Source organism: Oncorhynchus keta, chromosome 12 (assembly GCF_023373465.1).
Source record: "Oncorhynchus keta strain PuntledgeMale-10-30-2019 chromosome 12, Oket_V2, whole genome shotgun sequence".
Taxonomy (NCBI): domain Eukaryota; kingdom Metazoa; phylum Chordata; class Actinopteri; order Salmoniformes; family Salmonidae; genus Oncorhynchus; species Oncorhynchus keta.
In genome coordinates this window covers 20,042,725-20,185,179 of record NC_068432.1, presented here as the reverse complement: position 1 = coordinate 20,185,179, position 142,455 = coordinate 20,042,725, and the positions used below count along the sequence as shown (strand labels likewise).

Genomic DNA, 142,455 nt, shown 5'->3' with positions numbered 1-142,455 from the left:
GTCATCAGTCCGTAACCCTCCCCAGAGCGTACTATGAGCATTAAAATCCCCACACCACATCACCCATCTCCTATCTTGACCTACTAAATTCCCAAGGGCCATCAACTCTTGCCTCTCTAGTCCCCCCTCTATCTCTACAGAATGCAACATACCCTTCTATTAAACAATCTAGAGTAGAGTTAAACCATGTCTCCTGGAGACATATCACATCAAGAAACTGTTTGAACTCTTGCCCATTAGCCATCAAACGTCTGGCATTCCATTGAAGGATCAACACCATTATGACAATTAACCAATACATGATTCCTGGCTGAACTGGTCATAATCTAGTTCACTGCCTGCTACACTATGATCTGTATCTTCTTAATCTTAGATTGTAATTTTTCTGTGCAAATGATTGCTGCTGTCACAAATGTAACGACCTTCCTCATTGTCTACTACCAATCTTGTGTTCTCCCCCAACCTGCATCCCGACAGGCCCTAGAATACATGCTTTTCTAGGTGCCCCCCTTATTTCAGCGTGAACTACCTTCACTGCTTCTGCATACAAGATTTTACACCCACTCCGCACCTGCTGCACTTCCACCTGTCTTCTCATCACGGCACAACCCCCATATGCCACACTATGGGCACCCCCAACGTTACAGCAGTTTAACTGAACCCCGTCTCCACATTCCCCATATCTTTATAATTTTTTTAAATTTCACCTTTATTTAAACAGGTAGGCCAGTTGAGAACAAGTTCTCATTTACAACTGCCACCTGGACAAGATAAAGCAAAGCAGTGCGACACAAACAACAACACAGAGTTACACATAAACAAATGTACAGCCAATAACACAATAGAAAAATCGATGTACATTGTGTGCAAATGTAGAAGTGTAGGGAGGTAAGGCAATAAATAGGCAATTGAGGCGAATTAATACAAATTTAGCATTAACACTGGAGTGATAGATGTTCAGATGATGTGCAAGTAGAGATACTGGGGTGCAAGAAGATAAGTAACAATATGGGGATGAGGTAGTCGGGTGGGCTATTTACAGATTGGCTGTGTAAAAGGAACAGTGATCGGTAAGCTGCTCTGACAGCTGATGCTTAAAGTTAGAGAGAGAGATATGACTCCAGCTTCAGAGATTTTTGCAATTTGTTCCAGTCATTGCCAGCAGAGAACTGGAAGGAAAGGCGGCCAAAGGAAGTGTTGGCTTTGGGGATGACCAGTGAAATATACCTGCTGGAGCGCATTCTACGGGTGTGTGTTGCTATGTTGACCAGTGAGCTAAGATAAGGCAGGACTTTACCTAGCATAGACTTAGATGACCTGGAGCCAGTGGGTTTGGCAACGAATATCTAGTGAGGGCCAGCCAACGAGAGCATACAGGTCGCAGTGGTGGGTAGTATATGGGGCTTTGGTGACAAAACGGATGGCACTGTGATAGACTACATCCATGCTGAGTAGAGTGTCGGAGGCTATTTTGTAAATGACATCGCCGAAGTCAAGGATCAGTAGGATAGTCACTTTACGAGGGTATGTTTGGCAGCATGAGTGAAGGAGGCTTTGTTTAGCGAAATAGGAAACCAATTCTAGATTTAATTTTGGATTGGATATGCTTAATGTGAGTCTGGAAGGAGAATTTACAGTCTAGCAAGACACCTAGGTATTTGTAGTTGTCCACATATTCTAAGTCAGAACCATCGAGAGCAGTGATGCTAGTCGGGCGGGAGGGTGCGGGCAGCAATCGGTTGAAGAGCATGCATTTAGTTTTACTTCCATTTAAAAGCAGTTGGAGGTCACGGAAGGAGTGTTGTATGGCGTTGAAGCTCGTTTGGAGGTTTGTTAGCACAGTGTCCAAAGAAGGGCCAAATGTAAACAGAATGGTGTCGTCTATGTAGAGGTGGATCAGAGAATCACCAGCAGCAAGATCGACATCATTGATATATACAGAGAACAGAGTCTGCCCGAGAATTGAACCTGGTGGCACCCCCATAGAGACTGTCAGAGGTCTGGACAACAGGCCCTCCGATTTGACACACTGAACTATATCTGAGAAATAGTTGGTGAACCAGGTGAGGCAGTCATTTGAGAAGCCAAGGCTATTGAGTCTAACGATAAGAATGTCAATCAGCACAGAGTCGAAAGCCTTGGCCAGGTCGATAAAGACGGCTGCACAGTACTGTCTTTTATCGATGGCGGTTATGATATTGTTTAGGACCTAGGTTGAGGTGCACCCATGACCAGCTTGGAAACCAGATTGCATAATGGAGAAGGTACGGTGGGATTCAAAATGGTCTGTGATCTGTTTATTAACTTGGCTTTCGAAGATTTTAGAAAGGCAGGGCAGGATGGATATAGGTCTATAACAGTTTGGGTCTAGAGTGTCTCCCCCTTTGCAGAGGGGGATGACCGTGGCAGCTTTCCAATCTTTGGGGATCTCAGACGATACGAAAGAGAAATTGAATAGGCTAGTAATACGGGTTGCAACAATTTCGGGAGATCATTTTAGAAAGAGAGAGTCCAGATTGTCTAGCCCAGCTGATTTGTAGGGATCCAGATTTTGCCGCTCTTTCAGAACATCAGCTGGGGGGGGGGCTGGGCAAGTTGCTGCAGGGGGTGCTGACATGTTGGCCGGGGTAGAGGTAGCCAGGTGGAAAGCATGGCCAGCCGTTGAAAAATGCTTATTGAAATGATCGATTATCGTAGATTTATCGGTGGTGACATTGTTTCCTATCCTGAGTGCAGCGGGCATGGAGGAGGTGCTCTTATTCTCTATGGTCTTCTTTATAGTGCCCCAAAGCCTTTTGGAAATAGTGCTATAGGATGCAAATTTCTGTTTGAAAAAGATAGCCTTAGCTTTCCTAACTGACTGAGTGCATTCGTTCCTTACTTCCCTGAAATGTTGCATATCACAGGGGTTATTCGACGCAAATGCAGTACGCCACAGGATGTTTTTGTGCTGGGCAGTCACGTCTGTGGTGAACCAAGGGCTATATCTGTTCTTAGTTCCACATTTATTGAATGGGGCATGCTTATTTAAGATATGAGAAAAGTACTTTAAATGAGCAACCAGGCATCCTCTACTGACGGAATGAGGCCAATATCCTTCCAAGATACCCGGGCCAGGTCGATTAGAAAGGCCTGCTCGCTGAAGTGTTTTAGGAAGCGTTCGACAGTGATGAGGGGTGATGGTTTGACCGCGGACCCATTACACACGCAAGGAATGAGATTGAAGACAGCAGAGGTGTATTTAGAGGGCAAGTTGGTCCAGATGATATCTAAGAGGGTGCCCATGGTTACGGATTTAGGGTTGTACCTGGTAGGTTCCTTGATAATTTGTGTGAGATTGAGGGCATCTAGCTTAGATTGTAGGACGGCCGGGGTGTTAAGCATGTCCCAGTTTAGGTCACCTAACAGTACGAACTCTGAAGATAGATAGGGGGGCAATCAATTCACATATGGTGTCCAGGGCACAGCTGGGCATATGCATGTTCTCCCCTACATTTCGCACATCTCTTTTTGCCTTTGCCCAAACCTTTGACAGTTATAGCAATGCAATGGTTTTGGAACATATGCTCATACATAGTAACTCATATACCCAATCCTAACCTTTTCTGGCAGTACCAGAGTATCAAAATTTAGTAGCGCTGACAAGCTATCCACCTTCTTCCCATCTTGTGTTATTTGGAGGCACTTTGCCTCAATAAGAGAGCCTCCCTTCAAATGGTCCTTTATTTCTTTCATGTTAACAATTTCTGGAAGTCATGTAATAACTCCCTTCATCCACTGCTATCCAGTTTGATCTGGCATGCTACCATTAACCACACGTTTACATACCTGCTTGAGTTTGAGTGCTTTCTCATACGGTTTAGCATTGATACACAACCAAACTTCCATCACAAAGAACTTTAGCAGAAAATCTCTCCTACTCTCCAAATCTCTGGTCAATACTATCAGATTTACCGCAGTGACTCCACCCTCGTCCTTAAATTTCACCAGTGATGACCAGTCTTTTTTTTGTCTGGTTTTGTTATTTTGACATGAATAACATGTCACATATCAGCTTGCAAATATATTTTTATCATTGAGTTAATAAAGCCACATTCAAACAGGTCTCTTTTTTGCTTTCTTGAGTATGGCAGCTCCAAAATGCAGGTGTTTCAGTGCTTTCTGTGGTGGGGCAGCCAGCGGACAATATGGAGCGTAGGGGTTGGTAATGTTCTCTAGTTGCGCTGTGATTGGCTCAGCATTCTGTCACTCATGGGGACATTACATCAAAGCAAAATCTACAGGGAGAGATAAAAAAAATTCAAGCCCCTTGGGTAGTAAATCTAAGTGTATGTTGTGTAGTAAGCTGTTAGTAGCCAATGTGACTCACCCTAATAATTTGGTCCCTTTCCCCCTCATAACTGAGCCTACTGTTCTGACTTGGTGGTGCACATGTAGCCTATCGCCTGTTTTAGAGAAATGTAGTCATCGAATATTGTAAGAGCTTTCATTGTCTTATATATCCCCTTTAATTAGCCTACGTTCTGAATTGGTATACAGGGAGAATACTGTAAGAGCGACCCTTGTTCTGAATTCTGTCACTGTACATTTCAAAGTGCTGAACAAATGGTTGACTATGTCCGTCCTAGCTCACTCATTAAAGTCTTATCCACTCATTGCCCCCTTATGCCATAGTTGTACATCTCAAATTGTTAGTAGAAAGCACCTTTGTTTAAGCCTCAACAGCTGCTTTTTTAAAGGCAGTAAATTAAGCTAAATTGACGGTTTTGCTGCCAGACAAGGCTCCGCTGACGGCCAGGTGTAGCAGTGGTAAGGTGTTGGGACTGCTGTTGGGACTGCGGTTGGGACAGCTTTATGTAGGCCAAGTTTGTCACCGTTATAGTGCAATTACTGTAAGGAAGTGATATTATGCTGTGTTCGTAAATGACAAACCTAATTGACAAAACTGTAAAGAAAAAAAAAAACTCAACCTGTCAGTCACACTTTCAATCCAATCATATCTTTCTCACACACACACACACACACACACTTGTATGTACTGTAAAAAAAAATAACATTCAATTCCACCCATGAAGAGGTTTCATGCCCAAGGAAGGAAATTAAACAAATCTTTTCATTACCTTAACCAAGTTCTTAAAACTAGATAGGGGTAGACAACTTGAGTCTTAGGTATGTCATAACTAACAATAAAATGTAATTGTTATACTGAAAAATATATATATTTCAATGCTTTTACTAAATTACAGTTCGAAAGTCAGTCAATTGAAATAGAATCAGAATGTTCTCACCACAAAAGGGCTTTAATTACAGACAGAAATACTCCAGTTTCATCAGCTGTCCGTGTGACTGGTCTCAGACAATCCTGCAGGTGAAGAGGCCGGATGTGGAGGTCCTTGACTGGTGTGGTAAAACATGGTCTGTGGTTGTGAGGCCAGTTGGATGTACTGCCAAATAATCTACAATGACATTAGAGGCATCTTATGGTAGAGAAATTAACAGTAAATTCTCTGGCACCAGCTCTGGTGGACATTGCTGCAGTCAGCTTGCCAATTGCACGTTGCCTCAAAACTTGAGACATATGTGGCATTGCTTTGTGACAAAACTACACATTTTAGTGGCCTTTTATTGTGCATAGCACAGGGCACATTGTGTTATGTTCATGCTTTTCAATATGCCACACTGGATGGATTCTTTTGGGAAAGGAGAACCAACAGGGATGTAAACAAATCTGTGCACAACATTTGAAAGAAGCTTTTGGAAAATCTTTGGAATATTTTATTTCAGCTCATGAAATCAACACTTCACATGTTGCATTCATATTTTTGTTCTGTATACAAGTCATAACTCAAACTATTATGCTGTTTTTTGTGTCAGGCTTCATCACTTTTTCCAGCAGGGGGAAGATTTAGACAGGGCACATACTTCATGAAGTCACTGCAGTCTATCCAACAGGAATTCTCATGCTAGAAAGATACTAATTCTTCTCTACCTAGCCCCATCCCAAAATGTTTAAATCACAGGGAACATTATTAATAACCAGAGGTATATTCAGAGGTGAAACGTTGCAAATGGTCCTCATTGATTTGAATACACTGAAGGATTTACATGCAAATTCCCAGCACGCTTATGCCAGCAAGCCAGACCCACATACCTACAGTTCTATATTCTGATAATTCATCATGCACCTTGAACATCCACCATACTGAAAATACGGTTTCAAAAGTATGAAAACAACCTTCCTCGGAATGTGTTCAGTAAAAAATGCCTTCGACGCCAAGCCTACTTCAAAACAAAAGGAAATTAGCAAGCTCAAATAGACATTTTGGAAACTTGAATAAACAATACTTCTTCCAGTGTATTGAAAGCAAAAAACAAATTATAGTTCAGATATTATAATGACACAGCAAGTGATGGGCATTTCCAACCCCCCCCAAATGTATTATTAGATTTACTAATGTGGTATGTGTGAAATTGCATTACAAAGATGAAATTGATCAAGTTACATTAGCATGTTTTTGTAAGGACCAGCATCACACACAGTAAGGCAACTGAACATCTCTGCACATGGCCTTGCTTAAGAGCTTGACAAAAATGGCACTGAACCAAGAGTTCACGCAACAGTTCCTTCTGCTCGTTTTCTTCTAATTTAATCACAAGCATTGTTTTGGCAGTGTGTTTTGACTGGTGTTTTGGCAATATCCTCAGTGGTGTCCTCCACAGGCGATTCAAAAGAAGTCATTTAAGGGCAGCGTCATCCAAGCTCAGGTAGTAGCCACTGGAGTGTGTAAAGAGACCTCTCCCTTCTGTTCTTTAGTCTTTTTATATTTGCAGAAGCTATGCAACACAAGTAACGTAAAGGCAGACCAAATTAACTTTAAGGCAGATTTGTTTCCTTTCTACCAAACTAACATCAACACTAAACACGCTCTGCTTATGACCTGTATGCTCAAGAGTTCAAAAACGCTCAACGCTGAAGAGCGGTGACAGAGGGAAACGCAAAACAAAAAGGAGGTGAAAGCGCCAACTGGGCAGCCATTTAAAGTTGAGGAAAAAATAGGAAACTTTAAGAGGCCAGTTTGTGAAGAGACAACTGGTCAACTATATCAGCCTAGCCCTGGCTTACACTGAAATGGTTGAGCCCCTTGGTGGAACTATATCTGTGCTCCCTGCAAGTGGTCTCAGACGCGGAAGCTTTCTCCCTTGCCGTCGATGTGACGCAGGCGCAGGTAGACGTCGGTCCCGATGCCCTGCATGGACTGGATGGACAGGGAACCGCCCAGGTACTCAGCGTATGCCCGGGAGGTGGGCAGCCCAAAGCCAAACCTGACGGGCACAGTTTCTCATTCGTTAATAATATTTGTAAACTGGCACTCATTAACAAATTGATAGATTTTGCATTGCAACATGCAAGGACCACCTTCCAGAGAAAGCAAATGTGTATAAATAATTTGGGGCTGCTAAATGCAGATGTAAACATTATGCTCACAGTCATAAGATTTTTGCACAAATTAAGTATTTCGTAGGTTATATCTACATGACTACTTAACGGAAAAGAACAGTTAAGACAACCTTTTTTATTCCGTATCCATCCCCCTACAAGTCTCAATAATTCATAGGATAAAGTAAACCCATGTGACTCAGTGAAATGGAAGCGTGTGATATTTTTCTACTTTAAGTGGTATCACCATGGCACACTGGCAGTCAATTCAACCCAGCATTATGAGATTAAGAACCGATGTAGTAGAAAGGGGATCGACAGACAGGACACAATGAACAGGATTATCACACGTATCAATTACCTTGTTCACATTCACTATGGCTGAACTGGTGCAAATGTTTTCCAACTGAAATTGTATACGGCCTGTCTAACTCACCCGTGCATTGGGCCGGACTGAGGCCCACTGTTGGTCAAGGTGTTGAAAAGGTTGTTCATGCGAGGGTCTTGGTAGCTCTCTTCAGCTGTGCTGTAATGGTAGTCCGTCACCTTGTCCAGGATGCTGTGGGGGATGCCGCCACCACGGTCTGAGATCCTGACCAACATGGAGGATACCCCAGGGTTACACAAGAGAAATTAAAAAGGTGTAGTATTCATGTTAACAAATTCTTATTTACAATGACAGCCTACCAAAAAGATCTCCTGCCAGGACAGGGGCTGGTATTACAAATAAAATACCTGCCACAGTACAATACTGAACATTTGTTTGAATTAAGACAACTGAAACCAAAGAAAGAGAAGGCAGATGCTTACAGTATATTCTGTAAGATTACATTTCTGGCGATTCCAATTATTTTCATCCCTGTGCTTGGCAAACTCAAGTCACTTAAACCTAACACTAGCCCACATCAAGACTTTTGTCAAATGCCGGTACCATCCTTAAATTTCTTATTCCCCTATATGGCCACCAGTGGCGGTCAATGACGTTTAAGACTATGAGCATGGCCTTATTTTCTATTACAGCACACTGGATGAGTGTCATTCATATTCCATTCACCCAGTTCAATGTAACAGTTATATGTTTTGGCTACTACATGATACTCTAAATTTTCCCTATACCCATCACGAGGTTGCTACAACCAAGCCTATGAATCAAAGTTTACAATGTAGGTGCAGGATAAAAAAAATTGTAATCAAGTTGACAGTGACACATTCAATATCACCTTGTACACTCTTGCCTGCAAACAAGTTAGACAAATTCAGTTTATCCCAGTTGTTTCGGTTTCGTAGCTTCCGTTTAAGGGTGCTTTCGTAAAATCACTGGCTATCTGCTCCGATTCCAGAGCACTCTGATCCAAGTGTGGCAGAGCCCAGAATAACTGATCCCGAAGCGCAACAACCACTGAATAAGACCGGTGTCAGCAAAAGTTGGCAAAAAAAAAAAGGTTATTAAAATTGTTGCCAGCAGCAGTCACCAGACTACATGAAACCACTTCAACCAGCTCTGCTAGAGCGAGTAAAATGGTCAATGAGGTGTTCTCTCATTTGTGTCTGGAAGTAGCTAGCAAGATAGTGAACTTTAGCCACTTAGCTTGGGTGCTTGACTGCCGTTTTGAGGTCAGAACGTTTGGATCAAACCTACTCCTGTCAGATCAACTAGTGTGTGCGCTGAACGCGCAGAGAGTGAAAAGCTCTGAATTCTGAACGGACAACCTTGCAAAGCTCTGAATTCAGGAACATCCAGAGCGAATTTATGAACACAACCTAAGTTATTTTTTAAATATATTTCTCTCAGAAATGGGCAGAATGAATACACCCCTGGTCACAAGCAACCGGTTCACTTTCAAAGCAGCCAAATACAAGCAGCACATTGCATGCATGTATGGTTGAAGTCAGAAGTTTAAATCCACTTTAGGTTGGAGTCATTAAAACTCATTTTTTAACCACTCCACAAATTTCCTGTTACCTATAGTTTTGGAAAGTCAGTTAGGACATCTACTTTGTGTACATCTACTTTGTCATTTTACAAACAATTGTTTAAAGACAGATTAATTCACTCACAATTCCAGTGGGTCAGTTTACATACTAAGTTGACTGTGCCTTTAAACAGCTTGGAAAATGTCATGGCTTTAGAAGCTTGGAGGTGTACCTGTGGATGTATTTTCAAGGCCTACCTTGAACTCAGTGTCTCTACTTGACATCATGGGAAAATCAAATGAAAATCAGCCAAGACTTCAGATTTTTTTTTTTTATAGACCTCCAAATGTCTGGTTCATCCTTGGGAGCAATTTCCAAATGCCTGATGGTGCCACGTTCATCTGGACAAAACAGTATGCAAGTATAAACATGGGACCACGCAGCTGTCATACCGCTCAGGAAGGAGACGCGTTCTGTCTCCTAGAAATCAATGTACTTTGATGTGAAAAGTGCAAATCAATCTCTCAGAAAAGCAGCAAAGGATCTTGTGAAGATGCTGGAGGGAACAGGTACAAAAGTTTCTATATCCACAGTAAAACAAGTCCGATATCGACAACCTGAAAGGCCGCTGAGCAAGGTAGAAGCCACTCCAAAATCGCCATAAAAAACGATTAGACTACAGTTTGCAACTGCAAATGGGGACAAAGACCGTACTTTTGGAGACCTGTTCTCTGGTCTGAGGAAACAAAAATAGAACTGTTTGGCCATAATGACCATTGTTATGTTTGGAGGAAAAAGGGAGAGGCTTGCAAGCCGAAGAACACCATCCCAACCGTGAAGTACGGGGGTGGCAGCATCATGTTGTTGGGGGTGCTTTGCTGCAGGAGGGACTGGTGCACTTCACAAAAGAGATTGCATCATGAGGAAAGAAAATGATGTGCATATATTGAAGTAACATCAAGACAGTCACGAAATTAAAGCTTGGTCGCAAATGGGTCTTCCAAATGGACACTGACCCCAAGCATACTTCCAAAGTTGTGGCAAAATGGCTTACGGACAACAAAGTCAAGGTATTGCAGTGGAAATCACAAAGCCCTGACCTCAATCCTATAGAACATTTGTGGGCAGAACTGATAAAGCGTGTTCGAGCAAGGAGGCCTACAAACCCGACAGTTACACCAGCTCTGTCAGGAGGAATGGGCCAAAATTCACCCAACTTATTGTGTGAAGCTTGTGGAAGGCTACCCAAAACACTTGACCCAAGTTAAACAATTTAAAGGCAATGCTACCAAATACTCATTGAGTGCATGTAAACTTCTGACCCACTAGGAATGCGATTAAAAGAAAGCTGAAATAAATCTATCCCTTCACTATTATTCTGACATTTTACATTATTAAAATAAAGTGGTGATCCTAACTGACCTATGTGTGTGTGTGTGGACACCCCTTCAAATGAGTGGATTTGACTATTTCAGCCACAACCGCTGCTGACTGGTGTCTCAAATTGACCACACAGCCATGCAATCGCCATAAACAAACATTGGCAGAAGAATAGCCTGACTGCAGAGCTCATTGACTTTCAACGTGGCACCGTCATAGGATGCCACCTTTACAACAAGTCAGTTTGTCAAATTGCTGCCCTGGTCAACTTTAAGTGCTGTTATTGTTAAGTGGCAACGTCTAGGTGCAACAACGGCTCAGTCGCAAAGTGGTAGGCCAAACAAGCCCACAGAACAAGACCACTGAGTGCTGAAGCGTGCAACGCGTAACTATCGTCTGTCCTCAGGTTGCAACACTCACTAAAGAGTTCCAAAATACCTCGAAGCAATGTCAGCACAAGGGACTGTTTGTCAGAAGCTTCATGAAATTGGTTTCCATGGCCGAGTAGCCACACACAAGCCTAAGATCACCACTTGCAATACCAAGCGGTGGCAGGAGTGGTGTAAAGCTCTCCGCCATTTGATTCTGGAGCAGTGGAAACATGTTTTCTAGAGGGATGAATCGCACTTCACCATCTGGCAGTTTCCTGGACGAATCTGCATTTGGCGAATGCCAGGAGAACGCTACCTGCCCCAATGCATAGTGCCAACTGTAAAGTTTGGTGGAGGAGAAATAATGGTCTGGGGCTAAAGGACTGACATTGACAAACAAAATTCTCTGGTCTGATGAAACCAAGATTGAACCCTTTGGTCTGAATAACAAGTGTCATGTCTGGAGGAAAGCTGGCACCATCCCTACAGTGAAGCATGTTGGTGGCAGCATCATGCTGTGGGGATGTTTTTCAGCAGCAGAGACTGGGAGACTAGTCAGGATCGAGGGAAAGATGAACGGAGCAAAGTACAGAGCGATCCTCGATGAAAACCTGCTCCAGAGCGAACTGAAACTCGACTGAGGCGAAGGTTCACCGTCCAATAGGACAATGGCCCTAAGCACACAGCCAAGACAATGCAGGAGTGGTTTTGGACAAGTCTCTGAATTGAGTGGAGTGGTCCAACCAGAGCCCGGACCCAATCGAACATCTTTGGAGAGACTTGAATAGCTGTGCAGCGGACGCTCCCCATCCAACCTGACAGCGCTTTAGAGGATCTGCAGAGAAGAATGGGGAAAAACTCCCCAAATACAGGTGTGCCAAACTTGTAGTGTCATATCCAAGAAGACCTGAGGCTGTAATCACTGCCAAAGGTGCTTCAACAAAGTACTGAGTAAATGGTCTGAATACTTATGTAAATGTGATGTTTCAATTTCTTATTTTGTATACATTGGAAAACATTTATAAAAAAACTGTTTTTGCTTTGTCCTTATGTGTGTCAGCTGTAATGTAAACAAATGTGGAAGAAGTCAAGGGGTCTGAATACTTTACAAATGCACTATGTAAATGCATTTGGGAATGACTGGAGTACAAAAGCACTTAATACACTGACCTGTTCTGCAATCTGTGCTGGTAAAACAATTTAGTATCAGTAGATTTGTTCAGTGTCAACATTGATTTACTATTCTTAAATACTGCATGTGAGCAAGTCTGCTGACGGTACGTTCCTTGTGGTCCTGAACTGCTGTTTCCATGGCGACCACACTGGGCATGATAAGCCTGCAGCTTAAGGGAAACTCACCCTGCCTGATGCGTCAGGTTTCCCATTCAAACAGCTAAACCCAGAGTCTAGGACTCCTAACATGTTGAACGTGTTGCGTTCGCTGCAAAATAAATGTACACATGCATGTTATTCAATCATTGCACCCACACGTGTGTTCCAACAAGCGTCTGCGTTGCCAAGCGCTAAAATAGGAGTCAGTTCTATTTGTGATGCTGAACACAGTGCAAGTCCTGCCTCTCCCATCTCCTCGTTGGTTTATAGAAGCAGATACCCACGTGCCATCTCCTCCTTGGTATTATCCACATGGGTGATTGAAATATGAACTGAGGTCGGTCGGTCAGTCGTGGTAATACACCTATGAAAGTTAGATGCCAATCGCCATATAAAGTCCAAAGAAGAAAAAGCCTGGGAGGAGAGAACTGCAAACGCGTCGGTTGACCGTTTTAGGTGTGGATTAGTTGTCGGAGTAGGGGACCTTGTTATTTTACTTGAAATGCACTCCGCAGGGTAGCCTAGTGGTTAGAGCGTTGGACTAGTAACCCAAAGGTTGCAAGTTCAAATCCCCGAGCTGACAAGGTACAAATCTGTCGTTCTGCCCCTGAACAGACAGTTAACCCACTGTTCCTAGGCCGTCATTGAAAATAACACTTTGTTCTTAACTGACTTGCCTAGTAAAATAAAAAATAAATATATCCCAGAACAAATTAGCTAGCAACTGCGTAATTCTTTAACCTTGTTAAAGGAGTCTTGAGTAGATCGAGGTAAAGATAATCAAGGTGCCGAAGGTAACCCACTCACCTGATGACAAAGTCCACGTCGTTGTTAGCAATGGTGACTATGACATCAGGCAAGTTGTAAGGTGTGTCGAGATGGCTTTCCATGGTGGCCCTGTGGGAACAAGTTGAGAAGAGGTCAAGGGCAGGCTGTGAGGACATTATCCTGTGGAGTCCTTCAACGTAACCCAACGCAGGATTGTTTAGAGCAGGGGTGTCAAACTCATTCCATGTTGGACCGAGTGTCTGCAGGTTTATCCTTTCAATTAAGACCTAGACAACCAGGTGAGCGGAGTTCCTTACTAATGAGTGACCTTATTTCATCAATCAAGTACAAGGGTAGAGCAAAAACTCGCACTCAGCCTTCCATGGAATGAGTTTGACTCACTGGTAGATGACACACCCTAAATACACTGCCTTGTAGGAAGGAGGAACATGAGTCAGTGAATGGTCTGTCTGCCAATTGTGACATCTGAGACGGAGCTCCAACAGAAGATACATTGGACTGAAAGGCTGATTATCTTATTGAACACACACACCTTAGCAATCCTCTCATAAGTGCCAGGGCAACATGTCACCACCAAAAGCAGTAGCACACAGCTAAATACTTTGAAGAAAAGAGGTTGTCTAGCTGGAGATTTAGTTATGTATACTCTTACAATGGCTACCGTGGAGTCTGATTTCCTGTTAGATAAGTAGTCAAAGGGAAAAGGCATGTTGTTTCAGGGGTGTGTGAGTTGTCAGAAAGTTAAAAGGATTAGTGAAGTGTTCTGGTACCTCATGGCGTTCTTCAGCAGCTCAGGCAGGATGTAGTCTAGGGGCAGGGGGATGAAGGGGAAGCGGGCCGCCACATGGCCGTTGATACGCACCCGCGGGGAGTTACCGTACTGGTGCTCACACAGACGCCTGCACAAGACATGAGGGAGGGTGCACACACACACACACTTACAATTGTGTACTGATACAGTGCAGTATTGTACTGATACAGTACAGTACAGATACAGTGCATTTATTCAGACCACTTCACTTTTTCCACATTACAGCTTTATTCTAAAATGGATTAAATAAAACATCTCAATCAGCTGGAAAGAGGTTAAGTGAGGGCTGAGAGAGCGAGAAAGCTGCACATCCCTAAAGGGGCTGAACTGGGACAACAAATCCACAGAGGCTTGTGCTTGTCCGTGTGAGTGGTTATGCTACATCTTGTGTAGGTTGCATTGTGCCACACAAAACTGTAGTTATGACTATGAACTTAATACCTTGATACAGAGCCAGTGGAGTAAGCCAGGTAGCCTATTGGAGGTGACTTATGGTAGAGAAATTAACATTCAATTCTCTGGCAACAGCTCTGGTGGACATTCCTGCAGTCAGCATGTCAATTGCACGCTCCATCAAAACTTGAGACATCTGTGGCGTTGTGACAAAACTGCACATTTTAGTGACCTTGTTGTCCCCAGAACAAGGTGCACCTGTGTAATGATCATGCTGTTCAATCAGCTTCTTAATATGCCACACCTGTCAGGAAAATGCTTACTAACGGGTGTAAACAAAATTGTGCACAAAGTTTGAGAGAAGCTTTTTGTGCATATGTAACATTTCCAGGCTCTTACTTCAGCTCATGAAACATGGGATCAACACTTGACATGTTGCCTTTATATTTTTGTTCAGTATAGATGCATGCGCAGTGACGCTCACAAGTTGGATATTCGTTAACATAGCCAGGTAACAAGTTGCTTGTTTTGTCCCGTTTCTACCACTGAAATTCATTTGGAAACTGTGCCAGCTTCGTAACTAATCAGCCAACACTGGAAAACTCTGTAGTTAGTGTCAGGCAAGAGTTGAGATTTAAAAAAAAAAAAAAAAAAATTTAGGAAGAGAAAGGGAACGAAAGCAAGAAAGGAATTGGAGGCGTAGCTATCACACAATTTATTAGGAATATAGTATGTGTATGGTTGAGAAAAAGAGAGGAAGGATGAGAGAGACATTATGTTCCTGATTACAATGGTATCCTATGTTGTTACTCGGTCAGTGAAAAATAAGTGATGTGTCAGGGCCCAGCAGCAAAAGGCAGAGAGGAATAGGAGTTAGAGGACTGGAGGGATAGAGAGGAGGAGAAAAGAGGAAGAAAATAGTAGAAGGAGTGGACGAAGCAGAGGGAGAGCATACCCGAGAGGCGAGCCTACGTTTCAATGGCATGTGCCTGCCCTAAGTCCCACCATTCACCCTTGTAGCACACAGCTTGGGCCTAAAGTGACAGTGGCTTTGGAGTTGTTTTTAAGAGGTCAGGACCTTCGGTTACCGAGCTTGTAATGGATTACAAGAAAATGGGTGGGATTGAACATTAGAGCTGATTACAATGTTGGATGCACAGGCAGAAAATGGTAGAAGTATGTGTTGGAGGATGTTCAACATTGCCATCCTAAATGTGTACATTGCAGTGTCCCCCACACAAAGGACCACTCCTAGAAACCTCAAGCGCTGGTCCATGAAGGCATTCAGAATGCAGTTTGCAAACAGTCACTTCGTGATATGGCTACAGTGGCAGGAAGAGGGGATCCAAGAGTGTGGCACCTGGGTGTGCGGACCGAGTTGTAACTCATTTGAAAGCAGGTTTAGTTTGAAAGGCACAAGAGGGTGTGTGTGGGAGATGTGTGGAAACCTCTTCGGGTGCGCTACATGTTGTGCCACTTGCAGGATGGCTAAATGCAAACACTAGAGTGTGAAACATGAATTTGTACTACAAGTCTTGTCTCTGAACAGATGTTTTTTTTTTTATATTCTATCCAAATAGTTGTTTCATTCACAGAATTGTCGTCAAAGTAGGCTACCATTTCTACATTGTGTCAGGCCTGGTCTATACTAAATCTTATTGAGGTTACCTACATTTTGAAATAGTCTGAATAGTTGTTTGAATTTTTACATTGTTATCCATTAACAATTGGATAAGGTGGAACATATTGGAGGAGGACCTGAGCCCTAGGACCGTGCCCCAGGACTACCTGACATGATGACTCCTTGCTGTCCCCGGTCCACTTGACTGTGCTGCTGCTCCAGTTTCAACTGTTCTGCCTTGTTATTATTCGACCATGCTGGTCATTTATGAACATTTGAACATCTTGGCCATGTTCTGTTATAATCTCCACCCGGCACAGCCAGAAGAGGACTGGCCACCCCACATAGCCTGGTTCCTCTCTAGGTTTCTTCCTAGGTTTTGGCCTTTCTAGGGAGTTTTTCCTAGCCACCGTGCTTCTACACCTGCATTGCTTGCTGTTTGGGGTTTTAGGCTGGGTTTCTGTACAGCACTTTGAGATATCAGCTGATGTACTAAGGGCTATATAAATAAATTTGATTTGATTTGAACAAAGGCCCATATACAGTTCACAATGGCAGGCCCTGTGACAAGTCTGTACATGAGCTATATCATCTTATCACAGAAAAGTAGGGGCAAATAGAAGGCAGAGCGTGACCTGTGGTCTAATACAGAAGTAGTGAGATTCTAAACCAACAATATATAAGCTAACGGAGCCACCACTTACCTTGCGAAATCAACCCATTTCTCAATGATCTTTTTGGGGGAGAGTCGCCTGCAGATGATGCCCACAAAATCAGGCTGCATAGAGGGATGAAAGGTATAAGAGGAGAAGCAAAAGCTTTATTATTGACACGCGAAACATAGGATAGTTTGCCCAAATTCTTAAGAGTCAATGTAATCTTAGTCAGAATTTACTACATGTACTAAATGGGGCAAGTAATCTCAAAATGTTTCAGAAAGAAATCAGCAGTCAAAGGATTTGATAAAATAGTGAGTTAAGTGTTGTTGGCAACAAAACCATAACGCTCGGCGAGGTATCAGGTACTAGCGGCTAACTAACAGTCTCTAGACCTGGCAAACATGCTTCATCATCCTGACCACCAAAACGTGACATAGATCCTATAACTGAGTCAGACGAAATTATTCTGAGGCCCACTCACACTGGAACTTAGGCTTACGAGTGTTTTAAAGATGCATCTTTCCTACAACGGCAGAAGATGTAACATGCATTTCCCAAAACGACCGTTCTCTCTGCATGGTGTTAAGTGCGTCGTTGGCGCACGTGTCGATACTGACAGAATCAAAAGGGTGTGCTGCTCTTGGATCAGCTTTCTCCATTCAAATCGTACCTTAACATTATTTCGGGTGATCATTTTATAAACTAGGCAAGTTGGTTAAGTACAAATTCCTATTCACAATGGACGGCCTACCCCGGACAACACTGGGCCAATTGTGCACCGCCCTATGGTACTCCCAATCACGGCCAGTTGTGATACAGCCTGGAATCAAACCAGGGTCTGTAGTGACACCTAGGCACTGAGATGCAGTGCCTTAGACCGCACACCATTGGCCATAACTAAAAACACTAGAATATAACGCTCTCACAGTTCTGGGCGACTTTAACCTCCCCACGTCTACCTTTGACTGATTCCTCTCTGCCTCCTTTCCACTCCTCTCCTCTTTTGACCTCACCCTCTCACCTTCCCCCCCTACTCACAAGGCAGGCAATACGCTCGACCTCATCTTTACTAGATGCTGTTCTTCCACTAACCTCATTGCAACTCCCTTCCAAGTCTCCGACCACTACCTTGTATCCTTTTCCCTCTCGCTCTCATCCAACACTTCCCACACTGCCCCTACTCGGATGGTATCGCGCCGTCCCAACCTTCGCTCTCTCTCCCCCGCTACTCTCTCCTCTTCCGTCCTATCATCTCTTCCCTCTGCTCAAACCTTCTCCAACCTATCTCCTGATTCTGCCTCCTCAACCCTCCTCTCCTCCCTTTCTGCATCCTATGTCCCCTATCCTCCAGGCCGGCTCGGTCCTCCCCTCCCGCTCCGTGGCTCGACGACTCATTGCGAGCTCACAGAACAGGGCTCCGGGCAGCGGAGCGGAAATGGAGGAAAACTCGCCTCCCTGCGGACCTGGCATCCTTTCACTCCCTCCTCTCTACATTTTCCTCCTCTGTCTCTGCTGCTAAAGCCACTTTCTACCACTCTAAATTCCAAGCATCTGCCTCTAACCCTAGGAAGCTCTTTGCCACCTTCTCCTCCCTCCTGAATCCTCCTCCCCCTCCCCCTCCTCCCTCTCTGCAGATGACTTCGTCAACCATTTTGAAAAGAAGGTCGACGACATCCGATCCTCGTTTGCTAAGTCAAACGACACCGCTGGTTCTGCTCACACTGCCCTACCCTGTGCTCTGACCTCTTTCTCCCCTCTCTCCAGATGAAATCTCGCGTCTTGTGACGGCCGGCCGCCCAACAACCTGCCCGCTTGACCCTATCCCCTCCTCTCTTCTCCAGACCATTTCCGGAGACCTTCTCCCTTACCTCACCTCGCTCATCAACTCATCCCTGACCGCTGGCTACGTCCCTTCAGTCTTCAAGAGAGCGAGAGTTGCACCCCTTCTGAAAAAACCTACACTCGATCCCTCCGATGTCAACAACTACAGACCAGTATCCCTTCTTTCTTTTCTCTCCAAAACTCTTGAACGTGCCGTCCTTGGCGAGCTCTCCCGCTATCTCTCTCAGAATGACCTTCTTGATCCAAATCAGTCAGGTTTCAAGACTAGTCATTCAACTGAGACTGCTCTTCTCTGTATCACGGAGGCGCTCCACACTGCTAAAGCTAACTCTCTCTCCTCTGCTCTCATCCTTCTAGACCCATCGGCTGCCTTCGATACTGTGAACCATCAGATCCTCCTCTCCACCCTCTCCGAGTTGGGCATCTCCGGCGCGGCCCACGCTTGGATTGCGTCCTACCTGACAGGTCGCTCCTACCAGGTGGCGTGGCGAGAATCTGTCTCCTCACCACGCGCTCTCACCACTGGTGTCCCCCAGGGCTCTGTTCTAGGCCCTCTCCTATTCTCGCTATACACCAAGTCACTTGGATCTGTCATAACCTCACATGGTCTCTCCTATCATTGCTATGCAGACGACACACAATTCATCTTCTCCTTTCCCCCTTCTGATGACCAGGTGGCGAATCGCATCTCTGCATGTCTGGCAGACATATCAGTGTGGATGACGGATCACCACCTCAAGCTGAACCTCGGCAAGACGGAGCTGCTCTTCCTCCCGGGGAAGGACTGCCCGTTCCATGATCTCGCCATCACGGTTGACAACTCCATTGTGTCCTCCTCCCAGAGCGCTAAGAACCTTGGCGTGATCCTGGACAACACCCTGTCGTTCTCAACTAACATCAAGGCGGTGGCCCGTTCCTGTAGGTTCATGCTCTACAACATCCGCAGAGTACGACCCTGCCTCACACAGGAAGCGGCGCAGGTCCTAATCCAGGCACTTGTCATCTCCCGTCTGGATTACTGCAACTCGCTGTTGGCTGGGCTCCCTGCCTGTGCCATTAAACCCCTACAACTCATCCAGAACGCCGCAGCCCGTCTGGTGTTCAACCTTCCCAAGTTCTCTCACGTCACCCCGCTCCTCCGCTCTCTCCACTGGCTTCCAGTTGAAGCTCGCATCCGCTACAAGACCATGGTGCTTGCCTACGGAGCTGTGAGGGGAACGGCACCTCAGTACCTCCAGGCTCTGATCAGGCCCTACACCCAAACAAGGGCACTGCGTTCATCCACCTCTGGCCTGCTCGCCTCCCTACCACTGAGGAAGTACAGTTCCCGCTCAGCCCAGTCAAAACTGTTCGCTGCTCTGGCCCCCAATGGTGGAACAAACTCCCTCACGACGCCAGGACAGCGGAGTCAATCACCACCTTCCGGAGACACCTGAAACCCCACCTCTTTAAGGAATACCTAGGATAGGATAAAGTAATCCTTCTCCCCCCCTTAAAGGATTTAGATGCACTATTGTAAAGTGGCTGTTCCACTGGATGTCATAAGGTGAATGCACCAATTTGTAAGTCGCTCTGGATAAGAGCGTCTGCTAAATGACTTAAATGTAATGTAAATGTAAAATATAAAATCCGCAAATGCATTTAGGAAATCTGTTCCAAAGTATTCCCACAATTTGAAATGATGTTTTAGTCAAATGTTATGTCCGTTTGGGCTTCTTGCAGTCAATTTTCAGTCCACAAATTATTTGTAATTATTTTTAGCCCCCGCGACCACACCATTTAAAAAAAAATCTGCCTGTGGCTGAATCTAATTGATCCCTGTCCTAGAGCTGTATTACCACCTACAGCTGCAAATATTGAGGCAGCTTATTCTAATGCTTACCCAATAATAACAATAATGCACTAAATCCCAGACTTTGCACATCATTGCGCCCGATAGATTACACATGTAATATAGACACAAATTACAGACTGTAGCCTACAAGTAGCAAAATAGAACTAGATTGAACATGAATGCATTTCAATATGATTAACATGTACCTATATTTTATTGCAGTCATCTCTGTATTCATTTAAAGCATATTTTTATACATGGCTTGTTTGTATCAAAGAGATTGGCAACTTTGTTCTGAAGTTATCGGCAGTCAAAGACGGATAAACCATGCGATGTCTATAGAGTGACGCGAGGGGGGGGGCATCTAATGAAGCACTTAGCTGTTCTACGAGTGGCCTGAGTCAGGCGTTTGATTACGAGCGTTCTCAAGTGAACGATGGTTTTGGGAAGCAGCTCAGATTTAACAATCCTCCTACGAAGGTTCTAACAATTATTTTGGGGAACCCAGGCCCTGTTCTTTGGTTGCATAAAGCACATCAGGGGTTAATATAAGGATACAAAACTGGCTCTAGTAAAATTCATGGGGCCAGCAGACTGCACCAATAATAATGGCTTTGTCCATCTGACATGTTTTTTTCTTTTAGCTCGCATGAGTGGTGCATAATCTAGAATCTGTCAATCGGGAGTGACACTGCATTTCACTGCACTCTTGGGCTAGTATTCACATTTTAGTGTATGCTAGAGTATCTATAGATATATTTGGAGATACTGCACAAATAAATTAATCAGATGTTTATTGTAATGCTTATAATCTAAACTAAAAGTGTTTGCAAGGCTGAAATGTTGGGTTCATGTTCTGGTGGGCACATTTAGTGTGAAAATAAATGAGTTATCCAAGTATGCTTCGCCTCTTCAATTTATAATACTGCCCTGTAATAACCCCATGCGTGTTCCTTTTCCTTTTCTGTTAGCAATTGATGACTAGAAGGTTGATAGGAGACATACATTTTCTTCATGCAGGGCAAGGTGGTGTGTGGCTAACATCCGGATGCCCAGACGGGAGGTGAGGGTGGTGTCCAGAAAGTTACGGACCAGGGTCTCATCCTGGAAAATCAAAAACAAAACACTCATGGCCAGGAATACATTACACCATTCTGTAAATCCTACGGTAACATTACAAAACAAGGAGTTCCAACAACCAACTTATAACCAATTTAAATAAAGATCTACAACCTCAAGTTGTATTCCATACGACTGGCAGTAACAAGATAAAACAGCTGTCAAAGTGGAAAGTCAATGACTTGAATCAGCAGAAATTAGATGCTTATGGCCATTACCTGGATGTGCCGCCGACACTCCCTGAAGCCTTCAGCCAGCAGAGTGACCACATCCTTGTGGTCATCCAGGAGCTGCTGCACCAGCTTACTGTATCGAGCGTCCATCTCCTGGTCCTTGATCTGACAAACAGATGCAGAGTGAAATCCATTTGAATTTGAACATTATTCAAATTCAGAGCTGGGATGAATTCAATTCTTATTCCAGTCAGGTGAATTGGTAAATTGGTAAACTCCACTAGAATAAAATATACTTGCAGAAGTGGCTTGAAATCAACTGTTTATCCACACACACACACACACACACACCTCTCTCTATAGCAGAGCACCCAGTGCCCACTCCACAAACAAAAACATTAGTCAGTCTGGAGGTGTCAGGCCAGTCTCTCCAGCTCCAGAGATAAATATGGAAGACCTGAGGGTCAACCCAACCTACTCCTCAGTGTGGCCGCTTGACTACTCACCACTGGGAAATCACTCAACACATGGTAGGCTCGAATGTAGAGCTCATGCTGCAGGAGGGAGAGAGAGTGGGTGTTGATTAGAATTCCCTCTGAGCACACTGAGTTAAGAGGAATCTCCTCTGCCTCCATAAGTGGGCCACAACACATCCCATGGGCGTACATGTCTGCTGCCCTTCATTCCAAAAACAGAGGATGTTCATGAGATTATAGCCTAGGTCTTCCAATATGACTCAAATCCTGAATAGTTGTTTGAGTGAATGAGTAATATTTCCCCTTCTTAAAACAAAGTACAGTAATTTGTGCATCACTGGTTATGCGTTTTTGGTAGGAGAATATTCAGAGAAAGCACGAGGCCTACAGGCCTTGTAATACTGATCATGCATTGCAGGCACCAATTGTTTTTGTGTGAAAATGAAGTGCCTCTGCTGTGTGAGAAATCTAGTTAAAAGTTCATACAGTGTCAAGACAATCAGATGAAGTAAATAGGCCATGGGAAGGGAGGAGTGAAGAGAAGCCAAAGGGAGGAGTAGAGTAGGTTTCATAGTACTGCACATGGCAGCTAAAGAACCAAGGAAAACCTCCAATGTCACAGACTGCGTATCTTTTCAACTCTACTCTACAGGAGAAGAACTTTCCACACTCAGGCAGAAATTGGGTATGCTGATAGACATTACTTTATCGAATTGATTATAGTTCTGTAGGCATAGAGTGATGTGGCTTTGTTTGTTACAGTGTAAAGAAGCCCTTCTCACAAATTTAGGAAGCTACGTGATGCAGCTAAGCTAATAAACACTAGCAGAGTGTTGTGTAACAAGTCCATTTTCAATGAATGGCTGTTCAAGGTTAGTATATTTTGATAGACAGTGACAATGACTCAATTATGTTTCAGACACCTGTTGAGCACATGACCTCCTCTCCCAGACGAGCACATTGATTGGAATGAGAGGCTTGTCCCGCAAGTCGCAAAGGGGCCGTTACACTACCAGAAAGGTAAACCAGACATGTTGACAAAGAAGGGACTCACCACTTGCAGGATGGTGGGGTTGCAGCCAATGATGAAGGGAAGGCTGCGGAAGCCCTTGATACGGTGGGCGATGCGCACAGGCAACTCCTTGTGCAGGTACTTGGCACTACTCTACAAACAGACAGGGTGGAAGGGTGAGACACATACACACCACAGACAATACAGCGCAAGGCAATGACTAGGCACAACAACAAAAAAGTTATGACCCAGGTTATTGAGTCGTATACTGTAGTATAGTCAAATTATATTTCCAGTCAGAGTGCTACACGTAAACACCCAAAATGACATTCCTAAATCAGCATAGGGGAGAAAAATAAAGTGAAATATTGGTCCAATATTTGTTTAAGGAACACTCAAATATAGATAAGATGCATCACTTATCAAGTCAACTTCAAGGCAGTCATCAATCCCGCAGACAAAGCGTGTCTAAGGCCTATTATGATGAGAAGTAACCAACAATACTGTCCAAAGACTGGACAGAGGAGTGGTCAGTTACCAGGATGTGGTTTCCATCCGGAGACTTCCCAGCATAGAGCAGGGTGGTTGGTGTCAGTCGGACCAAGGCCTGGGGAGAGCGAGAGAGAGGAGAAAAACAGTTGGAGGAAATCCACTAAACCAGACCTACAATATTAGATACAATGGACATAAGCAAACAACAATGTAGTGTGAATTAATGATACGGATTACGGACACAAGAACTCAATAAATACCTGCAGTCAACTTGTGCACTAGGTAAAAGGGATAGTTGAACTTTGGCAATGAGGCCCTTTATCTACTTCCCCAGAGTCAGATGAACTCGTGGATACCATTTAAGGAAGTTGGGGTTAGTTTCGTGAGCAAATGCTAACTAGCGTTATGACTGAAAATCTATGGATATCTACTAGCATGCTAGCAGATACCCATAGACTGTCATTGCACTAGCAATTGCGCTAGTTAGCAACTTCCTTCAAACTGAAAGTGGTATGCACAAGTTCATCAGACTCTGGGGAAGTAGATGAAGGGCCATTGCCAAAATCCCCAAGTATCCCTTTAATAGATAAAGCTGATCAAGGTATTCATCTCGCCTGTTGCATTATTTTTTCATTATGAAACCTTTCCCCAAAGCAGCGGATTGAGCCAGTCACATGGTATGTTTTTAATGATAAAATACCCACAGAGTAAAAAGAAGCTTCCACAACCTGACAATCCGCTGTTGTGCAGTGCAAGAGGTGATCAAGTTAAATTTGAAATTCTCTGTTTGCTTAACTTGAAATCAATCCCCTCCTGGAACAAAATCCCAGCTGTCTAGTATGTTGTGTGCAGCAAACCTTTTGAGATAACTTTTGTACAACTTTATGAGCTAGGGTGTGACATGTCTGTCCTTGCAATTTCTTTATATTTGCTTCCACTTGTTAGCATTTAGTGCCTTCTGAAAGTATTCATACCCCTAGACTATTTCCACATTTTGTTGCGTTAGAGCCTGAATATAAAATGGATTCAATTGAGAATGTGTCAGTGACCTACACACAATACCCCACAATGTCAAAGTGGGATTATGTTTTTAGACATTTTTACAAATTAAAAAGAAAAGCTGAAATGCCTTAATCAACCCCTTTGTTATGGCAAGCCTAAATAAATCCAGGAGTGAAAATGTGACTAACAAAAAGGTGCTCTGTGTGCAATAGTGTTTAACATGATTCTTGAATGAGTACCTCATCTCTGTACCCCAACATACATAAGGTAGAGCAGTGAATTTAAACAGATTCAACCACAAAGACCAGGGAGGTTTTCCAATGCCTCACAAAGGGCACCTACTGGTAGACATTGAATATCCCTTTGAGCATGGTGAAGTTATAAATTACACTTTGGATGGTGTATCGATACACCCAGTCACTATAAAGATACAGGCGTCCTTCCTAACTCAGTCGCCAGACAGTAAGGAAACCACTAAGGGATTTCATCAACTGTTTTAGAGTTTAAATGGCTGTGAGAAAACAGAGGATGGAACAACACTGTAGTTACGCCACAATACTAACCTAACCGACAGAGTGAAAAGGAAGCCTGTACAGAATACAAATATTCCAAAACATGCAATAAGGCATGAAAGTAAAACTTCAAAAAATGCCACCATTGTGTCATTACACACAAAAATCGGTAGCCGCTTTTTTTTGGTCCTCCAATAATTGGTATCGGCGTTGAAAAATCAGTCGCACTCTAATCACTAGATTTGATTTACTACAAGATTAAGGGTATACTGTGCAACTTTCATAAGGTCTGTATGCCTTATGCAATACTGTACGACAAAAGGAGTCTATTGAAAACAGGGATTCCCATTTAGGCAATCCCTAGCTCAGGCCTATCCCTGGGGGTCTGCAGTACTGTTGGTTGTCACTCTGGTCTTGGCCTAGCACAACCGAAACTAATAATCAATGTTTTCATTAAGTTCCTAAAGCTGACTGGGGGTGTTTTGGGGGCGAGGCAGGGCAGGACGGGGCAATTCAGCTATATAGTGTGCAAGTGAAAAAAATGCTCTACAGTACTATTAGGTCTATGATATGAATCAGTGTCCGCCGTAATTGTGACAGTGAAGCATTTTTCCTTATTTTGGCTCTATACTCTAAAAGTTTGGATTTGAAATCAAACAATGACTATGAAGTTAAAGTGCAGACTAACCTCAAATTAAAGCTGTAATTTTCATCTATATTGGGTGAACTGTTAAGAAATGACAACTTTTGTACATAATGATAATAATGATGAGTGAGAATGTTAGAAGCACAAATAGCATACCCCCAAGACATGCTAACCTCTCACCATTACAATAACAAAAAAAGGTTAACATTCTTGGTATGATATGTGTGTCTAACTCTCCCTCATCATTATTCATGATTAATTCTGGATTATCCATAATCATAATAACCCGAGGTATGTAGCTATCTACGAATGAAGAATGGGGTACAACATTGCACAGGTCTTATTTTAATAATTCCAACCAGTGTCAAAATTACATTTACATTTAAGTCATTTAGCAGACGCTCTTATCCAGAGCGACTTACAAATTGGTGCATTCACCTTATGACATCCAGTGGAACAGCCACTTTACAATAGTGCATCTAAATCTTTTAGGGGGGTGAGAAGGATTACTTATCCTATCCTAGGTATTCCTTAAAGAGGTGGGGTTTCAGGTTTCTCCAGAAGGTGGTGATTGACTCCGCTGTCCTGGCGTCGTGAGGGAGTTTGTTCCACCATTGGGGGGCCAGAAGTGTAGGCAGGCTGGGATTATTCAAATGTCAATAGCTCTTCAACCACTTAATTGCAACCTTATTTAAACTGTTCATTATTCCTTACCAAAGAGGCATACGGCACAACCTTTGATTCTTTTTTATTTTTTTTATTTTAAAACACAGACCATAAAACCACAAGAAAGACTACTGACTTACAGTTCATAAGGAAAGTCCATTTTAAAATACACTTAAAAATAAACTGCAACGTGTAAAGTGTTGGTCGCATGTTTCATGAGCTGAAATAAAAAATCCCAGAAAATGTTCCATACGCACAAAAAGCTTAATGACTCAAATTGTGTACAATTTTTGTTACATCCCTGTTAGTGACCATTTCTCCTTTTCACCAAAATGTGCTGTTTTCTCACACAATGCCACATGTCTCAAGTTGAGGGAGCGTGCAATTGGCATGCTGACTGCAGGAATGCCCACCAGAGCTGTTGCCAGTGAAATTAATGTTCATTCCTCAACCATAAGCCACCAACATCATTTGGAGAATTTGGCAGTATGTCCGACTGGCCTCACAACAGCAGACCATGTCTGGGCAAACGGTTTGCTGATGTCAACGTTATGAACAGAGTGCCCCATGGTGGCTGTGGGGTTATGATATGGGCAGGCATAAGCAATGAACAACCAACACAACTGCATTTTATCAATAGTAATTTCAAAGGATAAAGATACCGTGACGAGATCCTGAGGCCCATTGCCGTGCCATTCATCTGCCATCCTCACCTCACATTTCATCATGATAATGCACGGCCCCATGTTGTAAGGATATGTACACAATTACCAGAAGCTGAAAATATCCCAGTTCTTCCATGGCCTGCATACTCAGCAGACATGTCACTCAATGAGCATGTTTAGGAGGCTGTTCTGGATCAACGTGAACAACAGTGTGCCAGTTCCTGACAATACGCAGTCACTTCACACAGCAATTGAAAAGGAGCAGGACAACATTCCACAGGCCACAATCAGCAGTCTGAGCAACTCTATGCCAACGAGATGTGTCACGTTGCATGAGCCAAATGTGGTCACACCAGATACTGCTTAATTATATAATCCACAGGCCAAACTGTTTTTCTTTATAAAAAGGTATCGTAAACAACCAATGCATATCTGTATTCCCAGTCATGTGAAATCCATAGATCAGGGCCCAATTCATTTATTTAAATTGACTGATGTCCTTATGTGAACTAACTAAAATCTTTGAAATTGCTGCATGTAGAGTTTATTTTTGTTCAGTGTATATGAAAAATCACTCTGGTGCTCAATACATTTTGTTTGGTGCCTAACATTTTTAAAGTTGGAAGCAGTGTGTATGTGTTTGTGGGAGAGAGAGTGGTGTGTGTTTATGAGAGCGAGTGAGACAGAGTGTGGGAGGGAGTCCGTGTGGGTCTGTTTACTGAAGAGTAAAGAAGATTTCATGCGGTGTTTAACTTACTGCCACAATTACATGCAGATCATTAGACATGTAAAATCAGCAAAAAAGGAAATGTCCCTTTTCAGGGCCTTGTCTTTCAAAGATAATTGTAAAAATTCAATCAACTTCACAGATCTTCATTGTAAATGGTTTAAACACTGTTTCCCATGCTTGTTCAATGAACCATAAACAACTAATGAACAAGCACATGTGGAGCGGTCGTTAAGACACTAACAGTCGGTAGGAAATTAAGGGCTTGTAGGCCTGTCGTAAGGCAGATCCTCAACCAGACAACAGTTGCAACCAGACAGGACTGGCAAAAAGTGCTCTTCACTAAAGAGTAACAGTTTTGTCTCACCAGGGGTGATGGTTAGATTCGTGTTTATCGTCGAAGGAATGAGCGTTACACCGAGGCCTATACTCTGGAGCGGGATCGATTTGGAGGTGGAGGGTCCGTCATGGTCTGGGCGGTGTGTCACAGCATGTCCTCCCTATCCGAAAATAGGTATAGAAGGAAGCCTGTATCTTTGTAGTAAGTGGTGTGTACGGACGGATACACCATCCAAAGTGTTATTAATAACTTCCCCAGGCTCAAAAGGGATATACAATGTTTGCAATTTTATTTGACCCATCTACCAATAGGTTCCCTTCTTTCCAAGGCCTTGGACAATCTCCCTCGTCTTGGTGGTTGAATCTGTTTGGAATTCACAACTGGGCAGAGGGACCTGACAGTTAATTGTATGTGTGGGGTACAGAGGGGAGTTAGCCATTCAAAATTAATGTTAAACATACAGGCTGAGTCCATGCAACTTGTGAAGCAAATGTTTACTCCTGAATTTATATTTACCATAACAAAGGGGTTGAATACTTGACTCAAAACAGTTCAGATTTTCATTTTGAATTTGTACAAATTTATAAATACAAATTCCACTTTGACATAATGGTGTATTGTGTGTTGGCCAGTGATAATTTTAAATCGTTTAAATTTTTAGGCTGTAACAAAATTTGGAGAAAGTCAAGGGATGAGAATACTTTCTAAAGTCACTGTATGTAGCCCATGTAGCTCAAATCGTTCGCGAGCTATGGAAGTTTGAAGGTCCAAATATCTGTCGAATCTCGAACCTATTTTACCAGGGTTTGACAAATGTTTGCCAGGTCAGTTTAAGGACCTTGGATTGTCCGGTGTGTGTCGATTACATACCCGTGTCGTTCACGTCACTCCCAATAATCTGAAACTAGCTAAATATATATATTTTACTAATTTATCGAGCACGCAAACCTGGTACTTTGTTCATCATTTTTCACATGGTCATAATCATTCACATGGTGGTTACAGTTGCTTACTTCTTGGGGCCCAAGGCAACGCACCAATGTGTACAAACATTTTTACCGAAGATATCAGCTACATTAGCTAGTTAACCATCCGTTCTAACCCGCTAACGTTAGATAGCTCACTACAGTAATACCTAGCTAGCTGCTAAGGACAGTGCTGAGGCTTACTGGTCAAAAGGGCAAGTCAGAGGAACAGAATTCCCTTACCTTTTCTGCCGAGGCATCGATTGCAGACTGGTTGTAAAACGACGTGACGGTTTTTGACCTCTCTCGTGCCAGTTCTGTATGTCCCTGTATTGAAGATGTAGAACGAAATAATTTGCTGTCTGTTGAGATGGGGGTGATTGTTTTCGTGATGGGGGCAAGCAAAAGCTTGCTCAACCTCGGGCTCGTGATAGTAGAACCACAGCCCAGTATCTCGAAAGCAGTACCTGTCACTCTACGACGCATTTTGGACATATATTTACACGAACAGGAAAATCCTGTTCTGAGGTTGTTCAAATTATTTGATGGACGACCCTTGTGATCGTGCAAAAAGGCACGTATCTGATACAGTCAAACTCATGAAGAGTACGGAAAGCTCACTTTATAATGAGATTGACCAGTCTGCAACAGTGTTTTTCAGAAGACGCGTCGGTTTAACCAATCGCAGAGAGGAGAGGCGGGGAATGGTGTATTGCCACGCCCACATCCTATTGTCTGTACGGTTTGTGTGCTTGCACAGAATAATGGTCGTACCAAGAAGAGTGGGAGGTTCTCAATTGCATTTCCTTGATATCTCGCATCCTCTCGTATAGCCTCCCCAAACCCATTGAATGTGAAAATCAGAGCGGAGGGACCTCTGACCTTCTCACCAAGTGGGTTTTGAGGAGGCATGTGACATGCAATGAATTATTGTGCAACACATTTAGCAAAGCACCAGTTGAGCAAAAGAAAGAGAAAAATACTTATTGATTTTCCATCTAATTCGTTTGCAAATAAAACAGTCTATCTTAAAATAAAAACAGTATATCATGAGGTAAGTTGAATGAGGTTTATTTTTTTTAAGTGTAGGGTTTTGTCATTATCTATCTCTATCATATTTCGACACATTTCCCCACAAGGTGCCACATGTTGATCTGTCGTTTAAGAAATTGCTCATGCTCCTGTGAACTGGTTTACATATCCCCTAGAATAGGGGGAATTAGATTATGCTGAACAGCAGGGGGCTCCGGTTCATCGCTCGTGACGTGAGAGGGCTTTAAAAAATGTAACCTTTATTTAACTAGGCAAGTCAGTTAAGAACAAATTCTTATTTACAATGACGGCCTACAAATACAACTGTTTAATCTGTCCCGCTCGCTCATGTCAACAAGGCAGCATGGTGCATCATCTAGAAACATCTATTTTCCATAAACTGTTTGAATTTTCAAACTAGATTTCCCTGGAAAGGCAGAAAAAGCATATTTTGAAAACACAATCCTACTCATTATTCCTCGTGCTTAATTCCGTCTCTTGTTTTGAGCCAACTTCGCTGTGGGCTTTGAACGAGGCACCTGGCACATGCCTGGGAGGCAAGCCCAGTTCCAAAACGAATGCGATCAACTTTCACTCTGCACAAAGACAACCCGGACCAGATTAATCGAATCCCCTCAGATATACACTACGGCTGCGTTTAGACAGGCAGCCAAATTCGGATATTTTTTTATAAATTAGTCGCTTGACCAATCAGATCAGTTCAGAAAAGATTGGACGTGTGAACGCAGCCTACTTGATATAAATTACAAAAGTATGGGACTATGTCTAACTAGAAATGAGTTACTAGGGCAAAATATCAGAATTGGGCTGCCACAGCAATGTGGCAGATGTTCCTAATGAACAACTCATATCCATCAACCCCCCAAAACAAAGCAATAATATAGTGTAGCGGTAGGGTGGGCTGGCTGGCACACAAGTGCCGAGTGTGAAGTAACACAAGCGTAAACAAAAATTGACCTTCCTCCAGGAAAACGACCCAGTACTTTTATTCAGGAAAATAAACTGAATGCGCCACAGCGCTGGCTAACAATAAAACACCAACCAAAAACCTAGCTCCTCTATGAGCCTTTCCACACGGGTCTTCCGGTCCCTCTGCAACCGGACAGCTAACCTGTTTACCGGCGTGTCAAACAAAATGAAACAGAAATCCAACAGGCTTGTCCTTCCTGGGGTCAGATCTACGGCCAAGTAACGTCCGGTAGGTTCCTGTCCAGTTGGGTTCGATATCCCTAACAGCGTTGGCGGGCTCTGAATGTCAGCTCTTGCTGATCCAGACCAAAAACAGATCTGGCCAAAACCAGGTTACAACAGCCACCACCCAACCTCCAAGCTAATTATATCCAGATGTGTGTAATTAGGGTGGCCTGGAAGGGTAAGGGCCTATCTTGGGGCCACCAGAAGTAGCCAACGTCAGTAATATACCAGCCTTCACACACCCACCCTCTCACTCCATCACAATATATATATATATATAACTGAATAGTAAAGGTCAAAATTAGTCAAATTATATAAAAACAAATACATCCACAATCTTTAGGCATCACATGCTTCTCAGTATATGTGTGACCTTCCTGGTCCCGTCCCTCAAGTCAGTGAGTCAACACAGGAAGGAGAAATGGATGGATAGTTAATTTATTTCCAAAGCTGCGGTGATGGGACACACACAGTATAGATGAGTGGTCAGTAGTCGACGGGATATAAATATCACTCCCATAGCAATTCTCCATAAATCTGCTGTATAATATACACACAATTTTTTTTTTTAGTCTTTGTGATTGTATAGTGGATTTAACCTTTTTTAATTATTCCTAATTTGCTATAATAAAAATAAATTGTTTCCATATGTAATCTCATATTTACAACATCAGAATAAACTCATTCATTTCAGAATTCAAAATATATCAAATTAAAGTGAAGAATTACTCAATGTCACACTTGTGGCGATGGAATATAATACACCAAGAATGTACCACACGTTTTCCTTTACTGACAAAACCAGGCTAAATACGCTGGCGTTCATGAGTTTATAAAACATATACTTTATACATTTGTAAAACTGAAATTGAGGGACCTTCCATTGGGCCCTGTCATTTCCTCACAGGTGACGGCCATTCCAGAATCTGCAATGCCCCAAACAGCTTAATATTAGACAGTCAAATGACATGGAAAACATCTGTTTCAGTGAGAAAGGATGAGTTTAAACTGACGGTCCTTGCTATGTGGGATCCATGGGACATATTTAGATGGTGATTAATTTAGGATTGAGGCATATAGCTGAATATACACAGCAGATGGCTATGACATAGATTAATCTCAACAGTAGGCCACTTTTAAAGTCTGAAAACCCCTGACAAAATTAGGTTTAGGAGTAAACTATCACTTTAATAAAAAGTTTCACTAATAAGTACCTCTGTGGCAGTGTAACAGCAGATTTCCTCTTCGTCTGAAGAGGAGTAAGGATCGGACCAAGATGCAGCGTGGTAAATGTTCATGACGATTTATTAAAAACGAACTGAACACTGAAATACAAAACGATGTGATGAAAACAAAAAACGAAACAGTACCGTGTGGCGACAAACACTCACAGAGAACCCCCCCAAAAGGTGAGGACTCCTGGCTGGCTAACGGCTCTGGCAGCCCCTGGCTGGCTGATGGCTCTGGCAGGTCCTGGCTGGCGGCTCCTGGCTGACTGGCGGCTCCTGGCTGACTGGTGGCTCCTGGCTGACTGGCGGCTCTGACGGCTCCTGGCTGATTGGCGGCTCTGGCGGCTCCTGGCTGACAGACGGGAGACTCTAGCAGCTCGGGACAGACGGGAGACTCTAGCAGCTCGGGACAGACGGGAGACTCTAGCAGCTCGGGACAGACGGGAGACTCTAGCAGCTCAGGACAGGGGGAAGGCTCTGGCAGCGCTGTACAGGCGGGAGCACCTGTAGGCAGAAGACAGAGAGACAGCCTGGTGTGGGGGGCTGCCACCGGAAGGCTGGTGCGTGGAGGTGGCACTGGATAGACCAGACCGTGCAGTCGCACTGGAGTTCTTGAGCACCGAGCCTGCCCAACCTTACCCGGTTGAATGCTCCCGGTAGCCAGGCCAGTGCGGCGAGGTGGAATAGCCCACATTGGGCTGTGCTGGCGAACCGGGGGACACCATGCGTAAGGCTGGTGCCATGTACGCCGGCTTCATGGCACCTGGCTCGATGCCCACTCTAGCCCGGCCAATACGAGGAGCTGGAATGTACGGCACCGGGCTATGCACACGCACTGGGGAGCTCCACCCACTGTGCGCTCCACCGCATAACACGGTGCCTGCCCGGACGGGAAGTTGGCGCAGGTCTCCTACCTGGCTTCACCACACTCCCCGTGTGCCCCCCAAGACATTTTTGGGGCTGCCTCTCGGGCTTCCAGCCGCGCTGCCGTGCTGCCTCCAGTTCTGCCTTGAGACGGCGATGTTCCCCTGGCTGTGCCCATGGTTCTTTTACCGTCCATAATCTCCTCCCAAGTCCAGGAGTCTTGTGTTCGCTGCTGCTGCTGCCCGTTACCACGCCGCTTGGTCCTTTTGTGGTGGGTGTTTCTGTAACGGCAGATTTCCTCTTCGTCTGAAGAGGAGTAAGGATCGGACCAAGATGCAGCATGGTAAGTGTTCATGACGATTTCTTAAAAACGAACTGAACACTGAAATACAAAACAATAAACGATGTGATGAAAACTAAAAACGAAACAGTACCGTGTGGCGACAAACACTCGGAAACAAACACCCACAAACCAACAGTGAAACCCAGGCTACCTATGTATGATTCTCAATCAGAGACAAGTAACGACACCTGCCTCTGATTGAGAATCATACTAGGCTGAACACAAAAACCAACATAGAAAGAGAAACATAGACTGCCCACCCCAACTCACGCCCTGACCATACTAAAACAAAAAATAACAGAACTATGGTCAGAACGTGACAGACAGGAATTGCTTAACCACTCCAGGGGTCCACAGAAAACATGAAACATGACATAATACAGAACATTAATAGACAAGAACATAACTACATAAATAAATACAAAATTACAAAAGGCACACGTAGCCTAAATAGCAATACATACACACAAACTATCTAGGTCAAATAGGGGAGAGGCATTGTGCCGTGAGGTGTTGCTTTATCTGTTTTTTTATACCAGGTTTGCTGTTCACTTGAGCAATAATAGCTCTATATAATATAATACTGTAAGCTTTCTTGTATTTGTTCTGGATTGGGGGACTGTGAATTGATGAATTGACCCCTGGTGCCATGTCTGGCGGCGTAAGTATGTGTGTCAGAGTTGTGTGTAAGTTGACAATACAAACAATTTGTGCTTTTCAACACATTCATGTTTCTTATAAAAAGAAGAAGTGATGCAGTGTCTCTCCTCAACTCTTAACCAAGAGAGACTGGCATGCATACTATTCAAATCAAATTTGAATTTATTTGTCACATACACATGGTTAGCAGATGTTAATGCGAGTGTAGCGAAATGCTTGTGCTTCTAGTTCCGATCATGCAGTAATATCTAACCAGTAATCTATCAATTTCACGACAACTGCCTTATACACACACAAGTGTAAAGGAATGAATAAGAATATGTACATAAAAATATATGGATGAGCGATAGCCGAACGGTATAGGCAAGTTGCAGTAGATGGTATAGAGTACAATGAGACATATGAGATGAGTAATGTAGAGTATGTAAACATTATATAAAGTGGCAATGTTTAAAGTGGCTTGTATTTCTATTAGCCTTCTTTCTTTTCGCACTAGACGAAGGTTGAAAGTCATGCGTCCTCCGATACACAACCCAACCAAGCCGCACTGCTTCTTAAAACAGCACGCATCCAACCCGGAAGCCAGCCGCACCAATGTGTTGGAGGAAACACCGTGCACCTGGCTACCTTGGTTAGCATGCACTGTGCCCGGCCCGCCACAGGAGTCGCTGGTGTGCGATGAGATGGGATATAAATTACAAAAGTATGGGACTATGTCTAACTAGAAATGAGTTACTAGGGCAAAATATCAGGATATTAAAAGGATATCCCTACCGGCCAAACCCTCCCTAACCCAGACGACGCTGGGCCTATAGTGCATCGCCACACAGACCTCCCGGTCACCAGATTCTCTGGTGGCACAGCTGGAGCTGCAGTACAGCGCCCTTAACCACTGCGCCACCCAGGAGGCCCGTTATTAGCCTTCTGATTACAATGAAGAGCAAGATGTGCCGCTCTGTTCTGGGCCAGCTGCAGCTTAACTAGGTCTTTCCTTGCAGCACTTGACCACACGACTGGACAATAATCAAGATAAGTCAAAACTAAAGCCTGCAGGACTAGCTTTTTGGAGTGTGGTGTCAAAAAAGCAGAGTCTCTTTATTACGGACAGTATTTGAACACAACACTTGAAGTTATTTTCTTGTAGTAACATCTCTTTGTTCACTTAAAAGGTGTAAACAACAGGTCCTAAACCTGTGATGGACACCACTGTCCTCAACGGTACTCCTGCTGGCTTTGGTGTTTGTCATGGTAGCTAGCAACATAGGTTACGCTGTTACACCTCACAGTTCCAGATAGGGCAGGTCACAGGGAAGATTGAAAACAACAAACAGCAGCGATCTAGAGAGCCACAAACCTGGGAAAATCCATGGTCCCTGCCACAATGGCTAACCAAGTCACTGGCTGTGTTCAAGACCTCAAGAAACTCTGCTAGCTTGATAGGCAGCTAGCTAGCAACTAGGCTGGCTGCTATGCCAAATAGCTCCTGCCTTAGTCGGCAGGGTCTGATGAGGGTCTTGATTTTCGTGCTTTGTGTCTCACAATTTACAAGGTTAGTCAACGATTTTGGGAGTGCTCCCTTTAATTGTTTCATGTTTGTTTGATGGGTTCAATCAGTTCCATTTACACAGTATGATATGGTCTTGACGGAAATAGTTACATGATGTGATGTGCTGTGACATGTTGTGTTGTTGTGACATGCTGTGTGCCCTGTTATGGGCAGGTAGGGGATGTCTTTGCTGGACCACTGCAGTTCCGCCAGTATCACAGCACACACCTCCTCCTTATAATTATTAGGCCGCTGGGCTCGTGTGCCAATCCAGTTAAAAAGGTAGATAGAGTCCTGCCCTGAGAGGGAGAGAGTGATATAAAAGATGTGGACAGAAAGGTAGGAGAAAACGGAAAGGAGGGGTGTGGAGGGAAAAGAAAGAGGGGGGGGGATAACGCGAATGTCTAGCAACCGAAAGGTTGCAAGTTCTTATCTCATCATGAACAACTGACATTAAAGCTAATTAGAAACTTCTCAACTACAGTACTTGCTACTTTGTAACTAAACTCAGCAAAAAAAGAAATGTCCTCACTGTCAAATGCGTTTATTTTCAGAAAACTTAACGTGTAAGTATTTCTATGAACATAACAAGATTCAACAACTGAGACAGTTCCACAGACATATGACTAACAGAAATTGAATAATGTGTCCCTGAATAAAGGGGTGGTCAAAATCAAAAGTAAGTCAGGATCTGGTGTGGCCACAAGCTGTATTAAGTACTGCAGTGCATCTCCTCCTCATGGACTGCACCAGATTTGCCAGTTCTTGCTGTGAGATGTTACCCCACTCTACCACCAAGGCACCTGTAAGTTCCCGGACATTTCTTTCGGGGATGGCCCTAGCCCTCACCCTCAGATTCAACAGGTCCCAGATGTGCTCAATGGCTCTTTGCTGGCCATGGCAGAACATTGACATTCCTGTCTTGCAGGAAATCACACAGAATGAGCAGTATGGCTGGTGGCATTGTCATGCTGGAGGGTCATGCCAGGATGAGCCTGCAGGAAGGGTACCACATGAGGGAGGAGGATGTCTTCCCTGTAATGCACAGCATTGAGATTGCCTGCAAAAAGCTCAGTCCGGTGATGCTGTGACACAACACCCCAGACCATGACAGACCCTCCACCTCAATCGATCCCGCTCCAGAGTACAGGCCTCGGTGTTATGCTCATTCCTTCGACGATAAACGCAAATCCAACCATCACCCCTGGTGAGACAAAACCGCAACTCGTCAGTGAAGAGCACTTTTTGCCAGTCCTGTCTGGTCTGCGACGTTGTTGCCAGTGATGTCTGGTGAGGACCTGCCTTACAACGAGCCTACAAGCCCTCAGTCCAGTCTCTCTCAGCCTATTGGGGACACTCTGAGCACTGATGGAGGGATTGTGCGTTCCTGGTGTCACTAGGGAAGTTGTTGCCATCCTGTACCTGTCCCGCAGGTGTGATGTTCGGATGTGCCAATCCTGTGCAGGTGTTGTTACACGTGGTCTGCCACTGCGAGGACGATCAGCTGTCCGTCCCGTCTCCATGTAGCACTGTCTTAGGCGTCTCACAGTACGGACATTGCAATTTATTGCCCTGGCCACATCTGCAGTCCTCATGCCTTCTTGCAGCATGCCTAAGGCACGTTCACGCAGATGAGCAGGGACCCTGGACATCTTTCCTTTGGTGTTTTTCAGAGTCAGTAGAAAGGCCTCTTTAGTGTCCTAAGTTTTCATAACTGTGACCTTAATTGCCTACCGTCTGTAAGCTGTTAGTGTCTTAACAACCGTTCTACAGGTGCATGTTCATTAATTGTTTATGGTTCATTGAACAAGCATGGGAAACAGTGTTAAAACCCTTTACAATGAAGATCTGTGAAGTTATTTGGATTTTTACTAATTATCTTTGAAAGACAGGGTCCTGAAAAAGGGATGTTTCTTTTTTTGCTGAGTTTACTTAGCATGTTAGCTAACCCCAGCCAGCCAATTTACATACATAATAATAGGAAATTCTCTGATCAACTGAATTTGACAAAAATAGAAACAGTGATCATTGGAGTCTCTCTATATTGGTGTACCCTCAAAGCTCAGAGCTACAGTGGGGAGAACAAGTATTTGATACACTGCCAATTTTGAAGGTTTTCCTACTTACAAAGCATGAAGAGGTCTGTCATTTTATCATAGATACACTTCAACTGTGAGAGACGGAATCTAAAACAAAAATCCAGAAAATCACATTGTATGATTTTTAAGTCATTAATTTGCATTTTATTGCATGGCATAAGTATTTGTTACATCAGAAAAGCAGAACTTAATATTTGTTATTGTCTTCCAGCATGACAAGGACCCAAAACACACAGCCAGGGCAACTAAGGCGTGGCTCCGTAAGAAGCATCTCAAGGTCCTGGAGTGGCCTAGCCAGTCTCCAGACCTGAACCCAATAGAAAATCTTTCGAGGGAGCTGAAAGTCCGTATCGTCCAGCGACAGCCCCGAAACCTGAAGGATCTGGAGAAGGTATGTATGGAGGAGTGGGCCAAAATCCCTGCTGTAGTGTGTGCAAACCTGGTCAAGAACTACAGGAAATGTATGATCTCTGTAATTGCAAACAAAGGTTTCTGTACCAAATATTAAGTTCTGCTTTTCTGATGTATCATATACTTATATCAAAATGCAAATTAATGACTTAAAAATCATACAATGTGATTTTCTGGATTTTTGTTTTAGATTCCGTCTCTCACAGTTGAAGTGCACCTATGATAAAACATTACAGACCTCTACATGCTTTGTAAGTAGGAAAACCTGCAAAATCGGCAGTGTATCAAATACTTGTTCTCCCCACTGTATGTCCGTCCAGCAGGTGGGAGCCCAAGTTTTGAAGCTCTCCCCCAGACAGGAACTCAGCTCCCAGTAGGTAGCCTACTGCACACCCTGCACTCATGGATGGCATGCTTCCCTCTGTGCCTTACATCGTTGTATACCACCACAAGGGATCCACAGGGAAGGTGCACAGCCACCCTGACCTCCCTGTGAACCAGTTTTATCAGTCCTTCCTCCAGGGACATTGTGAGAGTGGTGTCTGAGAGCAGCTTGACTCTTACTAAAAAACTGCAGTATGCTGCAAATACTGTGTCCAAAAAGTTTTTTTTTTTTTCTGCCGTAATTTTGCAGTGCACTATACTGCAATTACTGCGCCCAAAATACCAGTCGACTGCAGTTACTGCAGTTTCAAAACGGCACATTCTTTTTTGTAAGGGGATGGTGACCAGACACTAACCCCGCGGACAGCTGTCAATCAGGTGGGGGTCGATGGCAGACACGCTGGGGGTGGTAATTGTTGTGACTTTACTTTCATTAATTTGATGGCTGTTACTTATCTAATCAACTATGTTTAATTGTTACCCAATTTTAAATTAATAATATAACAATTAACTCATTCGGATTTGGGGCACCATGAGAGCGGTTCTTTAAAGAGTTACCATCTCCCGAATTAAACTATGCAGGTCTTTACCTATTACATCCATAAACAGTAATAAACGTATTAATCATAACCTAGCATCATATCATCATTTTTGAACAGTCGTAACCTTGCATCTGCAAAAACCTGAGCCATACATATGGTCCAGTACTACACAAATTGGTTTTATAATTTATTTACTAGCTAACTAAATGGTAACACAGGATAAACATACAGACTTAATGCATTAGAAAGGTCCCTAGCGAACTGACAACGATATGTCTGCTTGTTACAAAAGACATGGAGAGGGCGAGAAAGAGACACTTAACATAAGTACATTTTGAAACTACTCTCACTTATACTTTGCACACAAACCGCCACCCGCTTTGTGTAAGAAATCATGAATGTATTTACGTGGAAATGCCTTTGTTTGCCGTGTATCTTTTCTTATCGAGCCTTCTTGGAAAGGGGGTTGGTTGAGTCTTTTCGCAGCATGCTTGTAAGGCTCTGATTGTCCAAAAGGGGTCCCTACCCCTCTTCTACTGATCTCCTCTGCAGTCGTCTGGTATCTTGTCATGTAGTCCTGAACAGAACTACAGAGTTTATTCTACTTCCATTCACTCTGGAAGATGCTTCTATGAAGATAGGCAAGCAAGCCGTGTAGATGGTTCCGAGTGGGGTGATGAGTCGCGTCCTACAGTGGTTTGAGAAGAGTAGCAGAATGGTCCCACTTAAATTCACTTTTCTAGATACTTTACGTAGGACTGCTAATCAGCCGTACCAGTGATTGTCCGGGAGGTGACTATCGTCTCTACCTCGTTGAGATTCAAAGTTTAAACCACTTTTAACAAGATCTGCAGCTCGACATCTTTCTGGTCTGATATGTTAATTTTTAACCCATAATTTTATACACTTTGTTCAAAACGCTGACACGCTCTCTGACCTCTCAAGGGGGCGTTGACTACATACTTGTACAAAGTTATAGAAACAGTTTCCTTTTACAGTTTCTAAAATCTCACCCCTCTCAACAAAAACACTTTCTTAATTGTTCATATGTCTATTCTTGTTCTGAGAAATGAAGGCTATTCCATGCGAGAATTTGCCAAGAAACTGAAGATAACATACCACGATGTGTACTACTCTCTTCACAGAACAGTGCAAACTGGCCCTAACCAGAATACAAAGAGGTGTGGGAGGCTCCGGTGCACAACTGAGCAAGAGGACAAGTACATTAGTGTCTAGTTTGAGAAACAGACCTCAACTGGCAGCTTCATTAAATAGTACCCGCAAAACACCAGTCTCAAAGTCAACAGTGAAGGGAGAGTTCCTCTGTCCAGTGTCTGTGTTCTTTTGCCCATCTTAATCTTTTCTTTTTATTGGCCAGTCTGAGATATTGGTTTTTCTTTGCAACTCTGCCTAGTATGCCATCATCCTGGAGTCACCTCTTCACTGTTGACGTTGAGACTGGTGTTTTGCGGGTACTATTTAATGAAGCTGCCAGTTGAAAACAGATTGTTAAAAATATTTGCTAATTTATATAAATAAAACATACCTTATTTACATTAGTATTCAGAGCCTTTGCTATGAGACTTGAAATTGAGCTCAGGTGCATCCTGTTTCCATTGATCATCCTTAAGATGTTTCTACAACTTAATTGGAGTCCTCCTGTGGTAAATTCAATTGATTGGACATGATTTGGAAAGGCACACCTGTCAAAGGTCCCACAGTTGACAGTGCATGTCAGAGCAAAAACCAAGCTATGAGGTTGAAGGAATTTTCCATATAACTCTGAGACAGGATTGTGTTGAGGCACAGATCTGGGGAAGGGTACCAAAATAAATTCTGCAGCTTTGAAGGTTCCCAAGAACAGTGGCCTTCATCCTTCTTAAATGGAAGAAGTTTGGAACCACCAAGATTCTTCCTAGACCTGGCCAAACTGAGCAATTGGGGGAGAAGGGCCTGGTCAGGGAGGTGACCAAGAACCCGATGGTCACTCTGACAGAGCTCTGTAGTTCTTCTGTGGAGATGGTAGAAACTTCCAGAAGGACAACCTTCTCTGCAGCACTCCACCAATTAGGCCTTTATGGTAGTGTCTAGACGGAAGCCACTCCTCAGTAAAATGCACATGACAGCCTGCTTGGAGTTTGCTAAATGGAACCTGAAGGACTCTTCAGACCATGAGAAAAAGGATTCTCTGGTCAGATGAAACCCAGATTGAACTTTTTGGCCTGAATGCCAAGCGTCACGTCTGGAGGAAACCTGGCACCATCCCTACGGTAAAGGATCGGGGTGGCAGCATCATGCTGTGGGGGATGTTTTTTAGCGGCAGGGATTGGAAGACTAGTCAGGATCGAGGGAAACCTGAACGGAGCAAAGTAGAGATCCATGATGAAAACCTGCACCAGAGCGCTCAGGACCTCAGACTGGGGCGAAGGTTCACCTTCCAACAGGACAATGACACTAAGCACACAGCCAAGACAACACAGGAGTGGCTTCGGGACAAGTCTCTGAATGTCCTTGAGTGGCCCAGGCAAAGCCAGACTTGAACCTATTCAAACATCTCTGGAGAAACCTGAAAATAGCTGTGCAGCAACGCTCCCCATCCAACCTGACAGAGCTTGGGAGGATCTGCAGAGAAGAATGGGAGAAACTCCCCAAATACAGGTTTGCCAAGCTTGTAGGGTCATACTCAAGAAGACCTGAGGCTGTAATCGCTGTAAAAGGTGCTTCAACAAAGTACTGAGTAAAGGGGCTGAATACTTATGTAAATGCGAGTTTTTTTTAAATGACTTTGAATACATTTGCAAAAATGTCTAAACCTGTTTTAGCTTTGTCATTATGGGGTATTGTGTGTAGATTGATGAGGGAAAATAACAATTTAATCATTCTAAATAAGGCTGTAAGGTAACTTTGTGGAAAAGTCAAGGGGTCTGAATACTTTCCGAATGCGCTGTATATGTACAAATTACCTCGACTAACCTGTACCCTTGCACATTGACTCGGTACCGGTACCCCCTGTAGTTTGCCTCATTGTTTTGTGTAACTTTAAAAAACTTTTTTTACTTTAGTTTATTTAGTAAATATTTTCTTAACCGCATTGTTGGTTAAGGGCCTGTAAGCATTTCACGGTAAGGTTGTACCTGTTGTATTTGGCGCATGTGACAACTTAAATTACATTTGTAAACTGACTTATCTCATAGAACAAAATGTACAAGACCTAAGCCTGTGTTGCACTCAGACCTTATTTTTTGCATTCATCCCAAAACCCCATTCTTTTCCACCATAGGAATGGATGAAAAAACCAGAGGTAACTCATTACCGTTTTTTAGGACTACAAGCTGGCGAGCTGTCCCTAGTTAACACAGCCACAGTCGTAAACCCTGCCTATTTCTAAAATGTTTCTTCTTAAAATTCAATGTTTAACCCAAACACAACCACACTGCTAACTTTCTGCCTAACCTGAAACTTAAATGAAAACCAAAAAGCTCATTTTTGTTTTCATTAAGTTAAGATAGACTTTGTGGCTGTGATAACTAGTGACAACCCTATTGGGGAGCTGGCTATAACATTACATGAAAATAAATATTACAAGAATGATTTATTGAAAAACAAACCTTAACTGTTCACACTATTATTCTCAGAAAATGTAGGGCCAAATAAGGAGCATGTTGGGCATTGTAAAACTAAAGCATTTAAGCGGAATGGATATCATGAAAAACATTTCCATGTAATAAAGTTTAAAACCATGCTTGTCATCTTTCAGCACATACCTAACAAACTACAGTATTGAATTCAAATGAGTAAAACATGTGATTCTGTTTTGAATTAACCAATCCACTGTATGATCTCAGAATCTGTTTCAAATCACCAATTTCCTTATGTTTCAGTGTGTGAAAAAAGTATTATTTAACAGATACAATGACATCCATTCTTGCAAATATGTTACCGTGATCTAGAATGAAAACTCACTCAAAACGCCATTCGGTACTTTGTATACAAAGGCCATGCTGTGCCAAGCATGGCAGTAATGGTAAGTCAAAAACAGAGTCATTTTATAGAATCCTGGTCAAATGAAATGTGATCTTCAAAGTGACATCTTCTTTCCCAACATTATGTACCAATCCTCATTCAATTCCTTCTTGCTTGTCTTTAATTGCAACCTGAAACAAAGTTGAGAGATATGAATTTAGTAGTTACACATTCTGCTGATCAAGTAGGTCTATACTCACCAATTTGTATTATTATTAGTTTTCAAAAATACATTTCCATTTTAGTCATTTAGCAGATGCTCTTATCGAGAGCAACTTAAAGTAGTGAGTGCATACATTTTCATACTGGTCCCCCATGGGAAACCAACTCACAACCCTGGCATAGCAAGTGCCATGCTCTACATCACAGGACAGGCTCGAGGTAATGGCTGGAGCGGAATAGGTGGAATGGTATCAAATAATCAAAACACATGGTTTCTATGTTTGATGCCATTCGCACCGTTCCAGCCATTATAATGAGCAGTCCTCCCCTCTGCAACTTCCACCGGAGTACATACATTTTTGGCAAAGAATAATATTTTCCACAACCAGTTCTCGTATAAAGGACAATCCATATAATATTATATAGACAGTTCGCTACAGTAGAACTGTTCCACGAAATGTACCGATTAAGAGATGTGATGATGACGGTATCTCATGTACTCACCCTGAATCGCTCCTCCAACAAGGACAGCTCACTGATGAGGTCAGTGATTGCATTAGTGAAAGCCTCCTGAGGACTGTAGTCTGGTGTGGTCTGAACACGGATCACAATCTTGTGCTCCAGCGGATGAGGGACCTTGTAGCCAGCAAATAGCACTTGGGGGTCTTTCAGAAGTTGTCTGCAAATACAATACATTTTATTTATGATTGAGGAGCGTCGCAATTATCACTGATTAGACAAGAATCACAAAATTCAAGAATTGCACTCACTGTCTGATGATGTTACCAAGCGTGTGATCCTCTTTGTTCAACGTGAAGAGGCAGGCGTTAGGGACTTTTGTGTCCTTGATGATTGTGATTCTAAAAACATGTTTTTTGTAAGAGTATTTCACTTTCAGATTCATATTCAGTGGTAATGGCAGAACAATCATTGTGGCGTGTAAGTTAGCTGGCTAGTTTATGCTGAATTGAGCTAACATATAGTAGGGAACAAAGCCAGAACTATATAACTCTGGTAGCCAGTAGACGCGAATTTGCTAGCTGATAATGCCTGACAGACTTCCCTAGCTGCTACTCTTTAGCCACTGGCAACGCACAATATATAGCATACTAGCTAACTGTCAGGCTATCAAATATGATATGTTGTAGCATGCTACCTATCTAGCTACTTCCTGAACCAGAATATGGGATTCTCTTCTGAGAATCGCCATATTCAACGTCTCCTGTAAACACAGATTATGATTCAGATATCTCCCTACCTGGCAGTTAACTATGATCGCTAGCTAACCTAAACCAGAATAACAATAGCTAAATGAGCTAATCCGAACGTCAGCAAGGGATCAAGTAATATGTTACAGTAGCTAGCTAGCAATATGTATAAAACGTACTTCTTTTCCCCTTCAAACAACAGAAATGACTCGAATGCCGGTGGCGCGTTCATATTTGAACAGTTAGTTAACGTTAGTTATCTACGTAGTTGCATATAAGAATGCAGAAACAGCGAACACACAACACAGTTATTGAATGAGGGACTCAATAGCTGGTGGGACCAACTTCCGGTAGCGTTTCTTGTTAAGGGATTTCAAAATAAAGGTCTTCATACAAGATCTGTGCGTCTTGATGAGTGAAATCACAGAAATGATAAAGCCCTTATCAATGGCGGTCTGGACACCAACCTGTACCTCAAAAAGAGAATCAGAAGACGACTAAGGGATGCTTCAGAGTCTTGATTGAGAAGTGCATAGGACGATGAATTAGGAGATAAATGGGGAGGATAGGCACGGAGGTAAGGGCACTGATCCAAGTGATGAAGAGAAACTGCAGCGAAGGTGATCTTGAGGCAGTAGACCTGGACAGCTGGCTGAAAGAAATGCACTGGAGAGATGGTCGAAATGATAGACAGCATGGCAGAAATGCAGGCCACCATAGCCGAGAGCAGAGTCCTCAAGCCTGAGAAAAATAACTCTGTCCAGAGCTTTGTAAGTTACACCTACTTAGTAAGTGTAGTCACATCTGCAATGTGTTATGAAGTAGTTATAGAGTATATCTAGAGATTGTCTATAACATAGCACTGTCCTGATTTGTTTGTTTGTTGTTTCTGGTCCTACAGAGCTCAGGGAAGGTCTCTGGTCCTGTGTGGCATGACTGGCCTCTCACCACCGCAGACCCTGGATGAAGCCCTATGGCCCTGCCCTCTGCTGTGGCCCCTCCCTCCCCAGAGGATGTCCCAAGGCCTTTGACTCCTCCCAGCCCTGTCTATGCCTTTTTTGCTCCGCCTGGTGTGGAGTACTTCTTATACCACCGCAGCCCTTATCTGGACCCCATCACCAACCTGAGCGAGAACGGTAGGAAGCTGCTCCAGGAAATGGCGCAGGAAATAGCAGGAGTGGCCCAACAGGTAGGTTTTGGGAAGTGGTTGTCATTCCCTCCTACTATAGCTGTAAATTACCTGCAGGGTTGGGTAGGTTACTTTCTAAATGTAATCCTTTACAGTTACTAATTACCTATCCAAAATTGAAATCAGTAACGTAACTTTTGGATTACCCAAACTCAGTAACATAATCTGATTACATCCAGTTACTTTTAGATTACTTTCCCCTTAAGATACATTAGAAGAAGCCAAAAATGTATGTTACCAATTGAACAACATCTATTGAAGGATACATCAGTGTTAAAGTTTACATAGCTGGTCATATATGGATGTTACATTTTACTTTATCGGGTTGGTTATGTAGGCTTCCTCTAACCTTTGGGGTGGCAGGCAGCCTAGTGGTTAGGGTGTTGGACTAGTACCCAAAAGGTTGCAAAATCGAATCCCTGAGCTGACAAGTTAAAAATCTGTTGTTCTGCCCCAGAACAAGGCAGTTAACCCACTGTTCCTAGGCTGTCATTGAAAATAAGAATTTGTTCTTAACTGACTTTCCTAGGTAAATAAAGATAAAATATCACATTCTACTACATATAATAATACAATTAAATTATATATTTACATTAAAAACCGAACTCTATCAGAATTCCAGTCATTCCAATAAATGTTATACCTTGGGCTCATTGATTCGAGTTGAAAAATACATGCTGCGCTCATGGAATGGCATGCTTTGAACACTACTAAAAAGTGCTATTTACATTTGAAAAATGAATGCCATATGCTGCAATTGCTATAGGCCTATTGTTAACCTTTTTGTTGGTGACACTTTGATATCTTGACAATATTCTGCTGTTTAAAGTGTAAATTCACAGATGAAACAATAGGGTTCACATGGAGTGTGACAGTTGAACTAAGCTCATGAGTAACTAATAAGTTATATTCTTCAAGCATCAATGGATATGTTTGGATATGTTTGGACACACCTACTCATTCAAGTGTTTTTCTTTTTTTGTGTAATAATAGTGAAGACATCAAAACTATAAAATAACATGTGTTAAAAGTGTTAAACAAGTGTTAAGTGTTAAACAAATCCAAATATATTTTATATTTTTCAAAGTAGCCACCCTTTGCCTTGATGACAGCTTTGCATTCTCTCAACCAGCCTCACCTGGAATGCTTTTCCAACAGTCTTGAAGGAGTTCCCACATATGCTGAGCACTTGTTGGCTGCTTTTACTTCAATCTGCGGTCCAACTCATCCCAAACCATCTCAATTGGGTTGAGGTTGGGTGATTGTGGAGGCCAGGTCATCTGATGCAGTGCTCCATCACTCTCCTTCTTGGTTAAATAGCCCTTATACAGCCTGGAGGTGTGTTGGGTCATTGTCCTGTTGAAAAACAAATGATAGTCCCACTAAGCGCAAACCAGATGGGATGGCGTATCACTGCAGAATGCGTCCAAGGGGCCCGTTTTTAGGAACTCCGGGTGGAGTTCTCCACCATTGTGTTGGAATATAAGCTATTGTGATGGAGGCCAAGTCAAAGTGCTGAAAACATTCCATTTGGAGGGAAGCTGTACCTTCTCGTCTGTACACTATGAACCTCACTGTTCAGCCAAAGGGGGAGCTCTTTCTTTAGCCAGGTTGAGACCAGGAAATCCTCCCCCTGAGGGTAGATGTGGACTAGAGCCAACACACACTGCTGGACTGACTCTTTCGCTCTTGAATGCTTTATCCTGCACATAGTCCTCTAGAGTTCCTACTTACAGTGCCTTCGGAAATTATTCAGACCCCTTTACTTTTTCAAACAAAAAAATACGTTACAGCCTTATTCTAAAATGTATTAAATTGTTTTTTCCCCTCCTCAATATACACACAATGCCCCATAATGACAAAGCAAAAACAGGTTTTTATAAATGTTTGCAAATGTATTAAAAATAAAAAACAGAAAACCACATTTACATAAGTATTCAGACCCTTTACTCAGTACTTTGTGGAAGCACCTTTGGCAGCAATTATGGCCTCGAGTCTTCTTGGGTATGACACCACAAGCTTGGCACACCTGTATGTGGGACTTTCTCCCATTCTTCTCTGCAGATCCTCTCAAGCTCTGTCAGGTTGGATGGGGAGCGTTGCTGCACCGATATTTTCAGGTCTCTCCAGAGATGTTTGATCAGGTTCAAGTCTGGGCTGTGGCTGGGCCACTTAAGGACATTCAGAGACTTGTCCCGAAGCCACTCCTGCGTTGTCTTGGATGTGTGCTTAGGGTCGTTGTCCTGTTGGAAGGTGAACCTTCGCCCCAGTCTGAGGTCCTGAGCGCTCCGGAGCAGGTTTTCATCAAGGATCTCTCTGTACTTTGCTCCGTTCATCTTTCCCTCGATCCTAACTATGTCCCAGCCAAAACCCTGAGGAGGCGTCTAGCTTTGTGAATGATTTAGCCCCTGCTATGTCCCAGAATATCTCCCCTCTGGTTGGCAGCTGAAAGTGTTTCCTTTTTACATACTTCTTTAGCTATTTTGAATCCATACAGTCTGAGTGAGCCCTCTTTCTTCTCAACTATTACTAGTGAGTGGACACATTCAGTAGGCTCTTCTACTTTGTCTTGGATATGTAAGGACTCTAGCCTCAGTAGCTCTGCTTTTAGCTTGTCTCTTCGTGATAATGGGACCTTTCTACAGTAGGTGCATGGATCACTGGTCTATATGGCTGCTCTAACTCGATTTTGTGCTGCACCTTGAGTTTTCCTACTCCCTGAAAAACATCAGTATATGTATCCTCTACATTAGTCATTTCACCATTCACTGTATGAACCCGTTTCACTAGACCCAGTAAGTTACATGACTTGAACCCAATGATGGGTGTTTTTTCTCTCTTTACTATGACAAACAGAACCTTGTGAGATCATCTACCCCCTGTACCAATGTGCATGTCCCTGAACTGGCAATTGCTTCACCACTGTAAGCTTTCAGTATTATCTTTTGTTCACCAATGGTTTTACCTGTAACCGTAACAATTCAGTCTATGGAATGATGTTGACCTGTGCTCTAGTGTCAAGTTTAAACACAATGTCAGTTCCATTAGTCTTGTATTTTTATTTAACCCAGTAAGTTGACTGAGAACACATTCTCATTTACAGCAACAACCTGGGGAAAAGAATAGCCAATTGTAAACTGGGGATGATTATGAGGGCCAGATTGGGAATTTAGCCTGGATTGCAGGGTAACACCCCTACTCTTACAATACGTGCCATGGGATCTTCAGTGACCATAGAGAGTCAGGACACCCATTTTACATCCCATCTGAAAGACAGCACCCTACACAGAGCAATGTCCCCAATCACTTCCCCGGGGAATTTTTTTTTAGACCAGAGGAAAGGGTGCCGCCTACTGGCTCTCCAACACCACTTCCAGCAGCATGTAGTCTCCCATCCAGGGATCAACCAGGACCAACCCTGCTTAGCTTCAGAAACAAGTCAACAGTGGGATGCAGGGTGGTATGCTGCTGGCTGTAGTTAGCTGTCCAGTCCTTGTCCGGTCCTGCAAGTGCGACTGTTCCCACAAAAAGGTCACCCAAAGACCCATCACTGTCCTCGTTGTCACTGCTATTGTCCTGGTCCTCTTTGACACGGTGTACTGTATTTTGTTGTCTCCGCTGCCTGAATTTGAGTGCAAAGTGGTTCTTCATGCCACGGTTGTAACACTCTCTTTTCTATATGCTGGGAACTGGTGAAGTCTGTGCTCTCCTCCGCAGTTGCCGCACGAGAGCTGGTTCCCTGAAGTGCGCTGTTGACTGCTGTCGGCACTGTCCTTTGAAGTGAGCCTTTTAGCTGTAGCTCTTCCTTTGCTAACATACTCCACTTTGCATACTATGTCACTAAGAACACCATTGTCCATTGACCATATGCGACTCTGAGTCACTTCTCTAGCTTGACACATTTGTATTGCTCTTTCTAGTGTCAATTTATTCTCACCAAGTAACTTTTCTCTCAGCCCCTTGTCTCTCACCCCCATGACAATTCCATCTCGTATCAGCGAGTCTGCAATTTCACCAAAATTACACGACTGACATTTCAGTTTCAAGTCCATAATAAATTCCTTTAATTTTTCATTCTGACATCTACTGTTGAAATCATACTTCTCAAATGTCTTGTTTCCTCATCCATTAGCTGAAAGTTGTTGAAAGCTGTTGTAGACATCAATGGCGTCGTCTTTTTCAGCCTCCTATCGCCGGTCAGATAGAAGATGAAACGCTGCTTGAACCGCTTCCATTGCTCTTCAACGTTTCTTTTAAGTTTCAGTTCTGTTAGAGGCTTTAGCTGCTCCATGTTGTTAGCCAGCTAGCACTGCAAAACAACTAGCTACATGCACTGCACGCTCCGTTAGCACCTGCATGTTTTTTTTTTACCACAGTCTTGTTAGCCCAGTGGTTAGTAAGCTAACATTAGCTAAAGTTAGTTAGTTGACGTGAAGCCTCTTGGCTTCGTTCAGCATTTTCTACCAAAACTCGATGATGGATGAGACAACGGTGAGTTCTAGTCACTCCTGGTACCATGTTGTATCTTCTTGTCTAAGAAATACTAAAGAAAACAACTGTTCTTTAAAACATAAGTTCTTCTTTATTCAAGTTAACAGGAGCCGTACAAGAATTGTGCATTGAGCTGGGATTTCCCGCTCTCCCACCTCTCTGTGCGGGCTGTGCGTCCCCTAAGTGGTCACGTGGCCTCTGATACAATATGCCACATCTGGTAGCTAAGAAATTGAACAGAACTAGAGTGAGTATGAATTACTTGAAGTGTCAGGTAAAGTGAAGACTGGCGAGTTTGGGCCTTGCCCTGATGATGACAAAGACGAATCTGACCCAGTGGTACTGAGATTTTTGGAGAGAATGGATCCTTGCTGTATGCCTTATCCATATGTGGTGTCAGGTTGGGTGAAAAGAGGTGGAGACTGTTGAATTGGTGAAAGTAACTGGAAGTGGACTTGTGATGATTTTTGTAGTGTGTCTTCCACCCAGAGGGAGTGGTGTCTCCGCACCATGAGCCTTGGGACAAGACCTGTGACTTGCTTTCCTCTCCGAAGCAGGGCACAGTTGAAAGGAGTGATAAATGGGGTAGCATTAAGTGTTGTGGAGGATCAACTGAAATGGAAGATTCCTGGTGTCTGTGACATCTGCCATTTGGTCCGACACAGACCTAGTGGAGAGTGTGGTGAAACAGAAAACACTGTCTGTCCTGCTGAGTTTTGATGCAGTCTTTACCCCAAAAACGTAAAGTTAGGGTGTGTCAGTTATCCCATGAGAGTTTTTGTCCCGAACCCATTATGGTGTTTTGGGTGCCAAGTTTTATGGTCATGCAGCAGTGTGTAGGAGGGAGATACCTAGTTGTGAGAAGTGTGCAGTGGGGCATGAAACAAAGGAATGTGTAGCACAGGAGGCTACTGAGGAGAGGATGGCTCATAATAATGACCGGAACGGAGCGAATAGAATGACATCAAATACATGGGAACCATGGGTCGAGGGCAAGGGATCCTTAGAGGCTCCCTGTGAGTATGCCGAGGCCAATAGAGGTATAAGAATAACATATGCTTCAGTAAGGTTGGCTTCTTAGCGTTCATAGCCATGGTTATGGTTAACTGACTGCAGAAATTCAATGTAAATCACAGAAAATAGATGTTCTGGTGGCAGCTGTAGAAAAGTACTTGGTTTACAAGGTTTTTCTGCAGAAGAGCTACAAGGTGTATTGAACAATAGTGTCCCGTCTTCACAGGCTGCCAGCTTGGTGTAGGATCAGATAAGGCCAAAGTAGTGGAATAGTGGTAAGGTTTTAAAGAGTGTAGGGTTAGTTGGTCAGGCAAATTTTTCTTCTGTTTCCCCTCTCCTTTTTGTCACAGTGGGGATTTCTCTATTGAGAAAACTCTTTCCTCTCTCCTTTGTGACCCGAAACGAAGAGTGTATCAATTCGTTGGTAGGCAAATGGAAGACAACCATTCACTCCTCGATTCCCTCCTTTAGGCGATTGCCTCCTTTAGGCGAGGAAGCACAAGTGTATCCTACCGGAGTCCTTCACTGAAAAGTTTTGAAATCTGCCACACCCCCTTTAAATCATCTATCGTTTTCTGGAATGAGAAAAGCATACACACATTTAAAAACGTTATGCTACGTATCCTTTCATGTATAAAATGTCTTGCAAATTCGTTTGTATCACTTTATACATTTATTTTGGGATTCCACCCTGTAAACGTAATTTGCCTGATGGCGCGCGATTGGAAGACAGTCTCATTTCATAAGAGCGCATTTTAGTCCACATTCCCTTTCCTCGCCGCCTCTTCTTGATTACCTTTGACCTTTTCCAAAAGTAGGCCAGAGAGAGGACACCGGAGTTGATACTATCTTAATTGAGAAAATTAATGCTCCAGAACAGTAGGTGGACACACAGTAGGTGGCGGCATGCACATCTAACGTTTGTTTGCGACCTCAATAAAAGAATAGAAGAAGACTTAAAAAAAAATATATATATATATATATATATATACTTTTTTACGTTTGAAGCTACATTCCAAACCGGAAGTTACCCGATTTGCTCTACAGGCGGAAAAAAACTGAAACATAGGAAGAAAACAGACAAATAGTAGCAAGCTAGCTACGCTCCTATTTAGCTAGAAGTCTGAAGAAATTAGCCAGTATACTTAGCTCGATATTACTATTATTATTTAATCAATACGCTTTTGTATTTGCTTGTGCCCTGTGTTCATCCAAGCCTGTCCACAAATATAACAGACGGGTCACAAATTGAACAACCAGGCAGGAGGTTGAACTATGCGAACGCCTGTCTTTTCCGACGAAAGGAGAGGGCAGATGAAGACTTTAAATCAGCTAGCTAGCAAGCTTACCAGCCATTAATTCGTCTTGTGATATTTGTGTGGTTATTACTGTCTTTATTCGAGAACAATAGAGATCGGCAACTACCGTGGTTACTAAATACGTGCCCAGAATTGTCATTCATTGACGGCCTCCAAGCCCCGGGGCTCTCCCCCGGCCGGCGACAGAAGCATGGCAGGAAATCCGAGGAGGGGCGCGGGTCTCATCGGCTTGATGAAGGACGCATTTCAGCCCAATCACCAGCCTCTCCAGCCTCCCCAACCTGCGGTGGTAGACAAGAAAATGGTGGAGAAATGCTGGAAACTTATGGATAAGGTAGGTAACAAGCCATCTCATTTCCTCAGGTCTTATGTTAAGTCCTTTTAATAGGTAGTGCAATTGCCCATTTAAATAGCCAGAATACTCAGAATATGAAATTCAAGCTTTGCAAATGTCCATAGTGTAGCAATAGCAAAACAATAGGACGGTGTACTTTTCATATGCAGTGAGAAATTACCACAAGACTGATCATGCTAAGTCACAACTATTTATTCTGCAAAAAGAAGGTAACATATTCAGACATTTTTTTATTTATAAAATGGGCTCCAATACATTGTTCCCCAAATGGCCACAATTACCAATTATGCTGATTGTACAATTTTGACTTAAGCAGAGTGTACAAGTTGTCTTTGGCAGGAAAACAGTTATTCAGTTTCACAACAAAGTCTGTTTTCAAAGTCTGATGAACTAACCATCAGGTGGTTATTACACCCTTCCTCTTTTGCTCGCTCACTCCAGTTTGAATGAACACAAGCATACCAGTTCCATGTGTCAAATGGCCTATTCAGATATTACAGCAATACCAAGTATAATACCACGTGTATTTTACATTTGACACAACTAGAAGAAATGATAGGCCTTCAAAATAGTCTGTTCCCTTTCCTACTGCTGGTGTGGTAAAAATATCAACTATATTTTCTTCAAATAAAATTTTATTGGTTGGGTACACTTATTTTGCAGCTGTTATTACAGGTATAGCGAAGTGCTTATAAACAAAGATGATACGGACTACTTGGTGTACTTTCAAAAAGGACAGTTGAGACACTAGCAAGGTACTGGCTAGGCCTGGTTGGGTGAACCAGCTGAAATATAAACATCAACCAGACTGTAAATATTTTTTTATTTTTAAGTTTAATTTCACCCAGATGCACGTTGGAGAAACACGTCCAGGGTCCTCTGACCTCGTCTCATCCTCCCTTTCCCACGCAGGTGGTACGTCTCTGCCAGAACCCTAAGGTGGCCCTGAAGAACAGCCCCCCCTACATCCTGGACCTGCTGCCAGACACCTACCAGCACCTCCGCACCATCCTGTCCCGCTACGAGGGCAAGATGGAGATTCTCGGGGAGAACGAGTACTTCCGGGTGGTGATGGAGAACCTGACCAATAAGATCAAGCAGACCATGAGCTTGTTCAAGGAGGCAAAGGAGCGCATGTATGAGGAGAACTCTCAGCCCAGGTAAAATGTAGGAGGATATTGAGCCGGCTGGGTGCCAGTCTGTTTCTGCTTTTTGTTGTTCAGCTTTAAGGCTAGAACCAAACTTGAATAGTAGGCCTCGTTCCTATCAAAGGTTTCTTTTCTCGGTATCAAGGTGACTGGTATATCTTATTTTCAAAGAGTTTCTCAAGTGATTTTGACCACTTGCGGGGAGGTATAAGAGCATTTATGCATGTCTCAGCAGTGTTAACCTACTCTTGAGTGAAGCTTAAAAATAGGAGCGCCCTAGTGGGAGATGCTGTGTGATCAGTGTTTTGAATTTCTTCCAAGAAACTACCCCACACCTCAATCCAATGTCCTATGAATAAAGCACATGTTGTGTTATTTGCAACGATTTATAACCATTTACACACAAAAAAATACTAGAAAATGGGAATTGGACATTTTTTGTTATTTAGGTACAGCTAATGTTCTGTAAAGCTGAGTGATGCAAGAACCATTAGGCTAAATGATGACCAGATCTGTTTAGGGTATATTTCCTCTTTTAATCAAAAAGACACTACTAAGCTAAAACCCATCCTGTTTAATTTAGGTTTCAGTGAAGCAATCATAGAACTGTAATCTCATTCTAGTTCTGTGAAAGCAATGATGCTATCAGTGATTCTTCTTACTCACAAGTAGCACAAATGCATGAGCCATTATAGGAAATGGACGTGCTAGTACTTGTATACAACATGAAATAGTTTGGTTGGAAAAATAGTTTTTTTCTTAGGGTGAACATCTTAACAAGTATTTGGAGGAATGTAAAAAAAAAAAAAAATGTTTAGACCCTGTGTAAACTTTTGTGGTCTGAAGATAAACCCACCAGGCTGTATCCAGCATATACCACCACACAGATTACACTCCTAAGAACCTCATCACACTTTCTTACAACTGAATGGGTGAGCAAGTAAGATGAATGTAATTGAATCAAACGCAATTGCTTCTCTATTGCACTTTCCCTTTGATCGCCTGTAGTGAATACTCCAGTTGGTATTGCATACCAGTCCCCACTCAAAGGTATTAGTTTAGTAGACTAATGTGAATTTATTATCCAATCCTAAGCGGCTAGGCTTATACTGGTGGAACAAACTCCCTCACGACGCCAGGACAGCGGAGTCAATCACCACCTTCCGGAGACACCTGAAACCCCACCTCTTTAAGGAATACCTAGGATAGGATAAAGTAATCCTTCTCACCCCCCTTAAAAGATTTAGATGCACTATTGTAAAGTGGCTGTTCCACTGGATGTCATAAGGTGAATGCACCAATTTGTAAGTCGCTCTGGATAAGAGCGTCTGCTAAATGACTTAAATGTAAATGTAATACTACCTAGCCTAATTGTAGTATAGCCAAGAGAATGCATTACCATTAGTCAACCTCAGGGATATATGAGGTTTGTTTGAGGACCTGATTTGCTAAGATGAGATATAAGATACCCTTTCTCCATAGGCGAAACCTGACCAAGCTGTCGCTGATATTCAGCCACATGCTGGCTGAGCTAAAAGCCATCTTTCCCAATGGCCTGTTCCAAGGAGACAACTTCCGCATCACCAAAGCTGACGCCGCTGAGTTCTGGAGAAGGTCTTTTGGTGATAAGTGAGTTTTTTTTTTGTGGCTCATCTATTATATAAAATGTCCTTAAAATTAAACGCTTAACCAAAACATGCCTGGGGATAAATACAACTTTTGTATCACTAAACGCTTTCCCCCCTGTAGGACCATTGTTCCATGGAGGATGTTCCGCCAGTCTCTTCATGAGTTCCACCCAATCAGCTCAGGCCTGGAAGCCATGGCTCTCAAGTCTACCATCGACCTCACCTGCAACGACTACATCTCTGTCTTCGAGTTTGACATCTTCACCAGGCTCTTCCAGGTAATGATTTGCATGCATTTGCATTTAAGTTTCTCAAACTCAAGTAATGATGGTAATGGATGCATTTGTATAACACTTTTCCAGGTGCCTAAAACACTTTAGATTGAATGGGGGAAACTCAACTCATCCACGACCAAAATAGTTTTGCACCCATTCCACCACCAATATATAGGGAATGTGCTTTCACTGCTCCCCATTCCTTTCCTGAATCACTCACTATCATATTACTTTGGGTGAGAGCATCTGCTAAAATAATACAAAGTGACTTACAGTAAGTGCATTCAGGACCACTTACTTTGACATGGTCACCGAGTCATTGATTTAATAATTAAGGTACCACTCTAAGCAACTTGTGTCTCTGCCATTGGACGTTTCCAAAAATAGATGTAGCAACTAAGGATTCTAGCTTTAAGCACAACGGCAACTTTATTACCTTCTACAGTCACAAAGTTGTTTTCTCTCTGGGGCGCCAAATCTATACAGAGCTCAACTGCTATGTAGAGTTCACTGTAGAAGTTAACAAAACTGTTGGAGGTGGCTAAGGAAAGGCCTGTGACACCACTGTGTGGGTGGTTAATTTCAACCATGGGTACTTTTTTTAGGCCATAAGGACATGTGAGTACAAAGGTAGAAATAGCTGCTGTATCATTATTTAGGGTGGGATGGTTAAAGTTCAGTCAGTACGTGTTCAGTATTCTGACTGTGCGTGGCCTTTACAGTAGTTCCCTCGACTGTGTGTGCACAGAGGCCACAAGTGTTTCCACAGCCTGACTCCCGGCAGACTGAAACCAAAATTACTTCCTCAAATTAGCCTTGAGAATTGAACTGGAGATGCTTGTAAATGTTTAACCAATGTAGTGCAGCAGTGGTTACCAGCTTTTGTTGCAGCCCACCACTAACGCATCAGCTTGAACATGATAATCAATTAATCATCAAGACATTGAGGGGATTTAGACCTGGGCTGGAACAAAATCATGCACGCCCTGTAGCTCTCCAGACCATGGTCGGTGACCACAGTTGTAGTAAATATCAGGTGAAGGACAAAATCAAATGTATTTATCAAGCCGTTTTTACATCATCAGATGTCATAAAGCGCTTATACAGAACCCAGCCTAAAACCCCAAAAGGCAAGCAATGCAGATGTAGAAGCACGGTAGCTAGGAAAAACTCCCTAGAAAGGCTGGAACCTAGGAAGAAACCAAGAGAGTAACCAGGCTCTGAGACATGGCCACTAAGGCCAGATTATTCTTCAAGATGTTCAAAAATTCATAGATGACCAGCAGGGTCAAATAATCAGTGGTTGTAGAGTGCAACAGGTCAGCACTTCAGGGGTAAATGTCAGTTGGATTTTCATAGCCGAACATTCAGAGGTCAAGACAGCAGGTGCGGGAGGGAGAGGGTCCGGGACAAGATAGCTTGTCTGGTGAACAGGTCAGGGTTCCATAGACACAGGCGAAACAGCATAAACTGGACCTGCAGCACGAACAGGTGGACTGGGGACGGGGGCAGACGGGAGTCATCCGGCCAGATGGTCCTAGGGCTCAGGTCCTTCAGGAGGGGATAGAAATATGGGAAAATTAGAGAGAGCATACTTAAGTTCACACAGGACACCAGATAAGACACTCTGACCCTAGCTCCCCGGCACATAGACTATTGCAGAATAGATACTCCGACGATACCCATGGACAGAGCCAACCAGACAGCATATAACCCCACCCAATTTGCCAAAGCACTGCCCCCACACCACTAGTGGGAAATCAACAGACCAGGGCTGGTGGTCATGATATTTTGCCAGCCGGTGATTGTCAAGCAAATAACTGCAGGTCTCATGGTAATTGACCTTTAATTTACATAAACACTTTTAGCATCTCCTGGCTTCCAAGCAAAGCCTACAAGTCACTGATGCAGGCCTTTGGACCATCTACTTTTTAAAGTCTAATAAATCCATATAATATACTCTTCACCATCACAATAAATCCATGATTTATTTTAGACAGGTCTAAAGAAACATGATATGAAGAAAGGGCAGTCTATTTCAGAAGAACAGAATGGCATACCGAGTTGTCCTTATGTTAGGTCCTGATCTGGTTATGCCAAATGCCTGTGGGCTATACTAGTTCATTTAGCAGACAAGATTTGCTTAGAATTCCGTGGCATTATTTTATAGTATAAAGAATACAATTGAACAAAGCTGAATAAAATAGAAAGGATATTTTCTCCAAATGATTTGAGGAAGTGCGCACATGCGCCTATTCTGTTATTTATGTAACTTTAGTTCTGATACAAATGTTGGGCTATATGTTTAGATTTTTTATAATTTCTAAGGCTGCATGATGTGACGCATGGTGATTTGAAAAAAGTTGCATGAAAGGCATGAGCTCTACTTTTTGTTGTTGCGCAGGCTGTAAATACTTCATCACTCCCTCACTCACAATTTGACAAGCACTTGATAATGCCTCAAATTTTCCGGCTTCATCCCCTTTGTGTGGCCTTAATGCCCCCTAAAAAAAATCTGTGCCTTTTGCAGCCAGTGCCCTTGGGCTGAATATAATAAATATAATTTGCTTCTCACAGCTGCCTGCCGAAGCACCTCTTCATCACGTGATCGGGTCTTTCTCACAGGCTACAAGGAAAGACAGACACATCAGGGCGCGTCCTTATCTAATTCCCGAGGCGCATATTTAAGATATTGGAAGAACTGTCCACATTTACTTTTTGTCAGCCAACAAGATGATTAGGCCTAACGAACAGCAAAAGCATTAGCCTATATTTATCTACTATCCCCCATAGTACAAAAGTTGATCTACTCTAATTTTGTGCGAGAAATAAATATTCCAGATATTATCTGGGATAGTTGTGGGATGCAATAGATCCCAAATTAATACAACCACTAGCATCAAAAAAACTGTTTTAAGCAATGAGCCTGACGCAACAGATGACAAAGTTTATCAACATTTTAAGATAAACAATTAGGCTATTTCTTCACATTATAAGCACAGCAATGCTCACACGTCAGTAGGCTATAAGCACTAACGTTCCATAAGCAGGAAAGTACCATTCTCAAAAGTGACCACAAATGCAAATAAGCATCTATTGCTTTTATTAGAAAGGTGCATTTTTATGGTGAAAATGATATTTTCCAAACTTGTAACTCAAGACTGCGTATGTATGCCATTTTTAGGTTCTACACCCTTTGTAAAACAGATTAAAGTGCTTTTTTTAAAGAAGTTATTTGGCCACTTTAGTTGTGATACAAACATTATCAAAACATATAGGCCTATGAGCTAGGCTACATGGGCTATAAGTTTAAAAAGTCGCAAAAAAATAATGCGCTGTTTGCTTTAAGCTGGGCATCATAATATATACAGTACAGTTGAAGTCGGAAGTTTACATACACTTAGGTTGGAGTCATTAAAACCCGTTTTTCAACTACTCCACAAATGTCTTGTTAACAAACTATAGTTTTTGCAAGTCAGTTAGGACATCTACTTTGTGTTTGACACAAGTAATTTTACCAACAATTGTTTACAGACAGATTATTTAGCTTATAATTTCAGTGGGTCAGAAGTTGATTGTGCCATACACTAAGTTGACTGTAAACAGCTTGGAAAATTTCAGAAAATGAGGTCATGGCTTTAGAAGCCTTTTGATAGGCTAAATGACATAATTTGAGTCAATTGAAGGTGTACCTGTGGATGTATTTCAAGGCCTACCTTCAAACTCAGTGCCTCTTTGCTTGACATCATGGGGAAATCAGCCAAGACCCCAGAAAAAAATGTGTAGACCTCCACATGTCTGGTTCATCCTTGGGAGCAATTTCCAAATGCCTGAAGGTACCACGTTCATCTGGACAAACAATAGTACGCAAGTATAAACACCATGGGACCATGCAGCTGTCATACCGCCCAGAAAGGAGACACGTTCTGTCTGATAGAGATAAACGTACTTTGGTGTGAAAATCAATCCCAGAACAACAGCAAAGGACCATGTGAAGATGCTGGAGGAAACAGGTCCAAAATATCTATATCCACAGTAAAACGAGTCCTCTATCGACACAACCTGAAAGTCCGCTCAGCAGGAAAGAAGCCACTGCTCCAAACCGCCATAAAAAAAGCCACAATACGGTTTTTACGTAGGGACAAAGATCGTACTTATTGGAGAAATGTCCTCTGGTCTGATGAATAAAAAATAGAACTGTTTGGCCATAATGGCCATTGTTATGTTTGGAGGGAAAAGGGGGAAGCTTGCAAGCTGATGAACACCATCTCACCTGTGAAGCACAGGGGTGGCAGCATCATGTTGTGGGGGTGCTTTGTGGATATTATGTGGATATTTTGAAGCAACATCTCAAGACATCAGTCAGGAAGTTAAAGCTTGGTCGCAAATGGGTCTTCCAAATGAACAATGACCCCAAGCATACTTCCAAAGTTGTGGCAAAATGGCTTAAGGACAACAAAGTCAAGGTATTGGAGTGGCCATCACAAAGCCCTGACCTCAATCCTATTGAAAATGTGTGGGCAGAACTGAAAAAGTGTGTTTGAGCAAGGAGGCCTACAATCCTGACTCTGTTACACCAGCTCTGTCAGGAGGAATGGGCCATAATTCACCCAACTTATTGTGGGTAGCTTGTGGAAGGCTACCTGAAACGCTTGACCGATGTTAAACGATTTAAAGGCAATGCTACCAAATACTAATTGAGTGTATGTAAACTTCTGACCCACTGGGAATGTGATGAAAGAAATGAAAGCTGAAATAAACCATTCTCTCTACTATTATTCTGACATTTCACATTCTTAAAATATGGTGGTGATCCTAGCTCACCTAAGACAGGCGATTTTTTTTTTTTTTTTTTTTTTACTAGGATTAAATGTCAGGACTTGTGAAACTGAGTTTAAATGTATTTGGGTAAGGTGTATGTAAACTTCAGACTTCAACTGTAATTCACAAGTGATAGGCTATTGTCACCCATCAGACTTTTTTTGTACTAATCTGGTCTTTCCATATTCTAAATAATGTGTCGAATTTGTTTTGATTTAGAATGGACCATTATCATGCGCTCTCTCAAAACAGGGGCAGCTGGAAAAATATCTGTCACCTATCCACTTAAATAGCGAATGGAGGATGCTTTTCACGTGGTTAATTTTAATGCCAGTCAGGTAGGCTAAACTCCTGTTGTAAAGAGAAGCAATGTGCTTAATATTAGGAGCTGAGAAATATATGTATATAGTAGGCCTAGCCTATAGAAAGCTGATGGGATCCTCCTCTTTTTAATAGAGGCAATTGCAAAGCATATAGAAATGTTGCGCAACATGAGCTCATGGGCTCTCATCAAGTGTTTGATTAGATTTTTGATTACATTTGCATTGATGTCAGAGTGATTAGAGGGACAATAGAATGCTGAGTACCAGGCAGTCAACAAGTTTGGTAGGCTACTAATGACCATCAGAGCCTAAATACCGTGACTAAACGGTCACGTGGAATTTGAATGTCATGACTCGTGACAGTCGGTGTGGTGGTAATACGGTCACTGTAACAGCCCTACCACCAACTTACTACCCACAAAGATCTTCTCCACCACACGAGCCTGAGGGGGCGCAAAGCCGCACAGGAAGATCACTTCAGTGACTCAACCCACTCAAGTCGAGTATTGCAAAAAAATGCCTGCCATGACGTTATGCTGCTCTCCTAGGGACATTATGGAAGAGCACTAGTTAGCCAGTGACTTATTCCCCGTAATCGGGTCAGAGGCATTGAATCCCAGTGGGAACACAAGTGTTTTTTTTATTATCAACTAGGATTATGATTTGTTGTCAATGTTTTGACCGTGGTTTGTGTGTTGTAATTGTGCAGCCGTGGTCATCTCTCCTGAGAAACTGGAACAGTCTGGCTGTCACACACTCCGGGTACATGGCCTTCCTCACCTACGACGAGGTCAAGGCCCGGCTTCAGAGGTTCATCCACAAGCCTGGCAGGTGAGACAAATACACATGACATACACACACTTGCATGCACTTCCATACACACTAACACACAAACAGTGAGGCACACAGACCATCCAAATACATCATGTACACTCACAACTCCTCTTATTGACCACACACACCGCACTGAAGGTTGATCTCAAATCCAATTTTATTGGTCACTTACACATGTTTAGCAGATGTTATTGCGGGTGTAGCGAAATGCTTGTGTTTATAGCTCCAGCAGTGCAGTTATATTTAACAAGTAAAATCTAACAATTTCACAGCAATACACAAACTACACACAAATCTAAAGGAATGGAATTAAGAATATATACACTACCGTTCAAAAGTTTGGGGTCACTTAAAAGTGTCCTTGTTTTTTGTCCATTAAAATAACAAATCAGAAATACAGTGTAGACATTGTTGATGTTGTAAATTACTATTGTAGCTGGAAACGGCTGATTTATAAAAAAAAAAAATATATATGCTATTCAATAATATATAATAAATAATATATGCCATTTAGCGGACGCTTTTATCCAAAGCGACTTACAGTCATGTGTGCATACATTCTACGTATGGGTGGTCCCGGGAATCGAACCCACTACCCTGGCGTTACAAGCGCCATGCTCTACCAACTGAGCTACAGAAGGACCAAATTGTCTCTAACCAGAATAGAAAAAGGAGTGGGAGGCCCCGGTGCACAACTGAGCAGGAGGACCAGTACATTAGTGTCTAGTTTGAGCAACAGACTCCTCACAAGTCCTCAATTGGCAGCTTCATTAAATAGTACCCGTTGTATCAGTTGTGCACCTGGGCCTCACACTCCTTTTTCTATTCTGGTTAGAGACAATTTGCACTGTTCTGTGAAGGGAGTAGTACACAGCATTGTATGAGATCTTCAGTTTCTTGGCAATTTCTAGCATGGAATAGCCTTCATTTCTCAGACCTAGAATAGACTGATGAGTTTCAGGAGAAAGTTCTTTGTTTCTGGCCATTTTGAGCCTGTAATCGAACCCACAAATGCTGATGCTCCAGATACTCAACTAGTCTAAAGGCCCGTTTTATTGCTTCTTTCTTTCAAGTCTATGTATATAGGGCAGCAGCCTCTAATGTGCTAGTGATAGCTATTTAACAGTCTGATGGCCTTGAGATAGAAGCTGTTTTTCAGTCTCTCGGTCCCAGCTTTGAGGCAGCTGTACTGACCCCGCCTTCTGGATCTACCGTTCGTCGCCGTTCATTTGGCGTGCTGTATTTCAGGGATCATTCTACATGTACAACCGGTTTGCAAATTACAACAGGCCCTCACACACCACACATCTCCCTCTGTCCTAGCTATATCTTTAGACTGAGCTGCACTCGGCTGGGCCAGTGGGCCATTGGCTACGTCACTGCAGATGGGAACATTCTGCAGACTATCCCCCACAACAAGCCCCTCTTCCAGGCCCTCATTGACGGATACAGGGAGGGATTGTGAGTACCATGACATAGCCAAGATGAAAGAATGACCAACTACTACCTTCTCTGGTTCAGTGAAGGCGTTTGCTGAATCTGTTATGAAGTTTCCTCTGAAAGTGGTTGAAATCAGTTTCTAAGACTATAAACTAAAGTCACCACAGAATTGCACAATAGTTGAAATAACAGGAAATCATACAGCCTGTGGCTTCAACTGGCCATTGAAATGTTTTGGTTTGTTGCTCTCTCTGTCCAGCTACCTGTTCCCAGATGGCCGGACCCAGAACCCAGACCTCACAGGCCTGTGTGAGCCCTCCCCACAGGACCACATCAAAGTCACACAGGTTAGACACTCACGTCCACAAAGTACTGTTCGTAATTCAGACTTCAGATTCACTTGTGTGACTCAAATGTTTGTTTACTGTAATTTTCCATAGCTTACAACGCCCTAAACGTACGTTTGTGTACTTATTCTGATTTATGTCCGTCTTTCTCAAGTCAGAATGCTGCCTGTATAGATGGCTTTTTCCTAAAATCAGAAAAGGAAATATTTGTTCAATTGTAGTATGCATGCGCTGAGATATTCTGACATTTCTGTTGTCTCCTTTCTCTTCTCTGTGTTACAGGAGCAGTACGAGCTCTACTGTGAGATGGGCTCCACATTCCAGCTGTGTAAGATCTGTGCCGAGAATGACAAGGACGTGAAGATCGAGCCCTGTAGCCACCTCATGTGCACCTCCTGTCTCACTGCCTGGCAGGTCGGTCCCAGAGTTGCTTCACCCTGAAGGAGTGTCTGTTTCACTCACGTATTTTATACATTTGATCTGGATTTACTCTATTTTGGTCCTGTACTGTTACTCTCCCCTCTTCCTCTCCTTTATTATTTTTATTTTTCTCTCTTTAGGAGTCGGAGGGGCAGGGCTGTCCGTTCTGCCGCTGTGAGATTAAAGGCACAGAGCCCATCGTGGTGGACCCCTTCCGCCCCAAGAACAACGGCAGCGGGGCCTCCTTCGCCAGCTTCCAGGGACCCTACGGGGCGGAGGGAGGGGGCTCCCTGTCAGTCTCCCCGAGCAACGATGAGGACGATGACGAGCGCCTGGAGGACCCACACCTCAACATGAGCAGGCTGGCCTGCACCAAGGCAAGACTTCCTCACCCCCAGCCACCATCTGGAAACAGTCAGACTTTGTCATGTTCTCTCTCTTTCTCCTACACACACCATCTCACAACATAATTGTTTCCTTATGTGCTCAATGTGAAAAGGCAATCTATAAAAGATTTGGTCGTTTTCAGAATTCGCCAATCAGATACACCACCCAGTAAATCAACAACAACAACAAAAACAGCTCCTCTATCTATAAGTTGTAGAAACAGTCTGACCTCTAGTTTGTTTTAATGTCTCCCCTGTGTGTTTTCAGGTAGAGCGTCCACCCTCCCCTGTGACGCCACTGCCCCCCGTGCCCCCCCGGCTGGACCTGGTGCCGCCGAGGCCTCCCAGCTCCCCAGGGGCCCTGGGCCAAGGAGCCACACCCAAGGCAAGTGGAGGTCTTAATCCATCAATCACTTAATCAAATTCAAGTTTTCTTATGTATATAATGGTGTGTGACCATGCATGTCATGTGACATTTATATTTAACTAATTTAGTAGACACTCTAATCCAGAACGACTTCAAATGAATTTACAATTATAAATTGCATCCAGTCATATTAATGTCTGCTCTCCCCAGATTGCAGCCCTCCACAGAGACAAACCTTTGCCTCTCCCTCCTGCCCTGCGAGAGTTACCTCCACCTCCCCCACCCGAGCGTCCCTCTCCCCTTGGACCCACAGAGGGCCGGCTCCAGAGGAGACCCCTGCCATGCACCCCTCCGGAGCCCAACTGGGCCTCCAACTACATGGTTCCCCGGCCTGTTGCCAAGGCCCTGCCACAGACCAACGGGCCCAGTGACAGTGACTGCATCCCCAGAGCAAAGCCACTGGCAGCGACCAATGCTATCTACTCCTTGGCAATCAGGTATGTCATTTGTATAGATATGGATAAAATATGTGTGAATGTAAATGTTAAATTTTGATTAGTCGGGAAAACATTCCCCACACCAGTACACCACCAGGCAGGATGGGGCTACGGACTCGTGCTGCTTACGCCAAATCCTGACTCTGCCATCAGCATGATGGAACATGAACCAGGATTTGTCGGCCCAGGAATTTTTTTCCAGTCCTTGTTTTCTTTGGCCCTTTTTTCTCCCCAATTTCGTGCTATCCAATTGGTAGTTAGTCTTGTCTCATCGCTGCAGCTCCCGTACGGACTCGGGAGAGGTTGAGAGCCATGTGTCCTCCAAAACTCGACCCAACCAAGCCGCACTGCTTCTTGACACAATGCCCTCTTAACCTGGAAGCCAGCCGCGCCAATGTGTCAGCGGAAACACTGTACACCTGGTGATCGTGTCAGCGTGCACTGCGGCCGGCCCGCCACAGGGGTCGCTAGTGCGGGATGGGACAAGGAAATCCCTCCTGGCCAAACCCTCCCCTAACATCGACGACGATGGGCCCCATGGGTCTCCCGGTCGCAGCTGGCTTCGACAGCGCCTGTACTCAAACCCAGAATCTCTAGTGGCACTGCGCCACTCGGGAGGCCTCACTGATGCCGGGTCTTCTTGTTTTTAGCTGACAGGAGTGGAACTCGGTGTGGTCGTCTGCTGCAATAGTCCATCCAAGACAAAGATCGATGAGTTGTGCGTTCTGAGATGCCGTTCTGCACACCACTGTTATACTGCGCCATTATTGGTCTGTTTGTGACACGCATGGTTCTTGCCATTCTCTTTCGACCTCTCATCAATGGGGCGGTTTTGCAATCTACTGCAAAGTTAGCCTGCAGAGTTCTGTCCTACTATCCAGGTCTGTACCCAAACAATTTGAACTTCTACTTTTAAGAATCCACCTCTAAAAACAAGTCTCTCACCGTTGCCGCCTGCTATAGACCACCCTCTGCCCCCAGCTGTGCTCTGGACACCATATGTGAACTGATTGCCCCCCATCTATCTTCAGAGCTTGTGCTGCTAGGCGACCTAAACTGGAACATGCTTAACACCCCAGCCATCCTACAATCTAAGCTTGATGCCCTCAATCTCACACAAATTATCAATGAACCTACCAGGTACCTCCCCAAAGCCTTAAACACGGGCACCCTCATAGATATCATCCTAACCAACTTGCCCTCTAAATACACCTCTGCTGTCTTCAACCATGATCTCAGCGATCACTGCCTCATTGTCGGCATCCGTAATGGGTCAGCGGTCAAACGACCTCCACTGATCACTGTCAAACGCTCCCTGAAACACTTCAGCGAGCAGGCCTTTCTAATCGACCTGGCCGGGGTATCCTGGAAGGATATTGATCTCATTCCGTCAGTAGAGGATGCCTGTTTAAAAACAAATAAAAAATGTCATTTTAATCCATAGAGACGTGAAGGAGAAGCTCGTCGGATGTTGATGCCTTCCTAACCATCTTAAATAAGCATGCCCCATTCAAGCAATTCAGAACCAGGAACAGATATAGCCCTTGGTTCTCCCCAGACCTGACTCCCCTTAACCAACACAAAAACATCCTATGGCGTTCTGCATTAGCATCGAACAGCCCCCGTGATATGCAGCTGTTCAGGGAAGCTAGAAACCGTTATACACAGGCAGTTAGAAAAGCCAAGGCTAGCTTTTTCAAGCAGAAATTTGCTTCCTGCAACACTAACTAAAAAGTTCTGGGACACTGTAAAGTTCATGGAGAATAAGAACACCTCCTCCCAGCTGCCCACTGCACTGAAGATAGGAAACACTGTCACCACTGATAAATCCACTATAATTGAGAATTTCAATAAGCATTTTTCTACGGCAGGCCATGCTTTCCACCTGGCTACTCCTACCCCGGTCAACAGGACTGCACCCCCCACAACAACTCGCCCAAGCCTTCCCCATTTCTCCTTCTCCCAAATCCAGTCAGCTGATGTTCTGAAAGAGCTGCAAGATCTGGACCCCTACAAATCAGCTGGGTTAGACAATCTGGACCCTTTCTTTCTTAAATGATCTGCTGAAATTGTTGCCACCCCTATTACTAGCCTGTTCAACCTCTCTTTTGTGTCGTCTGAGATTCCCAAAGATTGGAAAGCAGCTGCGGTCATCCCCCTCTTCAAAGGGGGGGAAACTCTTGACCCAAACTGCTACAGACCTATATCTATCCTATCCTGCCTTTCTAAGGTCTTCAAACAGATTACCGAACATTTTGAATCTCACCATACCTTCTCTGCTATGCTATCTGGCTTCAGAGCTGGTCATGGGTGCACCTCAGCTACGCTCAAGGTCCTAAATGATATCTTAACCGCCATTGATAAGAAACATTACTGTGCAGCCGTATTCATTGATCTGGCCAAGGCTTTTAACTCAGTCAATCACCACATCCTCATCGGCAGACTCGATAGCTTGGTTTCTCAAATGATTGCCTCGCCTGGTTCACCAACTACTTCTCTGATAGAGTTCAGTGTGTCAAATCGGAGGGTCTGCTGTCCGGACCTCTGGCAGTCTCTGGGGGTGCCACAGGGTTCAATTCTTGGACCGACTCTCTTCTCTGTATACATCAATGATGTCGCTCTTGCTGCTTGTGAGTCTCTGATCCACCTCTACGCAGACGACACCATTCTGTATACTTCTGGCCCTTCTTTGGACACTGTGTTAACAACCCTCCAGGCAAGCTTCAATGCCATACAACTCTCCTTCCGTGGCCTCCAATTGCTCTTAAATACAAGTAAAACTAAATGCATGCTCTTCAACCGATTGGTGCCTGCACCTGCCCGCCTGTCCAACATCACTACTCTGGACGGCTCTGACTTAGAATACGTGGACAACTACAAATACCTAGGTGTCTGGTTAGACTGTAAACTCTCCTTCCAGACCCACATCAAACATCTCCAATCCAAAGTTAAATCTAGAATTGGCTTCCTATTTCACAACAAAGCATCCTTCACTCAAGCTGCCAAACATACCCTTGTAAAACTGACCATCCTACCAATCCTCGACTTCGGCGATGTCATTTACAAAATCGCCTCCAATACCCTACTCAACAAATTGGATGCAGTCTATCACAGTGCAATCCGTTTTGTCACCAAAGCCCCATATATTACCCACCATTGCGACCTGTACGCTCTCGTTGGCTGGCCCTCGCTTCATACTCATCGCCAAACCCACTGGCTCCATGTCATCTACAAGACCCTGCTAGGTAAAGTCCCCCTTTCTCAGCTCGCTGGTCACCATAGCATCACCCACCTGTAGCACGCGCTCCAGCAGGTATATCTTTCTGGTCACCCCCAAAACCAATTCTTTCTTTGGCCGCCTCTCCTTCCAGTTCTCTGCTGCCAATGACTGGAACGAACTACACAAATCTCTGAAACTGGAAACACTTATCTACCTCACTAGCTTTAAGCACCAACTGTCAGAGCAGCTCACAGATTACTGCACCTGTACATAGCCCACCTATAATTTAGCCCAAACAACTACCTCTTTCCCTACTGTATTTATTTTATTTATTTATTTATTTTGCTCCTTTGCACCCCATTATATTTATTTCTACTTTGCACATTCATTCACTGCAAATCTACCATTCCAGTGTTTTACTTGCTATATTGTATTTACTTTGCCACCTTGGCCTTTTTTTGCCTTTACTTCCCTTATCTCACCTAATTTGCTCACATCGTATATAGACTTGTTTCTACTGTATTATTGACTGTATGTTTGTTTTACTCCATGTGTAACTCTGTGTTGTTGTATGTGTCGAACTGCTTTGCTTTATCTTGGCCAGGTCGCAATTGTAAATGAGAACTTGTTCTCAACTTGCCTACCTGGATTAAATAAAGGTGACATAAAACATAAATAGAAATCTGTTTCCACCCACAGGACTGCCGCTGACTGGATGTTTTTTGTTTGTTGCAACATTCTCGGTAAACCCTAGACACTGTCGTGCGTGAAAATCAGTTTCTGAGATACTGGAACCTGCGCGCCTGGCACTAAGTAGTCGCTTAAGTCACTCGTTTTGGACATTCTAATGTTGTCGAACAGTAACTGTATGCCTTGATGCCTGTCCGCCTGCTTTATATAGCAAGCCACAGCCACGTGACCACTGTCTGTCGGAGCGAACCATTTTCGTGAACGGGGCTGTGTACTTAATAAACTGATTAAACTAAAACTGATTGGCTATATTCCTTGTTTGTGTCTCATGGTATGATTGATCAGGAATTCAAGTGCGTCATATGTATTACCTGCCTCAGTGTCTGACTGTGTGTCTGTCTGTTAGGACACCTCAACGGGTGTCTACTGGTGAGAAGTCTTCTGGGAGTGACGAGGAGAACGAATACATGAGCCCCACCTCTCTCCCTTCAGGAGGACCCTCCTGGGCCATGGCGGGGGCTGTCGTACCACCACCGCCCCAAACCACTGACCACGACTCACGGTGAGCACTCAAGACTGTCACTACGAGGTGGCCATGTGGATTATGATTGTACCATCCTAGAAATATGTTTGTATTTCCTGAATGGTTTAAATCTCTAAAATCAGTACAGGGTCATGACTACTGTTTTTTCTGATGCCCCTCCCTCTGCCCGCCATCTCTCCCACTCTGTTTCTCCATCCCTGCCTCTTTTTCTCTCTCCCACCTTCCTTCTCTCCTAGAACTGTGGTGTGTGATGTGGACTGTGAGGACCCTCAGGTGTATGAGTCCATGTGTAACATCAAGGCCCAGGCTAGTGCTGCTGAGCCTCTGCCCGCCCTGTCCCTGCCACAGCAGCCCCCAGAGTCCGGTACATAGAGATGAATTAAGGATCTCTTTTCTCACCTTTCTGATTGCACATCAAGTTACATAAGTCATGCCTTTGTACAATCAGAAATCCATCATCTAACTTGGGCTTGAATCACAAAAATACCTGCCCAGAAACCTACTATCGCAATGATTGTGGCCACGATTGGCTAACAGTTCATTTTGATCCCCACCATTGATCAGGTTATCTGTTAAGCCAGTTATCATGCATCTCAGCACATAGAAAATGTATATTCTGTATTTGGGGTATTAAAATCACTTAATCTTTTTTTTAACCCCTGAATTCTCTGGTTTCCATCCAGACTACCTCATTCCGCCCCCTGCGGTTCCCCTGCACCTCGCAGTAGAGGAGATTGAGGCAAAGGATGTGTATGATTATGACTACCCCCGACCCCAGGCTCCCCCGACCCCTGCCAGGCGCACCCTCTCTGATGTTACCGGCACCTCGGCTGCCTTCAGGTGCTTCTCCATGGACAGCCTGTCTACCATGGATCCCTGTATGTAGCTTAGCATTAGTGTTTTCAATCCTTTCACTCTCTTGCTATAACAGAGTTATAGTTATCAAACACAATCTCTCTCCTCTCTCAGCTATGTTTGCACCAGGTCAGGACCCCGAGCGCCCTCCTAAGCCCCTCCCCCGCCGGGTCAACTCAGACCGGCAGCCCCGCCCTCTCACCCCAGAGGCCCTGCCCGCTGCTGTTAATCCATCAGCGGGCTCCAGAGGAGCATCCGGAGGGCCCTCTCCAGTTACTGGTGCGGAGCTACCCATCAACGGGGAGATAGAGCGTCTGATGAGCCAGGGCTATTCGTTCCAGGACATCCAGAAGGCCCTGATGATCGCCCAGAACAACCTGGAGACGGCCAAGAACATCCTGCGCGAGTTTGTTTCCATCCCCTCCACGGCCCACATCCTCACGTAGCAGCTGCAACACCACACCCTATATCCTTTACCCTCTGTGCCATAATGGATAGCATTTTTGCTGCGCTAGTTGTGACAGGTCTGGAAGCGCTGTATATTGTAAGGGGAGGGCTCACCTTGGTCCCATGCACAGGCATCTAGTGAATCTAAAGAGAGAGGGAGAATGCTTCATGTGGCCTGTGTACAGCCAAGCCTTTGAACCTCGCATGGTCGTTTGCGCTTGCCTCCAGTCTTATTGTGTGGATCTAAGCATTTCCTTGTTTCTGGGTACAGCGTAGAGTAAGCCTAACTTTACACTGTGTTCTTAAGCTGCAATGTCTCGCAAGGAGTAGTTTGAGACTTATTGTGCAGCAGCAGTAACTCGTCGGGGTGTACTTGACTCACGATTCCCCTCGTACATACATTTTGTAGCTAAATACGTCAGGTGGAGACTAAAGCGTTTAATTCTGTGGTTTGTGCTAAAGCTAACGAATGTGAATCTTGAAGTTGCATTGCAGTATTACAGGGCTCCATGTCATACATTTCACTGTATTGTAGTAAATGAAGTAATGCTTTTTTAAAAGTAAGAATATCTCTAAATTGCTTTAGTTCCTGGTTTATTGATGGTCTTACAATATATAACAATCTGATGTGTACGTAATCTTGGAATGTACAGTAAATGTACAGTAATGTACAATGTAGTGCTAACATTGACAGATTAACATTTAACATTTATCATATTTGTAATTATTTTTTATAATTGTTTTAATACCACCAGTGGTAGTGGTTTCATGGTTAAGCCTTATTGTTAATTCTGTGAATAGCTTGTATATTTTAAAGTGACAGTATCCTTTTTTTAAATGTCATACTTCATATTAAGGGAGTATATGTGCCCTATATTTCCCTAGCCTAATCTGTATGTCTTTCATATCCATACTATTAACATTTCCAGACAATAGCATATTGATTGGACAGAGAAGACAAAGTGATCCAAGTCATTTACAGTTATATATATATATATTACACTCCTTGATATTTAGTGCAATGAAGTACTTAATTGGCACTACCTCATAGACTTGATTTGCTGCCTCCTCTTGTACAACGTTCTTGTTACGTTACAAACAGACCATGACCCCATCGTAAGGTGTCAAAAAAAATGTAACTTTGTTAATGCGTTTTCTTTGTACCTACCTTGATTAGCAGTCTTTTTTTCCCCCAGGGATGTGGCTTCGACAGATTATTGAGAATCTGTTCATATATTAATAATGACATTTCTTTCCTTTGAATTTGAAACCCTGTTGGACAGAGGGAGTTTTTGTCATTGTCCTCTTGACTCAGGTACACAACAGAAACTGAACAATGTGTAGTGATATGCCAAGGTTGTATGGGGACTCACACTCCAGAAATGTTAGTTGTAAATGTGTTGGATTTAAAGCCAAAAGCATTGAAAATACAGGTTTAAATCGCATATTAGTAGTAGATACTTGTACGGTCATTGTAAAGAATGGCCATGATATTTCTGCATCGGTTTGTTTCTCTTGATCTCAATACCGTTTTAACTTCTTTCAAATTGTGATGTACGTTGACTGCAATTCCTTGATCATGAACTTAAGTGCCACTCCTTGTAAAATGATTTGTGAAAATTGACTTGAAATTGTTCAAAGTAGTGCTTTGTAAGCCCTCGCTTTCCACTGTCACTCATATGTAGACTCACCACAAGAGGGCACTCTGTCATAAGATATTGCTGTGGTCTCTGACTCCACATGCAGTGCTCAATAGTTGCAGAATTTACTGGTATAGTATAATACAGTTGGTACTTTGTCATTCGATCTAAGATCCAATGTGAAAATGTATGTATGGTATAACTCATTGTTCGCCTAACCGTTACATACGGAGAGAAATAGCTTTTTTCTTTGCCTTGTTATTGCATGTGTAGATAAAATATTGTATTTATTGATTTTAATATACTCCGCATTCATTATGTTGCCATATGTGTTCATGCCTCAGCCATTAAATATTTTAAAATAAACCATATTTTCTTTAAAATTTGATGATTGGTATATTTTATTGAAAAATATTTAAATAATATTGTAGTACTGGAAAAATAGTGTTTTAAAATGTAGCCCTAGAAAATAACATTTTCCAATCTGGTAACAGTAAAGGCATTCAAATACAAATGAAATCTGCTGTTTATACATGTCTAGACTATTTTGTTGAACCTCCTCCCACCAAGCATGCTCTCTCTGGAAATCTGGAGCTACTGTTCTACTCACTCCAGCATAACAGTGGTTAGCGGGGAGAATTATCTCCTTTCCCCCGTCGAGGTGCATAGTCAGTCATATTTTAGCTGTTGTGAATGAAATGTATTTTCAGTCATGCCTTAGCCACTGAAATGCACTCGTATGTTTTCAATTCTCTGCTGTAAACTTTTCTTTTAAATATTTTGTATAAAGATGACAATGAAAAAGCGACATCAAATTTAACTTTTTTATTTGGCATTTTCTTGGAAAAAAGAATTGTAAAAAATGCAAGCATCAAATCACAAGAACTATACTTAATTTACACACATTGCAAAATCAAAACATTACAAAACAATGATAAACTGCTGGTCCAAACATTCTTGTCCACCAGTAGCTGTTCCAGATAGTCATAACATATCACTGGTGGTGTTTGCTAACAGTGACTCTCTTTTACATCTAGGCCACAAGTTTTTCCTTCTCCTGTGTTGGGATCTGTCTTTGGGTGACATAAATGAATGAAACTAAAACACTCATGTCCAGACCTCTTCCTTCCATAAGCATCAAAACACTACACTATAACAACTAAACCAGACTGAACAAAAAAGGCACACAGTTGTCATACTACTACCAAAGGTCCACTATCTGCAGTCCAATGGCAGGATGAAAGCAGGCTGAACAAAATGTATTACATTTCAACTAAACACTTACAATGACCACTAAAATATTACCTTTGAAGGCAATGTTAGGATCACAACATACACTATTTGTACAAATTGAACTCTAACATATCACCATTCCGTAAATGATACAAATCAGAGCAACAACTTCTTCCCTGCACACAACTTACAATAAGCATCCAAAATGGATCACACACAAAATGACCTTCAGGTCTGCTTGGTGCTCACCCAAACACAAAGAAATACACAGCAAATAAGAAAAAAGAAAATATTCAGTGTATCTTACATTTTCAAAATGAGATAAATTTCCACAGGTACGGCCGATTATAAAACAGTAGGCCATTTAAAAAAAGACAGTTGAAGGCCATGGCTACAAAGGTTCTTATGCTACGATTACAAACAGTAAAAGAGCTTGACAGTAGTTCACAAGAGAACGACCCATCCGGATGGGCGAGTTTTGCTGACTAAATTTAAATGGCTGTTGGCATGGCGTTTTGCCATTTACTTAACGGTGGCAAAGCATTGGGCCACTACTGCTCATCTGACATGACAAGCTCACTCGTTCCCTGATTTACTTGAGGCTTTCTCTCTTCAGATAGGCAGCTCCAGAACTTATGTCTTATGATGGAGTATAGCTGTCAAAGCTTTTAGTGAGCCAATATAGTGCATATATACACACCCACAAAATGTGACATTTTGTATGTCTAAACATTACAATGGGTAATTGGTCCAATGTCAACAGATTAGCATATTATGAATATCATATTGATATCATGAATGATTAATGGATATAAAATAATTGTGTACAACAGAGCTTTGAAGAATGTAGAGTTATAGACACAATCTGATTATTCATCGGATCAGGTCTTGAACACCAGTATATTTACTGTAGGTTTCCAAAAGAAAAGTAAAAACATAACAGCAACTGGTCCACTGATAGTAGACCATTCACAAAACAAACCATCTTTGCATTAGCTTTGGGAGACAACAGGTCATGTATACTGCCACAGATCACATACTTCTTACATCTGGGTGTACATGTAAGATAAGTAAATGGTGATTAGAGTAGAAGAGGAGAGTCCTGTAATTCAGTGGTGTGACTGCTGGAACATGTCAACACAGACAGGATTTAGATCCATCTTGCCCCCGTGGCAGGGAGTTTCCTTGTGGGGACTTAAAGGGCTATATGTAATATTTTTCCATTGTAATTTCAGAAAATGTCCTTAATATATGTATAGTTATAGTGAAATGATAGTTTCACAATATTTATTTCAATTTGTTTTACATTCTGCCTCCACAAATTGCATTCAAATGGTGCAGCCGTCTTGGCTATCAAAAGACAGACCATCTCTTGTTGTCAAATTGACTGAAGCCAGCAAATCTTGTATTGTCAATTCAACAACGGACCAGTCCATTTGACAACAGATTTGCTGACCCCAGTCAGTTTGACAACAAGAGACGGTTCGTTGTTGAATTGTTACATGAAGTACCTTTAAGTTTCCACTGATAGTGCTTAAGAAGACATAGCAATCAGAAAAGAAACTGAGTGCTCTATTTAATCCACACCGAGGAAATTCAGCTTTACAGCATGATTGTAATTTAAAGGCAATGTTCTTGCTTTTAGCGGAGACTGCATTCACAGTAAACGCTGCTTATGTCGGTTCAATCGGAAATTATCTTAACATTTATATTGTGGAATCTGTAACACTTCAGAGTTACAGATTGAATAGAGCCCTAAGAGGGTGAAGATATGAAGAGAGAACCCTTGGCCTGACTTGAGTGACATTTATGGTCAAATCACCTCCATAAGATAATGTTGGAACGCCTAAACATGGATCATGGATGAATAGCTAAAGCAAAATGACACCATAAACAGATACTACCATGAAGTCTGAAAGGTATGTGTCAAAATATCTTAAATAACGAAATATATATAATATATACACTTTATAAGGTTTATAATGCACAATTAATGAAAGTCATCGTACACTTGAAAACAGCTAAATCAAATCAAATCAAAAAGGCTTTGGGGAAACGGTACAAAAGAAGAAACAGTCAAATGGAGCAATCAAAACATCCTACAAACCTCTATCATACACCTTAAAATCTGTGGTGTGTATTCCTGTGTGGTTTTGGCCAGATATGGGGAATATTGCTGAACACAGAAGAAATGAGGGGAAAGTGATTGATTGAGTCCTAATTATAAAGTGATTGTGAAAGCTGATTTTTCCAAGACTTCCAGTAGTCTAGCCGTGGATGTGGTGGGGTGGCGAAGAACTTCGGCTGGCCACGTCAGAGCTCGGCCCTCTGCATATGTCACTTCCTCAGATCCATGTACTTTACTCCAGGGAAAAACACACACGGAGAAAAAAACACCAGAAAATGTCAATTCGGTGAGCCGTGCCAGATTCAAGAAATACATTAGACAGTAGACTAATTATGTTTAGCGTATAGCTTTCGTATCCATAGTTACCTGGTCGCTGGGGCCATTCTTGTCACCGTTGACGCCCTTCAGAAGTCCGGCATCCTCGGTCTTGGTGTTAGTCTTCATCTCCACCACAATGTCATCTTTGTTGGGGTTCTCCTTGGTGCTGTGGATGGAGAGCACAAACTCTCAAAAGTCCTCTCTAGTGAGGACAGTATCACATTCTTAGAGGCAAAAAGACTAATCGATGGAGGATCATATAGAATACATTTACATAACACTTTTTCAAGTACTCAGGGTGGTTTACATTGTAATTTACCCTAACACACCACAAATGTGTAGCACCTACCTTATAGAACTAGACACAAAACCTGTCCCTAGACCAGTTGTTAAAGTGCAATACTCACATCTCCTGCTTGCCAGAGCGGCCACAGGGGATCTTTCCCTTCTTGTGGAGGAAGTAGAGCACACTGCCCAGGATGGCCAGCAGAAGGATACAGAGGATGATAACCACAATGATCACACCATTGCCCTCAGCTATATAGACAGACAGACAGAGAGAGGGGAGGGCATGCTCAGGTTAATGCTTACACCTGTTCACCGATCCGATAAACTGGGAGAATGGAGAATGACCATGGAGAATCATCCAGACATGATAAGGGTAAACACTTCCTGGTCACCTGTGCTGCCTATACACGTGACCAATGACCCATGACTCATGATGTGAGAGTGCCCTTAGTGTAAAAAAAAAAGTGAAAACATCCCTAGACAGACAACATATACCCAAGACATAAAAAGGAAAAATAACGTTTTCAGATTTGCTGCATCAGCAGTTGTCAAAGCAGTTGTGACAACTTTTTACATCAGCAGTTGTCAGAAAGTGGTTACTGTAAATAACCCAGCCATGACCCCAAAGAGAAGGCAGAAGCAAATTCAGAAGCATAGTGGCCAGGGATGGGTGGCCCATCCTCTTCTTGCAATACCAACAAAAATAGATGTAATAGTAGGACAAAACATATAAAAGATGTGGAGGATAGTAGCCACTAGCCAGGATATAGTCCACTCAGTAACAGCCACTGTTTTCCAGGGAGTCCTGGGATCCAGATTGTACAACAGTTGTAGAGTATGGAGCTATTGGTAATGAATTATGGCCAAGTCATAAGAAGCAGATTGGGAAACAAATCAAATGTCAATTTCCTGGTTCTCTGACATAATGGCACAATAGATGTAGTTAATTTGTTGTGTTCGGAACATTGTACAAATTACTGTATGTTCCCTACAGGCTGGTGTGGTTTTTAATGTAAAAATGGGTTTGAATATACACATTAACTTCCCAGCTTCAGCTCTCTTGCTTTGTGAGTGAGTGCTCCAGACACTGGGCAGAGAGAGATGGGAAATAGCCCTGGCCTGCCCCTGTGACAGAGCCATCAACATTTCAGTGCAATCCCCCCAGGAGGAAATTAGAGAGTGCTACTACCTACCAGAGCAATTAACTCCTATATTTAACCATGCAGTAAGCCCTCGTTAAAAGGGGAACAATAGTCTGGGTGTGGGTTTATGAGAATTTCTATTGCAACAGCTCAATAAAACAGTGAGACAGCGCATTAACTTCCCCAATAATAAGTAAATATAAGTGATTTTGGCACTCGACCACTATATTTTGGAACTCGGCCACTATAAGTGTTGTCTTGCTCTTTTTTTCCTTTTAGATTTGTCTCTTTCAGACAGAATTTTAAATGTACCCGCAGGCAATGAGCAGAGCCAATCCTCCCACTCGTTCCAGCGAACACTTTGCACGTATGAAAATCATTAATTATTTAGTTGACTCGTTGGCTTATCCTTCATTGTCTGGGTTGGTGTGCATTCAGAGAGAATCAAACAAAAGTTGAGAGAAAGCATATGAAAAAAATCTAAAAGTTCTTCTCAACTAGATAAGAGTGATCTAAAGGTGAAGAAGAACAGACAGTGTGGGAGCGTGGTTCAGTGGTAGCGCTGAAGCCTCCAAAGCACATGTTATCCATAGTGACATGGGTAGGAATTCCATCCCACACATTTGTGCTGTTTCTTCTCTGTACTACTTCCAACTGTCTAAATAAAAGTGATAAAATATGCTCCTGTTCTCCTTTTTAAAAAAAGATGAGGAGAAACAGAGATCAGCAAGAACAAAATACTAGTGAGATTGCTGTCTTACCAGGTGAGTAGGGCGCAGTTGAAGTGACCATGGGAACTGTGGACAAGCAAAACAACAACTAAAATGTAAGACCTTCCCATCAACAATATACATTAGTGAGCTGTTTAAAATAAAAATGTATTTTTATTGTGGGTGTGGGAAATTGCTCATAAATATCCATTTTGGGGGTGTAAACGTAGTTGCATAAACGTAGTTGTCCTTGATCCCAAAACTTTCTCACTAAAGCATACTTACCAGAGGTCCACTGTCACGCTCTGATAATAAAATTATGTTCACTGCGAGAAAATACACATCTGGACAGTTAGCTCACAGTGATAAGGTGCTGAGTTCCTGCCATTTACTGCTATTTGCGGTAAGTTTAAATCCCCCATGTGGGGCAAAACAAATATTTTAAAAGTGGACTCATATTTATTGCGGCGTCTGGAAGAAAAGTGCAATCATCACCTTGAAAATTAAGATTAGGGGCTCAATTCAATCCGCATTTTTACACCGTAGCTCTTTTTTCAATGGTCAAATTAACTCACAGATTGGTCTTGGGTACCGTATAAAAACCTACAACTACGACCGGTGTGACCCCTTTCACAGGAATGCTTTCACTTTTCAGAATTAGAAGTGCGTGGGCATGGGACAAATATTGCAAATAAAGGATTAGAACTCACAATTTCTGAACTATGATGCACCAGTCTTAGCAGACTGTGCCACCAATCAGTCATAGCAGTTGGGAAAAAATACAACAAGTTGACATTACCACCATTGTCATCTATTTCTTGTTAAGTCTGATTGATGTAGCTATGAATATAAACACATAAACAAAACTAGAGTTTTGGCAAATCGGTTAGGACATCTACTTTGTGCATGACACAAGTAATTTTTCCTACAATTGTTTACAGACAGATTATTTCACTTATAATTCACTGTATCACAAGTCCAGTGAGTCAGAAGTTTAAATACACTAAGTTGACTGTGCCTTTAAACAGCTTGGAAAATTCCAGACAATTATGTCATGGCTTTCGAAGCTTCTGATAGGCTAACTGACATCATTTGAGTCAATTGGAGGTGTACCTGTGGATGTATTTCAAGGCCTACCTTCAAACTGAGTGCCTCTTTGCTTGACATCATGGTAAAATCAAAAGAAATCTGCCAAGACCTCAGAAAAAAATTGTATACCTCCACAAGTCTGGTTCATCATTGGTAGCAATTTCCAAACGACTGAAGGTACCACGTTCATCTGGACAAACAATAGTACGCAAGTATAAACACCATGGGACCACACAGCCGTCATACCGCTCAGGAAGGAGACGTTTTCGGTCTCCTAGAGATGAACGTACTTCGGTGCGAAAAGTGTAAATCAATCCCATAACAACAGCAAAGGACTTTGTGAAGATGCTGGAGGAAACAGATGCAAAAATATCTATATCCACAGTAAAACGAGTACTATACCGACATAACCTGAAAGGCCGCTGAGCAAGGAAGAAGCCACTGCTCCAAAACCGCCATAAAAAAGCCAGTCTACGGTTTGCAACTGCACATGGGGACAAAGATTGTACTTTTTGGAGAAATGTCCTCTGGTCTGATGAAACAAAAATAGAACTGTTTGGCCATTGTTATGTTTGGAGGAAAAAGGGGGAGGCTTGCAAGTCGAAGAACACCATCCCAACCGTGAAGCACGTGGGGGGGTGGGAATCATGTTGTGGGAGTGCTTTGCTGCAGGAGGGACTCGTGCACTTCACAAAATAGATAGCGTCATGAGGTAGGAAAATTATGTGGATATATTGAAGTAACATCTCAAGACATCCGTCAGGAAGTTAATCTTGGTCACAAATGGGTCTTCCAAATGGACAATGACCCCAAGCATACTTCCAAAGTTGTGGCAAAATGGCTTAATACCTTGACAACAAAGTCAAGGTATTGGAGTGGCCATCACAAAGCCCTAACCTCAATCCTATGGAAAATGTGTGGGCAGAACTGAAAAAGCATGTGCGAGCAAGGAGGCCTACAAACCTGACTCAGTTACACCAGCTCTGTCAGGAGGAATGGGCCAAAATTCACCCAACTTATTGTGGGAAGCTTGTGGAAGGCTACCCGAAACGTTTGACCCAAGTTAAACAATTTAAAGGCAATGCTACCAAATACTAATTGAGCGTATGTAAACTTCTGACCCACTGGGAATGTGATGAAAGAAATAAAAGCATAAATAAATTGTGAAAACTGAGTTTAAATGTATTTGGCTAAGGTGTATGTAAACTTCAGATTTCAACTGTATACACTACATGACCCAAAAAAGTATGTGGATACCTGCTCGTCGAACATCTCATTCCAAAATCATGGAAACCCATTTCGTTAAGCTCCCGACAAACAGTTATTGTGCTGAAGCTGCTTCCAGAGGCAGTTTGGAACTCGGTAGTGAGTGTTACAACCGAGGACAGACAACTTTTATGCGCTACAGCAGTCCCGTTCTGTAAGCTTGTGTGGCCTACCACTTTGCGGCGAAGCTGATGTTGCTCCTAGACGTTTCCACTTCACAATAACAGCACTTACAGTTGACCGGAGCAGCTCTTGCAGGGCAGAAATTTGATGAACTGACTTGTTGGAAAGGTGGCATCCTATGACGGTGCCATGTTGAAAGTCACTGAGCTCTTCATTAAGGCCATTCTACTGCCAATGTTTGTCTATAGAGATTGCATGGCTGTATGCACAATTTTATACACATGTCAGAAATGGATGTGGCTGAAATAGCCAAATCCACTAAATTGAAGGGGTGTAGGGGTTTCTGTATATATAGCGTATCACTTTTGCAACAAACTGTCTAAATGAAGACCAGAATTGACGTATTTCACTATAACTATGCCTAAAACATCTGGTTTCAAATTATATATTTTTTTTAATGAAAGTTAGTCTTTAAAAACTGTTAAAACGACCCAAAATGTTTTTGATAAGATTTCAGTTCAGCTTGGATGCATATTTTATGTGATTGAAATACTATCATCTTTTATGATGCTGATAAAGATAGCACCTTTACAGACGGTCCCTAAACGTGAATTCGTTCTCTCAAGATGCTGAAATAAAAAAAATCATATTTCTCCACTCCTGTTCAAGAGTAAAAATGTAAATTTGCTGTATAATTTTACTGCAGGAAATTATTAATTCTGCAGGAGTTCATATTATATTAGACTATGTGAGAGGCTATAGACCTACAGTAGTGTCCAGTATTCCATTTAATGCAGTTCCTTTGACGGGCCATTTTGAAGTCCCCATCTTATGACTGTCGAATTTGTATAGCGCCTCACAATTATCACACGTGACACTGCTATCAGCCTCTTTCACCACGTCACCAAATCTTTCCCAAACATTAGACTATTGTTCTGGCCCTTGGCAATTGGCAGGCATTTGTTGTTCTACAGTTAGGCCCTAAAGATGAGGCTTAGGCTATGCATATGAATGGCACAAGAATGATACATTTATGGATTTTTAATGTATTGTTTTCTCATTATTCAACCTGCCCTTCATCCACACGATGTTTCATGACCCTAAACCCGCCCGCTCCACATTTATAACTGTGGGGACTGCGGGTAATGAGTCAACCCGCGCATCACTAATGCCCATATATTCCTATGTAGTGTATGTGGCAGGGTAGCTTACTGGCTCTGATGCTGAAGGACTTTGTCTCTGTGCCAATATCGTTGGTGGCGTTGCAGAAGGCTGTGATGTCAGAGGTCACTTTGATGGACACCACGCTGATAGTGCTGTGCTCCGTGGCTCTGGTCAGCACCTCGCGCCAGCTCTGTTAACACACAGCACACACACACACCAATGTGCATCGGAAACAGACATAACCAAGAAAATTAGATAGCATTAAAAAAAATCTAAATTCATGCAATGTAAATATGCCCACATATGTAAACTGCCCATTGTACTACCAAGCCCTGTTTTACCTGGCTGCCAGTCACGGTCCAGGAGATGGTGGGCAGGGGGTGTGCATGTGCCTCACAGCTCAGGTTCACCCACTTCCCAGTTCCCTCATCCATTTCAACCTCCCTGTCAGCATCCTTCATCTGGGGAGCACCTGGGAGACGGGTTACAAACACATATACATTATAGACTCTAGTAAAAGACCGTTTTTGAAAACATCTTATCTGAAAAACTCAATCCATTGTTTCTCAATCCATTGTTTCTGGTAGAACAACCAGGTTGGATGTGTTTTTGTTCTATCCTATCATATCACACCTGATACAACTAATCACCAAGTAGTGAAAGTGCTGGGCTAAAGCTAAAATGTGTACCCCCCTGGGAGTTCCCCAGAAATGGACTGTATGTTACAGAGAGTACATGTGGTGGCATGGTGACTCACCCTGGACGATGATGTGGACCGAGCCAGAGGTGTGCAGTCCAGGCAGAGAAGAAACAGTCACCTCACACACATACTCTCCTGCCGTGTCATAGGTGGCATCCTGCAGGAACAGCATGTGGCCTTTTCCAACCTGCTGCCGATTCTACACAAAGACAAAATTATACACACAAACATAAGACATATAAGAGGGAACATTACTAAGTCCACATAACTGAATGACAATGCCTGATTAGCTACATTCGGCAAGTGACATGGTCATCTGTTATGTCAGTCTAATAACTGTGTTGCATTTAAAGCACTAAGTTAGTGCTTATTACGGGGTATACTGTACCTTGAACCAGACAGTGGCAGTTTCCAGGGAAGACAGAGCGTTGCAGGTAGCAGTCAGACTCTCTCCTTTTAACAAGATCTCGGAGTCTTTGGGCACCACAACAGCTGGATCCAGATCTGGAGAGAGTAGACATGATGTGAGGACAAGACATTGCTAAGTACCATTACATCACTGCAAATCATGTTAATCGACGGTGAAAATGTAAATGATCTTAATGAGTAATGAAGTGATGCAGTGACAGTGAGCAACTGGAACACAACAGCAGAGCTATCTTGGTAATCAAAGGGCCATGGGTAAAAAATAATTGATGGCGTAAACTAAGTCAAGCAACTAATTTAACCACTTCCAGTCCAAACAGAGCATAAGAAAATACAAGTGTACGTGTGCGTGCGCATGTTTCAGTGTGTGTTAGCTAACTTACAGTGGATAGTGAGCTGCATGTCTCCCGTGACCTGCTCGTAGGTGTCCAGGTCCAGAGAACGACACTGGTAGACCCCGCTGTCCCCACGGATCACCTCCCTCAGCACCAAAGTGTCATCGCTGGCCTCCAGCGCCGTCTCCTGCTCCTGAGAGGGGCAACACCATGTTTACACTGTCATATTAATGGATCTACATTTACATTTTGGATACTTTTATGGAATGGAAATCTTTGGCAAACAGATTTTAGGGTGAACTATACCTTTTAAGTCACACCCAAACAACAGCTTAACTAGTCTGGTTACCAGGAGCTACAGTATATAAACCCTTTAAAACGTTCCTGCCCTATGGCTGCAATCCCGATATCGGGATAAGTGTCATCAACAACCGCTGAATAGCATAGCGCTACATTCAATAAATATTACTACAAATATTTATATTCATGAAATCACAAGTGCAATATAGGAAAACACAGCTTAGCCTTTTGTTAATCCACCTGTCGTGTCAGGTTTTGAAATTATGCTTTTCGGCGAAAGCAATCCAAGCGTTTGTGTAAGTCTATCGATCGCACGACAAAACATTAAGTACACTTAGCATCAGGAAGCTTGGTCACGAAAATCAGAAAAGCAATCAAATTAATCGTTTACCTTTGATGATCTTCGGATGTTTTCACTCACGAGACTCCCAGTTACACAACAAATGTTCCTTTTGTTCCATAAAGATTATTTTTATATCCAAAATACCTCTCTTTGTTTGTCGCGTTATGTTCAGAAATCCAAAATTCCAAATAGTTTCCATGATGTCCACAGAAACATGTCAAACATTTTTTTATAATCAATCCTCAGGTTGTTTTTAAAATATATGATCGATAATATATCAACCGCAAATGTCTTTCACAGCAGGAGAGGGGAAAACGATGTCTGTCCAAACTCTGTTGCGCGAGCAAAACTCATGTGACCACTTGACGCGATGTTATCGTTCTGGCTCATTTTTCAAAATAGAAGCCACTTCCTGTTTTGATTTTCCTCAGGGTTTCGCCTGCAATATCAGTTCTGTTATACTCACAGACAATATTTTGACATGCATTTAATTAAAATACATGTACAGTTGAAGTCGGAAGTTTACATACACCTTAGCCAAAAACATTTATACTCAGTTTTTCCCAATTCCTGTCATTTAATCCTAGTAAAAATTCCCTGTCTTAGGTCAGTTAGGATCACCACTTCATTTTAAGAATGTGAAATGTCAGAAGAATAGTAAAGAGAATTATTTATTTCAGCTTTCATTTCTTTCATCACATTCCCAGTGGGTCAGAAGTTTACATACACTCAATGAGTATTTGGTAGCATTGTCTTTAAATTGTTTAACTTGGGTTAAACGTTTTGGGTAGCCTTCCACAAGCTTCCCACAATAAGTTGGGTGAATTTTGGCCCATTCCTCCTGACAGAGGAATCCTGTAATTGAGTCAGGTTTGTAGGCCTCCTTGCTCGCACACACTTTTTCAGTTCTATAGGAATGAGGTCAGGGCTTTGTGATTGCCACTCTAATACCTTGACTTTGTTGTCCTTAAGCTATTTTGCCACAACTTTGGAAGTATGCTTGGGGTCATTGTCCATTTGGAAGACTCATTTGTGACCAAAATGTAACTTCCTGACTGATGTCTTGAGATGTTGCTTCAATATATACACATCATTTTCCGTCTCCGTGATGCCATCTATTTTGTGAAGTGCACCAGTCCCTCCTGCAGCAAAGCACCCCCATAACATGATGCTGCCAACCTCATGCTTCATGGTTGAGATGGTGTTCTTCGGGTTGTAAGCTTCCCTATTTTTCCTCCAAACATAACGATGGTAATTATGGCCAAACAGTTCTATTTTTGTTTCATCAGACCAGAGGACATTTCTCCAAAAAGTACGATCTTTGTCCCCATGTGGAGTTGCAAACCGTAGTCTGGCTTTGTATGGCGGTTTGGAGCATTGGCTTCTTCCTTGCTGAGCATTATGGTTTCAGGTTATGTCAATATAAGATTTGTTTTACTGTGGATATAGATATTTTTGTACCTGTTTCCTCCAGCATCTTCACAAGGTATTTTTCTGTTGTTCTGGGATCGATTTGCACTTTTCTTCAGCCTCCTGTGTGGGTGGACCATTTCAGTTTGTCCATGATGTGTATGCAGAGAAACTTACAACTTTCCACCTTCTCCACTGCTGTCCAGTCGATATGGATAGGGGGGTGCTTCCTCTGCTGTTTTCTGAAGTCCATGATCATCTCCTTTGTTTTGTTGACGTTGAGTGAGAGGTTGTTTTTCAGGCACCACACTCCCAGAGCCCTCACCTCCTCCCTGTAGGCTGTCTCGTCATTGTTGGTAATCAAGCCTACTACTGTTGTGTCATCTGCAAACTTGATGATTGGGTTGGAGGCGTGCTTGGCCACACAGTCATGGGTGAACAAGGAGTACAGGAGGGGGCTGAGCACGCACCGTTTTGGGGCCCCAGTGTCGAGGATCAGCGGAGTGGAGGTGATGTTTCCTACCTTCACCACCTGGGGGCGGCCCGTCAGGAAGTCCAGGACCCAGTTGTACAGGGCGGGGTTCAGACCCAGGGCCTCAAGCTTAATGATGAGCTTGGAGGGTACTATGGTGTTGAATGCTGAGCTATAGTCAATGAACAGCATTCTTACATAGGTATTCCTCTTGTCCAGATGGGATAGGGCAGTGTGCAGAGTGATGGCGATTGCATCGTCTGGCGATCTATTGGGGCGGTATGCAAATTGAAGTGGGTCTAGGGTGGCAGGTAAGGTAGAGGTGATATGATCCTTGACTAGTCTCTCAAAGCACTTCATGATGACGGAAGTGAGCACTATGGAGCGAAAGACATTTAGTTCAGTTACCTTAGCTTTCTTGGGAACAGGAACAATGGTGGCCATCTTGAAGTATGTGGGCACAGCAGACTGGGATAGGGATTGATTGAATATGGGCCAAGGAAACCCATATCATGAAGCTCCCGACAAAAAGTTATTGTGCTGACGTTGCTTGCAGAGGCAGTTTGGAACTCGGTAGTAAGTGTTGCAAACGAGTAGAGACGATTTTTATGTGGCCATCCTACAAAAACTACAAATGCCTTGATGGTCTGGATGAGACTGCCGAATCGAGGTAAAAGTAAGAATCTCTGTATTAACTATCTAATGTTAGCTATATTTAGTCATTTATAAATTGGCAACATTTCTTTAAACTGACAATTCTTTGAACTGTCTTGTGCAAGTTTTAAATTGACACAATACCTGTCAGTAAAGGTGTCAGCTGAGAGTAAATAGAGCCGAATCCATTGATAAAAGTCACCTGGTCCGAGAGAGATTTACATGGTTATCAAAACGTCACTCCAGGGTAAACCTAAAACAAAACACAGCCCTTATTTTAAGTGTCTCTAAAATCCTATGGGAAAAAATGAAGGGTGGAAAAACGATTGGTTTTATGGGTTTTTGGTTTTATGGGTATTATGACACATCCGCTGTGGGTTTCTATGGGGTGAGGTCAGAGTTGGGGTGTCCCAAGGATCCTGTTAATAGACTTTTCTGTGACGCGACTTATGGTTTTGGACATTGACAAGGCAACACTCCAACTTAACTCCTCCTCCACATTTACTGGATTGGTTGAACCTCACCCAACAGATTCTTCCTCTCGTCAGGACCAGAATGTGGGGTGTCACGCTCAGGCATTTATTTTACGCCTGCTACATTAGGTTAGGGAACCCCTGCTCTGAATGACCAAATCATGCTTCTATCCACATCCCAGTCTTAAGACCCAACAGGAGAAACCTTAAATGTGTTATTGTGGTCAGTTGAACATACTGTAGGTATTGTGTGTGAGACATGGGAATGAGAACTATTCCATCCTGAGGATTTTGATCTCCAGTCAGTCAAAGACCTTGCCCGACGGGGTACAAAGATCTCCCCCAGAGCCACAGGGTCAAACATTATGCGGTCCCATTCACAAGGCCTACACTTCTACTCCGAGGCCTGAGTCTGAATATCAAAAACATTCTCCAGATGTCTCCTGCGTGTCATTTTTCCCCCCTCGTTTTATGGTTCTCTCGACTCAATAGGCAGACGCAGAAAAGCGGGCCATTCTTACTTGTTCTCGGTTGAAAGTGAAGGGCGGCGGGGGGTTGCCATCGCCTTGGCAACGAAGCTCCACAGTGTCCCCCTCTTTGACCAGGCCCTGGGGAGATTCCTTCCACAACTCGATGATGGTCGTGGGGACTGCGGGACAGAAACCATACATCAACGGGGCTATTCAACGCCTGGTGAAGTCACCAGGCTACGCCGCTTTACAAGCCAGTCATTTACTCAGCACTGACAAAAGCAAAGTTTGTGTTTTGTCATCACTGTCATGGTATGCTAAATTGGTTCAAACAACACTAGACACATTGAGAAAACATTGTGGGCTAAAATTGAAAGAGTGCCAAAGATGGTGGGTTTGGATTAGATTAGTTGGTTTACTACTTTGACAACCCAGAAGCTGTTGACTTGTTTTAGATAGGCTGATATCATTGCATAGGCTTTCATTTGGGTGTTGTAGAGAGAAACACCAGCAAACACCCTACTAGTTTTATGGTAGGGAAATTCATAAAAACAACTGGAGAGCGCCTTTATCACAACGAGGAAGCATTAGCTCTAGTTAGCAATACATTCAATTGAACTCAATAATGCTAAAAGTATTAGCATGCTGAGTTAGCATAAGTTGTGTGGTTAGCGATAGCATGTCTGGGGTATATGACAGTTGGTAGGTTTCTTACAGTGCACAGTGATGTTGATGACTTTGGACTTGGCTGTCCTCACACCTTCTGGAACATAGTAGCTGACCTCACAAGAGAACAGGGCGTCCTTGTCCTCCTTGGCCACTTTGTACTGCAGCTCACTCTGGACCGTGTAGAAGCCACTGGACTCACGGGTCACCAGTGTTACCACATTGATCTCTGGGAGGGGTGAGAAAAACACTGATTTAGCTGCTATCACAGGCTGGTAGATAGATGACATCCGGAAACACTTCTTCATGTAACGACAACATGTATTTCAGTGACTGTTGTGAGTATCACCACATGAAGTCAAAACAAGAAAATTGCTTGACTAGTTTTTCACAAATAGTCAGTTGGTGAGATAGTCCATTGGTATTCTTGCTACTCACGGCCATGTGTGGGGGTAAGTGGGCTGCTGTCACGGTACCAGGTGATGTTGGGTTTGGGGAAGCTGTTCCTTGCCTCACACGATGCAATCTGTATAGAGGGAATAAGATACCTTAAAGAGTTTTATAATGTTCAATGTTGCTTTCATGGACTGAGAGATAAAGTGAGATGTACTCAAGTGGACTGCCTAGTGCCTACCCTTGATGGCAGCTCATTAGTCACAGAGATTCCAGCATGGACACCTTCAATTACTGAGGCCTCTGGAGGATCTGGAAAAAATAACATTATCCATGTATAGTCGCATTTTATCAATAACCACTGAAACACCTGGTAATGGGCAGGGTATGTGCCCATACTGTGCTGTACCCAAATCCTCGATCATTTGAATAACAAGGAGAGAGAAGTTGGATCAAGCACAAACAGATCTGGACCATCAGGCTAGGAAGAGACTGATGCAGAGTGCAATGTCTTACCAAACACCCTGAGGTGGGTCTTGCCTTCTCCGTTGCCTGCAGCCATGCCGTTGACTTGGCAGAAGAACTCCCTCTCATCAGTCAGCTGGACGTCCTGGATGGTAAGCAGCACGCCCTCCTGGTCCCCAATGTCGGACACTGTGATACGGCCGGTGAATTCTGTACCATCATCCACTATCTGTTGTGTGTTGTCACCGTAGTAGATCCGCTCCCGGCTACTGCTACCGGGATTCCTCTGTAGGGAAGGAAAGTGCCAGAAGATGAACTAGGTTGAATGTGAAAATAGAGTGTACTGTACATAGAAATAAATTGGTGTGTGTATGCGTGTCAGAGCATGTGAGCGGAGTGGACCAGTTGGAAATCCCTTTCATCGCTCATGGAGAGGTGCTCGCGGCGCTCCATGTCCTTTCCAACTGCTCCGCCTAAAACTGTTGTGCACTCACAGGAAAACAAACTGCCGCTCCAAATTCGCTCCATTCATTAAAAGCACAATTTAACCAACATACTACCTGAACCTACAATTTGGTTTTGAAGTATTGAAACCAAACCATATGGATTTGAATGAAAAGTATTTGAATAAACATGAAAAGATGAATGTAAGAAGCGCACATCATTTTAAATAGGCTACATGTCATATTAAACAGGATATAAACATTCTAAATAGGTCAGGAGCCAGACAGGCAGCCTAAGCCACATCTCAGACTGGCCAATAAAAATAAAAGATTAACATGGGCAAAAGAACACAGACACTGGACAGAGGAATTATGCCTAGAAGGCCAGCATTCCGGAGTCACCTCTTCACTGTTGACGTTGAGACTGGTGTTATGTGGGTACAATTGAATGAAGCTGCCAGTTGAGGACTTGTGAGGCATCTGTTTCTCAAACTAGACACTCTAATGTACTTGTCCTCTTGCTCAGTTGTGCACTGGGGCCTCCCAGTATATATATCCTCTTTCAATTTTGGTTAAAGCCAGTTTGCGCTGTTCTGTGAAGGGAGTAGTACACAGTGTTGTACGAGATCTTCAGTTCCTTGGCAATTTCTCGCATGGAATAGCCTTCATTTCTCAGAACAAGAATAGACTGACGAGTTTCAGAAGAAAGATCTTTGTTTCTGGCCATTTTGAGCCTGTAATCGAACCCACAAATGCTGATGCTCCAGATACTCAACTGGTCTAAGGCCAGTTTTATTGATTCGTTAATCAGCTGTGCTGACATAACTGCAAAAGGGTTTTCCAATGTTCAATTTGCCTTTCAAAATGATGAACTTGGATTAGATAACACAACGTGCCATTGGAACACAGGACTGATGGTTGATGATAATGGGTCTCTATGTAGATATTCCATTAAAAATCTGACGTTTTCAGCTACAATAGTCATTTACAACATTAACAACACCGTATTTCTGATATATTTTATGTTATTTCGACAGACATCATTTTTTTCTTTTTTTTTCTCGAAAAACAATGACATATCTAAGTGACCTCAAACTTTTGAACGGTAGTGTATACATAGGTAAGCATAAAGATTTTTAGGCAAAATAACCCGATCAAAATGGAAAGCTCCTTGAACATTGGAATATACCAGGCCTATTGGGCCAAAATCAATTATGGCCTATTGTATAGATAATAGAACAAAAATTAATGAAACGTTTAAAAGATCTGATTTTTTTATTTATGAATACTTTGCTACAATGAAACACTTAGTTATCTACCCACATTGTTCCTTTCTTTTAGCATGTGCATGTAGTAAGTACACCATCATGCTTTCGGGATATGTGTCTTTTCAGATTCCACAATGATTCTTTAGTTGTGGACACTACATCACCACAATCCATCTCTTGCTCTTGGTTCTCATCTTTGTAAGTCACCTTGCTTTAGCACCTGTGAGTTCGATCAGTTTCTTTATGAAAATATTTAGTGAACTCTATGACAGTAGAGTCATAGAGGCATTCCCTGAGCTCTTGAAGTGAGCGCTACTGGAGCGAAATTCAAGCAGCGAGGAGCCCGACACTCCAACCTTTGGGAATCTCGCTCTGCACTCCAGTCAAATTGGGCACGCTCCGCTCCAGCTCCACTCACTTACTTATATACACACACATCTGAGTGAGTGGGTGAGTGTGTGAGTGAGTGAGTGTGGCTGGGTGAGTCAGGAGGGGGTGCAGAAAATGGTCCAGAAGTACTCACCACAAACCACTGGATCATGACTGCTCTGGCCTGCTCACTGAAGACATACTGGCAGGGGATGTCTGCTATGTCACCCAGGTACACCTCCACACTCTCCTCCATGGTCATGTCCACCTTGGCCCAGGCTGCAAAGAACAAACACAACACCACCATCAGTGTCTTGTCACACCAAGGACCACAACAACATGCAAGGCAGGCCAAAAATAGGCTTCACATTTTTCAAGTTTTTCATGTTTTCAAAAGACAATCTTTAATTCATTACCCCTATTGTGCCAGTACTATAATGACACACAGGCAGTGTGAAAGCCAGCATGTTCACTCTATTGCAAACTGATGGATCATCTATGGATCAGTGGGACCTGTGTTTTGGCCGCTCTAACCGGTGTGAGAACTAGACACTGTGGCTGGCTGGCAGAGGGGAGATGTTACAATGTGTGGAATGTGTGAAGCAGGGCCCACCCTGGTCCCTCCAGGAGCACTGGGCAGTGTCCAGCTCTTCAGCGTGTCACCCGCCAGCCGCCAGCACAGAGAAAAGGCTTGTTTTACACACAGACTGAAGAATTACTGCAGTGTTCCCTGTTAACCCGTGACCGAGCCAACAAACTATCCTAAAACTGGCCCACTCAGCATTGTCATGAGAACCACCAGACACAAGATAGAGCCTGTTTGATGTATAACAGCATTATAAAAACGTTTTTTTAATAGGATGTAGAATCTAGCACTATTCTTGGCAGATCTGTCTAGACTTTAGGGTCACACAGATACCCATAATCAAATAATTGAAAGTTATATAGTTTGCTACTGCAGGGTTTTGTAAGTTTAGGTAACAATCAAATATACAATATTAATTGAATTGGGTTATAATCATGTTTCACACTCATGTCTGGTCTGAAGGTCACTTTTCCAAAATGATCTGGCAACGTTGTTCTCAAGCCTCTTCCCACTACATTGGAGCTGAGCCACACAGACACTCTCTGAGACAGTCTTACAGTACGTGTTGTTTTGTTACCACATTCTTCTTGTGATCTCCAGTAGGTAGCCCCCACACAGATCTCTATCTATAGTAATACCCTGTCTGAGCCAGAGAAAAGGAGACATGCCTCAAATTAAGCCTCTCATTCATGGTGGAGAGATACTTGCTCTTCAATTCCCCTTCACCGACACACATGTAAATATTGTATGGTAAATTGTTGAGTGCCTTCCTGTATTTATACTCATTTACTTTTTTATTTTAATTTTAATCTTTTAATATTTGTTATTTTTGTCGCAATATCGACAGGGAACCTGCAAGTAAGCATTTCGTTGGACTGTGCATACCATGTGTATCCTGTACATACGAAAAATAAACATAAACTTGAAACTTGAACCACCCTTTGTGCCACAGCAATCCACCACACTGACTTGTAAGCTATGACCCACACTCTGTTCTCCTCTCCCTCTCTACCCGCACATCCCCCTCTTTCTGGCTCAAAGACAGCCTGTTTTTCTCCCCTCATCCCACCCCATCCATTTATCTCGCCTGATCCTAGTCCACTGGGGCCACCATGCCCCCCCCCTCCCATCTACACCCCCTCGTCTTCTTCTTTTTCTCTCACTCCATTTCAACCCCCCCTTTCGCTGTCTACCCCTATCTCAATCTCACCCCAAACCCTCTTCTCTAGCCTCCATCTTCCCTTCAGCATGGAGAGAAGTAGAGAGAATTGAGAGAGGCTTCCTTCTTAATCGGAAGCATGTGGGAGGCGGGGACTGGTGCTGGTAGGGAGCCGGGGAGTATTAATGGGTTTCCTCCATGTTGGCAGAAGGAGCCCTGACTGGGTGGAGGGGAAGGGGAGAGCAGACATTGGTAGTGGTAAGGGGGTGCAATTGGTACACAGAGTCAGCTTTTCAATTCAATTCAGGGATTTATTGGCATGGAAAATATGTTTGCATTGTCAAAGCAAGTGAAATAGATTATAAACAAAAGTTTTAAAAAACAATGAAAAGAAGAAAATGAGAAACAAAATTAACAGTAAACATTACACTCACAAATATTCTAAAGGAATAGAGACATTTAAAATGTCATATTATGGCTGTATACAGTGTTGTAACAATGTGCAAATAAATAAATACACAACTAAATAAATAAATCAACATAAATATGGGTTGTACAACAGTTGTTCTTCATTGGTTGCCCTTTTCTTGTGGCCACACATCTTGCTGCTGTGATGGCATACTGTGATATTTCACCCAAAAGATATGAGTTTATCGAAATTTGATTTGTTTTTCGAATTCTTTGTGGGTCTGTGTAATCTGAGGGAAATATGTGTCTCAAATATTGGCATACATTTAGCAGGTTAGGAAGTGCAGCTCAGTTTCCACCTCATTTTGTGGGCAGTGTGCACATAGCCTGTCTTCTCTTGTGAGCCACGTCTGCCTATGGCGGCCTCTCTCAAGAGCAAGGCTATGGTCACTGAGTCTGTACAAAGCTTTCCTTAATGTTGGGTCAGTCACAGTGGTCAGGTATTCTGCCACTGTGGACTCTCTGTTTAGGGCCAAAATAGCATTCTAGTTTGCTCAGTTGTTTTTGTTATTTCTTTCCAATGTGTCAAGTATGGGGGGGCGGGGTATGCGTGTCTGTCCAAGCCAACAAGCCATTACCATTTGCACTTTCTGGAAGTATTTTCAAACTACTATATTCAGATCTGTCATTATAAATCAGACACAAATGCATGCATGCAGACACGCACACACACACACACACACGCACGTAAGCATGCACGCTCACACTTACAGAGCCCTTATTAAACTCACAGTCACATCCCGCTGGTCCTATTGAGCTTTCCCACCCCCACTGTCAGCCTGCTTGCCTGCCTGCTTTTTCCTTTCTTTATCATGTCCACAGCGCCAAGCAACCAGCCTGCTCATTGTGGCCCTGATTGTTGGGGCTTATTTGTGTCAATTCTCCCAGTCTCTCATCTGGTTTCTCTCTCTCTCTCTTTCCCTCGCTCCGAGCCATGAGGCCCCAGGCTGTATTCAGTCAGCTCTAAGACGCACACGCCATTGTTCCCACACCTGGTAAGACCTTAGCCTCTGCTTCTCTCCAGAATGTTTGTCTACCTCAAACTCAGAGGTTACAGGGAATTTGTCACGTACCACTAAGGTTGTTTGCTGTTTATCTCCTGAGCTGTGGTGGTTTAGCTCATAACGGAACAGGAGTAGAGAGAAGGGGGCAAAGTTTCCATCTCTTTGGGCCTCGTCATTTTTGGGCTAATCCGATTAGCATGCGGACAGAAAATCTACTAATCGGGGGATTTAACTCCAAAGCCAACATGGGCTGCCTTATCTGTGTAGACTTACAGATACAACAGCAGCATACCTCACCTGTGGACTACTCAGTCAGAGTGTTGTCCATGGTTACCACAGTCTGCTGGCTGGAAACTGCCACTGGATATTTGGACGTGTTGACAGGGCCCGTAAATGAGGCAATGAGGCCCGAAACTGCTGGGCTGTCACAGAGGCAATGGAGGGGGGTGTACCAAGGAGATTTACAATTTGTCCCGTTCTTAGGGAACATTGCCCATTGAATCCAAGCTGCATTGTTAACAGTCAGAGGCATTGCAGACAATAGCACTGAGACAATGGGAAGTGTCGCATGGATTGTTTGAGGGGGGTCTTGCATACAGTCGGTCATTACACACCTAATACGCAGACAATAGCATTAGAAGCTAATCACGGTAGTCTCAACATTAGCTTCTGTGCACCTCCCTCACTGACAAAGCGGATCAGCTTGGGTTGCAGGCCCATCTGAGCTCCATTAAAGCTCCAGCTGTTCCTCGTCATCCTCCTTATCCATGGTAACAGACCCACCCTGCCTCTGCCAACCGTTGACGACAACACACACAAATCACCTGTGGCAATAGAAATTAAAGCTATTTAAATGGGAGATATAGCTTAATCCCTCCATGTCTAGCCAGGCATGAAATAGTGCAATATGTATGTTGTGGCAGATAACCAGTGCCTGTTCACACTGCTACCATCCAGAAGGCGAGGTCAGTACAGGTGCATCAAAGCTGGGATCAAGAGACTGAAAAACAGCTTCTATCTCAAGTCCATCAGACTGCAAAACAGCAATCACTAACTCAGAGAGGCTGCTGCCTACATTGAGACCCAATCACTGGCCACTTTAATAAATGGATCACAAGTCACTTTAAACAATGCCACTTTAAATAACAAATCAAATCAAATTTTATTTGTCACATACACATGGTTAGCAGATGTTAATGCGAGTGTAGCGAAATGCTTGTGCTTCTAGTTCCGACAATGCAGTAATAACCAACAAGTAATCTAACTAACAATTCCAAAACTACTGTCTTATACACAGTGTAAGGGGATAAAGAATATGTACATAAAGATATATGAATGAGTGATGGTACAGAGCAGCATAGGCAAGATACAGTAGATGGTATCGAGTACAGTATATACACATGAGATGAGTATGTAAACAAAGTGGCATAGTTAAAGTGGCTAGTGATACATGTATTACATAAGGATGCAGTAGATGATATAGAGTACAGTATATACGTATGCATATGAGATGAATAATGTAGGGTATGTAACATTATATTAGGTAGCATTGTTTAAAGAGGCTAGTGATATATTTTACATAATTTCCCATCAATTCCCATTATTAAAGTGGCTGGAGTTGAGTCAGTCAGTGTCAGTGTGTTGGCAGCAGCCACTCAATGTTAGTGGTGGCTGTTTAACAGTCTGATGGCCTTGAGATAGAAGCTGTTTTTCAGTCTCTCGGTCCCAGCGTTGATGCACCTGTACTGACCTCACCTTCTGGATGATAGCAGGGTGAACAGGCAGTGGCTCGGGTGGTTGTTGTCCTTGATGATCTTTATGGCCTTCCTGTAACATCGGGTGGTGTAGGTGTCCTGGAGGGCAGGTAGTTTGCCCCCGGTGATGCGTTGTGCAGACCTCACTACCCTCTGGAGAGCCTTACGGTTGTGGGCGGAGCAGTTGCCGTACCAGGCGGTGATACAGCCCGCCAGGATGCTCTCGATTGTGCATCTGTAGAAGTTTGTGAGTGCTTTTGGTGACAAGCCGAATTTCTTCACGATGTTGTCTGTGTGAGTGGACCAATTCAGTTTGTCTGTGATATGTATGCCGAGGAACTTAAAACTTGCTACCCTCTCCACTACTGTTCCATCGATGTGGATAGGGGGGTGTTCCCTCTGCTGTTTCCTGAAGTCCACAATCATCTCCTTAGTTTTGTTGACGTTGAGTGTGAGGTTATTTTCCTGACACCACACTCCGAGGGCCCTCACCTCCTCCCTGTAGGCCGTCTCGTCGTTGTTGGTAATCAAGCCTACAACTTGATGATTGAGTTGGAGGCGTGCGTGGCCACGCAGTCGTGGGTGAACAGGGAGTACAGGAGAGAGCTCAGAACGCACCCTTGTGGGGCCCCAGTGTTGAGGATCAGCGGGGTGGAGATGTTGTTGCCCTCACCACCTGGGGGCGGACCGTCAGGAAGTAACGCCACTTTAATAATGTTTACATATCTTACATTACTCATATCACATGTACAATGGGGCAAAAAAGTATTTAGTCAGCCACCAATTGTGCAAGTTTTCCCACTTAAAAAGATGAGGCCTGTAATTTTCCATCAACTATGACAGACAAAATGAGAAAAAAAAATCCAGAAAATCACATTGTAGGATTTTTAATGAATTTATTTGCAAATTATGGTGGAAAATAAGTATTTGGTCAATAACAAAAGTTTATCTCAATACTTTGTTATATACCCTTTGTTGGCAATGACAGAGGTCAAACGTTTTCTGTAAGTCTTCACAAGGTTTTCACACAATGTTGCTGGTATTTTGGCCCATTCCTCCATGCAGATCTCCTCTAGAGCAGTGATGTTTTGGGGCTGTTGCTGGGCAACACGGACTTTCAACTCCCTCCAAAGATGTTCTATGGGGTTGAGATCTGGAGACTGGCTAGGCCACTCCAGGACCTTGAAATGCTTCTTGCGAAGCATGCTTCTTCCTTCGTTGCCCGGGCGGTGTGTTTGGGATCATTGTCACGCTGAAAGTCCCAGCCACATTTCATCTTCAATGCCCTTGCTGATGGAAAGAGGTTTTCACTCAAAATCTCACGATACATGGCCCCATTCATTCTTTCCTTTACACGGATCAGTCGTCCTGGTCCCTTTGCAGAAAAACAGCCCCAAAGCATGAGGTTTCCACCCCCATGCTTCACAGTAGGTATGGTGTTCTTTGGATGCAACTCAGCATTCTTTGTCCTCCAAACACGACGAGTTGAGTTTTTACCAAAAAGTTATATTTTGGATCGAGGGAGATCGAGGGAGATTATCAGTGGTCTTGTATGTCTTCCATTTCCTAATAATTGCTCCCACAGTTGATTTCTTCAAACCAAGCTGCTTACCTATTGCAGATTCAGTCTTCCCAGCCTGGTGTAGGTCTACAATTTTGTTTCTGGTGTCCTTTGACAGCTCTCTGGTCTTTGCCATAGTGGTGTTTGGAGTGTGACTGTTTGAGGTTGTGGACAGGTGTCTTTTATACTGATAACAAGTTCAAACAGGTGCCATTAATACAGGTAACGAGTGGAGGACAGAGGTGCCTCTTAAAGAAGAAGTAACAGGTCTGTGAGAGCCAGAAATCTTGCTTGTTTGTAGGTGAGCAAATGCTTATTTTCCACCATAATTTGCAAATAAATTCATGAAAAATCCAACAATGTGATTTTCTGGATTTTTTTTCTCATTTTGTCTGTCATAGTTGAAGTGTACCTATGATGACATTTTTTTTAAGTGGGAGAACTTGCACAGTTGGTGGCTGACTAAATACTTTTTTGCCCCACTGTATATACTGTATTTTATACCATCTACTGCACCTTGCCTATGCCGCTCGGCCATCGCTCATCCATATACTTATATGTACATATTCTAATTCACCCCTTTAGATTTGTGAGTTTTAGGTAGTTGTTGGGGAATTGTTAGATTACTTGTTAGATATTACTGCACTGTTGGAACTAGAAGCACAAGCATTTCGCTACACTCGCATTAACATCTGCTAACCATGTGTATGTGACAAATACATTTGGATTTGATATCATGTAAAATTGTGGTAATATGGGGCGACTAATGTAAGTGGAGGTATAACGTTTATGTGCCTGGGGCCCCATGGTGGTTTTCCCTGCCTCTGACTCTCAGACTTCTTCTGCTTAGGGGCATTGCCTGCACCAACTACCCATATAGCTCAGCGACACACTTTCCAAAGAGGAGCTGTTATGCTGAGGCTTTCTCATTCCCAGACGGTTACTATGACGTCTGTAGTTTTCTATTGATTCCTATTGACGTGTGATCCTCTTAATTACAACACACTGATCTAACCTTCACATCTTTAGAGTCACCAAAGCCTATCCAGGAAATGGTGATTCCTTCTGTTGTTCTTCAAACACCATGTGTTCTAGGTAGTGTGGTTTAAAAATGGCTACCCATATAGCTCAGCGACACACTTTCCAAAGAGGAGCTGTTATGCTGCTTTCTCATTCCCAGACGGAGCGTCTGTAGTTTTCTATTGATTCCTATTGACGTGTGATACCAAAGCCTATCCAGGAAATGGTGATTCCTTCTGTTGTTCTTCAAACACCATGTGTTCTAGGTAGTGTGGTTTAAAAATGGCATACCTGGTGGTTCTAAGCCACCTCAGGAAGTCAAAGGGGTCAGTTTGTGGGGCTGGCATGTAACCCGGGGTGACAGTTAGGCAGTGATGGCCCCCTCAGAACTTTAAACAGCACCCCCTGGTCCCACTGAAACACCCGGGGGAGTCCACACAGCACCCACCTGAGATCAAAGTGACCCTTAGCCTCAGCTCTGTTCTCGCAGTGTGCTACACACACACACACACACACACACACACACACACACACACACACACACACACACACACACACACACACACACACACACACACACACACACACACACACACACCTAGACTGGAGAAATCAAACCCCCTTGACGTACTGGTCTTCCCTGGCTTTGTGAACTACACTCTGGCACAAATCTCCCCAGGAGGGTGGGTCTGAGCCAGGGCCAGACGCAGGTGCTCCCTCAAGCTCCAGGGGGGAAAATTGGGAGCAGGCGTGACAGAAGTAATGGTCCACATCAAACATGTCAAATCAAATCAAACGTTATTGGTCACATTCACATGGTTAGCAGATGTTAATGCAGTGTAAAGAAATGCTTGACCTTCTAGTTCTGACAGTGCAGTAATATCTAACAAGTAATCTAACAAATTCACAACAACTACCTTAAACATACAAATGTAAAGGGATGAATAAGAATATGTACATATAAATACCTGGATGAGCGATGGCCATGCAGCATAGGCAAGATGCAGTAGATGGTACAGAATGTCTACATGAAGTAGGATATGTAGACATCATTAAAATGGCGTTATTTAAAGTGACTAGTTATACCTTTATTAAATCCATTTATTACATTTATTAAACTGGCCAGAGATTTGAGTCAGTATGTTGGCAGCAGCCACTCAATGTTAGTGATGGCTGTTTAACAGTCTGATGGCCTTCAGATAGAAGCTGTTTTCAGTCTCTTGGTCCCAGCTTTGATGCACCTGTACTGACCTCGCCTTCTGGATGATAGCGGGGTGAACAGGCAGTGGCTTGGGTGGTTTTTGTCCTTGATGATCTTTTTGGCCTTCCTGTGACATTGGGTAGTGTAGGTGTCCTGGAGGACAGGTAGTTTGCCCCCAGTAATGCTTTGGGCAGACCGCACTACCATCTGGAGAGCCTTACAGTTGTGGGCCAGGCGGTGATACAGCCCGACAAGATGCTCCCGATTGTGCATCTGTAAAAGTTTGTGAGTGTTTTATGTGACAAGACAAATTTTTTCAGCCTCCTGAGGTTGAAGAGGTGCTGTTGCGCCTTATTCACAACACTGTTTGTGATGTGTACGCCGAGGAACTTAAAACTTTTCACCTTGTCCTCTAGTGTCCTGTCCTGCCGACGCTGTTTCCACGATCATCTCCTTTGTTTTGATGACATTGAGTGAGAGGTTGTTTTCCTGACACCACACTCAGACGGCCCTTGCTGTCTAATATTTTTTTAGTCTGTGCAGCACACTGTTAGTAACATTTTGTTGTTATTTCTTTAACTTGTGTAATGTGTAACTCTGTGCTGTTGTTTGTGTCGCACTGCTTTGCTTTATCTTGGCCAGGTCGCAGTTGTAAATGAGAACTTGTTCTCAACTGGCCTACCTGGTTAAATAAAGGTGAGAAAAAAAAAACTTTATTAGCTGGGATGTCTGTCTGTCCTGCACATAGTTTATTTCAGAGACTGTATAAAATGTTTGCATGTGTTTCTTAGCATTTAGCTAGCATTCACTATGACATTTTACATGTACTTGATTGAAAATAGCACCCCCTGTGTCCAGTGCCAGTATTACCAAATATCCCAGGATTGCACAAGGTAGGTATGAAGGTATGACAATCTGGATACCGCCCAGGCCTATTTGGAACTCTCTTTCTCATTGATCTATTAATTAACTTTATTTTCCAGCTTGGTTTTCTTGGTCCTTTTGGCTTCTCTCAATTTTATGTATTTTCACAGTCTCTCCAGAGATCATAAATCTAGCCTTAGGTCATAATGATCCAAAAAGGGGCTGGAAAATGTACAGAAGTCAAGAGTGACATTAACATGTTTTTCCAGGTAGACAACCCTAAACTGATTAAGGCGATTCATATTCTATCTAGAATTAAAAGCACTTGGACAAGCTTGACAGACAAGCTTGACTGACATTAAAGCAGAAAGGTCAGGTGGCCCGTGGCAAATATACAACGCATATCAGACGTTTGCATGTGACGTTATTACAACCCTATAAATAGAATCCCTGCTTCACGTCAGCTCTCATGACAGCAGCCTCACAGGAACCTGACAAAAGATTTCATTGTCTCTGTGCACAGGCCTGTGGTTACCAATGTAATAGATACTCTCAGAAAGGTCCTAGAGGAGAGAGGAAAGGGTGGAGGAGCTGAGGAATCAAACCCACTGGCCTTCGGTGGCTTTTATCTTTACTTTGGACAAAGTATTCTATGTATTTTCAGCATGAAATACACTGAAAACCATCAAATGAACCAGATATAAAGAGCGCTATGGTTTCCAGTACGACCTCGCCAATAATCTGACTCCAGCCTCTCTGGCATGTCTCCAACATTCCCATCCTCTGGATGTGGGCTGCTGTCGGCCTGTGTGTGTGCTGCTACATCAATCAACCAATCCCTCTTGTGCTGGTAGAACTCTCAGCCTGCTTCTACCAGTCACACAACAAAGACCAATCTGCATACACCCGTCCTTTTATCCTATCGATCAGACGTCAGGACGCTGTCACCCGGTCAGAGACACACCCGAAATGAGGATCAACCAGCAGCATATCTCCAGTTCTATGAACCCCCGCCACAAGGGTTTAATGACCTCAAAGAGAATAGCAGATTGATCACAGGTGCACCATAGCGTTAATGAGGGGGTGGGGGGGACTAGTACCCCCAAACCCCCCCATTCTCAAACTCCCGGCTGTCAGCTAATGAGAGCCTGGGCTAGTCTGAATTCTAATCTTGTCTTTTACAGGAATTCTTTAATGGGGCTTTGGATAAGCCTGGTCTTGAGGATTATGAACACGCAGTGAGTAGGTGAGTTCTTTCCGTGTTTAAATTAAGATTGGCAGTTTTAGAGGTATACAGCCCCAAACCACCAAACAATGTTTTGGGAGACAGGGCCTGTGTGGGCTTTGAATGGCTTGATTTGGACTGAAATAGTAGGTCAAGCTCGACAGGAGAATTCAGTATTTAACATTTTGGTTTGGCACTGGAAAGGTTTGTGTGAATCCTGTTGCCTGGAGCTGTTTCAGCAGCCTACCAATCCCAAGCCTCTCTCCCCACCAGCAAGTGCCAAAGGTGAAAGTTTAAAAAACAACTGTTGGTTTTCTCCTCGTACCCCTCAGTGTATTGCACTCGTTGCTCCCATTCCGCCCTAAGCACTGTTTACAGCAGCCTCAAACAGCCTAGTACTAAACGACAGGACTTGGAAGTCCTACAACCACTTCTGTTTTCACAAGAAATTGCCCATGTTCCCCCTTGAAACAGAGTCTCAACTCCAGGAGCAAAAATACAGCCTCCTTTACCTCAAATTAATCCACTACCAGTCAGACAATGTCAAGCTCAATGACATAGACTGTTTTCATAACTCCAAGTCACAGACTTTCATATCAAAATGTTAAGCGCTTTCCTTTTCATATCTTTTGTACATCTAAACTTGTGACTGGAACTAAATCCACTGTGGCGGAAATAATATCAACAGCTCCAGACTATGTTGTAATGACTAAGCGCCATGCCAATACCTAGAACGATGCTACTATTATGGCTGCCGCTCCAGTCCGCTGGGTGGCCCATGTCACGCTGCGCAGGGAGAGAGGACGAGGTAGTCCTGGGATAGATAGAGAGGTGGGGTTCACACTGACATGGGCAGCTGCAACAATGGGAACATCTCTCAGACTCCCAAGCTCAAGACAGGAGCAGCTGGGGACAGAGAACTCTCCTATTGACACCTGTCGCCTGGCCATTTGTCAAGTGATTTAATGGATAGTGGTGGAGGAGGGGGTGGAGGTGGGCAGAGGGGGAACAACGGTGAGAAAGTAGAGGAGAGGCAATGGACCACACACTGACTGACACTGTTCTCTCTCTCTCAAGTTTTTATTTTGCTCTCCCACACCAGCCACACCTGTGCCCATAATAAATCCTGCACTTCCTTTCCCCCTCATTCAGAGGGATCTGTTCAGAGGTTTCTCTGCAGAAGTTTCACGGAAACCGGCTTGGTTAATGTCCCCCACTGGGATGTCAACAGCAGGTGCTATGGTGCTTTTAACTGGATATGCCTTTAGCTTAATCCATAATAGCCGCGCCATGGAACGCACTTCCAGACACTATTAGCGCTGCAGATTCTCTGTCCTAATTCTGGTCTCATGTCCTCCGGATCTGACGACACCTGTGATTGTTGTCTGTGTTCTATGTTCTGTGTTTTGGATTGTTTTTATTATTATTTATTTTTTAAATTGCGTCTTGGATGTGAGAAAAGCTTTACAAATTAAATGTATTATTATTATTATTATAACTTGGATTTAAGAGCAACTTTATGTAGCCTACTGTTTTGTAGACAATACATAGCCGCTGGTCTGTTTGAATATGTCATTATGCTGTCATAGGATAAGGGATAGTCTTTATTAACACTATTCAATACTACTGAACTCATGAACTAATCAGTCTCTCAGTTTAAAGGTGTAATCCATAATGTCTATGTTCCCTGTGGCAAGAAAAGGAAGCCTGGTTTGAGTGTACGGGTCCTATTATTCTTCAGATTTACACTTACAGCTAGTGCCTTTTAAAGTGGCCTGTCTTTGGTTTGAAGAGTTAGACTTTTGAAGGATTACACTACATTGCCTTTGGGGGGGCAAAGCACAATGTTTTTGAAGGGAAGTGCTTTTATCTAACTCAACATATCCTCAACAAGCAACCAAAGGCTATCTGTGTAATTAACAGTGTGTGATTTTGTCAAGCATTGTGATGATGGGAAGAATGGGTAACTGAGAAAAAGTCAGGATCCGATTCCCGTTCTGCAAGTCCTGCTCTAAAGGGAAAGGGGGATACCTAGTCAGTTGTACAACTGAATACATTCAACTGAAATGTGTCTTCTGCATTCTGAATCAGAGAGATAGCAGCAAGATTGAATTATTGGATGTAATAGCTTTGGGCCACTATCCCAAAATTCTCAAGAGGGAAAGGGCTCCTTTTTAAGTGTGCACTGAAGCTGGTATATGAATCACTTCAGCACAAGCAATTGCAACAGATAATCAGTATGCACACCAACACACCACTTTGATTCACTCGTGATCTTTTAACAGTGTCTAATATCAGGGGAGAGGAAGGGGAGGATTTGATATTTAAGGAGCTTTATCGTCTCTTTGAAACGTCAAGTTCAAAGATACACAACTATCCCCTTCATCTGTGGGCCTAGTCGACCTTAAGAATAACTAAGCGACTGTTCTTCATCATAGGGCAACAGCAATGTCTTTATTTGGGGTTCCCATTGTCTGACCTCAGATGGCGTCATTTGTGCAGTGTGTGTTCTGTCAATATACTTGGTAAAATAATGGTTCATAAACCATTCTAAGGGGGGCCCTATAAAATGTGAGATTTTTTCCCAAATGTTGTTTTATATTTTAGTAGCTAGGATAGTAGCTGGGAGCTTGTGGTGTCGAATACTTGTGATATTTGTTTATGACATTTTGCGATGAAACATTGCATACAGGCCTACTTTCCGTAATTGTTTGGCGACCTACTCATAGGTGGGCTGTGAGCTACAGGTGGCTTGCGATCGACCTGATGGAGACCCCTACATTAGTTCCAAACTCAAAAAATCACTCACTACGGCAAACCATGCTCGATCAGCTGAGCAAACAAGCAGCCTAGTGCTAGCTTGTTTGAATAGCCATTATGGTATATAGTTTGCCAGCTTGTTGATGCACATCACCAAATATTGGGACTATTCTAAGAATCAGAATGTATCTATAACTAGCCAGAGGGAGTATTCAGCATTGAGTGTGTGAACTGGAGTTGTTAGCATCCCTTTCATTTCATATGGATTGATTTGAGACTGGTTCAGCAAGCAGACACTAGCCAGCTAGCTCATTTTTGTGTACATTTAAATGTTCATAAATACAGATTCTACAACCACAAAATGCCTTAGCTAGATGTATAATTAGGTAGTGAATACTTTTGTTCAAAGTTAACTACAGGTTTATGGTTTTTGTTAACATTATCTGACTCTTTTTAGGATGAAAGGGGCTTCAGTGGACAATGTCACCTTGGTAACATTTTTGAATGTTAGGATAGGATATTATAGCCAAACTTCTATTTAGAAATCCCTTGAGCGTTTGTGAGTTATCATACGGATTAATACCGACATGAGACAATGGGGGGTTCCTGGAAACTATGACAAGTATTATTATTATTATTATTATTATCAAAAATAGCTCTGCAGCGCAATGGATCTACATTCTTTTATGTTTTTTTCCCATGCTCCTTTCAGTTTTATCAAATCAGAGCAATTTCTGCATAAAGAAATATTCTTAGATGTTTGAGGCTTGTATCACCAAATTAAGTTATTCAATTAGGAAGCAATCCAAGGCCGTCCCTGTGATATGCTAACTCTCTTAGCCTGAAGTCTAGACCAGTCGAGCCCTTTCATCCAAAAAATGTGCAGTATGAACAAAACTGAACATTATATGCAAACGTAGTACACATAGTCTAGAGTATACAACTGAGTCAGCACGATAAAAGTGGAATGCTCATTTCAGGAAAAAATATATTAAAGTAGAAGTGTTAAAATGTATATACTGTAAATTGGAGCTTTTGGAGGCAAGGCAAAGTGGGCACTGATTCAAGGAAGTGTTTCTGTGATGCCTTGCCAATTAGTTTTTGTCCCATCAATTCCACTGTCAGCCCCAGTCGATGCCCTGCTGAACTGGAGGCGAGCCAGAGAACAAGCTGGAAAGTCATTGATATGGGGAAATCGAAGAGTAGCCAATATACTTCCCCACTAGCATTCATTTTTCTCCACAGCTGAGCATTTGCTGAGAAAATTCCTTTATACTACTACTGAATGGCTCAAAGCGTTGTAATGTGGGGTCCTATGTAATGCTTTGTTTGTATGCCCAATGTTTTCCTCAGGAAGTTAGTCACTGTTGAGCAAGACAAGAGATGGATCTATCACAAAATACACCCTTATAAAAATGTATTTAAGAGTCATGGGCTCTAAATAAAACAATTTCAGCAGTGGTGTTACTAAAGTTGCCCATGAAAACCCTCAGACCACTCGTAGAACAGCTAAGTGCGTCATTAGATGCTTATTTGCCCAGAATATCCTAGCTAAACATAGAATCAAGATGTTTGTCTATCTGTGACCGCAGGTAACATTAGAATGAAGATGACTACAAATACAAAGTTGCCAATGTCTGTGCAATTATTTTGGTATTTCGTATTATATTCGGATCCCCATTAGCTGTTGCAAAAGCAGCAGCTACTTTTCCAAACAAGAGAATGATTAAAAGATGCTTCAAATAAAAACCGATGACTGCATTCCAATATAAATACAGTAGGCTACATAAGCCTATAGCCCTATAATTCAATAATATTAAAATCCATTTCATGTTCAATCAATTGTACGCTTTCTGTCATTTTTTCCTCTATATTTCATATTGCTTAACAACCTAATATTATCAGCCGTTGTAGGAACGATGCATCATTAAAACAATCATGCCTTGATCTTTTGAACTGTTTGGACTAGAAACAAGCAGTGTTTGCTGTAGTAATGGTGCAAGCATGACGCTAACAAATCTGAGCTCGGTAAACAACAGTACAGCAAAGACTTATCATTACAACAATTATCATTACAAAAATATACACTGAGTGTACAAAACAGTAAGAAAACCTGCTCTTTCCATGACAGACTGACCAAGTGAATCCAGGTGAAAGCTATGATAAATTATTTATGTCACCTGTTAAATCCACTTCAATCAGTTTAGATGAAGGGGAGGAGACAGGTTAAAGAAGGATTTTAAGCCTTCAGACAATTGAGACATGAATTGTGTATGTGTGCCATTCAGAGGGTGAATGGGCAAGACAAAATATTTAAGTGCCTTTGAACAGGGTATGGTAGTAGGTTCCAGGCGCACCAGTTTGACTGTGTCAAGAACTGCAACACTGCTGGGCTTCACGCTCAACAGTGTATATACACTGAGTGTACAAAACATTAGGAACACCTTCCTAATATTGAGATGCACCCCCTTTTGCCCTCAGAACAGCGTCAATTACTCGGGGGCATGGACTACAGGGCGTCGAAAGCATTCCAAAGGGAGGCTGGCCCATGTTGAGTCCAAATCTTCCCACAGTTCTGTCAAGTTGGCTGGATGTCCTTTGGGTGGTGGACCATTCTTGATACACACGGGAAACGGTTGAGCGTGAAAAACCCAGCAGCATTGCAGTTCTTGACACAGTCAAACCGTTGTGCCTGGAACCTACTACCATACCCCGTTCCAAGGCACTTAAATATTTTGTCTTGCCCATTCACCCTCTGAATGGCACACATACACAATCCATGTCTCAATTGTCTCAAGGCTTGAAAATCATTCTTTAGCCTGTCTCCTCCCCTTCATCAACACTGATTGAAGTAGATTTAACAGGTGACATCAAAAAGGGATCATAGCTTTTACCTGGATTCACATGGTCAGTTTATGTCATCGAAAAATTATGTTTTGTCTACTCAGTGTATATTGGATTTTTTGGGGGTCTCACTGGTGCTCCCAAATTAAAACTGCAGGTCACACAACAAAATATTTCATCGCACTTTAGAACCATGGTCATGGGTAAAGGCTTGGGTCATTGGTATGGAATTATTTTTATGTGATTTGATAGTATTGTACCCTAAAAGCAGAAGATTGAGTTATAGTATTTGTACCTAACACCCTCTCTCCAAGCTCAATTGCTATTATGTCACTTATGTTTCCTAAATGATACTACAGTTGGGTGGTAAAATAAAGACATAAAGGAATAATGAGAATTATAACTCAGCAGAGAACGCTTCAAGGCATCAAATGGCCTCAACCTTCGAGGACAAAAGATATTTAATCCAATAATGCCCCTAAAACTGTTGGGGAAAAGGTGGTTTATAGCAAGTTCCAAGCAGGCAATGACCAAATAAAGCTATTTAATGAAACTTTGACGGAGCTTAGCAGCCAACAAAATGACACTACAAAGATGAATTGCCATTGAAGACAGTCCAATGAATTAAATTAATCTGTTTGAGGGGGTGATTTAGCTACCCAAAGATGCCAAAAATAACCCTTCCTTCCTGAGTAACAACAGAGCTCCCCTCAGTGGTGTGGTATCTATCTCAGTAAGACATTGACCCGTCTGTTTCCCTCCTCACTATAATTGGCTACTTAGGTGTTCTCCCTGTGCCCGGTGTTTGTATGTTTGTATGTGCTTGTCAATATCACAGTTCCTGGTGTCCGCTGGGAGAGCAGATGCCAGTCAGTAGGAGTGGAGAGCCCGCTGTGCCATGACTCCTCCAGCACTGCAGGGGGAAGTGCTGAGTCAGCTGCTTTCTAACAGACCTGCTGGCACTCTCCATTGGATATAAACCAGTTGCCCCTGGTTGGGGTGAAAGAGTCTTAGCCTTACTTCATTTTGTAAGCAAACATACATAGCTAGCTACCTCTGCTAATGGACAAAGTTGAGCCCAGTGGACTACGTAGGTTACACTTAAGGGTCCTTACGTGACTGGGATTAGCGGAGGCTGACTGAGCAGCACTTCAGGAAACATCAATAATTAAGTGGCTAATAATCATGGAACTTGGGAGGGGTCTGTTTATATCAATATTGCTACATATTAGATAAGAATGACCATATGGGGCAACTCACCTCTAATCCCTCTCCTCAATACTAATCTATAGAATTGCCATCCATAGACTTGTAACCCCCTGTAACCCCTTTCAAAGATAAGCACTCTGAACTAACACACTAGGACTATAAATCAACAATCAGATGAAGGAACAGCTACCTACCCTATTATTCATACAACTCAAGGAGCGATTATCTTATAGTTATTGGATTGCAAAGTGAATCATAATGAAGTATTGGCTTGAGGGCAGACAAATACTGTACTTGATTGGTGTCTTACTGGTGAGTAATGTGACAATAATGACCTCCATTCCAGTTCATGACTTCTGAACAAACCAATGCCAAGATGTGGATTGACCCTGATGTGTAATCAATAACCTTATTAGAAGTGAAACTTGATCTGACAATTGCAAGAAGGAACCTCACAGGAACCAGAAACACAGCATAATAATTTCCCAATGATAAATCTTGAATGTCAGTGGCAGATTCATATATTTCAAGGTTTACGAGGACAATGGGTATTTTTAACCAAGAATTACAAAAAAGTAATAAAAGGCAATGTTGGATGACACTTTGAGCTATTTCTTCCCACCAGCAATCACAGCAAAATGGACACATTCTGTCTGACAGGTCTGTCTTTGTCCTAATGAATATGTGCATGTAAACAATGTTTATGAGAACATTTAATGGGAGGAAATTCATTTCAGATGAAGGGCTACGGACCGCTTAACACGCAGCAGAGATGGTGTGCAGTTAAGGGGAGTTTGCTGCTTTAACAGTAATTTCGTGGGATCCACAAAACAACAATATTCTGTGATAGGGTTTGCATCAGGCAGCATTCCAACCATGCCTATAGAATAAGTGGTTAAACGCAGCTGCATTCAAATACAGTAGCGGTGCGTGGGTGAAATCACTGGGAAAGCCAAGCAACCTATATTATATATTACAACCTATGTGTTGTGATAATCACATTGTTTGCTCTATAACCTGTTAATTCATATGCCTTGCGACCATGATATATAGGCCTAAAGGCAGAGACAATAAGAAAATACAGTGGTTAAGTAAATTCAACCACACCTTTGTTATATCACAAAACCGGATAGCAACCTCTGTCCGGTGAAGTCCACAAAGCATATTGCATGTATAGTAAAAGACTACAGTAGTAATATGACCTACAGCATGGACAAGCAAGTTAATGTTTCCCACATTTTCGGACCACTAAACAACCATTGATTTAGAACTACAAAGAGTTACCACAAGTCGCAAAGAAAACAGAATTTGCCTAACCTATTCCAGCACAATTTCAAATTCAACATTTCAATATCATTAAATCACCTCTGCTTAGTCTAATACAGTGACAACTAAAAGATACCAAAAACTATTTAGCACAATCAAAGTAAGCTAAATATGATGTGGCTGTCCATGGTTCTGATTTCTGTGCGTGTGTGTGTGTGTGTGTGTGCGTTCGTGCAAGTAGAAAAACTTGTAGACTAGCCTTATTTGTAGAGAAACACCAATGCCATCCTCCTCTCTTTCCTGTTGATGAAACGGTCTATCACTCTGTCATACAGTACACGCTTGTATTTTTTGTTGTCCTAGGCTACCTGGCTAAAATGCTTGCTCGCTAGCCTACACTTCCAATCATGGGCAACGTTAAGCTAGTTAACATTTGCCTTCTACATCTAGCTACATATTGAACTTTCATACTCTCAGGCCAGAGGCACAATAATGTATTAATTAATGGTTGGTTCAGAATTGCTGTTATAATCATTGGCCAGTACGGAGAATCAACTAAAACTACAAGTCCAAATCCCTATCTCCATCCCCATGACTAATGTAGAAAAGGGCCAATTAGCTAGCCACCGGAAGACAAAAACACAACGAGATTGAACAATTCAACTTTTTCTGTCAATGATGTATGCTCTCAATGGGATTTGATAGGAGCGATGCCAAATCCAAACTGACATCCCTTGACACTTTCTTTTGGTGCACCAGGACCATTCACAGTTGAGCTCGCTCAGTTAAGCTCATTGCTGATAGGTACATTTTATATACTTTTTTTGTCAAGGGAGGCCAGATATTCGCTGGCTTCCCTTGCCTTCAATGCTACAGGGGGCAACAATGTCATAGTCGTTTGGACCAGACAGAATCAGATACGACCTACACATAGAAAAACAGAGGGGCACTGTTTGGCTCGCTCAGATGCTTCCTCTTGTGAGATACATTCAGCCTCTTGCGAATTTAAAATGATGAAACCCAGAGAGACAATTTGTTTTATTGGTACATTTTGTTGGGAAGCCTTGTTTCCCTTGGCATCCATGAATACACATCACTGTTCAAATAGGACATTGTCAGCGAATTTATAGGTGCAGAGAGAAACCTTGGCAGTGGCCCACTGACCAAACGAAACCCAACCAAATGATTTATCTACATGAGGCATGACAAGACAGTGTGCAGTCGGCCAAAGCTACTGACCACTCAATCAGAAAAGACACCAGAGACTTAAGAGCCAGGAGCCAAGGAATATTTTTTAACTAAAGACAGTTTCTCCTAGGCATGTTTTTTTTATTTATTCCTCACAAGGAACAGAGAGAGCTTTGTGGGCTATGTTTTCACTAAGATGGGAGTAAAAGCTGAAAGGTTGAGGGGTTACATATATCAACCATAAATATGATAACCAGAAAGAGTGGCTTCACTTAAACAAACCACTGCTGCGGCGCTGCTGAGTGGGCGATATATCAACAGACAAACCACAAGACACCAGGGAGTAGGCGTAGCCTTCGTTCCATGTATTCATCATTAAGAGTCCACATGATAATTTATTTTTTTAACATTATTACAACATGCTTTAACTGATAACATTCTCTATACTAACAAAGAGGGCATGACTTGTGTGTCCAAGCTCAAAATATACACGTAGGACATACAGTACTAATACGTCATCCACATTTAGACAAACTGCAACAGCAACAGGCACTACCCATTGGGCATAGACATCATTTCAAAGTCTTCATTTTTATTTCATTTTGGTTGACTTGTCAACTAAGGGATGGATCAAAATTGACAGAATGGTTACCTGGAGGAAAATGGGGGAGGGTCATGTTTTTTCAATTTCAGTCAAGGGGAGGACTCAGTATTTTTAAAATCTAGTCCAGGGGAGGGTCATGTCATTTGTAATTGATGAAATTTCAATATTTCTCAGTGTTTTAGAATTAGTTGCTGATTAGGGTATACACTGAGTTTACAAAACATTAAGAACACCTGCTCTTTCCATCATATAGTCTGACCAGGTGAATCCGGTGTTCCTTATATTCGGTATACTCAGTGTATATCGATGTGTGCTCGATGCTGCCCCTCGTCTCTGAATCTCCACTGGGTACCCAATATCAAGTGCACCTATAGGTTATAAGCTACTAAGTGCATGCTCGGAGAAGCACTGAGAAAAGTTATATTTCTAAGTTAGCTGCTGGGATGGTGTAAACACAACTAGTCTGCATTATACACTGCAATGGATGTTCCAACCATGAGCCCCGACCTGCTCTGCTCTTGCTCATCAAAAACATTTTTGTGTGCTGCCTAAACAATGGCTGTGCTGTATAAACCTACGGTTTGATTAGGCCTAGTCCAAAAAAATTAGTGCGGACTAGCCTATAGCCTATATTCTGTTCAGTTTGAGAAGGAGAGCGCGAAGATGAGAAGGAGGACCAGAGGTCAACTTGCTACTACTATAATGTTTCTTGCACGTGTTGTATTTATCAGTTATTGACCTCACAATAAGCCAGATTCTTACACTGTGGTGCTGGAACTTGAAGCAGCAGCCGATGCACAATCAATCTTAAATTGACAGCTCATGGTGCTGAAAGTAGGCAAATTCCAGTAGGCATAATTAATTTAAACCTTCTTCAATTTAATTTGACTTTACTAACAACAAGAGGGCTTTGTGTTGGAGCCTATTTCTTCCTATTTAAGAAATAATAGGTAGGCCTACATGTTTGACAGATCAAATTAGGATATAGCCTTCTATATACAGTTCAGGTCGGAAGTTTACATACACCTTAGCTAAATACATTTAAACTCAGTTTTTCACAATTTCTGACATTTAATCCTAGTAAAAAATCCCTGTCTTAGGTCACTTAGAATGTATTTTAAGAATGTATTTTAAGAACGTGAAATGTCAGAATAATAGTAGAGATAATTATTTATTTCAGCTTTCATTTCTTTCATCACATTCCCAGTGGGTCAGAAGCTTACACACACTCAATTAGTATTTGGTAGCATTGCCTTTAAATGGTTTAACTTGGGTCAAACGTTTTGGGTAGCCTTCCACAAGCTTCCCAAAATAAGTTGGGTGAATTTTGGCCCATTCCTCCTGACAAAGCTGGTGTAACTGAGTCAGGTTTGTAGGCCTCCTTGCTCGCACACACTTTTTCAGTTCTGCCCACAAATTTTCTATAGGATGGCGGTCAGAGCTTTGTGATGGCCACTCCAATACCTTGACTTTGTTGTCCTTAAGCCATTTTGCCACAACTTTGGAAGTAAGCTTTTGGGTCATTTTCCATTTGGAAGACCCATTTGCGACCAAGCTTTAACTTCCTGACTGATGTCTTGAGATGTTTCTTCAATATATACACAGAATTTTTCGTCCTCATGATGCCATCAATTTTGTGAAGTGCACCTCCTGCAGCAAAGATCCCTCACAACATGATGCTGCCACCCCGGTGATTCACAGTTGGGATGGTGTTCTTCACCTTGCAAGCATCCGCATTTTTACTCCAAACATAACAATGGTCATTATGGCCAAACAGTTCTATTTTTGTTTCATCAGACCAGAGGACATTTCTCCAAAAAGTTTGATCTTTGTCCCCATGTGGAGTTGCAAACCGTAGACTGGCTTTTTTATGGCGGTTTTGGAGCAGTGGTTTCTTCCTTGCTGAGCCCTGTCAGGTTATGTCTATATAGGACTCATTTTACTGTGGATATAGATACTTTGTACCTGTTTCCCCCAGCATCTTCACAAGGTCCTTTGCTGTTGTTCTGGGATTGATTTGCACTTTTAGCACCAAAGTACATTCATCTCTAGGAGACAGAACGTGTCTCCTTCCTGATCAGTGTGACGGCTACGTGGTCCCATGGTGTTTATACTTGCGTACTATTGTTTTTACAGATGAACGTGGTACCTTCAGGCATTTGGAAATTGCTCCCAAGAATGAACCAAACTTGTGGGTGTCTACAAAAACATTTCTGGGGTCTTGGCTGATTTCTTTTGATTTTCCCATGATGTCAAGCAAAGAGGCACTGAGTTTGAAGGTAGGCCTTGAAATACATCCACAGATACACCTCCAATTGACTTAAATTATACTAATTAGCCTTTCACAAGCTTCTAAAGCCATGACATAATTTTCTGGAATTTTCCAAGCTGTTTAAAGGCACAGTCAATTTAGTGTATGTAAACTTCTGACCAACTGGAAAAATTACTTGTGTCATGCACAAAGTAGATGTCCTAACCAACATGCCAAAACTATAGTATGTTAACAAGAAATGTATGGAGTGGTTGAAAAACAAGTTTTAATGATTCCAATCTAAGTGTATGTAAACTTCCGACTTCAACTGTACATAGATTTGTCAGTAAATTCCTCCACCCACCATGTACTCTTTAAATACCACACCTCCATGTCAGTGAAGGGCTACGGAGTTAAAAACAAGACTCAAATTAAGCGGTTATGAGAGAGTAGGCAGGTTACCTTACTGTTCTTGGACACAGAGACGATGGTGGTATGCTTAAAACATGTTGGTATTACAGACTCAGACAGATAGAGACACTTGTCAGTTGGTCTGCGCATGCTCGCAGTACACATCCTGGTAATCCGTCTGGCCCTGCATAGGCCTACCATTAGTTTTTTTAAATGGCAAAAAGCTTAAGATTTTAAAGAAAAGAAAACAGATCTGATTATATAAAGTGATGAATAACCGCACTTTGGTCCACTACTCTTTATGCTAAGATACAAGCTGTAAAATAAATGGGAAAGACTTGATTCAGATGCATATGGGAATATCATTATTTTGTTTATTTGACATTCAGAGGCTGAGCTACAACCTTCTATAGCTGAGGAAACAGAAAATAGACTTCTGTCACTATAAATTGATTAAGCTATTCACTATAAGTGTAACAGAAGATGTTTAAACCCAGTCGCCTTTTAGGGAAACACTTGTCAAATCAAATCACATTTTATTAGTTTCATGCGCCGAATTCAACAGGTGTAGTAGACCTTACAGTTAAATGCTTACTTAAAGCTCCTAACCAACAATGTAGTTAAAAAATAGGAATAAGAAATAAAAGTAACAAGTAGTTAAAGAACAACAGTAAAATAAGAATAGTGAGACTATATAAAGGGGCTAACGGTACAGAGTCAATGTGCGGGGCCACCGGTTAGTCGAGGTAAGTGAGGTAATATGTGTACATGCTGGTAGAGTTATTTAAGTGACTCTGCATAGATAACAACAGAGCGTAACAGCGGCAAAAAAGAGGGTGGGGGGCAATGCAATTAGTCTGGGTAGCCACTTGATTAGATGTTCAGGAGTCTTATGGGTTGGTGGAAAAAGCTGTTTAGAAGCCTCTTGGACCTAGACTTGGCGCTTCGGTACCGCTTATGACTAGGGTGGCTGGAGTCTTTGACAATTTTAGGGCCTTCCTCTGACAACGGCCGGTATAGAGGTCCTGGATGGCAGGAAGCTTGGCCCCAATGATGTACTGCGCCGTACGCACTACACTCTGTAGTGCCTTGTGGAAGGAGGCCGAGAAGTTGCCATACCAGGCAGTGATGCAACCAGTCAGGATGCTCTTGATGGTGCAGCTGTAGAACCTTTTCAGGATCTAGGGACCCATGCCAAATCTTTTCAGTCTCCTGATCGGGAAAAGGTTTTGTCGTGCCCTCTTCACAACTGTCTTGGTGTGTTTGGACCATGTTAGTTTGTTGGTGATGTGGACACCAAGGAACTTGAAGCTCTCAACCTGCTCCAGCCCCATCAATGAGAATGGGGGTGTTCTCAGTCCTATTTTTCCTGTAGTCTACAATCATCTCCTTTGTCTTGATCACATTGAGGGAGAGGTTGTTGTCCTGGCACCACACGGCCAGGTCTCTGACCTCCTCCCTATAGACTGCCTTGTCGTTGTCTATGATCAGGCTTACCACTGTTGTGTCATTGGCATACTTAATGATGGTGTTGGAGTAGTGCCTGGCCGTGCAGTCATGAGTGAACTCCAGGGGTACAGGAAGGGACAGAGAACGCACCCCTGAGGGGCCCCTGTGTTGAGGATCAGTGTGGCGAATGTGTTGTTACCTACCCTTACCACCCAGGGGTGGCCCGTCAGGAAGTCCAGGATCCAATTGCAAAGGGAGGTGTTTAGTCCCAGGGTCCTTAGCTTATTGATGAGCTTTGGGGGCACTATGGTGTTGAACACCGAGTTGCAGTCAATGAATAGCATTCTCACAATGGTGTTCCTTTTGACCAGGTGGGAAAGGGCAGTGTGGAGTGCAGTAGAGATTGCATCATCTGTGGATCTGTTAGGGCGGTATGCACATTGGAGTGGGTCTAGGGTTTCTTGGATAATGGTGTTTATGTGAGACATGACCATCATTTCAAAGCACTTCATGGCTACAGACGTGAGTGTTACGGGTCAGTAGTCATTTAGGCAGGTTACCTTACTGTTCTTGGACACAGGGACGATGGTGGTATGCTTAAAACATGTTGGTATTACAGACTCAGACAGATAGAGACACTTGCCAGTTGGTCAGCGCATGCTCGCAGTACACATCCTGGTAATCCGTCTGGCCCTGCATCCTTGTGAATGTTGACCTGTTTAAAGGTCTTACTTACATCGGCTGCAGAGAGCGTGATCACGAAGTCGTTCGGAACAGCTGGTGCTCTCATGCATGTTTCAGTGTTATTTGCCTCCCTGCGAGCATAGAAGTAGTTTAGCTCGTCTGGTAGGCTTGTGTCACTGGGCAGCTCTCGGCTGTGCTTCCCTTTGTAGTAGGTAATGGTTTGCAAGCCCTGCCACATCCGAAGAGCGTCGGAGCCGGTGTAGTACGATTCGATCTTAGTCCTGTATTGACACTTTGCCTGTTTGATAGTTCGTCAGAGGGCATTGCAGGACTTCTTATAAACTTCCAGGTTAAAAAGTCTTGCTCCTTGAAAGCGGCAGCTCTAGCCTTTAGCTCAGTGCGGATGTTGCCTGTAATCCATGGCTTTTGGTTGGGGGATGTACGTTTGGTCATTGTGGGGACGACGTCATTGATGCCCTTATTGATGAAGCCAATGACTGATGTGGTGTACTCCTCAATGCCATAGGAAGAATCCCAGAACATATTCCAGTCTGTGCTAGCAAAACAGTCCTGTAGCATCTGCTTCATCTGACCACTTATTTATTGACCGAGTCAATGGTGCTTCCTGCATTAATTTTTGCTTGTAAGCAGGAATAAGGAGGATAGAATTATGGTCAAATTTGCCAAATGGACGGTGAGGGAGAGCTTTGTATGCGTCTCTGTGTGTGGCGTAAAGGTGGTCTAGAGTTTCTTTCTCTCTGGATGCACATTTAACATGCTGATAGAAATGTGGTATAACAGATTTAATTTTCCTTGCATTAAAGTCCACGGCCACTAGGAGTGCCGCCTCTGGATGAGCGTTTTCCTATTTGCCTATGGCGGAATACAGCTCCTTGAGTTTGGTCTTAGTGCCAGCATCGGTCTGTGGTATGTAGACAGCTACGAAAAATACAGATGAAAACTCTCGGTAGATAGTGTGGTCTACAGCTTATCATGAGATACTCTTACCTCAGGCGAGCAAATCCTCGATACTTCCTTAGATATCGTGCACCAGCTGTTTTTTTAACATATATGAATAGTCCGCCACCCCTTGTCTTACAAGACGCAGCTGTTATATTATGCCGATACAGCGTACAACCAGCCAGCTGTAAGTTAATAATTTTGTCATTCAGCCACGACTCCGTGAACCATAACATATTACAGTTTTTAAATGTTCCGTTGGTAGTTTAATCTTCCTCATATGTCGTCGATTTTATTTTCCAATGATTGCACGTTAGCTAGTAGAACGGAAGGCACAGGGGGTTTATTCGATTGCCTATGAATTCTCAGAAGGCAGTTCGACCTCTGTCCTCCGTTTCTCTGTCGTCTCTTCACACAAATTACGGGGATTTTGGCTTGTTCCCGGGAAAGCAGTATGTCGTTCACGTCGAGCTCGTCAGACTCGTTAAAGAAAATAAAAAGCTTCTGCCAGTTTGTGGTGAGTAATCGCTGTTCTGATGTCCAGAAGTTATTTTCGGTCATAAGAGACGGTAGCAGCACCATTGTGTACAAAATAAGTTTAAGAAAAGTTACAAACAACGCAAAAAAACAAACATAAAAACACAATCGGTTAGGAGCACGTAAAATGTCAGCCATCTCCTCCGTGGCCGTCTTCTCTCGTTGAATTAAACCAGGGAAGAAGAGTAGCAAGAAGTTAAAGCTTAACTGTTCTGCGTTGGTAGGCCTACTCTGTCTAGGGTGGAAAGGTAGATCTAACTTTTGAAAGTACCATGCTCAGATACCTAATGATGTCTCAGATTGTATTATTTGCAAACAGGGACAGTTTCATTGCAAACAAGACACACTGATTTGCTGTTGGAGAAATATGATAAGATGAACACATATACAGTGGGGCAAAAAAGTATTTAGTCAGCCACCAATTGTGCAAGTTCTCCCACTTAAAAAGATGAGAGGCCTGTCATGTTCATCAGAGGTACACTTCAACTATGACAGACAAAATGAGAAAACAAATCCAGAAAATCACATTGTAGGATTTTTTATGAATTTATTTGCAAATTATGTTTTATACTGAGCAAAAATACAAACGCAACATGCAACAATTTCAACAATTTGACTGAGTTACAGTTCAAGGAAATCAGTCAATTGAAATAAATTTATTAGGCACTAATCTATGAATTTCACTTGACTGAACAGGGGCACAGCCATGGGTGAGCCTGGGAGGGCATAGGTCCACCCACTGGGGAGTCAGGCCCAGCCAATCAGAATTTGTTTCCCCCCACAAAAGCACATTATTACAGACAGAACATACTCATCAGTTTCATCAGCTGTCTGGGTGGCTGGTCAAAGACAATCCCACAGTTGAAGAAGACGGATGTGGATGTCCTGGGCTGGCGTGGTTACACGTGGTCTGCAGTTGTGAGGCCGGTTGGACGTACTGCCAAATTCTCTAAAACGACGGAGGCGGCTTATGGTAGAGAAATTAACATGAAATTCTCTGGCAACAGCTCTGGTGGGCATTCCTGCAGTCAGTATCTCAATTGCATGCTCCCTCAAAACTTGAGACATCTATGGAATTGTGTTGTGTGACAAAACCACACATTTTAGAGTGGCCTTTTATTGTCCCCAGCACAAAGTGCACTTGTGTAATGATGCTGTTTAATCATCTTCGTGATATGCCACACCTGTCAGGTGGATGGATTATCTTGGCAAAGGAGAAATGTTCACTAACAGGGATGTAAACAAATTTGTGCACAGTATTTGAGAGAAATAAGCTTTTTGTGCATATGAAAAAATTCAGGTATTTTTTATTTAAGCTCATGAAACATGGGACCAACACTTTAAATGTTACGTTTATATTTTTGTTCAGTATATTTTGTGTATGGGGAAGGGTTACTTTTCTTTTAAGTATCCAGGGAGGGTTTAAGTCAAATATATTTTGGTGAAGGGAGGCCCATCCATTTTCATTTCAGTGAGGTCTTATTAAATAACGTTCACTACCTAATGTGAACTCAAAATTAAATCAACAAAACATTTCACAATGTCATTGGTTTTAGTTTAAAAGTTGGGTGGAAAAATACAAAATTCCCTTAACCTCTTGAAGCTAGGGGGCACTATTTTTATGTTTGGAAAAATAACGTCCCAAAGTAAACGGCCTATTTCTCAGGACCAGATGCTAGAATATGCGTATAATTGACAGATTAGTATAGAAAACACTCTAAAGTTTCCAAAACTGTCAAAATATTGTCTGTGAGTATAACAGAACTGATATTGCAGGCGAAACCCTGAGGAAAATCCAATCAGGAAGTGCCTCTTATTTTGAAACCCTTCTGTTCCTATGCATGCCTATCCTCCATTTAAAGGGATATCAACTAGATTCCCTCTTCTCTGGCTTCCCTAAGGTGTCAACAGTCTTTAGACATAGTTTCAGGCTTTTATTTTGAAAAATGAGCGTGAAAGATCACATTGCGTAAGTGGATAGGTGGGGGCTCTCAAAGTGAGTTTTTGCGCTACAGAGTAAAGCCGCCATTGTTCCTCCCGCTGTTATTGGAAAAACCTACACACTCGGTTGATATATTATCGAATATATATATATTTTTTAAAACTACCTGAGGAATGATTATAAAAAACGTTTGACATATTTCTGTGGACATTATGAAGACTATTTTGAACTTCCGTGTGCGTTGTCGTGACCGCTCTTTCCTGTGGATTTCTGAACATAACACGACAAACAAACAGAGGTATTTTGGGTATAAATGAATCTTTATGGAACAAAAATAACATTTGTTGTGTAACTGGGAGTCTCGTGAGTGAAAACATCCGAAGATCATCAAAGGTAAATGGTTAATTTGATTGGTTTTCTGATTTTCGTGACAAAGCTTCCTGATGCTAAGTGTACATAATGCTATGCTAGGCTATCGATAGACTTACACAAACGCTTGGATTGCTTTTGCTGTAAAGCATAATTTCAAAATCTGAGACGACAGGTGGATTAACAAAAGGCTAAGCTGTGTTTTGCAATATTGCACTTGTGATTTCATGAATATGAATTTTTTTTGTCATATTATTTGACTGTTGCGCAATGCTATTCAGCGGTTGCTGACGAAAATGATCCCGCGACAGGGATGAGTAGCGTCAAGAAGTATTAAGTTGACGACTATTTGCAAATCCAAACAGTTTTCCATGTTGATTCAACGTTATCAAATGTAATTTCTTTGTTTAAATGACGTGGAAACTAGGTCGATTCAACCAGTTTTTGCCCAATGGGTAATCACAGAGTGATAAGTAGACATGCCAACCTCTTATTGAATGTAGGCTACATGTACAGCTGAAGTCGGTAGTTTACATACACTTAGGTTGGAGTCATTAAAACTCATTTTTCCACTCCACAAATTTCTTGTGAACAAACTATAGTTTTGGCAAGTCGGTGAGGACATCTACTTTGTGCATGACGCAAGTAATTTTTCCAACAATTGTTTACAGACAGATTATTTCCCTTATAATTCACTGTATCACAATTCCAGTGGGTCAGAAGTTTACATACACTAAGTTGACTGTGCCTTTAAAAAGCTTGGATAATTCCAGAAAATTATGTCATGGCTTTAGAAGCTTCTGAACATAATTTGAGTCAATTGGAGGTGTATCTGTGGATGTATTTCAAGGCCTACCTTCAAACTCAGTGCCTCTTTGCTTGACATCACGGGAAAATCAAAAGAAATCAGCCAAGACCTCAGAAAAAAATTTGTTGACCTCCACAAGTCTGGTTCATCCTTGGGAGCAATTTCCAAATGCCTGAAGGTACCACGTTCATCTGTACAAACAATAGTACGCAAGTATAAACACCATGGGACCATGCAGCCATCATACCGCTCAGGAAGGAGACGCGTTCTGTCTCCTAGAGATTAACGTACTTTGATGCTAAAAGTGCAAATCAATCCCAGAACAACAGCAAAGGACCATGTGAATATGCTGGAGGAAACAGGTACAAAATATCTATATCCACAGTAAAACGAGTCCTATATTGACATAACCTGAAAGGCCGCTCAGCAAGGAAGAAGCAACTGCTCCAAAACAGCCATAAAAAAGAAAAATGTCCTCAGGTCTGACTGCAGGAGGGAGTGGTGCACTTCACAAAATAGATGGCATCATGAAGACGGAAAATGATGTGGATATATTGAAGTTGTGGAAAAATGGCTTAAGGACAACAAAGTCAAAGTACAGGAGTGGCCATCACAAAGCCCTGACCTCAATCCCATAGAAAATATGTGGGCAGAACTGAAAAAGTTTGTGCGAGCAAGGAGGCTAACTAACCTGACTCAGTTACACTAGCTCTGTCAGGAGGAATGGGCCAAAATTCACCCACCTTATTGTAGGAAACTTGTGGAAGGCTACCCAATACATTTGACCCAAGTTAAACAATTTAAAGGCAATGCTACCAAAAAGTAATTGAGTGTAAACTTCTGACCCACTGGGAATGTGATGAAAGAAATAAAAGCTGAAATAAATAATTCTCTCTACTATTATTCTGACATTTCACATTCTTAAAATAAATTGGTGATCCTAACTGACCTAAGAAAGGGAATTTTTACTAGGATTAAATGTCAGGAATTGTGAAAAACTGAGTTTAAATGTATTTGGCTAAGGTGTATGTAAACTTGCGACTTCAACTGTATCAGGGGTCTCTATATTTCAACCATTTTACTCTCTGTTTATGAGTTTGACAAGGCGGGCTTTAGTGTGTAATTAAGTGCTACAGTCCCACAGTGACCCGCCACAGAAAAACAAGACCTCCCTTCAAGTCCTGTTGTCAGGAAGGACGAGCCAGATATGAAATCTGGGAGACAGCTGGGAGGAAACTAAAGATAAGTTACAAGGAGCTGCTCTCTCCTCTAAATCCAAAAAAGAGCAAACAGATTTTTTACTTATGCTGTTAAAGCAGCATGTGTTCTATTTTCATTCCAAATTAAAAAATACACAGAGGTCAAATACACCAAACAGCTTTTTTGTCAGTTCTGATTGTAAGCATTGTATTTCCAAGCAGGGAGTGCTTGCATTGCTAAAGACAAATGGGTACAAGGTGTTTGATGACAACATATTATTGGTCTCTGCATTCTAAAATATGCCATTGAATGTACCATGATGTATTTAGGACATAAGTAGTTTTTATGACACATTTCAGGTGTACATATCTCCTGCAAGATACGTTTCAGGGTTTAAACCTGAGTTGAGCCTTGGGTCACATTACCACTTCCACATTACTGGTTTTCAAAAAGTACCACAGAGAAGTGCATCAGATCCATAAGCAACTTTGTGCTCAAGTATATTTTAAATTCCATCTGCTAAACAAAACCCATGTGTCACTGCCAGGCTACTCCTCTGTGTCTAGGTCTAATCTGGTAACACAGACTGCCTCAGTTTATTATCACATTTCCTGGACCCTTCAAACGACGTTAAACTTAAACGGAACTCGAGAAAAACAGACACACTTGGAGAGCAAATGTCCCCTCAAGTTTACTCCAAACTGGCTGAGTTTTGTAGTAGTTTTGTGCACTGACACTCTGAAGCACCCCAGAACAGTTGTCTCTACATAAATTTTGCCACACTAAATGACACATTACAGAGCCTGTCATAAACTAAAGTGGTTACTAATGTGGTTACATAAAGTATTCTCTAAAAGCTAACATTTAGTGGCATGGACTCCATAATGGAATTGGAAATACACTGGGAAACATTATCAGTGAAGGGTTGTGGACGAGCTCTGAACTGACTAACCCAGAGAAACCAGGGTTGGCTGCCGAAAGCAGTTGGCTAGTGAAACTGTGTTGTGATTTTCAATTAATCATTTGCATTGTGGGACTGTGTGTGTGCGAGGCAAAATTCTGAAAAGAGGAAATTATTTTCCTCATCCTATTACGTTCTTTCCTTTGCTTCCTTTTTGTCATTATGCGTCTGTTTCACTCCAAGCATCATGGTATTTCTGCTCGTCTTTTTAAAATGACTTCACAAGGATGAGTGGGATGAATTCATGCATATTTGATTATAAGATATACGATTCCGGTTCTCCTTGGAAAATCAGCTGTACTGGAAGGATAAGAGGGTTCATTGTCCCACATTCATCAACGCGTCTTGCTAAATATCACTAAATGCTAAATGGAAAACACATGCTCACACAGATTTTAGCGACAGACTTCTATAGATAATGCAAACTAATTGCTGAGTGCAGTAATATTCTGGATTACTTCCATTATTTGATGATCAACACATAGTTCCCCCCCCATCTCTGTCCTCTCTCTCATGATCCCCTTGAGACACACTTAAACAAAGAGGTCTGCCCCATGGGTGTCTGGGCCAATGACACGGTGGATTAATAAATGCCCTGAAACTCATAGAACGTCCGTCCAGCCAGTCCTTCAATAATTACCCTATGAGCCTCCTGAGGGTATAGGAACACAGAAAACAAAGTTGTTTAGCCTAATTTTGCCCTTTGTCATCGCAATGCTCATTGCCCTCTGCCTCAGCACGTGTGCTAGTCAAGTAGCCATAGGGCAACCTTAACACTTAACCAACGGTGTGGCTGTTTTTACTTTCTGCTCATTGTTGCATGGCATGCAAGTGCAATCCATAGAACTGCATGGAGACACTGCCAAATCCAGAGAAAGCCCTGGGAACCACTTCACCTCTTGACAAAACTCTGAAAAGTGACCACAGCGTGAACTTTGATCTCACACCAACTGAATCAGGGTGGGTGGATCCTCTACAAAAGCTCTTTCCAGTGTTTAAGGATTTGTATTGCACTATTCCAGAGTTATTCTGATAAGGTGCTTTCTTAACAGCAAATATCATGGCCTAGAACAGGGGTGTCAAAGTCAAATGGACGGAGGGCCAAATAAAAAATTTAGCTACAAGCCGAGGGCCGGACTGTTCGAATGTTCATTGAAAAATTTTTAAATGACGCATATAGTCTAGTGAACCTAATTGAACCTACTGAAAACCTAACAAATATATTCCAATATGATCAGATAAATAAAGCAATATTTTCTTATGGCTCTGTCAGTAATCTTTAATTTTCAACAGACACAAAAGACAAATTTCCTTTATATAAAAATCCCCATAACATGAACATTAAATGAAAGAAACCGGTATTCAAGGCACCATCAGTAGCCTATATTTTCTATTTTAGCAAAAGTGGGCTAAATTTACTTCAAAGAAAAAAACAATAATAGCAATTTTCTATCATCCACTCAACTGAAATATTTTTAAAATATAATTGGATTGAAATACAATAAAATAAAGTGCAAAAATCTATTAATCAAAAACAACACTTTGTTTAAGGAGAAGTAACATGCAGTGAAAACAAATATTAAACTTTAACTTTTAAACTTGAACTGAGTAAAAACTCTAAATATGTGATTGCACAGTAATGTTCACTTGTTTGAGGTTGAGGGTGATACTTGGTGGTGTCCCATCTTTTCCACAAGTTCATCAATGTTCGGGGTAAGGCTCTGAGCTGAGGAAATCCTCAGAATTGAGTGGAGGTGTTCAGCAGTAAGTCGACTTCTGTGTGATGTTTTGTTCAAGTTCATCAAAGAAAACAGTTGTTCACACAGGTATGTGCTGCCAAACATAGACAACGTTTGAGCAGCCTGGATGCGCAGCTGGGGCATTGTGTCGGGGAGGAAACGGGCGAACTCCGCAGCACCCACTGCCGCATATTTTGCCCTCAGTGCATCATTGCATTGAGGTCAATCAACTCCATTTGGAGGTTTGGTGGTGAGCTTTCCACGTCAACAGCAAATGGGTTACCGAGCAGTTCCAACCTGCTTTTTGTGCTTCAAAGTCAGCAAATCGGCGTCGAAAGTCATCGGCAAGCATACCTATTTTATCAGCCAACTGTGCGCTCGGGAACGCACTGGTAGAGAGCTTCTCTTTCATGGTCTGGCAGCTGGGAAAGTGGCTCAAATTTTCTTTCCGCATCTGCGTCTCCCACAGAGTCAGTTTGGTTTTAAATGCCTTCACTGTACTGTACATATCAGAGATGACACGATCCCGACCCTGCAGCTGCAAGTTCATTGCATTCAGATGACTCGTAATGTCACACAGAAAAGCCATTTCACACAGAAACATTTAGTCTCGGAGTTGTGTTGTGTCTTTCCCTTTGCTGTCCAAGAACAGACAAATCTCCTCACGAAGCTCGAAACATCTTTGAAGCACCTTTCCCTGGCTTAGCCATCGCACCTCTGTGTGATAAGGCAAATCACCATGCTCCGTTTCTAACTCCGTCAGAAATGCCTTGAACTGGCGGTGATTCAAACCTTTGGCTCTGATAAAGTTAACTGTGCGCGTGATGATGCTCATTACATGCTCCATTTTCAAGGCTTTACCGCACAACGCTTCCTGGTGTATGATACAATGATAAGCTGTCAGCTCACCTGTCGCGTTTTCCTCTTGCATCTTTTCCCGTATCTTCGCCACCAGTCCGCTCCTGTGTCCACACATCGCAGGTGCTCCGTCGGTTGTCAAACCCACGAGTTTTTCCCAAGGCAGCTCCATCTCATTTACACATCTTGACACCTCTTCATACAAATCATGCCCCGTAGTTGTGCCATGCATAGGACGTAAAGCCAAAAACTCCTCTGTCACGCTTAGGCTGGAGTCCACTCCGCGGATGAAAATTGACAACTGGGCAATGTCAGAAATGTCGGTGCTCTCATCCACAGCCAAGGAATATGCAATGAAATCTTTTCCCTTTTCACAAGCTGCTCTTTTAGATTGATGGACAACTGGTCTACTCTCTCGGCAATGGTGTTTCTGCTCAGACTCACATTTAAAAAGAGTTGCCTTTTTCTGGGCAAACTTCGTCACAAACTTTAATCATGCAGTTTTTGATGAAATCCCCCTCCGTAAATGGCCGGGCTGATTTAGCGATCTCTTCTGCCAAAATAAAACTGGCCTTGACAGCAGCCTGGCCTTGTGATTTGGCTTTTTTGAACAGAGCCTGTCGAGATTTGAGGCCTCGTTTTAATTCCTCTGCCTTTTGTAGCCTTTGTTCCATGTCCATATTCTTGTTTTTGTCCGCGTGTTTCGTTTCATAATGTCGTCTCAGATTATACTCTTTCAGTACCGCCACACTTTCTCCACACAGAAGACACACAGGTTTTCCAGCTACCTCCGTGAACAAATACTCCGACTCCCACCTTGTTTGAAACCCCGGTTCTCAGTGTCCACCTTCCGTTTTGCCATTTTTGATGGGTATCTGAAAGTTAATTTTACTGTGATGCTGACAACTGCTGTGCCAATAAATATTGAAATGAAGCAGCCTACTGCTCGGTGCGTCACCGTTGCATTGTGGGAAATGTAGTATTGGTGCGTGTAAAAGATCTGCGGGCTGCCGGCTTGCTGCGGTCTGCGGGCCGGTTCTAATAATAAATCAAGATCATCCCAGGGGCCGTAAAAAACCTTCTCGCGGGCCGGATGTGGCCCGCGGGCCTTGACTCTGACATATGTGGCCTAGAAGGATAAAAGTTATTTTGAACAAGCAAAGCTATTGCAGACATTGAACTATGGAACACTTTGGCCCATTTGCATCTGACCATGGTGGATTTCAAATGTGTTTCTTTCCTTTGGAAAATCGATTCACTATGCTGACAAAGTGGTCACTTTGAGACAACCCATTCTACAGATGACAGAAATTAATGTACTATAAGCAGCATTTCCTGTAACAGACCAATTCCATCTCTGACACCAAAGAAACTGATGGAACATCTCATAAATTGACACCCTATCCCCAAACATACTGTCACTAAGCTATATCAGATGCTAAGTTTCCCTCAGTCACATTCCAATGAAGGTACCTTCACACCATTAATCCTAAGGGGCCACCAACTAAACACCATAACACAAATAATTTTGTCAATGGTAAGGACAGTACGAAAGTGAAAGAGGACAAATACAGAAACAGCCGCTTTTCCTCAAAGAGCCAGTGTAAACATTAATATTTATGTACATATGCACAGCCTTTATGCCTATCTGTCATTTTGCCAAAGCTGCCATTACATACTCATCCGGGAATCATTTTAATTAGGTGAGGCACATGTGAAAGTTTGGGATGAGAGCTGCTGGTGGCAGGAATTTGGCATGGTGCCAGAAAAAGCATCATGTGTTTCACCAATTGGCTTCTCGTATTCACCTGTCTCTGCTTAGACCCTGCACCAAGAGTCAATCTGCCAAGGGTTTAAAATGGAGCCAGCTAGCATCTAAGAAGCAAGGTAGCATGGTTAGTGTCATAGCTTCTTTCCACTGGGGTTCTTGACAACTCAAAGTACCCTTGCTGAATAGAATTCTTAGTTTGGTTTGGCTGGCAATATCGAAAACCATGCAAAAACTGGGCCAGCTCTTTGAGTTCCGCTGGTTTCCTAATGTTTATTTGAAAAACTGCCTCCGGAGAGCAGGACTGAGGAAAACCACTGCCGGGGCTATATTCAGATAAAGAATATTCATGAAGTTCAAACCTGCAATGAGCCCATTGTGCAAAAAAAGCAGTTAATTTGCACACAAAAGCTCTTTCTTTCAGGGGGATTTTTTTATTGTTGCAATTTCGAGCCAAGAAATTTGGTAAAAAGACACAAAAAACATACTCCTTACAAATTTGTCTTGGAGACTTTCTGCGAATCTGATAGCATATTCCAAATTAAAAGTAAGTCATTGGTTAAACTGGTATCTTGACATAACCCCAAGAACAAAAGGAGTTAGCAAAGACTCATTCCTCAAGACAAGGATATGGTTTAAGGGTATGTTCAGAGAGAGCATTCAGAGAAGAAGGTTGGGAGTTGCATTGTTCTATGACGAAACATTATCATATCTATTACAATAGAGTCCAGACCAAAGAGGAAAGTAGAACCTCTATCTTATGACACATTGCCTTGGTCGAATTTCACAAACCCTCAAGAGTGTGTCCCTTGAGCATTAAGGACAATAGGTGAAGCTAAGTCAAGCTCACATTCCAGCACCCTCACAGCATACTTAAAGCTTTAAGCCCATGTGACTGTGAGTAGTTTTTTACCCATCAAACTGGGCAGTATTACTGCATGCCCCCAGCACTTACATTAAATGTACTCTGGGGAGACAATGCTTACATAGAACATTGGAGTCACACATTTAAGGTTTTATGAATATTTGATTATTATTTTGCAATATTTGTCAATATCCAGGCTGTATCACAACCGGAGTCCTAAAGGGCGGCACACAATTGGCCCAGCGTCATCCGGGTCTGGCCGGTGTAGGCCGTCATTGTAAATAAGAATTAGTTCTTAACCGACTTAACTGACTGATATTTCAACAACAAAAAATTATAATAATATATTTTTTAATGGTTTAACATACAGTAACAGAAGCTGAGGGAAGTCAGTTGTGGACAAAACAAAATAACTACTGGGACTGTTCTGAAAACAACCCCTACCTATATATCTTCTGTCACCAGTGATGTTTTAGCAACAACAAAAAATGTTTGTATAAATAGGGGAGTTCTAAACTGACTAAGACAATTATTAGAAAAAAATGTATCTATTCAAACTGTTTGGAAAGGTGCACGATACCAAGTTACTCTAGACTGCCTATGTCTGTCACGCAGACTACGCTCTTAACTTCTGATCAATCGATCTGGACATGATATCAGCCTTCTCTCTGCTGCCTATTCACAGTACAAACAAAGGGAGTAATAATCCCAGGCCAAGACGACCACAAAGTGCCACGTAGAAAACAAATGTCCTTGAATACACTCAATAAATGAAAGGAATTTAAATTACAATTCATATCAACAATGAATCTCTCTTTGACATGACTGCACATTGCCCCACACCACCCTGTCTGTCCCTTTATCTAAAAAACACTTGTGCTATTATTCTGCTTTGGGTATTTCTATGTTAATCAATACTGTTTACTACAGCAACAGAAACACAGAGGCCTGGCAGCCTCAGGCTCAATCCACCAGGGATACCAGCTAAACAAAGACAAGGGGGGTAGAAAGTGGGAACAAGGGGAGGGGGGTTAGGCATGAGAGATGTGTGGGAGGACATGTTTTTGACTGCAGAGGATAGGGGGTGGAGGATTGGAGGGGGAGGTCCACTGTGGTGTATGTTTTCTGTGTAACCTGAGCAGCGTAGTACCCCCCTCCCCTGCCAATTCCCCCTCCAAAATCTGCATTGTCTGTGAATTGGGTGCCAGGTGTGTGCAGCTGCTGGTTGTTGAACTGTGTTTGAGAGACTTGGGGCAAAAGAAGAACAATGGGGGGCTTTTCAGCAAGATCTCTGAGTCCCTTTGGAATCATTGGGATCTCTGCCAGGGCCGAGAACCTGGCCCAAGAGAGTGCCATGTGTCCCACAGATGGGCACTCCAATATGAGGGGACATACTGTACAGACGAGATGGCTAATATTGCCCAAAGAGAGCTCAGGCACTAGCTTTAATGGCTATAATGGCATAAAAATGAGGCGACCCAGACTAATGCCTACCATCGATGTACTGTTATACACATTTACAATGCTAATAGACCGTTAATACCAATGTAATTAACACAGCTGTGGGCTTCTCAGGGCCCTGCCCTGAGAAAACCACAAGCAAAGAACATTCACAGTGTAACCTACTAAGACATTTGTCAACTATACAAATACATGTTTGCAAACAGCTGGACGCAAAGCTTTTGGTATACAAACTTCCTTTCCTACCACCAACAAGGTGTGAAAGTCCTAAGCACTTGCACCCTACTGCTTTTTTCCTGAAATGAACAGGAAAATAAATGTTTTCGCAAGAGCAGTATGCATTATGTGGTTTTTCTACAGAGTGCTAGATTTGCTGGATATGTGGATGCACTTGGATGATTTTTATTCACTCTCACGCCCAATTATCATAGTTGATCTCCCCGTCTGACTTTGATAAACAACCAGTATTTTTCAAGGCGCTAGATACTCCAAGGCTAAAACTTCCGGTGTAACATCTGGTCATGATTGGGTGTCCCATAGGGCGGTGCACAATTGGCCCAGCGTTGTCCGGGTTTGGCCGTCAATGTAAATAAGAATTTGTTCTTAACTGACTTGCCTAGTTAAATAAATGTTAAATCAAATTTTAAAAATTCAATTCTCATGAAAGAGGTGCCCTAAATAAAACAGTTAAATCTCAAGCAGTTTCTTGTCGGTTTTATGGCACGCATGTGATATGTCAATGCTGAGGAAATTTCCTCCGAGAGGGCAGGGATAAATCTAACCACTTCATAAAGAGCAGCTGAAATCCCACACTAAAATCAATAAGCCACATTCTGGAGATACTGTATGCATGGCTAAGCCCTCAGCTCAGGCCGGGGTGCCCTGACTGCTGGATGCCTTGACTGCTGGATGCCTCTTTGATATACTGTCTGTGCCTGGTTTATTTTTTTATAGTGTGGCAAAGACGTTCAACCAAAATCTAAAGCTATGGGTATGTAACCACAATCATTTGTGGGTGGGCTTACAACGAAAGTATCATGCTTCTAAAGTGCAAGAGGTCCAATAGAGAAGGTAAAACCAAACAACTCAAGGCTATCTTGTCTTCAGATCAGCACACAGCCTCGAGACCCCTGTCTACAGATCTAGATGGATTTGGGATTAGGATGACCCCCCTTCTATAATCAAAGCCCAGGTGGAGCAACATGGGGCCCTTAGAAGCTCCTACTCATTGTTTTGGTCCACACTTCAGCGGGCAACTTCAAATGGTGCAGGGGGGTGGACCGATTTGGGGCTTCCCTCAGTCTCCGTACTCCTGTCTCACCTCATCATTGCTCAGGGGGCTTATCACAGCAAGGCTCAGGGCCTAACTCCATGGCTCCTTGGCCTTGATGAATGAGCCTCCAGAATGAGAGGTGTCATGGTCGTCTCAGCTCCTGAATGCAGCTGTCAGGGCTGTAGACGTCCGAGGTCAATCAGAATAAAAGATCCGGAAGTTTCAATGAATGGTTTGGTAAAGTCCCAGCACCAAGCAAAAAGTAATTGGCAATGTAAACTGCAATGCTTGGCCAAAAAAAGTCTGCTGAGATGTGCTGCAAGTAGATTAGTGCAGAGTGCACCAACAAAAACACTTTAAGCTTTGAGACATTCTATTATCTACTCGATATCAAATGGGCCTATCAGTTCAAGAGCATATTCGCGACCAATACCATTTTTGGTGTACATTTTTGTCAGTATTTCCATCAGTATTAGTACTATTTCAAGGCCCTGTTTTAAGCCCATGGGCTCAGACAGCACCCTCTCTCTAATGAACACAAAGAGTATTTATATTATTTGAATATTTGCCTGCCGTGGCTAGCTGTCACTCAGGCTAAAGCAGTAATGCTGTGTGACGAGGCCCACAGCAGCACACATCCCAGCTGCCTCTGTACAGCACACGGCAAATCCACCAAATTTCCACAGCTGCCCATTTCTGTAACGGAAGAGACATGAAAAAAAGATAGGTAAAGTCAAGAAAGGTGCCTATTGGCATTGTATGTTCTCATGGCATTGAGAAGTGTCTGACTGCTGGAGCTAGAAGACCATTGTTCAGCTAAACTTCTGTTCTTTCACTCTTGGCCTCAAAAAAGAAGACTTCATTTTATAGATTATGCTTCTCCTCTGTAGGAAAGTGTAACCGATGTGAAATGTGAAATGGCTAGCTAGTTAGCGGTGGTGTGCGCTAATAACATTTCAATCGGTGATGTCACTCGCTCTGGGACCTGAAGTAGTTGTTCCTCTTGCTCTGCAAGGGCCGTGGCGTTTATGGCGCGATGGGTAACGATGCTTCGTGGGTGTCAGTTGTCTGTGTATGCAGAGGGTCCCTGGTTTGAGCCCGGGGCAAGGAGACAGACGAAAGCTAAACTGTTACATTGATGCTGTTGACCCGGGTCACTGGTTGCTGCAGAAAAGGAGGCGGTCAAAAGGGGGGTGAGTGTAACCGATGTGAAATGGCTAGCTAGTTAGCGGTGGTGCATGCTAATAGCGTTTCAATCGGTTCTCCACTCATTACCAGTATTAACTGCACCTGTTTGAACTCGTTACCTGTATTACATTTACATTTTACATTTAAGTCATTTAGCAGACGCTCTTATCCAGAGCGACTTACAAATTGGTGCATACACCTTATGACATCCAGTGGAACAGCCACTTTACAATAGTGCATCTAAATCTTTTTAGGGGGGTGAGAAGGATTACTTACCCTATCCTAGGTATTCCTTGAAGAGGTGGGGTTTCAGGTGTCTCCGGAAGGTGGTGATTGACTCCGCTGTCCTGGCGTCGTGAGGAGTTTGTTCCACCATTGGGGGCCAGAGCAGCGAACAGTTTTGACTGGGCTGAGCGGGAACTGTACTTCCTCAGTGGTAGGGAGGCGAGCAGGCCAGAGGTGGATGAACGCAGTGCCCTTGTTTGGGTGTAGGGCCTGATCAGAGCCTGGAGGTACTGAGGTGCCGTTCCCCTCACAGCTCCGTAGGCAAGCACCATGGTCTTGTAGCGGATGCGAGCTTCAACTGGAAGCCAGTGGAGAGAGCGGAGGAGCGGGGTGACGTGAGAGAACTTGGGAAGGTTGAACACCAGACGGGCTGCGGCGTTCTGGATGAGTTGTAGGGGTTTAATGGCACAGGCAGGGAGCCCAGCCAACAGCGAGTTGCAGTAATCAAGACGGGAGATGACAAGTGCCTGGATTAGGACCTGCGCCGCTTCCTGTGTGAGGCAGGGTCGTACTCTGCGGATGTTGTAGAGCATGAACCTACAGGAACGGGACACCGCCTTGATGTTAGTTGAGAACGACAGGGTGTTGTCCAGGATCACGCCAAGGTTCTTAGCGCTCTGGGAGGAGGACACAATGGAGTTGTCAACCGTGATGGCGAGATCATGGAACGGGCAGTCCCTTCCCCGGGAGGAAGAGGAGCTCCGTCTTGCTGAGGTTCAGCTTGAGGTGGTGATCCGTCATCCACACTGATATGTCTGCCAGACATGCAGAGATGCGATTCGCCACCTGGTCATCAGAAGGGGGAAAGGAGAAGATTAATTGTGTGTCGTCTGCATAGCAATGATAGGAGTGACCATGTGAGGTTATGACAGAGCCAAGTGACTTGGTGTATAGCGAGAATAAGAGAGGGCCTAGAACAGAGCCCTGGGGGACACCAGTGGTGAGAGCGCGTGGTGAGGAGGCAGATTCTCGCCACGCCACCTGGTAGGAGCGACCTGTCAGGTAGGACGCAATCCAAGCGTGGGCCGCGCCGGAGATGCCCAACTCGGAGAGGGTGGAGAGGAGGATCTGATGGTTCACAGTATCGAAGGCAGCCGATAGGTCTAGAAGGATGAGAGCAGAGGAGAGAGAGTTAGCTTTAGCAGTGCGGAGCGCCTCCGTGATACAGAGAAGAGCAGTCTCAGTTGAATGACTAGTCTTGAAACCTGACTGATTTGGATCAAGAAGGTCATTCTGAGAGAGATAGCGGTAGAGCTGGCCAAGGACGGCACGCTCAAGAGTTTTGGAGAGAAAAGAGAGAAGGGATACTGGTCTGTAGTTGTTGACATCGGAGGGATCGAGTGTAGGTTTTTTCAGAAGGGGTGCAACTCTCGCTCTCTTGAAGACGGAAGGGACGTAGCCAGCGGTCAGGGATGAGTTGATGAGCGAGGTGAGGTAAGGGAGAAGGTCTCCGGAAATGGTCTGGAGAAGAGAGGAGGGGATAGGGTCAAGCGGGCAGGTTGTTGGGCCGTCACAAGACGCGAGATTTCATCTGGAGAGAGAGGGGAGAAAGAGGTCAGAGCACAGGGTAGGGCAGTGTGAGCAGAACCAGCGGTGTCGTTTGACTTAGCAAACGAGGATCGGATGTCGTCGACCTTCTTTTCAAAATGGTTGACGAAGTCATCTGCAGAGGGGGAGGAGGGGGGAGGAGGATTCAGGAGGGAGGAGAAGGTGGCAAAGAGCTTCCTAGGGTTAGAGGCAGATGCTTGGAATTTAGAATGGTAGAAAGTGGCTTTAGCAGCAGAGACAGAGGAGGAAAATGTAGAGAGGAGGGAGTGAAAGGATGCCAGGTCCGCAGGGAGGCGAGTTTTCCTCCATTTCCGCTCGGCTGCCCGGAGCCCTGTTCTGTGAGCTCGCAATGAGTCGTCGAGCCACGGAGCGGGAGGGAGGACCGAGCCGGCCTGGAGGATAGGGGACATAGAGAGTCAAAGGATGCAGAAAGGGAGGAGAGGAGGGTTGAGGAGGCAGAATCAGGAGATAGGTTGGAGAAGGTTTGAGCAGAGGGAAGAGATGATAGGATGGAAGAGGAGAGAGTAGCGGGGGAGAGAGAGCGAAGGTTGGGACGGCGCGATACCATCCGAGTAGGGGCAGTGTGGGAAGTGTTGGATGAGAGCGAGAGGGAAAAGGATACACGGTAGTGGTCGGAGACTTGGAGGGGAGTTGCAATGAGGTTAGTGGAAGAACAGCATCTAGTAAAGATGAGGTCAAGCGTATTGCCTGCCTTGTGAGTAGGGGGGGAAGGTGAGAGGGTGAGGTCAAAAGAGGAGAGGAGTGGAAAGAAGGAGGCAGAGAGGAATGAGTCAAAGGTAGACGTGGGGAGGTTAAAGTCGCCCAGAACTGTGAGAGGTGAGCCGTCCTCAGGAAAGGAGCTTATCAAGGCATCAAGCTCATTGATGAACTCTCCAAGGGAACCTGGAGGGCGATAAATGATAAGGATGTTAAGCTTGAAAGGGCTGGTAACTGTGACAGCATGGAATTCAAAGGAGGCGATAGACAGATGGGTAAGGGGAGAAAGAGAGAAAGACCACTTGGGAGAGATGAGGATCCCGGTGCCACCACCCCGCTGACCAGAAGCTCTCGGGGTGTGCGAGAACACGTGGGCGGACGAGGAGAGAGCAGTAGGAGTAGCAGTGTTATCTGTGGTGATCCATGTTTCCGTCAGTGCCAAGAAGTCGAGGGACTGGAGGGAGGCATAGGCTGAGATGAACTCTGCCTTGTTGGCCGCAGATCGTCAGTTCCAGAGGCTACCGGAGACCTGGAACTCCACGTGGGTCGTACGCGCTGGGACCACCAGATTAGGGTGGCCGCGGCCACGCGGTGTGGAGCGTTTGTATGGTCTGTGCAGAGAGGAGAGAACAGGGATAGACAGACACATAGTTGACAGGCTACAGAAGAGGCTACGCTAATGCAAGGAGATTGGAATGACAAGTGGACTACACGTCTCGAATGTTCAGAAAGTTAAGCTTACGTAGCAAGAATCTTATTGACTAAAATGATTAAAATGATACAGTACTGCTGAAGTAGGCTAGCTGGCAGTAGCTGCGTTGTTGACACTACACTAATCAAGTCGTTCCGTTGAGTGTAATAGTTTCTACAGTGCTACTATTCGGGGGCTAGCTGGCTAGCTAGCAGTGTTGTTTACGTTACGTTGCGTTAAAAGAACGACAATAGCTGGCTAGCTAACCTAGAAAATCGCTCTAGACTACACAATTATCTTTGAAACAAAGACGGCTATGTAGCTAGCTATGTAGCTAGCTACGATCAAACAAATCAAACCGTTGTACTGTAATGAAATGAAATGAAAATGTGATACTACCTGTGACTGCGACCGGGTTGTTGAATTCGATTCAGTAGACGTTGGCTAGCTGTTAGCTGTTGGCTAGCTAGCAGAGTCTCCTACGTTAAGGACGACAAATAGCTGGCTAGCGAACCTCGGTAAATTAAGATAATCACTCCAAGACTACACACTCTAAACTACACAATTATCTTGGAAACAAAGACAGCTATGTAGCTAGCTAACACTAAACTAATCAAGTCGTTCAGTTGAGTGAATAGCACTACAGTGATGCTAATCTGTGGGCGTTTGCTAGCGTTTGCTGTATAAAAGACACCTGTCCACACACTCAATCAAACAGACTCCAACCTCTCCACAATGGCCAAGACCAGAGAGCTGTGTAAGGACATTAGGGATACACTATTCCCAGTTAAGAAGTTTTAGGTAGTAGTTATTATAGGACTATTTCTATCTATACCATTTGTATTTCATATACCTTTGACTATTGGATGTTCTTATAGGCACTATAGTATTGCCAGCCTAATCTCGGGAGTTGATAGGCTTGTAGTAGTCAAACAGTGCAATGCTTGAAGCATTGCGAAGAGCTGCTGGCAAACGCAGGAAAATGCTGTTTGAATGAATGCTTACGAGCCTGCTGCTGCCTACCACCGCTCAGTCAGACTGCTCGACCAAATATCAAATCATAGACTTAATACGAGCCTTAGGTCATTAATATGGTCAAATCCGGAAACTATCATTTCGAAAACAAAATGTTAATTCTTTCAGTAAAATACGGAACCGTTCTGTATTTTATCTAACGGGTGGCATCCCTAAGTCTAAATATTGCTGTTACATTGCACAACCTTCAATGTAATGTAATAATTATGTGCAATTCTGGCAAATTAATTACGGTTTTGTTAGAAAGAAATGGTCTTCACACAGTTCGCAACAAGCCAGGCGGCCCAAACTGCTGCATATGAGTTCACAGTTGTCTTGAACGCACTGAAGTTGGAGATTTCCAAGTTTCCGGTTGTCTTGAACACGGCATTAGTCTCAGCAAAGGGAGGGAGAGAGCAGCAGACGGTCCGCCTCTCACGGTCCCTGCCTACTCTCTTCTTCCTTTCCTCCGAAGAGACTGACCTGATGGTGAAACTCTAGTCGCACCACATCTGTCTCAGGCACATATTCATGTTGTTCCAATGCGAGCTGCTAATTATAATAAAAACGCAGGGCTATTGATACACTTGGCTACTCATTCAGTGCAGCTGCAGCGCACGTGGAAGTAGAGAGAAGCAAGTTTTATGTTTGTAATAGTGTTGAATAAAAACAGTGTTACCAGTGCTGACTAAAACTTACGACATGAACTCACTCCTAAAAACTGCACCTCTTTGCTGTATTCTTTGACAGACTCTCTCTGGTCATGGATTTAAAAGTTATTAAACCTCACGTAGGCTAGTATCAAACTTTGTTGTGGCCGGGGTCATGAAAACTGTGTAAGCTGCAGGTGGGCATGGTAATTTGAACTATCGATTGGCCAGTGCAGCAGGCACACTCCATTTAGCCACAGATCTCCCAGTCCACCGGGAAGGCGGAGTTTGTCTTTTCAGACAAATTAAATAGTTTAAAATGGGAACACTTTGCCTACCTGGTGCACAGGGCTTCTGAATGAAGTGTGCCAACAGCGCAACACACAAAAAAGGTATGCAACCCTTCATCGTTGGCTTTTCTACAAAAATGTTTGGTGATCGACTAGGAATGCCAGTTGGCATAACCAGCTGGTGACCACTGATTTAGACCATCCAGAATGAATTATCCTGTTGCTGCCCCCTGTTGGATATCTATGACATTACATCATATGGTGACTGAAGTGACGATTAACATTCAATTGCATTATGCTCCAATGAGCATGCTGAGTTCCCCCATCAGCAAGTGACATGTCGATATCTCAGCCAGGGGCTCTGGTTAATAACATTATATCTTATCTAGATGTACGCCAGAGAACCACTAGCAGCTGTGTATTACTATGCCATGAATGTTTACATTCATGATGAATAGTGTGTAATCTGGGGAGCTGTTCAAATGGATTTTAGGGAGGGCTGAGGGCTCCTTTATTCACTAAAAGAATGACTGCCAAAATGAAGAAAAGTTTTATTCCGTCTCAAAAAACTCTCGCTCCCTCCCCCCTCTTTCTAGAAGAAGGAGATCATTGAAGATGTGAAGTGAACATCTTCCTCCACCAAAGAGCCTTTGAAAAGGTCCATTGAATTTCTTTCTGTTGTTTTAAAAGCGTCCTTTAAGATGCCTTCTTTAATTTAATTTTTTGGGTCATCTGAGTTCAGTTCCAAATACATACTTAAAGGACTATAATAATTCTAAGGTTTTAAACTGTAAGGAGAAGCAGTGCTGCATTGTTGACGAACCTAGCAGTGTGCAAAGAATGGTCTCTGAGGGGGAACAGCATCCCATTGTGCTTCCATCAGCAGAGGTCAGGGGCTGCTCCATCAAGCAGGAAGCAGGCTGCTTAATGAGTGGGCATAGGCCTACTGAAGCTCCTATGATGGGGGCCAGTAATGTACTTCCATATTCCAATGATGGCTTAATTTGAAGTTCATTATTTCCTTCATCTAAATTATTATTAGAATCTATTCGGAACTGGGACAATGCATCAAGAAATATGGAGAGAAATGCAACCATACAAATAACGGCAGGTTATGTGTCATTCAAAGAAAGCCAGGCCTGTTTTCTCTGCTCAATGAGCACTACCTTCTTGTGTTTTGTTTTGATGATTTGGTTCTCTAAAACTTAATTAAAGAATCTCCTACCTTAGGAGCCTGATTATAGATTTTGTGTCAGTTACTGTTAGTCCTGAAATTACCCCATGTTTTGAGTTACATTAAAAGGCAGGCACAAACTAGGCATGCATGTTCGATATCAATTCTGTTTAACCTGTATTTTTCAATATTCACACAGTAGGCCAATTTTGTTGAATTCCTTGTATTGAAATGCAGTTATCTTCTATTAAGAATTTGTAATACAAGTACCTTGATTAAGGAGCGAACCCTTTTTTTCAATTTTCGCCAAAATGACATACCCAAATCTAACTGCCTGTAGCTCAGGACCTGAAGCAAGGATATGCATATTCTTGATACCACTTGAAAGGAAACACTTTGAAGTTTATGGAAATGTGAAGTTAATGTAGGAGAATATGACACATTAGATCTGGTAAAAGATAATACAAAGAAAAAAGTGTTTATTTTATTTTATTTTGTTCCATCATCTTTGAAATGCAAGAGAAAGGTCCAAATGTATTATTCCAGCTTAGGTGTAATTTCGATTTCTGCCACTAGATGGCACCAGTGTATGTGCAAAGTTTTAGACTGATCCAATGAGCCATTGTATTTCTGTTCAAAGTGTTGTATCAAGTCTACCCAAATGGGCCTAATTGGTTTATTGCTACATTTTCAAGTTCATAACTGTGCACTCTCCTCAAACAATAGCATAGTATTCTTTCACTGTAATAGCTACTGTAAATTGGACAGTGTAGTTCGATTAAAAATGCTAAATGAGGATGGGAATCCTACTCACAACCGTCCCTGTTTAGGTTCTCCAGAGGGGCCAAGGGTTTCTATCTTTAGTCAATAATCCAAAAACAAACAGCTTTACCTCATCTCTCAGGGGGGCAAGGAGGATTAAGTGGAGATGACCCAATTAAGACAAGGTTAAAAGAGGAAAAAACAGTCTTTTCGGAGGCTAAATTAAGGATAAGGCCAGAGCAGAGTGAGTGTTGTCCTGTTGTGAAGTGGTGGAGAGAGAGGGGGAGAATCAATCAAATGTATTTATAAAGCCCTTTTTACATCAGCCGATGTCACAAAGTGCTATACAGAAACCCAGCCTAAAACCCCAAACAGCAAGCAAAGCAGATGTAGAAGCATGAGAGGGAGGACCACACCATACTCAGGTAGATTAATGAACAGGTGAGTGTCAGTGGAAGTGTTTCCCCTATATGCATTTAGCAGCAGCACACCAGGATATGCATTTTGCAGCTGCACACCATGAGGATTTAGTGGATGGGGAGGAAAGGTTGTGGGGTCTGGTGACCAGCAGGGTCAGACCATGAAAAGAGCACTCACACACACTGTTAAGGTGAGCTGCACTTAGTAAAAGCAACACTCAAACCCAACCCATCTTCCCTTAGAGCGTGCATGCACACATACATACACTTGCATGCAAAAATACAAACTCACTGTAATTGTCCTGTAATTTCTTGTGATTTTTTATCAAAGCTGGCAAAGTACACACAACACAGCTCTAAACAGACACACACATATATATATATTTAAGGCGCGTGGTTGCCCGAGAGATGAAAAACACAGATATGCCATTGATAGCTCTGGAAAAACAACTCCTAATTAAACCATTTAAACCTCTTGATCGTTGGAGAGGGCAGTCTGACATTTAAAACCAGCAAATATCATATGATAATATTGGTGAGCAAAATATGTTCATAATGCAAAAACACAACAAGGTTTAATACCCAGAATTCCACATTTAACACGTGCATGATGATTGACAACGTGATTTCATAGTCACACTGGCCATGGTGCCAATTTAGCAACTGCAATTAAAACCGTATAACTAAAGTAAAGGTTCAGTTAACTCTGGCTACGTCAAGTTTTCTAGTTTGGGAAAGGGACGCTTTTTCATTTCCCAAAAACATGCGACTCCAACGGTTCACATTACAACATTTGCATTTTATACAGTTGCACTTGCTCCTAAAATAAGCAACAACAACTTAACTAAAAGTGTGTAGCCATTATTACTAAATAACTGTCCACAGCTTCGCAGAAGAGTCAAATATATGCTACTAGGTTTAAATGTGACTGCAACTAAATAAATTCAATTTACATTAAAAACAGCCAAATATCGAAAGCCAATGTTAGGCTGCTACAGCATCCTTCACTCAGTCGAAGTGCATCCCATTCAAACGGTACCCCTTGTAAACATCCGCGAGAAAAGTTTCCCAAAATCTAAAACAAAGAAAACATACGTTATTTGTCTTACTTACCATTCCATCTGAGGGAACAAACAAGAAGAAACACCAATATGAACGAGTTCTTTGGGAAAGCCATTCTGTTCCTCCCGTCTTATCCAGTCCTTTCAAAATGAAACGTAGTTAGTCAACTTGGTCCGCGCGCACAAAGAAAGAGCGAGTCAAGTCTGGACGGCTGTGAAGGAAAGGGAGGGAGGGAGTCGTGTTGCAGAAGGTTTGTCGTCTATTGTACTGTAGTACTGTAGTACTTTGTACTTTGATTTCCAAATTCCATCCCCCCTCCTCTTGTATTTAGTGGGTAACCGTAACACGATTGCTTTTCTTGCGAGAAAATGTATCTATAACAGTAGGGACGCTAAACCTATCATCATTGCCTGGAATAACACCTCTTGGCCAAAATGGTATTCTCTCATTTGGCTATATTTACATTGGGGTGTATAAGTAACTAGGTGCTTTGATAAATGAGAAAATGTGATTTATTGTGCACATTAACCCTAACCCATTTCTATGATGATATACCTCATGAATAATCATCCAATCATGAAATGCAAGGACGTAAAAGGATTGGAACAATC

At 42.9% G+C, this 142,455-nt stretch overlaps 4 protein-coding genes across 6 annotated transcripts; 1 reads left to right on the top strand and 3 right to left on the bottom strand.

The window, feature by feature from the left end:
• Positions 1-5,752: 5,752 nt before the first annotated feature.
• Positions 5,753-29,816, bottom strand: LOC118391098 (3-methyl-2-oxobutanoate dehydrogenase [lipoamide] kinase, mitochondrial-like). The gene is made up of 11 exons (XM_035782118.2): positions 29,423-29,816; positions 23,703-23,771; positions 23,207-23,317; positions 22,183-22,230; positions 21,722-21,841; positions 21,390-21,488; positions 16,754-16,827; positions 13,995-14,123; positions 13,243-13,332; positions 7,875-8,030; positions 5,753-7,323 (listed from the first exon to the last, which is right to left on the bottom strand). Exons 1-11 carry the CDS (start codon positions 29,672-29,674, stop codon positions 7,179-7,181), a joined length of 1,293 nt encoding a protein of 430 aa, XP_035638011.1. The 5' UTR covers positions 29,675-29,816; the 3' UTR covers positions 5,753-7,178.
• Positions 29,817-43,081: 13,265 nt separating this feature from the next.
• Positions 43,082-45,245, bottom strand: polr2j (RNA polymerase II subunit J). The gene is made up of 4 exons (XM_035782117.2): positions 45,077-45,245; positions 44,460-44,549; positions 44,194-44,368; positions 43,082-43,658 (listed from the first exon to the last, which is right to left on the bottom strand). Exons 1-4 carry the CDS (start codon positions 45,127-45,129, stop codon positions 43,623-43,625), a joined length of 354 nt encoding a protein of 117 aa, XP_035638010.1. The 5' UTR covers positions 45,130-45,245; the 3' UTR covers positions 43,082-43,622.
• Positions 45,246-52,631: 7,386 nt separating this feature from the next.
• On the top strand, positions 52,632-73,535 carry LOC118391095 (E3 ubiquitin-protein ligase CBL-like). 2 transcript variants are annotated; one of them, XM_035782112.2, is made up of 15 exons: positions 52,632-53,244; positions 54,178-54,425; positions 55,896-56,042; positions 56,163-56,319; positions 62,170-62,291; positions 63,618-63,755; positions 63,994-64,081; positions 64,364-64,495; positions 64,642-64,878; positions 65,156-65,272; positions 65,465-65,751; positions 70,068-70,223; positions 70,442-70,569; positions 70,889-71,083; positions 71,175-73,535. In XM_035782112.2, the coding sequence occupies exons 1-15, from the start codon at positions 53,101-53,103 to the stop codon at positions 71,504-71,506; spliced, it is 2,628 nt and encodes an 875-aa protein (XP_035638005.1). In that variant the 5' UTR covers positions 52,632-53,100; the 3' UTR covers positions 71,507-73,535. The 2 variants fall into 2 exon arrangements, with proteins under 2 accessions (XP_035638005.1, XP_035638006.1); XM_035782113.2 differs by having other exon boundaries at positions 70,889-71,045; positions 71,175-71,366.
• A 422-nt stretch (positions 73,536-73,957) lies between these two features.
• Positions 73,958-142,188, bottom strand: LOC118391096 (cell surface glycoprotein MUC18-like). 2 transcript variants are annotated; one of them, XM_035782115.2, is made up of 16 exons: positions 141,896-142,188; positions 91,950-92,074; positions 89,767-90,001; positions 89,492-89,562; positions 89,296-89,383; positions 88,907-89,086; positions 88,243-88,370; positions 84,118-84,262; positions 83,697-83,812; positions 83,366-83,507; positions 82,950-83,080; positions 82,657-82,798; positions 79,018-79,053; positions 77,234-77,363; positions 76,875-76,992; positions 73,958-76,743 (listed from the first exon to the last, which is right to left on the bottom strand). In XM_035782115.2, exons 1-16 carry the CDS (start codon positions 141,957-141,959, stop codon positions 76,741-76,743), a joined length of 1,854 nt encoding a protein of 617 aa, XP_035638008.1. In that variant the 5' UTR covers positions 141,960-142,188; the 3' UTR covers positions 73,958-76,740. The 2 variants fall into 2 exon arrangements, with proteins under 2 accessions (XP_035638008.1, XP_035638007.1); XM_035782114.2 differs by having other exon boundaries at positions 73,958-76,738.
• Positions 142,189-142,455: the final 267 nt, after the last annotated feature.

What these genes read in the sequence shown, in the direction of transcription:
- LOC118391098 (XM_035782118.2), bottom strand. Translation starts at nt 29,674, where the DNA reads ATGTCCAAAATGCGTCGTAGAGTGACAGGTACTGCTTTCGAGATACTG. An exon ending in TCGATGCCTCGGCAGAAAAG is followed by an intron (nt 23,772 to 29,422) that starts GTAAGGGAATTC and finishes CGCTCTCCCCAG; the next exon opens with GCCTTGGTCCGACTGACACC. An exon ending in TGTTGAGTGATTTCCCAGTG is followed by an intron (nt 21,842 to 22,182) that starts GTGAGTAGTCAA and finishes TCTGTTTGTCAG; the next exon opens with ATCAAGGACCAGGAGATGGA.
- LOC118391095 (XM_035782112.2), top strand. Translation starts at nt 53,101, where the DNA reads ATGGCAGGAAATCCGAGGAGGGGCGCGGGTCTCATCGGCTTGATGAAG. An exon ending in GCAGGCTGGCCTGCACCAAG is followed by an intron (nt 64,879 to 65,155) that starts GCAAGACTTCCT and finishes GTGTGTTTTCAG; the next exon opens with GTAGAGCGTCCACCCTCCCC. An exon ending in CCTGTCTACCATGGATCCCT is followed by an intron (nt 71,084 to 71,174) that starts GTATGTAGCTTA and finishes CTCCTCTCTCAG; the next exon opens with CTATGTTTGCACCAGGTCAG.
- LOC118391096 (XM_035782114.2), bottom strand. Translation starts at nt 141,959, where the DNA reads ATGGCTTTCCCAAAGAACTCGTTCATATTGGTGTTTCTTCTTGTTTGT. An exon ending in TTGTTCCCTCAGATGGAATG is followed by an intron (nt 92,075 to 141,895) that starts GTAAGTAAGACA and finishes TGTTCTTTGCAG; the next exon opens with CCTGGGCCAAGGTGGACATG. An exon ending in CATCAACATCACTGTGCACT is followed by an intron (nt 88,371 to 88,906) that starts GTAAGAAACCTA and finishes TCTGTCCCGCAG; the next exon opens with TCCCCACGACCATCATCGAG.
- polr2j (XM_035782117.2), bottom strand. Translation starts at nt 45,129, where the DNA reads ATGAACGCGCCACCGGCATTCGAGTCATTTCTGTTGTTTGAAGGGGAA. An exon ending in TTGTTTGAAGGGGAAAAGAA is followed by an intron (nt 44,550 to 45,076) that starts GTACGTTTTATA and finishes ACATGTTTTTAG; the next exon opens with AATCACAATCATCAAGGACA. An exon ending in CTTGGTAACATCATCAGACA is followed by an intron (nt 44,369 to 44,459) that starts GTGAGTGCAATT and finishes TTGTATTTGCAG; the next exon opens with ACAACTTCTGAAAGACCCCC.